The sequence below is a fragment of the Fundulus heteroclitus genome, chromosome 22 (assembly GCF_011125445.2).
Source record: "Fundulus heteroclitus isolate FHET01 chromosome 22, MU-UCD_Fhet_4.1, whole genome shotgun sequence".
Classification (NCBI taxonomy): Eukaryota; Metazoa; Chordata; class Actinopteri; order Cyprinodontiformes; family Fundulidae; genus Fundulus; species Fundulus heteroclitus.
In genome coordinates this window covers 34809741-34951658 of record NC_046382.1, presented here as the reverse complement: position 1 = coordinate 34951658, position 141918 = coordinate 34809741, and the positions used below count along the sequence as shown (strand labels likewise).

The 141918-nt window shown below is 41.6% G+C and overlaps 7 protein-coding genes across 24 annotated transcripts in view; 2 read left to right on the top strand and 5 right to left on the bottom strand.

The window, feature by feature from the left end:
* The window catches only part of LOC105920703 (probable ATP-dependent RNA helicase DDX43), a 17462-nt gene extending 4424 nt beyond the window's left edge, over positions 1-13038 (top strand). Inside the window, exons 4-17 of one of the 3 annotated variants that reach the window (XM_036126624.1) lie at positions 4260-4451; positions 4596-4677; positions 5440-5599; positions 7067-7185; positions 7275-7385; positions 7463-7604; positions 7755-7855; positions 8150-8237; positions 8365-8492; positions 8600-8709; positions 11659-11797; positions 11881-11968; positions 12260-12432; positions 12768-13038. In XM_036126624.1, the coding sequence (XP_035982517.1) occupies positions 4260-4451; positions 4596-4677; positions 5440-5599; positions 7067-7185; positions 7275-7385; positions 7463-7604; positions 7755-7855; positions 8150-8237; positions 8365-8492; positions 8600-8709; positions 11659-11797; positions 11881-11968; positions 12260-12421 (1622 nt within the window). In that variant the 3' untranslated portion in view covers positions 12422-12432; positions 12768-13038. Of the gene's footprint in view, positions 1-4259; positions 4452-4595; positions 4678-5439; positions 5600-7066; positions 7186-7274; positions 7386-7462; positions 7605-7754; positions 7856-8149; positions 8238-8364; positions 8493-8599; positions 8710-11658; positions 11798-11880; positions 11969-12259; positions 12433-12764 lie in introns of all 3 variants that reach the window. The other 2 variants (XM_036126623.1, XM_036126625.1) reach the window with 2 other exon arrangements.
* A 4260-nt stretch (positions 13039-17298) lies between these two features.
* On the bottom strand, positions 17299-22824 carry cgas (cyclic GMP-AMP synthase). Its single transcript, XM_012852506.3, has 5 exons — positions 21814-22824; positions 21490-21703; positions 21002-21265; positions 17985-18084; positions 17299-17812 (listed from the first exon to the last, which is right to left on the bottom strand). The coding sequence occupies exons 1-5, from the start codon at positions 22591-22593 to the stop codon at positions 17461-17463; spliced, it is 1710 nt and encodes a 569-aa protein (XP_012707960.2). The 5' UTR covers positions 22594-22824; the 3' UTR covers positions 17299-17460.
* A 90-nt stretch (positions 22825-22914) lies between these two features.
* Positions 22915-29049, bottom strand: LOC105917634 (elongation factor 1-alpha 1). Of its 3 annotated transcripts, none has more exons than XM_036126329.1 (8): positions 28695-29049; positions 26679-26884; positions 25524-25703; positions 25028-25324; positions 24757-24907; positions 24326-24582; positions 23818-24052; positions 22915-23729 (listed from the first exon to the last, which is right to left on the bottom strand). In XM_036126329.1, exons 2-8 carry the CDS (start codon positions 26820-26822, stop codon positions 23605-23607), a joined length of 1389 nt encoding a protein of 462 aa, XP_035982222.1. In that variant the 5' UTR covers positions 26823-26884; positions 28695-29049; the 3' UTR covers positions 22915-23604. The 3 variants fall into 3 exon arrangements, with proteins under 3 accessions (XP_035982222.1, XP_012707957.2, XP_035982221.1); XM_012852503.3 differs by having other exon boundaries at positions 26679-26861; positions 28695-29048; XM_036126328.1 differs by lacking the exon at positions 28695-29049 and having other exon boundaries at positions 26679-27549.
* Positions 29050-30978: 1929 nt separating this feature from the next.
* Positions 30979-44965, bottom strand: slc17a5 (solute carrier family 17 member 5). Its single transcript, XM_012852502.3, has 11 exons — positions 44778-44965; positions 43290-43486; positions 41349-41582; positions 38707-38794; positions 37826-37912; positions 37111-37229; positions 34812-34973; positions 34587-34719; positions 34357-34504; positions 33217-33307; positions 30979-32548 (listed from the first exon to the last, which is right to left on the bottom strand). Exons 1-11 carry the CDS (start codon positions 44854-44856, stop codon positions 32411-32413), a joined length of 1476 nt encoding a protein of 491 aa, XP_012707956.2. The 5' UTR covers positions 44857-44965; the 3' UTR covers positions 30979-32410.
* A 10255-nt stretch (positions 44966-55220) lies between these two features.
* arhgef33 (Rho guanine nucleotide exchange factor (GEF) 33) lies at positions 55221-73373 on the top strand. Of its 2 annotated transcripts, none has more exons than XM_012852501.3 (16): positions 55221-55295; positions 57989-58153; positions 59500-59624; positions 59755-59912; positions 61127-61237; positions 62582-62708; positions 63278-63410; positions 64130-64237; positions 64388-64480; positions 66516-66664; positions 67775-67864; positions 67954-68132; positions 70241-70695; positions 70783-70995; positions 72026-72165; positions 72366-73373. In XM_012852501.3, the coding sequence occupies exons 1-16, from the start codon at positions 55236-55238 to the stop codon at positions 72478-72480; spliced, it is 2421 nt and encodes an 806-aa protein (XP_012707955.2). In that variant the 5' UTR covers positions 55221-55235; the 3' UTR covers positions 72481-73373. The 2 variants fall into 2 exon arrangements, with proteins under 2 accessions (XP_012707955.2, XP_012707954.2); XM_012852500.3 differs by having other exon boundaries at positions 67772-67864.
* Positions 73374-74823: 1450 nt separating this feature from the next.
* LOC105917631 (mitogen-activated protein kinase kinase kinase kinase 3) lies at positions 74824-131692 on the bottom strand. 12 transcript variants are annotated; one of them, XM_021310601.2, is made up of 36 exons: positions 131444-131692; positions 114321-114378; positions 113974-114064; positions 113769-113833; positions 113618-113673; positions 111788-111835; positions 111373-111415; positions 111172-111244; positions 110677-110808; positions 109118-109180; positions 108894-108975; positions 108430-108546; positions 107889-107963; positions 104872-104950; positions 104706-104764; positions 101356-101418; positions 97803-97855; positions 97115-97153; positions 93419-93493; positions 88852-88903; positions 88378-88750; positions 85849-85955; positions 85651-85689; positions 84049-84133; positions 83846-83925; positions 83468-83528; positions 83244-83361; positions 82961-83019; positions 82735-82838; positions 81542-81713; positions 81372-81440; positions 81197-81289; positions 79950-80020; positions 79495-79550; positions 78684-78737; positions 74824-78257 (listed from the first exon to the last, which is right to left on the bottom strand). In XM_021310601.2, exons 1-36 carry the CDS (start codon positions 131537-131539, stop codon positions 78170-78172), a joined length of 3048 nt encoding a protein of 1015 aa, XP_021166276.2. In that variant the 5' UTR covers positions 131540-131692; the 3' UTR covers positions 74824-78169. The 12 variants fall into 12 exon arrangements, with proteins under 12 accessions (XP_021166276.2, XP_021166275.2, XP_021166281.2 ...); XM_021310600.2 differs by having other exon boundaries at positions 85651-85692; positions 131444-131691; XM_021310606.2 differs by having other exon boundaries at positions 85651-85692; positions 88552-88750; positions 131444-131688.
* A 1242-nt stretch (positions 131693-132934) lies between these two features.
* Positions 132935-141624, bottom strand: thumpd2 (THUMP domain containing 2). Of its 2 annotated transcripts, none has more exons than XM_036126697.1 (11): positions 141361-141624; positions 139843-139981; positions 139332-139769; positions 139150-139208; positions 138783-138860; positions 138594-138646; positions 138364-138451; positions 136994-137065; positions 135319-135433; positions 133518-133638; positions 132935-133328 (listed from the first exon to the last, which is right to left on the bottom strand). In XM_036126697.1, the coding sequence occupies exons 2-11, from the start codon at positions 139862-139864 to the stop codon at positions 133031-133033; spliced, it is 1344 nt and encodes a 447-aa protein (XP_035982590.1). In that variant the 5' UTR covers positions 139865-139981; positions 141361-141624; the 3' UTR covers positions 132935-133030. The 2 variants fall into 2 exon arrangements, with proteins under 2 accessions (XP_035982590.1, XP_012707944.3); XM_012852490.3 differs by having other exon boundaries at positions 141417-141624.
* Positions 141625-141918: the final 294 nt, after the last annotated feature.

Here is a 141918-nt window from a genome sequence, read left to right as displayed (position 1 = left end):
GTGTGCGTGTATCTGTGTCTGCGGGGGGTGCGTGTATATTTCAACCAACGTTTCAGCTGTTCTACGCTGAGTTTCTCAAGTGGAGCAGGTTAAAATGAAGCTCCTGGGGCGTCGTAATCTTCCAAAATGATTGGTATTGCAGTCGTTGCCATCCTAGTTTGGGCTCAGCCTGTCCGACCATCCGGAAAACCCAAGCTGTCTCCATCAAGTTTATCTATAAGCAACATCCCCACTCCGTGACCCCGTCATCTGCCATAGTCCCTTATCTGTCTGTAGTCATTTAACCTCATGGATGGTTTATTGGGGACCGGGGTGATGGGAGTGTTTTGAAGCAGGAGGGAACCTCCCACAGCTCCAGAGACTTTAAGATCTGAGTGAAGATTGGGGCTTGTTGGTCATGCAGGCTTCCACACAGAAGGGGGAAATGCCATCAGGCCTTACCAGTTCTTGCGGTTCTCCTATATAATTAAAGAGAAATGCCCGACATCCATGACCCCTAAAACAGGATTAAATGTTAATTGTTAAAAGGTTTTTGTAATTTCCAAAATGTAGTGTATTTTCTATAGACAAAATGCTCACTTGATGGCCTTAACAAATGTTCTGGTCATGTGATGGACTAGCAACCTGTCCGGGGTTTACCCTGCCTCTGGCTCAACGGCCGCTGGGGATGGGCACCAGCCTCCTGTGATCTGCACAGTTAAGCAGGCATAGACAATGGATGTATGGATGAGATGCTCTGGTCGTTCAGTATTTGTGACTCACTACAACAAAACTATGAACAAGGCGGCAGAGCACAAACTGAAAAAAAAAAAGTGAATAAGCTTCAATTTGGGAGATAAGAGTGATTTTCGTTTGTTTGTTAAATATGCTTGTTGAATTTATGAAATAACCCCTCAATACTTTTAATTATCGTTTAAAAATGGGATGTTTTCTGCTTAAAATTTGAGCTGGACATAGCTGAACAGATCTGTGAAGAGCTAAACTGCGGTTTGCTCAGGAATCCACTTGTGAACGAGACGCCGGTGCGGGACTCATTTCATATTCTGTATCAGGAGCGCTGAAACGGAACAAACTGACGAAACGACTACGTTAGCTTTGGCGAATGTTCGTAGTTTCCAGCTGCCGTTCACCAAAGACATTGAAGAAAGGGGGGGGGGGGGGCAGGCATTCTTAACATTGTTGAGCAAAATCTTCAAATTTGTTTTCTTTTTTTAATGGACACCTATTTTGACTAATTAATGGCCACTTTAGAAAGTGAATGGAGATATCTACAGAAAAAAGCTCTCCAAACCCACCAGTAACAGTCAGTTTTGTTGCTGTTTGTATCACATTTGAACCTGTAAAAGGTGTCTCATGCCTCATTTTACACCAGTCTGTATCTCTAGACCTCCATTTACAGTTAAATAAAAACAAACAATCCTGACAAGAGAAACATGACATTGCTGTGTAATTAATCTTCGTAACTGCTAAATAGTTACAGTAATAACAAGTTTGACTGATCAGGTTAAAAAAGTGTTATCTTTTCAAAAAGACTTTTTACATAGCATCCGTTTTTATGTGTTTTTGGAGGGTTGTTAAATAACTTATTAGACCTCAGACTTTAAAGGGCATAACTCAAGCTTCTTTGAAAAGAACAATTAATTAAACTCCCCCTGCTGGTAATATCCTGGTAATAGCTTAATATTTGATCTATATTATAATTTAACTAAGATGTGCCATCTTACTGTACAATTTTTAGAATCTTGTTTTCCGCTGAAGATTGTCTCCTCATCTTTTATGCTTTTTAAATCTACAAAATGTCAATCAGACAGCACCCAACTATTGTTTTGGTTTGAATCTGACGTGGCATGTGTTGTTGAAGCTTCTGATTTGTGAGGTTTCATAACAATGGTGAGGCTACGCGGAAAGTACCGATGCTGGAGGTGTGAGCGGGGCGGCGGACAATCTCTATCAGATTGTTGCTTCATTTAGAAACTGAAAGCCACATTTGACTTTATGCTCCACAACAGCAAGGAATCTATTTGTAAAATTTACTGCGCCTTAAAATAAAATAAAAAATGTATTTACACATAGTTCTATAAGCTTAATGTCAAAGGAAAATGAACAATTTATTACATTGAAGATTTTTGCTTCATATTATGTGTATAGCAATTTTTTATTAATTGTTTATAAACTAGAAAGGGTAGTCAGAATAGAAGGCACTTAATGTTTCAGATCATACAATTAGTTTTAATATCAGGCAGGATAACATGACTAAATACAACATTTAACAGTGATTTATTTTCATATATTAAGTGACCCCAACAAACTCAGGCCTTTTCAATTTGTCATGTTAAGCTTAAGCACAATGGGTTCTGCAGGATGCAGCCATTATGAGAAGCGCACAAGTCCGATCTCTGACTGATCTAAAAAAAAAAAAATAAAAGTTTTGGAGTGGCCTAGTCAAAGTCTGGACTTAAATGAAGTTGAAATACTTTAAAAGTGACATTCAAGTTCAAGAATCCTCCAGTGTGGCTGAATGAAAACCGTTCTGCCAAAATGCACACATGTCTATTTAATGGAGTTATCGCCAATCATCAAAAATTCTCGATGCCGGTTGTTTTTTCTTGCTGGTTAATTCACATGGGAACATGTATTGGATATTAACAAATACTGAGCAGTAACATTAATTACCTTCACTAATTTGCAATGCACATCCCCTGATGGGCCTTTAAAAGCAAACCGTTTTAAAGACAGTAAAACAGCATAGCAGGATAAAATACAATACATATCTTACATAACACTTTGCCCGTATTTTCTGCAGCTTACGTTTACAATAACTGGCGATAACTACTGAAAGTAGATCACACGGTGCAGATCACCAGCTCGAAAAAGGCAAAGACGTGTCTAGAAGGTGGAACTCTTCCACAGAGTTCACTGAGGGGAAACAAAAACGACTTTATGATGAGATGGCAGAAGACGAAGGGATCCCGGATCCCAAAACGCGTTTCAAAGTGGAATTTTTTTTGTACATCATAGACATTCTTCTGCAACAGTTCGATAAACGCTTTGCAGATTTTCACCAAATGGCAAAACCTTTCTCTGTGCTGAACCCCAAAAACCCCAACTTCTATGCGGGAGACGTCCACAGCTGGACGGGTATTGGCTGAATTTCTAGAAGAAATTCTAGAGGGAAGAACTAAAGCTCAACACCACAGAAGCTGATCTCCCACTCATAACCTCCAACGATGCGGAAAGGGCATGTCCTTACATCTGTATTTTGTATCATATTTACGATACAAAATAACACTTCCAGTCACCAGTGAAAATGCGGAACGCTGTTTCAACCACCTGAAATTAATTAAAAAACATCTCTGGGCGAGCGAGGCCTGACTCTCAACCCTCACTTTGCTATCCATAGACACATTGTCATTGACAAGAACCAGGTGGCTTGCGAAGATGGAGGAGAGGAAGATGGTGCTATAAGATATGAGGCCACAATACTGTCCTTTGTTTCCAACCCCGTTGGTTAAGTCTACTTTACATTTGAACCCTTATTTGACCTGGTTTTGAGGGCATTTTTGGCTAAATTTGTGACACTGACCATGGTGCTGAAATAGCCTATCAACAGTTGTGGCAGGCGCTAGGTTATCAGCGGTTGGTCTGTTTACTGATAAATATGTCAATTGCCATGGTGCTTAAATAGTGCAAATTGTGCTGCACAACTCATCGTAAACCACACTCTCCATTCTGCCCTTCTGTCTCCGTTTCCAGTTATTAATGCTAATAATTTATCAGCTGTCATATAGAGGCTGTCATTGCACAGGGTCGCATGTTGGATTTACTTTGTTTTACATAATAGTTGGCTGGACTAATGCTAATATATGGATCAGGGATGACCGAGTCATCAGCTAATGCAACAGGTCCTGGATTTAACCAAGCACCACCTGCCAGGAGTAAAAAAAAAAATCTATAGGCCAGCCGCCTTTGTGCTCTTTTTAGGGACGGTGTTGGTTACTTTATATTCCGTGGGAATTGGTGGGCCAGACGGTTTTCCTCTTTTTAATAAATGAAATCTTTCCTAAACTGCCTTTTTATTTATTCTAGTTGTCTGCAATACTAAAAATAATCAATCTAAAACATTTAAGCTCAACAAAACGGAAGAAATCTTTCAGTGGGCAACAGATTTTTTTTAATCCACCTCTGTTTGAACATTGAGTCTCTTTTTTCAACAGCTGTTTGTAAGTTTTCTTCAAGTTGTACCTGCATCTGTTTCTGAGGTCCAGGCAGGGGGCAGTGCAGTGACGGGGAAAGGTTCAGAGGAGGGGCGGATAAAGGAGCCATGAGCAGGAACGGCTCCGTGTGGGCAAAGGACGTGCCGCGGGCTCCAAGCGATGCTCCAGCCCCTCCATCCATCGACTGGAACGACATCCGACAAAACAGAAAGAAGTATGAGGAGCTGAAATGGAAAGGTGGGGGAGCTGAGTCACGCAAAGTTTCGACAGTATTGGGAGGTGTTGCTGAATTGCTACGCAATTATGCACCTGTTTGTTAAAAATTAAACAAAACATACTATTTTGAAATCTTTTTTTTAATCTTTTTAAAACGTTTGCCAGACCTCCCACCACTGAAGAAGAACTTTTACACTGAAGCAGCGAGCGTGTCCAGGCTCACACCCGAGGAAGTCGTTGAATGGAGGTAATTTTGTTTTAGCCTCTTTGTTTTTTACATCATACTTTATCTTTTTATGTGGGTAAATATCCCCTTTTATTCTTGGATACTGAAATAAAACAATTTTAACCTAGATTGTGTTTTCTTTTTTTACAGGCCTGAACTGTTTGTGTAAAAAAATTCCTTAAGTGATTAAAACTAATACTGTTGTGTTTAATGTGCTAAGATTTTAAGGAAAGTTAGTGGAAGTCTTAAAGATGATTGTTTTCCGCTGAAGTCTACAAAGACTGGCAACCACACGGGCCGTTTGATCATCTTTAACTGTTTACTTTCTGTGGCCTAAACCAGAGCCAGACCTCGTAAACGTATGACTGTAACAGAAACCGCCGGAGGGCTGGGTTCCTGCACATCTAGCAGCCCGGCTGTTCTGGGTTTTTTTTTTTTTTTTTTTTTTCCCAGCCAGCCACTAATGTCCGGTACTTTCATCGTAGCAAAACCTTCAACTCTATTAACCTTTATTTAATTAACATCTTTCACAACTCGTGTCATCTCCAGGCACTTTACAAAGTCACATGTTTGGCAATTTATATCTCCATAACGTACAGTAAGGGTGTGTAACCACAGGGCTTTATGTGATCAGAACACTGTTGGACATTCCTCTGATATGACCAAAGCTATTTGACTTTAGTCAGTGTTGTTTTCTGATATATAAAAACAAGCCCATTCTGGTTTACAATGTGCAATTTGAAATGATTTTTTTCTTCTTCTTCTTTTTTTTTTTTTTAACAGGAAGGAGAATAACAACATATTTGTAGATGACTTAAAGGAGGATGGAGAAAAGCGCTCCATACCTCGTCCCTGTCGTACATTTCTGGAGGCATTCAGCGCTTACCCAGAGATTATGGAAAATATTGAGCGTGTTGGTTTTGTCAAACCAACCCCCATACAGGTATTCTCCGAAGTTTGATGTAAAAATACCAGCACAGAGCTTTACTCTGACCACAAATCCTATTTTTTGCAACAACATGAAAGTAGGACTGGGCAATGTTATCTGAAAGTATTACGAAACATCAGCGATTTGTTGTAATGTGGTATTTATATATAGTGCAGTATTGAAATTGTACTCTTAGTCACTCCAGTCCTGTTGGACCCGTTCTTCCATCTGCAGGATAAGATGAGCGTCTCAGCTGTCCTCCCACACAATCCAGCCTGCTGATTTTATTTTTACACTCTGCAGTTCCAAAACCAAAGTTTAGCTGGCCCTTTTTTCTGTTTACAAAGGATAAATTAAACTGATGAGCATAATCGACTAAACCAGCAATAACTCCTGTTTACTCCAATTATCACACCGGCCCTGACCTCTCTGTAGCGGGTCATGCTGTTTCTGTGCTCCCCCTCCACCACGCTGGCTCTCACCAGGTAAACATTATGCAAATCATCTTTGAAGCAGCTTTAGGCTAGGCTCAGACGCAGCGTTGTGGCCACTCTGCTGTAGGTAAATCCCCTGAAGCGATTTGGGTATGGAAATACCCACAGGGCGAATCATTGATGGGAATCCTTATGTGTTTTGGCCCCGTTTGTAAAATCCAGATGTGCAGTCCCCCTCAGGAGAAGAAATGAAAGTATGTCGAGACCTGAGAGAACAAACTTTATTTTTAGTTCTTTATGTGGAAATGGTAACGGCCATCGTGAAACAGTGTAACCCCATTGTTGATTTTCAGCTTTTAAAGATTTAATTGGACTTTAGGAATCGCAGCAGAATCCGTTTCCTGTCAGTGAACCATTGCACATTTCCAGCTTCTAAACTTCCTTTATTCTGATGTGCTGAAGCTGCTCTTTTTAGGCGCTCTGCTTTTTTTTTTTTCTTTTTTTTTTTTCTGTTACCTCTTTGTTTTCATTGTTTGATGATCTCTGGGACTCTACGACAAGATCTGACGTGTTCACAGTAAAACCTGTAGGCTGCTGCCATTTACCTGTTCATTAAACCTTTGCTCAGTACGCAAATATCTTGGCAAGTATTCAAGCTAATATGCTGCAGAGGGAAATGAAACTGCATCATCAACACTCTTACTTTCATTTCGCAGTAAGAGGCTTGGTGAAATTTAGCGGGATATTAAAACATTGTTTAGCTGCGCAGCCACATATATCTTACAGTTTGAAGGTACCTCACTGGTTCACAGGGCGACGTCTCCTGCTCGTCTATTTATAGCTGTTTACTTCAAGCTGTTAAATGAAGAAGTAGTCTTAAGATATTAAGAATTAGAGTTCCTTTATTGGCCCGCAATGGGGAAATTCTGGATTTTATGGTGATGTTTTCACATGCTGCCATGATGATCAAACTCTGATCTTTTCATGAGCCCGACTCAAGCAGCCTGTACGAATGTCCTACTTAATGACTTCTTCATCTTTTCACCAGTCTCAGGCATGGCCAGTGTTAATGAGTGGAGACGACCTGATAGCGATTGCTCAGACAGGAACAGGGAAAACTCTGGCCTACCTGCTGCCAGGATTCATCCACATGGATGGGCAGCCTGTGTGAGTTCAGGACTTGGTTTTTTCTCCTTATTTTATTCTGGATTGTTCGTCTGCGCACCAAAACTCCTCTGTTTTCTTTTTAATATTAGATGCAGAGATGAGAGGGATGGTCCAGGCATGTTGGTGCTGACTCCTACCAGAGAACTAGCTCTGCAGATCGAAGCAGAGTGCAGCAAGTACAGTTATAAAGGATACAAAAGGTAATCAGCGAGAACGGGCGAGATCAGAGGCATTGACTTTGGATCTGAGGGAGCCGTAACTCTGTCCCGTCCTTTAGCATCTGCATCTATGGAGGGGGTGACAGGAGAGGCCAGATCAACCTGGTGAAGAGCGGCGTGGACATCGTGATCGCCACGCCAGGCCGACTCCACGATTTACAGATGAACGAGCTCATCAACCTTCGCTCCATCACCTACCTGGTTAGTATGAACGTTTAGATTTAATACTTTTTACGATGATTGTGCATTTTTAAAAAATCCTCTTACACTTAAAATTTTTATTAATTTTCTTTCACGTTTCGCCTGCTTGGAAAAGTTTTGATACTAAACTGGTCTGATTGTCGGGTAAAGGTGCTGGACGAGGCTGACCGCATGCTGGATATGGGCTTCGAACCCCAGATCCTGAAGATTCTGCTGGACATCCGTCCGGACCGGCAGACTGTCATGACCAGGTATAACCAGGGTTTATCACCACAGGGACATTAACCCCAGAAAGAAATATGCAAACACATCAGACATCGCTGAAGAAAGGAGACATTTTAAAATGTTTCTACCTTCAGGGCTTTTAATTTTTTACATTATTCAGTTTTAGCATTATTCAGAAATGAATTAAAAGAACTCCCCTGTTAATGTCGTAAGAAACGTTAGTTTGAAACTGTGGGGATCATTTCAAAGGTGACCAGCAGCAAACTGACTTCTATATAGTAGTCTACTAACCGGACATCTGTTATTGTCTCCTGTTTCAGTGCCACCTGGCCCACAGGTGTAAGGAGATTGTCCAAATCCTACCTAAAGAATCCTATAATGGTTTACGTGGGGACTCTGGACCTGGCTGTAAGAGGAAGTGAAAGCTTCCTGCTGTGTTTCACTTTTTTTTTTTTTTTCTTATCCTCATTTCATGCTAAATATAGCTTTTGTTCAGCCGTTATTCACGCTTTGTGTTTGTCCATCTGTGCATCAGGCAGTGAACACAGTGCAGCAGTCACTGCTGATTGTTCAGGAGGAGGAGAAAAAGATGTACGTTTACGACTTCATCAGGAACATGAAGCCTCAGGACAAAGTCTTGGTCTTTGTGGGCAAGAAGATTGTGTGAGTGAGGAGATGAGCACTGCTTTTAAAAATGGACCCGCAGCTGTTGTTGGAAACTTAGAGAAGCACCACTTGCACCAACTGGGTTTTTGTTTCTGCCAAATCAGCGCCGATGACCTGACGAGTGACCTCTGCCTGCAAGGAATCGCCGTGCAGTGCCTCCATGGAGACCGCGAGCAGAGCGTCCGTGAAGAGGCCCTCAGCGACTTCAAGGAGAGTACGTTACTCAGCAAATTCATTTCTGACTGGTTTTTAGACATCTGAATTGAAAGGACAGATGCAGCTTGTTGTTTGGGAAGTTCTTTAGTGGTATCCTTGCATGCTGTTCCATGCAAAAGTATTCACACGTCTTTAGGTTTCACAAACTTCAGTCTATTTTATTGGGGTTGTATGTGATGAAGAAGCACGGTCCTGTTAAAGAGGACCAGCCCTCAAATGATGCTTCTAAACTGGCTTTCTACAGTCTTAGGGTGTATTCACACCTGCCATGTTTGGTCCGATTTAAACCTTAATTTCCCCCTTGGACCTTTTCAGCAGGTGTGAAGACACACAAGTGAACCCTGGTCCTGACCAAACGGCCTCTGGTGCTATTCGCTTTTAGTATAAATACGAAATACTCATAATATATGTCTCTCTGGACTTAACAGGCCACCGTAGCAGCGAGCATAGTACCGGTTGCTTAGCAACACTGCTTCCAGCGTGTTGTGGGACTCGTCCAGCTTGCAAGATGCATTCTTCAACTCTTTAAATTTACAGCTAAAATGTCTGGAAACCTGCGTTGAACACGCTGCTTTTACCACTCCCAATGAATTAGCCGCTGTAATACGCTGCAAAAAGGGAACTAAAAGTAAGTATTTGTCCTTTATTTGAGGAAGTAAATAAGATTATTTGCCAATGGAATGAGTATTCTGACCCCTATATTAAGAGAATTAGCTATACTGCACATCAACTAAGCTGATGGAGATGGGTTGTTCCCATTTTAAGTGCAAAAATCTTATTCCTTTGGCAGATCAGATTATCTGATCAAATCAAATCACGGACAAATCGACTAATTTCAAGAAAGTTTCACTTACTTTTAGTTCCCTTTTGGCAGTGTAACAGCACAAAGATGCAAAAAAGAGGAGCAGCACTCAGGATTTCCATAATAATTTGCCTCCATTTGCGGGACTCTGCTACGCCTCACCCTGGTTGTTACTGTCCAATGGGAGCAATGATCGTCACATGTTATGGTTCACCTGCAAGAAGTGCAATGTGAATACGAACCTCGCTAAACAAACATATGACGTCTGCTTTGGTCAAGCGTACCAAAGATCCTTCTTGGTGTGAACACGCCCTGAAAGGCCTGCGTGTTGTGACTGCTTCTCAGCTCTAGATAAGTTTAGGAGGAGAAAAGAAAGCTTGCTATTAGGGATGTAACGATATCAAAATCTCACGGTACGATACAATTTCGATATTGACCTCACGGTACGATATTTATTGCGATATTGTGGAAAAGCTCACGGTACTGTTAAATAGCTCACGATAGTGTTTGTGATGATAATAGCAAAAAAATACAGACATTTTTTCTGCTTTTGCCAGTCAACAGGCAATTTATTGTTGTATTTATGGATCATGACAACATAAAACGCTGATCACATAATGCTTTTAAAGTGCAAGTTGTAGTCAGGAACATAAATATTCTGTTGATTCTTCTGTGCAATGTTCAAGTTAAGAAGAAACCAAACAATTGTAAACAATAGGGAATTCCCTTTAAGTGCAAACAAATATCAAGTTAAGTCAGGTTTAAATGTGCAAGGCAAGTAAAAGCAGCCTTTTAAAACTGGTATTTAGGAACATAACAAACTTAAATAAAATAGTCAGTCAAAAAGCCTTTTAAAAAAACACTGACCTATCCAAGCTTATGTTCAGCTTATGTTCACGTTTTTCATCAGAGAGATCAAAAGATCTACATTTCAAGAAAAAAAAATTCTGAAACAGTCTGGCAAAAAGCCTTCTGAAAAACACTGTCCTTTAGCTAATGTTCAAGTTTTTCTTTAGAAAGATCAAAAGATCTACATTGCACGGGAGAAGAAGAGACCTCTGGGCATTTACAATATCCCCTGCTGTTGAAAATACCCTTTCACTGGGCACCGAGGTAGCGGGCATAGCGGTGTTTCCCGTGTTGTATCGCAGTTTACTGTGGCAGTGCTTGCATATAGTCCATTGTCTGTCCACCACCACCTTCTCTCCTTTGGCGTTTTTTGAAACGCCGAAACCAAAATGTTTCCAGACATCCGACTTAAAAGCTGCAGGGGCTGGCACAATCTCAACTTCGGGGTTGTTGTTTTCTTCCTTACAAATATCGCTGTCGGTCATGCTGGCTGGCTGTGAGCTTGTGTGGACACAGCGTGCAATCCGCGTGCAATCCTATTGGCTTAAGAACGGTTGGTCGACGCAGCGCGACGCAGCGCAAAGTATCATGGTCTATGTAGTTAATGGTTTGTTCCGCGGGGCTGTGTTTATTCCTTTTGCTTTTTGACGGACACCCGTCCTTTTATTATTGTAACCCAACCACGACGATATCGAGACATGTGTACCACCGCGATAGCGCGATAATGTCAATATCGTTACATCCCTACTTGCTATGAGAGAAATCTTTGATTTTGAACGTTGTTTCACTCTTTCTATTGTTGGATGATAGATTGAATAGTGCTAGAAGCCAAGCTTTTAATATTTTATAACCAAACACTGCTTTAAACTTCTCCATCCTTGACCTGTCTGCTGCGGTCCTTCAGCATATTTGTAGTGTTGGGAAACTAAAACTGATCCTGAACACTTATTTATACACAAATGTAAAAACCTCACCGTTCTGACGACATTAAATGGAACCGATAACCTTTTATTCAGCAGACTCTGATTTACCCAGATGCACCTTGCAGCGCTCTCGCTCTCTGGCATTGACAGGGATATTTGCTGCAGCTCCTACCTTTGATCTCTCCTGTGGGACAGGGCTGGTTGGGGGCTCCTCTCCCCTCCTCCCTAACACCCCAGGTTCAATACATTAGAGAGCAAAAAGGGCTTTGGGGCTGGGGTGGAAGGCGCTCTGCTGTCGGCAAGCAGTGGGCCTTCCAACACCAGATGTAGACCAAAAGCACAGGCGTATCGGTGTTTGTGTTCGCCTCTGTAGGTCGAGTTCGCATCCTGGTCGCCACCGATCTGGCTTCCAGGGGCCTGGACGTCCATGACATAACGCATGTTTTTAACTACGACTTCCCACGAAACATAGAGGAGTACGTCCACCGAGTGGGCCGCACGGGCCGAGCTGGGTAGGAGCTCTGTGCTTTTCTCTCTTTGGTAACGTCTGACTCACCCCGGGTCAGTTTGTGACGCGGATGCATCTTTGTTCCAGACGATCGGGTGCTGCCATCACTCTATTAACAAGAGACAACTGGAGGATGGCACCGGAGCTGATCTCTATCCTGGAAAGAGCAGGACAAGTAAGCACATGCTTTTCACAGCAGCTTTAAAATATCCAAACCCATGGTGGAAATCGTTGCACGTTTGCAGTTGCGCAGAACATTGACCGATAAATTATTATAGCAAACAATGAAAGGTTATCCGAGGCCATGGCTACGCTTGCTTTGTAATAACCCTCTCCTTATGGTGTGACATCTTCAGTCATATTCGTAAGCTTGCATAAGGGGTAACATTAGCGATGACAATTGGTGTGGTATCTGCTGGTAGAAATGTTATGTAGCAGCTTACATCACACAGGATCGTTGTTTCAGGACGTCCCAGAAGAGTTGGTGCTGATGGCAGAGAGATACGAGAAGCACAAGAAGGAGAGAGAGATGTGTCCTCCTCGAGGACGCGGATGGGAGGGCGGAGGAGGAGGAGGCGGCGGTGGAGGGAGAGGCGGCAGAGACAGAGGGCAAAGCTGGCGATACTAATGTCTGTAGATGTAAGTATGAACTCACGTTTTATATGGAAATCATCTCCAGAAAGACTGCAGCTGCTCCAAAATGAAACTATTTCTGGGCAACGGTGTGACTTCAAAGCTAGCCCTCCCTCACACAGAGACCTGCGCAGGTAGCGCATCTCTTTTAGGGCTATTAGCAACGTTTAGTTTCTCCCTCCTGCTGTGGCACGTCGCAAACGATTTATCTGTTTATGCACATTATTTTACACAGTAAAAAAAAATCTGAGCTATTATGGTTTATTAACGGCAGTAAAAAAGCAAAACACACTGTTAAAACTGAAAATACTAAAAATGTAAAATGTTTTTTTTTTCAGCAGGCTGGGATCCCATCTAAAGTTGGCTGTAATTTCTTCAGCATGTAAAAGTTTCGTTTAGTGTTTAAGTGTGGTATTTTTTTCCTCTGCATGAATGACCATCGGGTGTTGCCGTTTGTTTTGCCAGGTACACACCGTTGCTTTTAAAGGCTAACAAATGCACTGTTTCAAGTCTGGTATTTGCTTTATACGTCCCGCATCAACTTTGTTTATATAGACTGATTGTTTTTGCAGTGTGTTTTTTCTTTTGTTTTGTTTTTGGGATAAAGTGTTCAATAAATTCTCTTTGTGAAGAGACATACTGTGCAGTGTGCGTCTTTAAGCGGCAGTGTTGGCTGGTTTAGCCAAAGTTAAGTCTTTCTTTACTGTAAGACAAAATTACAACTGCAACGTTTTTTTTTTTTGTTTTTTTACTTTTAAAGAAAACAAATCTAGGTTTTATCAAGTCTTAGCAGCTACTCACCACTTTATCCTTGATCCTATTTCTATATTTAAGAAGGCTGAAGAAAAAAAGCAAAGTTAAGTTTAATTAATAAGCATTATTTTGCTACCAACCCTGGAGGTGACCTTTTTCCGTTCTTAACCACAACAGGAATGCTGTCGTGCAATGGAAAAAAGAATGACTCACACAACTGTCTTTCAAGGCTGGGGGAAAAAAGGAAATTGGGTAACTTGGGGCGATAAGTGTCATGGTAGTCAAACAGTTGAACATCCTAGTACTGAAACAGTGCTAGGATAAAGGGGAAAAGACAGATATGGGGAAAAATATTTATTCTATAAATAAAGTCCTGAAAGCAACTTTTCACTTCATGTTAAGAATCAAATCAATGCTGTTTAAACACCACAGCTAACTGAAACATCTCTTTCAAGCTTGTAGTCCCTTCCTTTATCGTGCCACTGCAGGTTATTTTTCCTCTGTGTTTTTCTTTTCTTATACTCCATTCATGTGCAGAGTGTCTTGCCACTCTGAGCTGTGCAAATAAACTTGCCTCTTGTGTTTTGTGTAATCTTACAAAGGCTGGGCTGCTTATCTGAGTGCCTCTGATACTAAAGCCATAGGTTTCTGTTTTACTCATTATAAAAAAACCTGTTAGGCAAGTTAAATGTAATTTCAGTTGATGTTTGTTAAATGTCTGTCGGGCAGGGACGTGCAGAGACCGTTGGAGGGGCAGGTGCTCAAAGTTAAAAGAGGGCACATGGGGCACGGATTTAAAACACGATACAGAAACATACCTTGCTATACATCCGGCTCAAATGTACCAACCCATACTATAAAGAATGTAACATGGAATCAAGGGCGTAGGTTTGATTTGAACTTTGATTTGAACTTTAACCCTAGGGACACTTCATTGCTCTGACATCATTGGTCCTACGCAGTATGCATGCTCCTATTTCTTTATGCTTGATTTGAGCGTCCTGGCGCGTTTCTTCTGTCTAAAGAGAAAAGCAGTATTTCTTACTACATTTATACAAATTTTATAAGCACGACACACAGTAGATGCTTTTTGTTAATCTGGTGGCCTAGTGGTTAGAGCATTGATCTTGGGTCCCAGAGGTTCTGAGTTCAACTCCCACAGACTACCATTCTGGGTCCCTGAGCAAGACACTTAACCCCGATTGCTCCCCTGGCGCCGCACAGTGGCAGCCCACTGCTCCCCGAGGGGATGGGTAAAGATGCAGAAGTGAATTTCTCCATTGTGAGATCAATAAAGTTCTATTATTATTATAAATTATAAAGCAGCGCCCGATCTGATGAACGTTGAATTGAGACTTTTTTCCCCACTTTGAAAAAGTTTGCATTTGAACTTACCAGCAACAGAGACCTATCAATTTTTACCATCTGCAACATTCCAAACACATTTCTTACATCATATATCTGAAGAGTAGATAACAGCTTCTCCTTACCTACATCTTCTCAGACAATTAAATTATTTCCCTAACAATAGTGAGTTGTCGATGTTTAAATGTGCAGTAAATCTTAATACATAAGGAGCATGGAGGACCCAATACTGTACTTTGAGTAAGATTGGTGACACCAAAACTGAATTGTTTCATGAGTGGCTGTCCATTTCATCACTCAAATGAGAACCACATAATATTGGTATATACTAGTAAGACTAATAAAGAACAGCAGATAAAACTTTAAGATATGTTAAGGCCTATATTAAATTAATTTTACGACCATATCAACAGATTAAATACTTTTTACTTTTTTGGTGTACCAAATTACCCTCGTAATGAAGTAATATTTTATGGATTAAGTCCCTGATGATAAGAATGTCTAGCTCCGCCCCTGGTTTGCACTAATTTACTAATAGACAGTGTGGAAATCTTTGTACAATAAAAGCAATGTAAATAGTGTTCCTCGGTTGTATTTGTCGCAATTCTAATTCTAGAAGTAGAAATAGTGAAATAAATAGCACTATCATTTTGTGAAATCCTAATTACGCTATTATAAATAAGTAAAAGTCTAAACAAAATATAGCAGTTGTTTAGGCAGCATATAGTGTTGTTGTGTTGTATATCATATAAAAGAAATATCACCTGCTATTTATACCTGAACTGCATCAGAGGGTCAACAAAAAAATTAAACAATAATAGCAACGAAATATTGGTAAAAGGGAAACCCTCACCTTTTCTTTTTCAGGCAGCTGTGGCTAAGAATCAGAATTTTTAATAGTCTACAGTCTTTGCTTTTCCATCTTTCCAGCCGGCTTCAGAACTCCACCCTGGCACAAAATATTTAGTTTTATAAAACAGATTAGGTTTCTGTTGATAAATGCATTATACTTCAGAATTAGATGCTATTTTGAGATGCTAACGTTGGTTACTTACATTTCTCAAGTTCCATAAATCAAAACTCTCTCGCCTGCTTCTTTACAGAACTGCACTCAGCAGCTTTCACCTATTTTACTGCAGATAATTAGTTTCTTAACTGGGACTAGTTCCGTAGCCTAGTATTAATTGTGGTAACCACAGTATTCCTGTATGACTCAAAACTGAAATCTCCACTCCAAGCAAGCACGCACGCACACGGACAGACTAGAAAACAGCCAATCAGAAAGAGGGAAGGCGGGATTTAAAGCAGTATAACCAATGACAGTGGAGTTAAACAGCACAGAGCACAGTCAAGTGTGCTGCAGATTTAAAGGGGCAGGACCACTGAGCTGTATAATACACTGGAGTTCCGATTTTGCCGAAAAACTGAAGTGACTGGCCGCCATCTTGCTACTCCCTACTCTCACATAATCCCATAGGATTTGGTTGCAACAACAAGCAGTTTTCTGGCTGTGTGAAAACGTTTCACAGGTAATTCTACAGTCAGTGGATGTACTAACACTATTAACTACTAGGAAATTAGGTGCTGAAATATTTTACATGTTATTCATATTAAATATATATATATATGTATATATAAGTATGTGTATATGTATATATATGTATACACATATGTAATTATATGTTTTTGTACATTGTTTATATATTTATAAATGTTAAACATATTTAAATGAATAAAATGCAAAATATTTCAGCACATGACTTTCTCAGTACTTGATAGTTTTAGAACATAAAATAAAAGTATATGGCATTTGACATTTTAAAAGTCTTAAGCCCCCCCTGAACATGAGAAAATCCTCGTTATTCGATGCTGTAGCGCACATATTCCCTAGTTACTGGGGGGAAATAGGGAGTACCAATATGGCGGCTGGTGGCTTCAAAGCGACTCGTTCAAACAGACGGTGATTAGCACTCCAGTGTATTATATAGCTCAGTGGGCAGGACAGACTGGCCAGCGTGAGGCAGCGGAGCTGGGAGCTGCGAGAGGAAAAGTAGGGCAGAGTGAGGGTACGTTATGTGGATCATGTAACCAGCCACGGCATATCTAAATTATTATTCTTTTGGACATGCACCATGCACACACACACCAACAAACACGCACACATTAAAAAAAAAAAAAAAAAAAAAACTGACAAAAGGGCACCAAGGGACAAAGGGGCAGGTGCTCAAGCCCCCCCCCCCCCCCCCCCCCCCCCCCCTCTGCACGTCCCTGCTGTCGGGTGTGTAGTCCATGTTACTGTCGGAAAGGTTACCTGCCGCTTGTCTTCTGTCAGACGAATCAAAGGAAAATCTCTTACTAGTGGCTGTTATTTAGTCCTTTCCACCAGCAGGTTGGATTAAATATCTTAAGTCTTTAGTTGCATTACTAATAGGTTGTTAAAAAAAATAAAGATGACAAATGACTACTTGTCTGTAGGGAAAGATGTAAACCTATAATTTGTTGCCATGAAATAGTCAATTTCTCTGTCGCAAAACAGGCAAATGGAAGCATTAGAATTGTTGACTTCAGAAATGTTTATTTGGGTTCATTTGTTATGAACTACTCAAACCTTGCCCATTGCTGCTCGTGAAAAGGAAGACCCTTTTGAAATTTAGTTTTATTACCATAAAATGTAACCTTCAACATCAAACACATGTACAATGTGCATAAACAAGGTGTTTCATTTCAGAAAATAAAAACAGCAAAAATTAAATTACTAGTACTACTACAAACCCAACTTCAGCTGAAGTCTAAAGAAAAGCCTCTGAACATTCATAATTATAAATATAGATCTAATTGTGATCTTTAAAATTATTAAAACCTGCAGTGAACCTGAGTTGGGATAAATGTTAAACCCCTCAGCAGAACACTGAACACTTAATGTGGGTTATCAAGATATTTCACAAAGATGGGAAAACCATTTTCACGCTCCTTCCTGATGGAGTCGGCCAGATCGCTGCACACCTTCATCGGTGAAGCAGAGAGCAGGTTCTGGCCGGGGATGAAGAAGTTCTGGAGCTTGCGATGTCTCAGGTGACCTTCAAAGTCCTGCAGGAGCAGGTTGAAGCAGCGACCCAGAAGCGACGCCTCCCACTCCCCGTCTTTAGTTCTGGAGCAGCAGGCGTGTAGGAACGTAGTCTTAGCGTGGTAGGAGCAGAACTTGTCAAAGGAAGAGTTGCTCTCCTTCAGCAGATGCAGAAGATGCTTGAGAAGCTTCAGGCAGCCTTTTCTGGATGCAGAACATGTGATTGTAAATCCCATATGTGGATGTATTGGCAGACTTTCTGGGCTTTAATCAGAAAAATATGGTAATATGTCCTGCTAACTTTGTGTCTTTAAATCTAATTGTGTTCAGAGGAGCATTTAATATTTGATGTCAATTCATTAAAAAGATGTCGTACCTGCAGCAGCTTGCTCCCTTTTTTTCACAGCACGTCTTCTCCGATCCATGTTTCTTCATAATATCCTTCTCAACGTGGGAGAATGACACTCGCCAAGCATCTGTGATAAAACAGAACAGTCTATTAGCTGGGCTGTGCAAGCCTTGATTTGTCTGAACGAGAGCCAACCTGAGTCTGCAGACTCTAAAATATGTCATTTGCTGAAAGAACAACCCACTCAGAGCTGTAATTAAGGGTTTTATAATTTTGCACTTAAGATGAAAACTGTTCTTTGTCAGTAAATGTGCTCTATCCAGAACTCTTCTGTTTAGGCTTCACTGGGAGCAGGTTCTGTAAAGAAAAAGAACTTTGTTCTGCTGTTTGATTATTAATCTGTTAATTAAAAAATAGTACACAGATTAAACAATTAGCAAAATAATAGTTGCAGTCCTAGTTGTCTACACTTTGGCCAGGCAGAGGTATGTAGCTTAGACAGACTAGATAGATCGATTATAGACCTCAGCTATTAAAGACCATGTCAGCATTAGATTTTATTTTTATTTTTTTTTATTATTATATAGTTTCGACTATTTACTATGTATTTAAAATATAGGATAAACATTTGTTTTAGTGTGACATTAATTGAGGTGTGAAGAGTATTTCTCTTTAAGCGAAAAAAATAATTGATTACTTAAGTAACCGATAGCTGCAACCCTACTATTGTGTGATCAATCACCTTATCAAGGTGTTTAATGACATCCATATAAATACAGACTGTGGAAGAACCACCGTGTTGGTTCTATTGGACCTAAGTGCAGCATTTGATACTGTCGATCACTCCATTCTGTTACAACGCCTGGAGAACTGGGTCGGCCTCTCTGGTACAGCTCTCCACTGGTTTAAATCCTACTTAAAGGACAGGGACTTTTTTGTATCAGTAGGTAACTTTACATCAGAGATGACAAAAATCACATGTGGGGTTCCCCAAGGGTCCATCCTGGGTCCCCTCCTATTCAATATCTACATGCTCCCTCTAGCTCAGATCATAAAAAATAACATCAGCTACCATAACTATGCAGACGACACACAGCTCTACATCACCATGTCACCAGGTGACTATGAACCAATTCAGGCACTGAGTAAATGCCTGGAAGAAATCAATGCCTGGATGTGCCAAAATTTTCTTCAACTGAATAAAAACAAAACTGAAGTAATAATATTTGGACCAATAGAGGAAAGATCAAAAGTTAGCACACAGCTTCAGTCGCTTCAGCTAAAAACCACCAATCAGGCCCGAAATCTGGGAGTAGTGATGGACTCAGACCTGAACCTTCAAAAGCATCTAAAGACAATTACAAGGTCGGCTTTCTATCACCTGAGGAACATTTCCAGGATTAAAGGACTAATGTCTCAGCAGGATCTGGAAAAACTAATCCATGCGTTTATTTTTAGTCGAATTGATTACTGCAACGGTGTTTTCACAGGTCTGCCTAAAAAGTGGGTCAGACAGCTGCTGCTGATCCAGAACGCTGCTGCCCGCATCCTCACTAAGACTAAGAAAGTAGAGCACATAACCCCAGTTCTAAAGTCCTTACACTGGCTCCCTGTATCTCAGAGAATGGACTTTAAAATACTTCTGTTAGTCTATAAATCCCTGAATGGCTTAGCACCTAAATACATCACAGACTTGTTATCAGTGTATCAACCTTCCAGACCACTCAGGTCTTCTGGCTCCAGCCTACTCTGCATACCTAGAACCAGAACCAAACATGGAGAAGCAGCATTTAGTTCGTATGCTCCAATTATCTGGAACAAACTTCCAGAAAACTGTAAAGATGTGGAAAACCTTAGTTCCTTTAAATCAAGTGTAGCCGGGGCATTCTGTCCCAGAAGCATAGTGCTGCACACTCTCCCTCCTGCCATATATGGAGGACGCACGGATCGTGCACAGCTGGGGTTTAATCAGAGGCAATCAGCCTTTCCAGTTAAAAGGGGGCAAAAGGGGTAAGGAAAGCACATTCGAGGCAGAGGATTCCTGTAAGGTATGGCTATCATTGAGCATGAGATTGCTGCAGAATGATTTGGTTAATCCTTCCTTTTGATTATTTTAGGCAACCCTTTTTGTAGGCAAACACAAAGAACCGTGGACTGGTTTTTCCAGACTAGAGGTAAATTGACAGTTGCAGGCTATCTGGATGTTTAAAGTGCTGTTTTTAACATGACTTCTTTTGTGTGCAGGCTGACCTGTTACTGTTTCAGTTGGAATTTTAGTTCTGTTTTGCTGTTTCTTTGGTTGTTGTCCGGGTTCGACCCACCGGGGGCCCTATGCTGTCCCTGGATCCTGCGCTGGTTTTATTCAGATTGAGTTAAGGGGATTAGTGGGAGGAGAATTTGTTTTCTTTTTGTATTATATGCACTAAGGGTTTTGGGAGTGAGTGTGTTTTTGTTGGGGAACACTAAGGTGTATTCAGTTTGTGTTTTGTAGTCGTTCTCCCCCCCTCCCAAGGGATCTACTTAATTCAACTGGGTTTTTAACTTTTCTTTACAGTTAGCAGGATTCCAGACCAGCATAGGCGCTCACTTTTAAACTAGTTAGTTTTTTTGTGTACCATTAAAATACATTGATTTCTGTTTCTTGGTACCTGTATATTTAATAAATTATATATTTAATGGGAAACCGTGCCTCTGTTATTCCTTGCAACCTCCTTGACCTGGTACAAAGAGGGTCTAACGCATAGAAACGGTACCTGAGGTCACACAAGATTAAAAACACATTTGTTTAAAATTGCCTTCAACTGTCCTAGTTAACTGAATCACCACTTTTTTTGTTCTATTTTCTATCTATATTTTATTCCTACTTGCTTTTATTCTGTTTTATTTTGCTATGTTTTAATCATGTAAAGCACTTTGCATTGTCTTTGTACTGAATTGTGCTATATAAATAAATTTGCCTTGCCTTGAGTCTGTCTCAGGACGTTTCTAAACGCAACCTTTGTTCAGTCTGCTTTGGTTCGGCAGTTCAGCGAAACCGTCCTTACCTTTGGCCTGAACCCCGTTGCTTTCCACGTTGCCGCTGCCTTCGTATTTTGGCACAAGGTAGTAAGGTTCCCATTTGTACTCCTGTTTTACTTTAGTTCCAAGCCACGGCTCAATTTTGAAGCCGTCCTTGGTAAAAGACGGCCAACTGGATTTCACTTTGAGACAGAGAACCACGTCGAGGGAAATGGTGGCTGAGGCCACTTCTCTGGTCAGGGTCACTGCAGGGCAACCTCTCTTCTTTGGCTCCATCTTCCACTCTGGATCTAGGAGGAGAGGGTTCATTTCAATCTGACCAGCCAGGTCTGTCTTTCCCCACCAAAAATGCATGTAGTTGATGAACATGTAATATATTTAGGAACTGTTTGCACTCCTGTCAAAGCCCCTCTGCAGTATATTAGAAAACCTGCAGGAGGACTATAGTTTTATGTTCAATGAATTTGACAAGAAGTGCAAACTCACAGAACACAGGGCCAGGTTTGCCACTAACCTGGAAATTTTTTGGCAAATTTCTTCACTGCTTCTCTGAACTCTTTAAGCATTTCGCTTGCAGACAGAACCTCATTCTGCTGAAACTTCAGCAAAGGGCTCCCGCCACGCTTTAGTGCCACGGTATAGAAGGCGCCGTCCGTCCCAAAGGGCTTAATGTCAACTCGCTCCACCGGCATGGGAAGCATGATGTCAAACTCATCAGGATCTGAGATCTGTATAAACAGGAGGGTAGAAGTACATTAAGGTACCGGGTGGTGGAGTTTCTTTCACTTTATGGGCCGTGAGCCACATGCTGAAGAAAATGAGCAAAAAAAATACCGACCTTTAAGTTTTCATAATAGCTTCCTGTGCGCAGAGGCTCCTCCACTTCTTTAAAACACACGGTTTCTGCTTTTAAATACTTTCTTAAATTTTTGATGAAGTCATTCACAACTTTACTTGTTTCTGATTGGTCCTTTTTCTTAATCTTCAACTTGTCTAGAGTGTCCCGTAGGACAGAGTAGTCGGCTGAATCTGCTCTTGCCTTCGGCATCTTCTGAGCATCTTTGTCAGCACATTCTTCATTGTTGAACTTTTCAGCAGCTGCTTTGCTTTTCTTTGCTGATGCTCTTCGGGGCCCTGCCTTCTCCAATTGTTTCCCCCGCATTTTTGCTGCGACCTTCACTGAGTTTGTCTGGGATTCTGTCTGACTGCTCTCTTGAGGTTCAGGGGCTTCCAGAGACGCCTGTGAGAACTTCTTCGGTGTCTCTGGCAGCGTTATGGTTGTTTTTATCTCAAGCTGTGCATCCAGGTAATCCCCTGGAGGTTTTCTCACAGACTTAGACCCGTTGGAACAGGTTTTGGTTCCTTCTGTTGGCATCCGCCGCTCCTCGTTACTACCCCTCATCAAATGTTTGGCTCCCTTTCCTTCAGCGGTTTCCTCCACAGGTGGCTTCTCTTCAGCATGCTTTGACTTCTGGAGATCCTGGGTCTTTGTTGTCTTGGGTATTTTTTTCTGCTTCTCCTCCTTAAGCTCTGGACACTGCACTGGACATGCATGTTTCATCTCTTTAGTTCTCAAGTCAGGACTCTTTGCCATACGAGGTCTGCTTCGGCCGCTCATGATGAAGAAATGAAAGCAACGAGAGAGTGCTGCTGAAAATATACCCGAGCTTCATTTCCTGTTCCACGCCCCCGTCATATTTGGCGGGTTGCCCTTGGGCTCTCTTCCAGCTGCTATAGTAATGACACATTTATTTTCTCCCTGATAAAATACCCAACGTTATTTATGGAGTGGATTTATAGAGGGTTGGCACCATTACGATAAAAAGAAGTATAACAGGATGTCTTTATTCCTGTAACAACAGCTACATCTTGTGGGTGGAAGACATTTTCTGGCGTGCCACACACAAAAACAACATAACATCGGCAGACAACGAAATACTTTGGTTGAAAGATGTTTAATGTTGCAAAGAGGCTCGTGCCATCTCACAATAAGGTGCAGTCGTTTCTGCTAATTCAGTATTCCTCGGTGCAAGTGCAAAATTAGCAAAACGCCAATCAAAGTGCTTGATGAGTGAAGAGAAGTCGAGTCCTTTCACGAGAACACAAATTGAAACTTTCTACAAGTGGTATTTTAAAGCTTAAAAACAACACGTTCCACTGATTCACTAGTGAGAAGAACGGCTCTAACTACCATGATTCACTGTCGCCATTGGTTCAGACGGAGCTGCATGTAGGTGAGAACACTAAAAGCAGGACAGCAAACGAAGAGACCCAGGACCAGTACTCCAGATGGTCTGGAGTGACGGTAACATTTACAGCGCATGTCTATGTGTCCGGCGCCGCCACGAACCCGGTCGACAGCTCACATTTAATACCATTTTGGTTCATGTTTAACTTCTTGTTACCGCATATTACAGGATGGAAGTCTAACCGCTGAGATGGAGTCAGGAGTACGGCAGCGTGGATTAAAGAGCTAATGTTTTTTTTCTTTCCTCCGAATGCTTTTGCGATGCATCGCGATGATTAGCCAGTCTTTGATTGTTAGGTTGAAGTGGCCGATTGTTAGATGGAGTAGGATGAGGGATGTCCTGCCTTGGGAGACCTTGTGGTCGGCAGAGCAGCACAACATTCATTTGGTCCTCTGGGCCTTCTGGGCTGACTTGGTGATTTTGCCAGTGGTAGACAGTTTCTTCTCCACCCCCTTGATCACTCCCACGGCCACAGTCTGACGCATGTCTCGCACCGCAAAGCGACCTGTGAGGAGAAAGGACATGCAATACTGCTTAACCGTGAGCCAAATGAAATCTTGAAGTCAAACCAGGCCTTTCACAGCTGAACTTACCCAGTGGAGGATACTCAGAGAAGCTCTCAACGCACATCGGCTTGCCAGGAATCATGTCGACGATGGCTGCGTCTCCAGACTTGAGAAATTTAGGGTTGTCCTCCAGCTTCTTGCCAGAGCGGCGGTCAATTTTCTCCTTCAGCTCTGCAAACTTGCAGGCAATGTGAGCCGTGTGGCAGTCCAGCACAGGAGCGTAACCGGCACTGATCTGGCCCGGGTGGTTGAGGATGATCACCTGTAAAGTGGATGGATAGTAAACAGGAGAATTGCTTCTTTCTGCCTATTTAAAAGCATTTGCGATTTAGTTTGATCCTATTTCCTTTGGGGTTTATGGAAATATAAGAGAAAAGCACACTGCGTGTCATTGTGACTCAGTGGGATACAAATAGAAACATTTTCTTTGAGCATACTTAAAAAAAAAACATGCTACAAATACTTCTGAAAAGACATTTTTCAGTTTTTCTACACGAGTACTTCGATAAAAAGCTTGTTATTAATAGTGTCTTACCTGAGCGGTGAAGTTGGCAGCTTCCTGCGGAGGGTCGTTCTTGCTGTCCCCGGCCACGTTGCCGCGACGGATGTCCTTCACCGACACGTTCTTGACGTTGAAGCCTACGTTGTCGCCTGGCAGGGCCTCCGTCAGCGCCTCGTGGTGCATCTCCACGGACTTCACCTCGGTGGTGACGTTAACGGGGGCAAACGTCACAACCATGCCTGGCTTCAGTATACCCGTTTCCACTCGACCCACAGGCACGGTCCCAATTCCTGAGGAAAAGGGTGTCACACAAGATGAGCCAAAAAAAAACTAATCTAAATGGTTCAGTCTGGGACTTAAAAATATGCTGTTCTGCAAGGAAACTGTATGTAATATTAAACTATAAAGGCCACCTCATGTTCTGACCCAGATTTGATCAGTTAATTTAGGAGTGTACTACATGCCTCCGATTTTGTAGACGTCCTGCAAGGGAAGACGTAGAGGTTTGTCCGTTGGACGGGTCGGGGGCTGAATAGCGTCCAGAGCCTCCAGCAGAGTGGTCCCTGATGCACTGCCATCCTTCCTGGTGATCTTCCACCCCTTAAACCATGTCATCTAGAAGGAAACAAAACAGCACAAATCTGAACGTTTAACAAACATTAGAATCTTAGAAAGGCCATCGTTTATCCTTCCAAATGACTTCATACTTAAACTACAATTAAACCGCACGCTTACATTTGGGCTCGGCTCGAGCATGTTGTCCCCGTTCCAACCCGAGATGGGCACAAAGGCGACGGTGTCGGGGTTGTAGCCAATCTTCTTGATGTAGGTGCTCACTTCCTTCACAATCTCCTCGTAACGCTTCTGGCTGTAGTTCGGCTCGGTGGAGTCCATCTTGTTGATGCCCACAATCAGCTGCTTCACTCCGAGCGTGTACGCCAGGAGAGCGTGCTCCCGGGTTTGTCCATTCTTGGAAATGCCGGCCTCGAACTCTCCCACGCCGGCTGCTACGATCAGCACTGCGCAGTCGGCCTAAGGATGTCAGAAAGAGATGGACCTTACAAATTATTATAAAATTATCTTGAGCGTCAGCACTGAGATGTTTTTAGTTGCGCCTGCCGTTTGAGTTACAGAAAATCATTCTGCAGACTGTAAAGCGGAGGCAAAGCAGAGGTTTGGAAAGACGAAACGGATCTACTGACGAGTTGGTGTAACTCATCATCTTCCAGACCTGGGAGGTGCCGGTGATCATGTTCTTGATGAAATCCCTGTGGCCTGGAGCATCTATGATGGTAACGTAGTACTTGCTGGTCTCAAACTTCCACAGCGAGATGTCGATGGTAATTCCTCGCTCCCTCTCTGCCTTCAGCTTGTCAAGCACCCAGGCGTACTTGAATGAACCCTTTCCCATCTGGAAAAAAATTTATAAAAAATTAAATAACATACTTTATTACATTTGTATGTATTTCAGGCTGCACAGTGGCGCAGTGGGTAGCGCTGTTGCCTTGCAGCAAGAAGGTCCTGGGTTCGAGTACACCCCTGGGTCTTTGCATGTTCTCCCTGTGCATGCATGGGTTCTCTCTGGGTACTCCGGCTTCCTCCCACAGTCCAAAAACATGACTGTTAGGTTAACTGGCTTCTCCAAATTGTCCTTAGTTGTGAGTGTGTGTGAGAATGGTTGTTTGTCCTGTTTGTCTCTGTGTTGCCCTGCGACAGACTGGCTCTCGCCCAGTGAATGCTGGAAATAGGCACCAGCAACCCCCGTGACCCCATGAGGGAATAAGCGGTTTGGAAAATGGATGGATGGGTATTTCAAGCGGCTAAAATGAGAGTATTTATTCTTTAAAGACTAAATATTGGGGCACGGACTAATACAGGGCTTCTAAATGTGACAACAGCACCCCCTGCTGTTCGGTCTGTACACTGTGGTCAATTGTATGGTGAATACTATTAATAAACTCCTACAAAAAGTACAAAACTTAATGTAACTGAAGTTTATATTTAATATTAATGGTTTCATTTTATTTTGCCATATGAGGTTCATAGCTAGTTAAAAGTTGACTGCAGGTACGAGTTGGGCTAAAAGCCATTTATTTTGTAGTTAATATTATATAGTTAAAGTGTTATAAATGAACCCATATATTCGTTTTAAAAGGGATTCTGGGTAATCTTCATAACGACAACTTTAATGTATTAAAACAGAAAACAATAAGTTACATTTTTGACCCATTTTGTTGGAATGGGTGGCTGAAACTGTTTCCTTCTTCAAAAGGAGTGGCACAACAGAAAATATTTGAGAACCACTACCTCAAGATCAGACGATCTTGAAATCAAAGGCATCTACTACTTCAGAAGGAATGTGTCGTCTCTCCCCCGTCTCTTTTACCTCAGCAGCTTCCTTCTCAAACTTCTCAATGGTTCTCTTGTCAATGCCACCACACTTGTAGATAAGGTGTCCTGTGGTGGTGGACTTGCCAGAGTCCACATGGCCGATCACCACGATGTTGATGTGGAGCTTCTCCTTTCCCATGATGACCTCGGTTGGGCAGAAGTCACTAGTCTGCTAGAGCTGGAGTTAAGTGGGTCAGAACAGTAAAGCGATGAATCACACAAGAGGGAAATGAAGTATTTTGTACATATGATGCATACTCAAAATTTTGTATGAGCTGGTAAATATACGTGCAATTTGATAAAAGTGAATTTGCTCAGGTAGTTCAGTTCAAAAAGCGATTATATTTGTATTCAATTATGTATTCAAGCATTGATCGGCTAGCAGCTAATGACACAAGCCTAATAGAAGGATTTTTGATGCAGAAATGTCATGTTGTGGCCTACAGAGTTCTAGGGAAGACTGTTGTCCAGCTGACAGTCACAGGCTGGTTTTTCAGAGTAAATCCAAGCATATTAATGTAGAGGTTCCAAGCACAGTGATGATCTGAGGAGCCATGCCATCTGCTGGTGTTGGTTCACTGTGTTTAGGATCTTTTAGAGGACTCCATGTTTCCCTCTGCTGACAAGCTTTATGAAGAACCGGATATTTTGACTTGGCACCAGCCCAAAATGCCAGAAGTACCGGTACCTGCTTTAATGGCCGTGATTGAACAGAGAATCAACTTTCCTGACCTGAGCCTCACAGAGAATCTATGGAGGACAGTTGAAAGGAAGATGAAAGACACCCCAGACTAGTTGATAGTCGCCATTAAAACAAGCAGGACTTCCTTTAACACCTCAGTAGTGCCGCCATATGATCACCTCCATGCTATGTTGAAGCAGCAGATTATTCCATACTTCATTATTAAGAATCCTTGTTTATCAGTGTTGGGCAATATTCAGATTTTCTGAACGACTGAACTTTGGATTTTAATTAGTTTTGAATTTAATGAATGAATTATGGTAAGTATCTCAAGAGCTTTTGAGTCCTGAATCCTGAAGACAGAAATTAAGGGAAGATTACAGCTAAATGTGCTTTATCTTTCAAAACAAAACTAAATAAAAGATACTCATGGGGCATTTAATCGTATCGTTGGTTTAATGAGAGTTCCTCGGGCAAAATTAATAATATGCAGTTTCTAAGATGATCAGGGACCAGACCTCCGAACACCTGGGACCAAACACCCCCCGCTCTCTGACCCTACATCTATCCACACCCCTGCTCTCATCTGTTTACATCCAGCTTGCCTTCAACACGTCTGACTTTCTCAGCTGATGTTGCACAGATAGGGTACAGCTCCGGTCCAAGCCACAATCCACCATTTTGTCAGATCCAGCCCTCCCGTCGGTGTTAGCAGCCATTTCTCTGACACTGCGCCGCTCTGCAAGGTTAATGCAGACTTAAATAACAGCGGCGGCAGCAACGCTGATCAACGTACGGCAACATTAGAAGTCCGCCATGCACTGCAAACTTTGGCGCTTAATTATTCACGCAGCCTGCCAGAACGTGTCTGCGTCTAGACGCGCGGCTCCTCCGGTGCCGTGCATCCTCAAAGGGGTCCTGGCCGGACGGGCTGATGGTGTGGACTCGGTCCCGGGACACCTGCCGCTTTCTGGGTCTGACTGCTCCCTCACAAAACAGCGTCGCAGCGAGTGCCGCAGTGCGCACCGGCAAACAAGCGCTGCTCCGACTGCGGGAAATCCCTCAGAAAGAGCGACCGCAAAGCTGACGTCCGAGGGATCTCAGGGGAAGGTCGACCCTCCGCCATGTTCTGTCATCTGCCCGCTTACTGACGCCCGGATGCGCGGTAAATGCCATCAGCCAGATTTCTGCATCGCATCTCTACTAAAAAAGACGCGCCAGGACCATGATGCCCAAAAAAGCCTTACAGAGAGACGTCCATCCTCAACTAAAAACCAATCCTCTCTCCGTGCGTCTCATGTTTCCCCCCATGGATGTGGTGCGTCGTACCTGAGAGCTGGCCGGTGTCAGGTAGGCTGCAGGAGCGGAGGGGCTGCGGAGAGCCGCTGATCCGTTTATAGCTCTCAGGACAGGCGGGGCTGTTGCGTAACTGCGCACCACAGGCGCCGCTCAGCATCCCAACGAGCGAAACTGGCCCTAAACCACTTCATGGTGAAGCGCCGCTGCTTCCTCAAGCGAACACGCTCACTTTCATTTGCACCGGAACGTTATTTGGAACACAGTCTCCACCATTAAATGAAGTAAAAAAGAAAAAAAACAAAAAGATTTCGAAGATAGTTTGGATGATTTCTTGTCTGATAATGGAAATAGGACGTAGCTGCAGAGGGATGCATTCAGTGTAGATAGAGCTTGTCTGGACGGAGCAAAGTCGTCCAATAAGCTGCAACAACGTACAGGAGGTGTGCCTGTCCTTCTAAACGCTGTGTGGTTGGATTACCATTAACCCATTTAATCCTGCACTGCCTGTCTGCCAATTAACCAACATCCACTGAAAAAGTCTATTTATAGGTGTCATACATAAGAAATCTGCCATGATTACCAAGCTATACTTTACCACATTTATGTAACTCATGATGTTATGCATTCTTGTATTGCCAATGGTTCTCACTCACCTGCCTTGACTGGCATACACAGTGACGTCCCATTCTTAATCCGTGGGGTTCCTGACAGCTTCAGCTCCTCTGGGAAGTCTGTCCACAAGGTTCTGGAAGTTTATGGGAAATTCTGTCCACTCTTCTAGAAGCGCATTTCTGAGGTTGGGCACTGATGCTCTAATTCATCCCAAACGTGTTCTGTTGGGTTGAGGTCAGTCAAGGTCATTCACTCAAAACTCTCATCCATGACTTTATGGACCTTGCCTTGTGCTCGGGTGTACGGTCATGTTATCTTCAAACTGTTCCCCCAAAGTTGGGGGAATAGAGTTGTCCTAAATCTCTTGGTCTGCTGAAGCATTCAGAGTATTTTCTAATGATAATTCAATAACAATATAGATCGAACGATAGAAGTGTGGTACGATACAGAAAAGGTGTCAATAAAAAGTTAAACAGATTAACAGTGTTCCTTCCATCTGCAGACTAGCCTATCATGCATGTTAATACTACAGTCGTTACCTCCTCCCAACCAATCACAAACGCAGACCCAGGAACGTGCTCACCAAACACCGCCTCCTTCAAAGAGTTCAGAGAGCACACTTTTTTTTTTTTATTAGCAGTTTTGGTAAAAAAGTGGGTTGAATAAAGGATGAGTTTGAATTCAGTGTCTGTGTCTTTATCTCAAAATAGGTCAGTAAGCAACAGCATAAAATGGCCACAGCTGCACTTAAAATATGTTTTGAATTTTTTGATAATTATCGATCAGTCTGATTTCTATTTTATCTATATGCTTTTTTTTCCCCCAATCAGCCCTAATTCAGACTTCCTTTCACTGGAACTAGGGAGCCAAGCCCGGCTCCAGAAAAACCCACCCCCATCAAACTACAAGTACCGTTCTCCTGGCCACCTCTAAACCCAGACTCACCCATCAGATTGCCAAATAAAGCGAATGGAAACCAATTCCACAAAGCTCTCTACTCTCTGTTCTTGAGCTAATCTGAAGGCCACATGGAGTTTGGAGGTCTGTAGCGTTTGACTCTGCAGAAAGTTGCTGTCCTCTACGCACTATGAGCCTCAGCATCCACCGCCTCCCCTCTGTCAGTTTATGCTGCCAAGCTCTTCATGGCTGAGCTGCTGCTATTTACAATCACTTCCACTTTGTTATAAAACCACTGACAGCTGACTTGAATGTTTAGGCGCCAGGAAATCTCATGACTGGACATGTTGCACAGGAGGGATCCTGTCACAAAACTGCCTGCAGTCCACTGAGCTCCTGAGACCCGTGGAAGTGATTAGAACAGCAGTTTTCATTATCTGGATGGGTGGGTACTTTTAGGCAATATAATGCATCTATGCATCTGTATCTATATATAGATACAGATTGAAAACTAAAAAATAAATCTATGATCTTTGTGGTGATTATGTGGCAAAGGGAAAAGGTTCCAGGGGGATGAATTATTTTAAAGGCACTTCATAATAGGAACTTATAGGAGAAATTAAAGAAGAAAGTACTAATTAACTTTTTAATTTTTAAGAGAGGGAGCTACTGTTATACCGATTTTTCAACACTCAATGACCAACATCATTTCTGAGTTTTTGTTATTCAATCACTTTTACCCAGACTTCATGTGCTATCAAAGCGTTTTGTAATTTGAGGAGCTAGAAATAAAAACTCAGCAACGTCGAGGTTTGCCAATTGCTGTATTTTCAATTACATGACAGGGAATAAAGACATTTTTTTCTGGAATGTTTCCCTTATAATTATGTACTATCATATTTGTTACAGTACAATTTGTTTCACAAAGTCCCTTTGATTGCTTGTATATTGATAAAGAGACAAAGATTAAGAAACATAAGCAGAATATGTTTACAATGCTGGATTATAAATGTCTTAATTAAGGCACAAGTGCGTTACTTCAGCTCCCATGATGTTGCTACTTGTGGAAAACAATTTCAATGTATTAATAATACATTTTTGATGTTCAGTTTTTGTGTAAATCATCTAGACACATTAATTAAAAACTAAAAATACCATTTCATTTAAAAAACAGATCTGATTCAGTTGACACTGAAAGCATTTGACAAACAACCTCTTCAGCTCATATATGGCATAAAACACCTGAGAAAATGGGGCCCATCCTGGTCTAAAGTTTTGTCCCCCCGCAAACCTTTTACACCCACGTAATTCCCTTGTTGAAAAACCAAAAGCTTGTCGAGAGCAAATACTGTACCCGTTTTTCCTCATGTGCAGGAGCATCATCCATTACAAGGTAATTCCTGGCGAACCCTCGATTTAAAAAAGTAAACTTTAAGATTGACAGAAATCCCTTTAAAAAAGCTAAGATCACTAAAAAGCCTCCCAGCAAACAGAAATATCAAGTCATCTTAAGGTGACCTTGATATAAGGCTAGTTTTCCCTCTCTCTTTAGACGGGCTTTGTGGCCACCATGTCATACCAAAGCGATACCCTCCATTATGTAAAGCCAGGTTCTGGTATACCAAGATATATATTTTTTCTCTTTTTAAAGGAAACCCTGTAAAACGATCCTGTCTCGGCACTTTGGTCCAAGTCCTGAAACAAACAAATACGCACCTAGGATGGAGGCAGGTAAAATGGGAAAAATTCATTCTTTGTTTTACTCACCTGGGTTTTCGTAGCAAAGTAAACACTGTGTTTTACTAAACTTTACACAGAAGAGTGTAACATCCTTATTAGTGTAGACCGTCGGTGTGAAAATCCAACTGACTGACCGTAGGGCTATTGAGCAATTTAAGCATTGTTTTTGCTGTAGCTTCATTGTCTTGGTGTGCCCTGTGTAACAAAGCTTAGAGAACTGGCTACAAGGCTGATTTACAGGCCTTTTTGACTAAAACCTTTAGTCTGTAGTCTGGTAATCGAAACCAGACTGACTTTATAATGTCTATGTCTTCAGACTCTTCGTGGACCAAAGAAACGCTGTTTCTAATGCTTTGTTGTGTTCTCCAAAGCGAGAGATTGTAAAATGTTTAAATCATGTTTTAACTTCATCTATACTCCTGAAAGCATGAGCCCTGATGCTCAATCTCAGCACAGCTCTGGCATGCTTCTCAGTTTCCCCCCTCTGAACGGAGGAGTCAGTCTCCGTGAGAGTAAAACGCGGGGACAGCCCAGGGTTGCACCGCGCCTCGTCCAAACACCGTGTAGAAGAGGGCGCCGAACACGTTGATGGCAGCGGCGATGTAAAACACGGTCTGCCATTCCGCTATCGTGTTCTGTGATGATGAGGAGCACAGAACATGAATAAGACACAAAATGAAAAGGCCTCACACAAACACAGCTAAAACTGCTGGAATTAACTCATTTTCAGAAAATTAACCGATTTGTTTGAGGAGTGATTAATGTTAGTCCTCCAAATATTGTACTTTAATTGTCCTCAAGATGTACAGGTGTACAGAAACCAGGCTGCATTAGGTTTCCTCTAGTAAAACCAGTTTCTTGTAGTTAATTAAACATTAGCGACAACATTCTTTAAAGAAACTGCATTATGTTAGCTGGTAGTCATTTCCTTCATGAAGGGCTAAATTTATTTCAACTTTTAATGTCGTTTATGTGCAGGAGATCTAGTTTCGGGGCTCCACTCAGAAAACAAACAATTAAACAAACGCATAAAACATTAAGAAGTTGGTAAAGAATGTTTGTGTATTTCATGTAAATGGAAAAATTGCCCAGATGGAAACTGTTTGTCAGACATTGAGCGCCCCCGAGTGGTCAAACGTTGAAATGTAAATCTGTTAGAGTTCAACCTGTTCAGACTCACTGTTTACTGTTAGAGTGAAGTTACTCAGGTGAGCTTTACTTGTGTAATTACAAAACAAAACAACCATTAAGAGTCGACCTTAAAAGGAAAACAGTTGCTTTCAATAACCAAGTGCAGACTCACGTTTTGGGTAAGAGCTCTTGCTATGACCGGTCCCACCATGCCAGGAATGGTGGCGAAAGTGTTGGTGATTCCCAGCAGAATGCCAGCATACCTATAAATATACATGCACAAAAAACACAAGTGAGCAACATAATGCATTTAATAACGTCCTCTAAAGGAATGATTCCTTCACTGTTTAATAACCTTATAGGAGTTAAGGACAAATTGAATTGCTTTGGACGAGGAAAAATACATCCCATTCGTACCACCACCTCATTTACTCACTTTCTTTGAAAGATAAATTTAGTTTTCTTCAAGTAAACTCCAAAACTCACTGGCCACTTTATTGGTTACACCTGTTCAAACTCTTGTTAACACGAATAACGAATCAGCCAATCACATACAATTCAGAGCATGAAGACGTCTAGATGGTTGCTGCTGCTAGATGGGCTCTTCTGAGTAGCTCAGAACTTACTGATCGACTGGGATTTCCACTCAGAGCCATCTCTCAGAGGAGAGTGGGCAGACTGAGTCAAGTTGACCAACACGTATCCTAAATAAGCCCTCGTTACAACTCTGCATAACAACATATGTAGAAGCTTAATGCAGGTGGGCTGCAGCAGCAGCAGACCAGTCTGGGCGCCTCACCTTTCTGCTAAGAACAAGAAATTATAGCTGCAGTTCACACATGCCAGCCTAAATTGTCCAATAACAGACTGGACCAACGTTGCCTGTTCTAATGAGTCTAGATCTTCACTTCACATGTGGCATAAACGACCATTGAGGAGGGAGGAGGTGGTGAAATGGTGAGGAGCACATTTTCTTGGCCCCTGCGTAGCATCTGAGCTTCGTTTAAACACAGCAGCCTCCTGTTTGAGCCTCCATCTCTTTATGTGTTCCCAGCAGATTAATGCACCCCGTTACAAAGCCGGGATAACGGACGTATAGAAAACACATCCCCTGTGCCTCATGATGCCGTTATGGCAACAAGGACCTAAATCTCTCCGCTATGTTTCTGACACCTTGTTCTATCTACGCCACGAAGAATCTACGCCACTCTAAAGGCAAAAGAGGAACCAACCCGATGCTTTCGAGGTGTGCCTAACAAAGTATGTTATGTCCGTGTAGAACGCAGCGGTGACAGACAGGAATGACTCTTACGAAGGAGCGATGTCCAGGTGGTTGATGTTAAAGCCGGAAGCCGACACTCCACCCAGAGCAGAGGAGATGGTGAGGAAGGTCACGGCCAAGCTGTAGTTACAGCCCGTGTATCCTGCTGCCACCAAGAACACCGCTGGCCCAATCATGCCTACAGAAAGGATGCAACAAAATGTTGCTACTTCACATTGAAGGCGCTTTGAATCCCAAACCTTCTTAAACATTGTGGTTACCGATCAGAGAGAAGGACTTCCTGACCACGACGGTGCGGTAGAGGCACGTTTCTCGCAGGTAATCGGCGACCTGGCCGCTCAGCACGGCCATCAGAGCGCAGCCCACGTACGGCAGCGCCGAGAGGAATCCATTCTGTCGGGCAGAAAACAACACTTTCCTTCGTTTAACAGCGTTCAGCGGTCTCTGTTAGGGTTCAGTAGCGACACGCGGACAGCTTTTCTCACGTGCTGTATGCTGAAACCCAGAATGTCGTTCATATAGGTCGGCAGGAGAGTGAGGAGGGTGTAGAAGGACCAGTTGTAGGAGAAGTGAGCAACGACGATGGCCAGCAGCGGCGTGGACGTAACGATGGCCCGCCAGGGGATGTAGCCCGCAGAGGTGGACAGCTGACAGAAATGGAGAAATAGATGAAAGGGGAGGAGTTCATTAGGAAAGTCCTGTTTGTAGCTTCTCTTCGGTCTATGCTAGATGAGACAAGCTGCGGAGGGGCAGCTGTTGCGTTTTATCTCGGCTAAACGCAAAGTTTGAGACTTCCATCTCATCATTTCACTTCAGTTCAGTGATGCAAAGAGAAAAAAAAGAGGTTTTAAAGGGACAGCTAGTTTACCACTGTGGATGACTACAGTCTAGGTTGCAGTGTTGTAGTCAAGTCACTATGCCTCGAGTCCGAGTCCAGGTTCGAGTCTCCAGTGTTCAAGTCCGAGTCAAGTCCATGTAATTTAAAAAAAATCAGAGTCGAGTCCGAGTCAAGTCCACTACTCATCCGAGTCGAGTCACTATTGATCAAGTCGAGTCCAAGTTCCGCACTAAAGTAAGCATAGTCTACATGTTTTTAAACAAAAAAAATCCACACTCCACCACATTGCACTAATAATTTAGAAATTAAAATCATACACCAAATAATATTCTAATGACATATTAAAATTATAGTCTAATGATATATAAAAAAAGTTGAGTCTTTTTCTCAATTTCCGAGTCAGAATGATCTGAATGTAGGAGTCCGAGTCCAACTTCGAGTCATCAGTGCTCAAGTCCAAGTCAAGTCACGAGTCTCTAAATTTAGCTAATGACTCGGACTCGAGTTCGAGTCTCGGACTCGAGTACTACAACACTGCTAGGTTGTAAACTTTGACTCCCTCCGAGGCTGTGAAATGTCGGCTGAACGTTGTTTAGAGCGCTAGAAGTGCAACGATGCGGTGAAATTAAACTGAACGGGGAAACTTCTATATGTGATAATTAAAAATGTGTCTAAAATATATTTAAAAAAATATGAAGCCATTAAAGCCATTTGATGAATTGTGTTTTTTAATAAATTGTTCCTAGTAATAACTGATGACACATTGATGTAATGTGGTTTATCTTAACCAAATTAGGACACTTTTGGAGCTGCACAAGTAGTTGTTCTGGGCACGTTTACATTTTTAAATCATTTATCCCATCAAACTCTCTAACCTGCAGCGTACATTTCAACTATACTTGCTTATTCCTCAAGTTAGCATTTATACTGACTAACTAACCTAAGAACTACCTGCTGATGGCTGCAGGCGGTCTGTGACAGAGGAGGACAGACTGAAGCCACTCGGTTAATGTATAACTGGATGTCGAGGCTTGTCCGTTATGTTCTCCGTTTTATCAGGCGTCTGTGTGCATTGTTTAAACCCCACGGTCCACCCGGCTGAGCACTGCTGCTGATCGCGTCCACACATTTATGACCGGAATGTTCCCATCTTTTGATGACGACTCCAGGATAAAACAGTATTCTTTTTATTATTTAAATCCCTTAGGATAAAATGTGAAAAAAAAAAAAAACAGATTACCCATAAAAAACCATTAGATATAAACGATTATCAACTTTTGGGGACTTTCTGTACATAGGGCTGGATGATAATTCAATAACAATATATATTGATCAATATACGTATATCGCTGATAGAAAAAAAGGGTCAATAAAAGTTTGATAGAACAGTTTTCCATCCTTTTGCATTCTAACTATGCAGATTAATATTACAGTCATTACATCCTCCCAACCAATCACAAACGCAGACCCAGGAATGCTCCGCCCTCTTCAAAGAGTTCAGAGAGCACAGGTTCTTTTTTTTCCTTTACTAAAAAGTTGCAGTCTTGGTAAAAAGTTGGTTGAATAAAGGGTTGAGCTTGAATTCAATGTCTGTGTGTTCTGCATCTAAAAATAGGTCGCTAAGCAACAGCATAAAACGGCCAGGGCTGCACTTAAAATGTATGTTTTGAATTTGTTGATTATCGATATCGATCAACATGATTTCTATTTTATCGATATGCTTTTTTTTCTATATCGTCCAGCCCTAGGTGTACATAACACCTGACGAACAGGTCATTGAGATGCTGTGGCTGAATGTTTTTTTACAAGCTGAGTCTGTTGTAAACTGCAGACTCATTGCTGGTTTTATCACCAAGCTACTGAGCAAGACAGATAAGAAGAAAATGAACTTCTGTAATACTTTGCAACAAAGTCTGACCAGCAGACCAGAAATGTCTTCATGATACCTCATTTTTTAGAGAATTGGTGATGTAGAGTCTCTCCTGCTCGGATATGCGGGGATGGCTGCTTGGACTGTCGAAGGCGAAAAAAGCCCACAGGAAGAACCAGGCCAAGCCGATGGCACCTGGACACACAAGCAGAGACACCAGTTTCACCACAAACACAGACATGACTGCACCCGTGACTTTTACAGATCATAAGGTCCAGAAAGGACAGCGAAGCGATTTTAAAGCAGCCCTTCAGTCAGCAAGAAGTAAAGGCAGTGGAAGTTGTGAATGTTTTTTTATCTGCCGGCACCATTTCCTCTTCAGTCTGCTTAATCATCAAAACAGGAACCAATCAGTAGGCTCAGAACTGCTGAGCTGATACTGGCTTGACTCATCACCGATAGTCTTCATCCCTCAGACACTATTGACAAGACATCAGCTGTAATTTACCTTTTCAGTCCGCCGTGTTGTAATTTTACACATTTTCATCATTTATCCAGAACACATGACATTAGGAATTCATAAAAGACTAATCACAACTCCTCATATACAGCAACAGAGGAAAAAACAACACAAAAACGATATCGGCTTGGCTGAGATAGTGTCCATTGATGGCTGAAAGCCCATCTAGTGATCCCTGACGGACCACAAGCTCTTACAACACAGCGGCTCTGAGTAGCAGATTAGTAAAGGGATTTTTCTTTAACTGCTGACATTCCAGGTGACATGTTACCGAATACGTAGAAGACATAGGGCCAGCCCCAGTAGAAGCAGATTTCACCGGACAGAGGAAGAGCCACGACGGTACCCAGCTGGGCTCCTGGGATGGAGGAGAAAAGAAACATCAGTCATCCACAGCTGGGGCAACACTGCAGGGATATCAACACTCATTCAAAGACATTTAAAAGCTGCTCATGGTGTCGTTTTCACGCCGCAGTGACTGGATTTCAGAAAAAGGAATCAGTCTTTTTAGCCATTAGAGAATGTGGTAGAACAGGATTTTAGATAGGATTATGGATAATTGGGCTAACTGCGAGTGGTGTCTTTATAAAGTGGTGAATTAGCAGCAGAAGCCCTCAGAAACTGGAAGGTGGATCGACCTCGCTGCAGATGCCACTGCTTTCAGTGTGTGATGCAGTAAATGACCTAATCACATTATACTTTGCAATTGGATTTGGCACTAACGAAACTCTCGTGATTTCAGTTCAGAATCTCCATATTATCATAAACATCCAGACTCCGAGAAGACGCTGCAGTGAATCGGGCCAAACTGGAGGGAGAGAACAAGCAGATTTATTACGTGCCGATTACCCTTACTGTTCTGATGAGACCTAGATGGACCCGGGAAGTTGATTGCTGGATGTTAGGAATATTAATCCAACCTCTGTCAGCTGCTACACGGCTTTAAGTCGTAAACAGCAGAGGGAAACGTCCATCAGGGTTTTTAATGTGGTCTAACGTTCACAAACAAACAGCTCTTAAAGCCCAAAAGCTGCTGAGTGCACATATTTAGCACATTTCTTTTGGGCCAAAACTGGCTTCAATAAATCTTAGCTGAGAACGTTGACAACTGAAGCAACAAAGAGAAGCTATTTTCCCAGGATGTTCACTAACCAATGTATGAAATGGTGAGCAGTCTGCTTCTTTCCAGTGGGGGGGCCCAGGCTGCCCACATGGTGTACATCGCAGGGAACGTGACGCCCTGAGTACAAAGAAAAAGTCAAAAAAGAAACTGCTGCATTTTTAGGACAGATCACTTTTTTTTACATTTATAGTGTCAAGCTAAAGTATTCACCCCCCCTCCCTCCCCTCCTTCTGTGAAGCTTTTAACATATCTCTGCCAGCTGTGGACAACCTGCAGAGGATCTTAATACCACTCTGAACTTTGAGTGGGCCATTCTAACATAAATTAGGGTTGGGCGATATGGCTTGAAAATAAAATCGCTGATTTTATTATACCAAATCTGATTAACTGATTCCTCCCCCCTTTCATTTCATAGAAACAAATTAGAGAAATGATGTTTAAAAACGTGGTTTTATTTCAATCTTCTTGTCTGGGAGTTGACGTGAATTCAAAGAGCTATAAATAGAAGCTGTGAAACGTGCTTGTAAGACAAGATGGCGGCCCTGCCGTTGTAAACAATGAAAGCACAGAATGTGTGTTGCTAGCGGTATAACACAAAGAGCTCCACTTTATTAGGTACACCTTGCTAGTACCGGGTCGGACACCCTTTTGCCTTCAGAACGGCCTTAATCCTTCGTGGCATAGATTCAAGAAGGTACTGGAAACATTCCTGAGACAGTTTGGTCCATATTAACATGACAGCATCACGCAGACGCTGCAGATTTGTCGGCTGCACATCCATGATGTGAATCTCCCGTTCCACCACATCCCAAAGATGCTCCATTGGATTGAGATCTGGTGACTGTGGAGGCCATTTGAGTACAGCGAACTCATTGTCATGTTCAAGAAACCAGTCTGAGATGATTCATGCTTAATGACATGGTGCGTTATCCAGCTGGAAATAGCCACCAGAAGATCGGTACACTGTGGTCATAAAGGGAGGGGCATGGTCAGCAACAATACTCAGGTAGGCTGTGGTGTTGACACAATGATCAATTGGTACTAAGGGGCCAAAAGTGGGCCAAGAAAATATCCCCCACACCATGACACCACCACCACCAGCCTGAACCGTTGATACGAGGCAGAGTGGAGCCATGCTTTCATGTTGTTGACGCCGGATTCTGAACCTTCCATCTGAATGTCGCAGCAGAAATCGAGACTCATCAAACCAGGCAACGTTTTCCCAAGTCTGTGTGAATTGTAGCCTCAGTCTCCTGTTCTTAGCTGAAAGGAGTGGCACCAGATGTAGTCTTCTGCTGCTGTAGCCCATCTGCCTCAAAGTTCGACGTGTTGTGCGTTCAGAGATGCTCTTCTGCATACCTTGGTTGTAACGAGTGGTTATTTGAGTCACTGTTGCCCTTCTATCAGCTCAAACCAGTCTGGCCATTCTCCTCTCACTTCTGTTATCAACAAGGCATTTGCGCCCACAGAACTGACGCTCACTGGATATTCTCTCTTTTTCGGACCATTCTCTGTAAACCCTAAGTATAATTAAGTCTGAAAATCGCAGTAGATCAGAAGTTTCTGAAATACTCAGACCAGCCTGTCTGGCACTAACAATCATGCCACGTTCAGTCACTCAAATCACCTTTCTTTCCTATTCTGATGCTCGGTTTGAACTGCAGTAGATCGTCTTGACCATGTCTACGTGCCTGAATGCATTGAGTTGCTGCCATGTGATTGGCTGATTAGAAATTTGCGTTAAGGAGCAGTTGGACAGGTGTACCTGATAAAGTGGCTGGTGAGTGTAAATTTGAGTATATATATATGGCTCATCTTGTGGTAAGAAAAAAAGTTTCCTTTTATTATTACAGTATGTTTACAGTATAGTTTTAGTAAACATATGTTCAACCTATCATCAAAATAATTTCCCCTTTTTGGGGACATAGTGCAGAGTTTCTTGGAAGCCAAATAAAAGATCTTGATTTTCCAAAAATTAAACCTTCATAAATTGCAAATTCCAATTAATCAAAAAATTTGATTTTACGTCCAACTCTAGTGTAAATATGCTATGATTAAAACCATTTCATTGCTGTAAGGGCAGAACTGTCCTCCTGAATGATGAACCCCAGTCTCACATTTCCCATAGGTTCTCTGTTAGCATTATCCTGTTCTTATCTCCATCCCTCTCTGCAGATAAAGAGCTTGCCACAGGCTTTATGGTGAGGCATTTAGTTTCTGTCAAGCATGAGGTTTTGCATGTGGGATAAAAAGTTCTCCACAACTTTCTCCCTGACCTTTCTGCTGTGTTCCTTGGGGTTCATCATCCACAGCAGATAAGCCACGTGGTAGTGGAAACGCAGCAAACTGTAAAACGTCTCTTGCTCAGACTGATGTTTCAATAGAATTAAAAAATAAATAAAATCATAGAAAACTTGGCAGCAAACCTGCACTTGTGGCTAAATTTTAAATATTGTAAGCAGACTTTTCTCATAAAAGCCCTTTGAATGAAGTTTTACAAATGAATACTATGCCATAAATACTGTACTGATAGAGTTGGAGAGGCACCATTTTTCCTCTGATGAAAAGACATACTGATAGAAGAAAATGTAATTTATTTAGCTCGTTTAATTACGTGTACAATGCTAGAGAGACTGTGAGCCCATCAGAATGAAACTTCCTGTTCACATACCTCTCCGATCCCCTCCAGCACCCTCACAACGATCAGGTAACTCGCCCCCAGATCAGCGGCCACAGGCGTGAGCAGCGTGAAGAGGACGGTCCCCAGGATACCAAATCCCATCAGCCACTTGGCTCCACAGCGGCCGGCCAGGTAGCCGCCCGGGATCTGCGTCAGGATGTAGCCGTAGAAAAAGGAGCCCAGGATCCATCCCTGGGTCGCGGAGTCCCAGTTGTACACGTTGGCCTGAGAGAAGAGCTGTGCGTAAATAAAACGCTCACACTGAATTTGGAATGTTTTTCATACTCGATCTTTATTAATTCATTAAGTCCGCAGACAGGTAAGTGCAGAGCTCAATTTTACGAGCGAGTACGTGACGTCACTATAAACTGTTTAAAATGTCAGCGGAGTGTGCAGTACAACCAGGTGTGCAGCCGCCTTTAATGTTTCTCCTAAGCTGAGCTTTCGCTCCTTTACTTTCAGCTCAGTCACCTGGGTTCACAGACAGATAAACTCAAAATCCCTCCAGGAGAGAGAGCGCTCAGAGTCACGACATATTTTTACCTTCCTTGGTAAATATTTCGCATTTTGTAAATAAGAAAATTGAGTCCTTTTTCTGTTGTGTTACAACAGAAAAGAACACATTTGTTAATTTCACGCAGTGCCCTGATTACATACAAATATGAGGATGATCATGTCTGTTTGAACTGGATTATTAAAAGGATTAACGCTCAACACAACACAACACGTTCTCAACAAGTAAAGGGCTCTATAGTCATTTTGCTTTGATTGTCGCAAATCACAAATTCTGTCTGCTGGAAACAAAAATCCATCTTCCTGAGGACATCACTGAAAACAGGTGGCTGCTTTAGTCTTAGAAAAGACATTTTTGTTGCTAGATAGACCCCACGAATGGATAAGATACAGATCCCAAATATGAGAAAATTAAAATTGACTCTCCAAGATATTCAAAACTTTTAAAAAGATTTTCATTCAACCAAGAAGTAGGAAGTAAGAAAGGCAGGTAGCCTTCAGAATATAACCATATATAAATTTACACGATGGAGACAGAAACATAAAAAGAAAGACAGAAAGATGGATAAATAAGAGAAAGGTTAAGATGGCTGCTTGTATAGAGCTATATTCTTTGGTATTAATGGAAAGCTAAGTGGAAGAAAGACCACCCCAGACAAAATATCTAGGGCAAACCACATAGCATTGTGTATTGCTAACAAAAACAAGCCTGTCAAGTTAACAGTAGGGTTTTTCCACTTTGTTCTCGTGTCATCAGAAAGGCTTCAAAGAATCTTAACAATTAAGAGGGAGCTGCACAATGTTGCCTCCTTCTTTTCCTAAGCTTGCCCCGATGGCACTGCATTAAATAAACCTGCTACTCGGCTTTGACTGTTTAGTAATCCAAAGGCGGGAACGCACTTAAACAATCCTCAACTTGATCTGGAACACAGCTAAAAAAAGGACAAGAAGTGAGAAAGCGACCCAGTCCCCCCGTCAGGTGAGGTTGAAATTACAGATTGACTGATGCTTTTTAAGGCCGATACCGACACCGATTACTCTGACACCAGACTAACCGATATCCAATGTGTGCTGCCGATTTTTTTGGGGGGGCCGATTCTTGAGGCCGATATTGTGGTTTTCATTATCCATTTACTTGATAAAAATAACAAAATGATAGCAAATGTTACACTAGTTTTAAAACTTGCTTTTTAACCCAGCTAATATTAACAATCAGCTTCAGACCGCAGTTTGAAAGGTACACAGAAAAAACATGCGTCCCAACTCTTACCGCAGCGCTTTGCTCGCACTTAGCGAACGAGGGAGGGAGTGGCAAGGAATGCGCTTCGCGTGATCTCCAGGCATGGCTGCTGAATGGATCGGCCGATACAGGAAAAAAAAACCTGCCAATATCGGCCGGCCCCTAGTTGGAATACTCACCGAATGGTTGTGTTTGGGTCGCTGGTGGGTGTCGTGAGAGGGGCACACCGAGCCACTGTGGTTGCCGCTGGACTGCTGGGTGTTGTTGAGCATGTCCACCATCGCCACGCTGAGGTTCACCCGCAAAGAGTAGACAACGAAGAACCCATAGCAGGAGAGCAGCGCCAAGCCGTAGCGCGAAGAGCCGCACGCTGGCGCTGAAGGGAGGAGGAGAAAACAGCAGTGAAAGCCGGCTGGCAGACGCTCCCGGGTGTCTGCATTTACCCAGGAGTCACGAACTGATGGTGTCAGAGTTTACTGTATGTTGGACGATATGAGACAGAGCAATATGAGCAGGATGTGATGTCATGTAGTTAGGCAGGCATGAGCACAAGGGTAGTTTAAATGACCTGAGACACAGCCACCAAGTTATCGGCACTTTTATTTTAGATCAAATTTCAGTTTGATGAGAAATGTTTTACAAATGTGAGATTAAAAACTTTACGCTGAAAATACTGGTAACTGCTGGTCAAACAAATATATCTTCAGTCGGTCCTGTGTGGTTTCGACACGACAGGTGAGAAACTGCAACAAAACTCGGTCCATAGAGAGGATCCTCAGGGCCGACCTTCCCTCTATCCAGGCCACACCAATATATATATATATATATATATATATATATATATATATATATATATATATATATATATATATATATATATATATATATATATCCTAAAGTGTCTTTATTGAGTGCAAAGCAAAACCTGAGTCAAGTTTCTTGTGGCATGAAGTAGCGATTAAAGATGATCCTGACTTGAAATGCAGGTCATTTAGCTGCAATCTTTATTCATCTGACTAACATACAGGCAACAGAAAACTGCTCTAAATAATAATAATAATAAATCATTATACTGCCTAGACAGTTATTATACAGCAAGTTATCACCACCTTCTAATCCAAATGTAACCTTGACATGGACGCAGACTGGTCCGTTCCAGAGCTGTACTTTATTTGCCTGAAAGCTGTTCCTCACCAAAGTTACGTCTGAAGCTGTGACCCTCGCTTTCTACCTGCGGTGTTTTCCTGCAGGTATATGTAGAGAGTGACGTCACGGGCGCAGGTAAACCTGTTTTATGGTCGCGGACTGGCTCGTGACAGAGGCTGGCACAGCAAGTTCACCGCGAGGGAACAAAGCAGCAGAAATAATAGAAACAATATTCGGTCATTCGCTGGTTTTACGAAAAGCAGCTGAGCGTCGATACGTGAATTCAAAACAACTCTGCGACAAACTTGGTGCCGAGGAGGGAATTTATTTTATTTTTTTTACTTTTATCACAGTAATAACGCAGCTTGTTTACAGGAGCTCCTCGTCTCGTAGTGCACTTTAAGATAACTAGCAGACAAGCTGAAAGGTGCGCTTTTACTTCGCTGGAACCAGAAAAAAGGGGAGCAGGCATCTGTTAGAAGCCGACCGATTATTATTAGCCTTGTAGCTGCTGAGCTCACCTCTCGGCACTTCTTGTCTTCGGCGAAGGAGCGGCTTCTGCTGCTCGTCCGCCTCGGTGTCAGACGCACAGCGCTCCATGTTTTCAGCAGAGAGCGACCAGAAGACGGGAGACACGCAGGTAGCCGGGGACCATCACTGAGTCAGAGGAACCACAGCCTGCCGGGTAGTGACACTGCCTGCCGACACAAACTAGGTCACGTGACCTGTGTCAGCGGACAGGAAGTAGGTTTTCCGCTATGGCAAGTGCATGTGTCATATAATAGTTAGGCTCTGAGATTTCCATTTTTTTCCCCTGGCGTTAATTTTTTTCGATTATTATTTCAAATAATTTAGTTTACAAAGAGAAGAAAGCTATCCAGCCTGCCATAGAAATTATATAGCTATGGAAAATGAAATTATTGGAGGAAATTGTAACTATTTGACAACTTGTGACACCACACATTCTCTCTTATCAGAACCTGTATGACAACACAAAGTAGTCTAAAAGGCCCAAAAAGCTAATTCAATTCAAAAACCAGATTGGAAACAATAGCGTAATAAAATCTATCAGTCTAGAAAGGGTTTTAGCCTTCGTAGCCATTTTTCAGGCGTGGGGACTCTGGTAAATCATGACAAAGCCATTTTCAACTAACGGAGAATATATGGAACAGTGGTTATAGACCTAGTCAGGAATGTCCGGGATACAAGATAGCTCCAAGACTAATAACAACGCTGATAGTGTTTGCCTCAGTTGAGCTCCACCACGTATTATTCAACAATAAGAAAGAGACTGGGCAAAAATGGCTGGCAAAATCCAGTGCTAACCAAAAAGAATACATAGGTGTATCTCACATGTTCTAAACATCTTCATGATCCCCAGGACGTTTAGGAAGATTTAAATCATATAAAATACACAAATGTTGTCCCTCCAAAGGCCCTTTGTATCGCCCCACCTCAACAGCAAAAGGCAGCAAAGAATATAAAAGCCTTATTGCTAGTTATCGCAAAAACCTTTCCGGCAACTGTTGTCACCCAGTTCTAAGATTTTGGGAGCAATTTCTTCTTTTAAAAAAACAGGGTCAAATTGGTCCAAATAGCCTTTTTATGTCATGATATTATCATTTGGAAACAACCTTTTTATGTTAACTGAAGTCATTTTTGTCATCTCAGTCTGGTAGGGGTAAATTCATTTAAATGAAACCAAACTGTCTCAAAGGCAGTCCGATTACAGTACAGTATAAATGGACATACTGTCCAATTGCAGTTGAATTAAATATATACCTTATGCCAAAAAAAGAAAAAAAAAAGAAGAGAGTCATAGTATTTTGATCTTTGGCAGAATGCTGTGGGTGTGGCACATGGCCCGGCTGTTACATAAACATGTCATGTGAGTATTCCTGTTATTGTGGGATAACAGTTTACCACATTAAAATTTCCTCAACCACTATCATAAAGTTAGATGTAGCTTTAATACCAACACAGATTTTTTGCTACGACTCATGCAAGAGGTCAATTTTTTTCAAACTTGTCACATGTCCTCTGTTGAACAGGACATGTTGTGTGCCAGCATATTAGAAAGTGACTGCCGTTATGCTCCTTCTTTTCAGTCTGAATTTCAGACAAAAAATAATGAAAAACAAGTGGGTGAGGGCAGCCAGTTATGAACTCGGTCATCTTATTATAAAGTTTAGGTGACCCCAGAGATTGAGAGACAATCTCACTATGGTAAAGTGGTGGAAAGCTGATTCAAATTAATATGTAAAAAAAAAAAAAAAAAAAAATTGTTCACAACATGTGATGAAGCTTGTTCCAGTCAATCTTTATTATGAATAGAAAGTCTCCCATTTTAGCTGTGGTTTAGAAAGGTCAAATCAGAGACCTTAAGTTGAAACACTTAGTCCTTTCCTATGTCTGTAATGTTTTTCTGTTCACGTACAGCACTTTGAATCGTCTTGTTTGTGAAAAGTGCTGTATAAATAAACTTGCCTTGCCTAGTTGCCTTGCTTTGAAGCACCTTCTGATTAGCATTAGCATTAAGTCTTGCTTGGTAGGAGTCATTAAGCAGACCACTTCATAACTTGATAGCTTTGGCCTGGCCTTCATTGGAAACATTCTCACAATTTTACAGATTTGAAGGACTTTGGCAATGCAGGCTAGGGAAATATTACCAAATTGACTCTTGTCAGCCGCCCTCTTCAGGTGACTGAAGAGGGCGGCTGAGATACAGGGAGCCAGTCCTTACACTGCCTCCCTGTATCTTAGAGAAGAGACTTCTGTTAGTCTATAAATCCCTAAATGGCTTAGCACTTAAATACATCACAGACTTGTTATCAGTGAATCAACCCTCCAGACCACTAAGGTCATATGGCTCCATTCTACTCCGCAGAACCAGAACCAGAACTAAACACTAGAAGCAGCTTTTAGTTCCTATGCTCCACTTATCTGGAACAAACTTCCAGAAAACTGTAAAAGTGCAGAAAATCTGAGTTCCTTTAACACATTTGTTCAGGACTGCCTTCGACTGTTCTAGTTAAACTGTTTTACTGAAACATCATTAGTTCAACTTTGTAGTCCAATTGTTTTTAATATTTGCTTTTAATTTCTATTCACCCATGTTCTATTTTGTTTCTACATTTTATTCCAACTCACTTTTATGCTGTTATATTTTCCTATATTTTAATCATGTAAAGCACTTTGCATTGTCTTTGTATTGAAATGTACTATAGAAATAAATTTGCATTGCCTTGCCTTGCCTTGCCTTGTCTTGCCTTGCGCAGACTGCTAGATTTAGTTTTGAACCTGACTCTGCCATTCCAACAATTAGCATTTTCCTCTGGCGAAGTCATTCTTTAGTGACTTGAACTAAAGTCACTAAAGACTTTCAGCATCTCCGTGATGCTGAAAAAGGAAATCCCACTTCATGTATAGTTTTCTATCAGACCCAGCTTCATGTCAAGAAAAAGAGCCAAGCGCATGATGCTACTACCCTCGTGTTTCACTGTGGGTATGGTGATTTCTTCTGTTTCTGTTATTTTTGGAATTGTCACCAAAAATGTACATTTAGTTTCATCAGAAACTTTCATCAACCCCTCACTCTTACACAAGCTTTTAGAATATTTTAACCTAATCTGATGCTGTTTTCTGGAAGAAAAGGCATCCGTCTTCAAGGATTCTTCCCGGTCCTCACAAAAAAAAAACACAGGAAACTGTGGTTGCATGTGGAACATGACCAGTACTAAACAGAAATCCCCGCTAAGGTTTCTTTTGGGTTCATCAGATCCATAATAACAGATGTTAGGTGTATGAAAAGGACTGTATCAAAGGGTGCATAAAAAGTATTTGTATAGGTACATCCAACAACTTTATGGCAACTTATTTACTTATATTTACCGTTCCCCCTAAGAGATCTGTTTGTTATTCAGTATAGTTACAATGTATAAATGTTAAATTAACACCTGGAATAGCTGTTTTAAGTCTTGTATTTCCTGTTTAACATGAATGTTGCATTTTTATTTTAATATGTCAATCATTGTGCAATATTTACTTTTTTTATAATTTTTTTTGCCTGTCTGGTTGGTTTAGTCTCTGTTGGTCTAGAACTAACTTTAGATTAGCTTGTTTTTCATTACTGATTTAGTGTGTAACTATGTGTTTTTGCCACCGTCACGCCTGAATTTCCCCATTGTGGGACAATAAAGGGATTTCTTATCTTATCTTATTGTGCTGTTGTAATTTTGTTTTTACGTTGCAAAAACCTGCCATTTTCACACAGTTCTGAGAGCCACAGTATGAATTACATCCTGTTTATCCAAAGAAAAGGCTTAAGAGGATTAGTAAAAGTATTAAAACAGGAAACCTCCTGCAGATGAACTTTAAAATTCCCATTTGCTGAAAAGGAATCAATTTTTTTCTGCTCCACAGGCATGCAATCCAGATGGCCTTTTCTCTGAACTCAATTACTGGTAAAAAAAAAAAAGTAAAAAATAAAAAAAGACAAGTTTTGGTTTGTTTTTCCACAGAGATAAACGAAGGGCGCATTCTTCTTTTACAAACTCACATGTAACGACAGGATCAGCTGATGAGTGGGGATTATGTAACTTCAAAACACAGTTTTGTTGTTGAGGCGAGGAGCAGCTGAGCTGTCTCCGGGCTTTATTGTCTGGGCCGTAGAGAGAAGTGTGGAGGCATCAAAGAGATGCAGCCTGTAAATAAGACGAGTGACAGACAGACAGACGGTGAATACCAATGGATAGTTGGAGCGACGCCTTCTGTCAGCCATGTGCCGGAAGATTCTCACCAGGCCGACCACACACATGCTCATCTATACTCCAGAGTCAATCTTAAGTATTCAATTTTTTTTATCCAATCACTTGAATATTAGTTTGTTTTAATCACTACAGCTGATCTGCAGAGGGCTCTTAGGTTTTTCAGGACATTGGTGATGAACCAACAGCCTCCTGAAGACCAAGGAACACAGCTGATGTATCGTGTTTATCCTCTTTTTTTCTTTGGTTGTAGCAGACCCAAACCCAGGCAGGACGCAGGAAAGATGGCACCGGGGCGAGTTTCAGTGGGTAAACTCCAGAAACCCCATTAACAAAAATGCAGAGGAAACAAGCAGGTAGTAACTTGTGAGGCGTGATGTGAGTAACAGGAGAGTTTTATACTGAATCAAAGCAAAGCAGGAGATTAAACACAAATGGGAGGGGGATTAGAGCAGCAGAAACCAGGTGAGTTGTGTGTAGGAGGAACAGCGGTGGGGGAGCAAAGCAACAAAAGGAGATTAACTGAAAGGGAAAACAAAACCTATCACTAACATGGTCAATTAAGAACAACTACTAAAACACATAGTACTTAAAGGATGAACTGAAGTCTTATAAACTGTGACAGACTGATCAGGGTTATTTTATTAAAGCAGGGTGAGATCAGACGTTCAACGCTTATCCCAAGCTTTGTTCATCTGATGGAGCTCTGGAAGAGCTAAACAGGGAGGTTAACCTGAACAAATGACGAATCTGTGAAAAGAACGGGAAGTCACTGTTCACAGATGCTACGCTCACTCTTTGCAAAGAAGAGATGAAAAGGTCCAAAACAGGTGGAAACATACTGAACGAGACTTGCAGCTCTAACTGCAGCAAAATGTGGTTAAACAGAGCACTGAGTCAGTGAGGCTGAATGCAAATGGGTGCAACACTGATGTTTATTTGTTAAAATAAATAAATAAATGTTAAAACCATGCATCCATCTCATGAGTTTGATCATTCTTGTCAGTCTATCACATAAAACTTAATAAAATACATAAAAGCTTTATATGTTTAAATGTGAAAAGCTTAAGGGGTATAAATAGTTTTAAACGTCCAAGAAAAAAAATCCTCTCTTATTTGAAATGCATCAATTATTTACTCAGATTGTCGAAGTTGTACTCTGAGACGGGATATTCTGATGACTGAGCAGAGCAGCAGGCAAACAAAGAACCTAAATACATAACAAATCCCTATGTAACCCATTGCATACAACAAGACGAGACAGCTTTTGACTGGGATCTTCAACAGATCAGTGTTAATTATTAAACAGATAAAAATTCTATATTGACAAAAAAAAAAACCCTGCAGTAATACACAAGTGGTCAGCAGTTGAGCATTATTGTAGATGTGTAGCAATCGGCTAGTGATGCTCTAGTGACCTGTCCCCTCTCTATCCTCTGCAGGGCCCTGTTACCAAGGATCTTCATGCTGGGATGCAGAGGGTGGACATCTGTGCATTACAACCACATCCATCAACCCGTGCCTTGTGACGCTGCAGCTTCACACAGCCTTCAATTGACACTTTACGAGGCCGCTGCAATAACGGGCTTTTTTATATTTTCTGGTCCCACACAGCTGAGTAAATCATCCTCAATAACAACCAGTCACGCCTCTGTATATCTAATGACATAGCTACAGTATACGAGTGTGCGATGAAAAAAAAAACTCTCCCTCTCCACTTCTGATCTTTCATCCTCTATCCATTCAGCCAGCCGAAGACAAGGAGCTTTTTGTACAAGAGGGGAATCACAGGACTCACATGCTTCAGTAAGGAGAAACGGAGAGATTGCAGCAGATGATAGACTTCCTCAGAAGAGGAGATCACGGCCGAGGAGCAGCCTGGAGTCAGATCTGTGGCCGGACGAGGACTTCAGGAACCGTGTCCAGCAAGCTGGACTAGGCTGATAAGGACTACCTAAAGATGGAGAATGACAGAACACAGACTGAGAAGAAGGTTCACGACCTCCCAGAAGGTAAAAAACGCCTTTAAAAACGTCAGTGACAAATTTGTACCAACAAGGTTGCTTATGCTTAGAATTAAAACGTCATTACTCTTAGGCCGTGGAATTTAACACGCAGGAAAAGAAGACCCCAGCTTTTTAGTGCCAAGGGTTATTCAGTTATTTTGTTTGTCAAATTTGACAGTAGGAATAACATGTAACTTAAAAATGTCTTCTTTGGCAAAAGCAAAATAATAGAGCCAATTTCATTTAGAGGGACATTGCAAAAACAACCTGCGATGCTTAAGAGTTATAAATGTTGCAGATAACTGGAAGTTGTGAAATACAGTAACTCTATACAAGATAATACAGTTGTTAAGAATCTCTTGGCTCCTTCTTGGGATAAATTTGACGTGTCATTTTGTGATTACGATGTAAAGTTGTTGGCAGTTTTTGGTAAAATATCGCTCCCTTTAGTGGACAACAAGAACTCAGCAGGCTCCGTCTCAAAGTAATGTCAAAGAATACTGCTAAGAAAGTGATACATCTTTTTCCACGGTTGGGATTTTCAACCCAGTGCATGCTTTTTAAACACTTCCCATCAAAGGCAGATGTGAAACGTAAATAAATAAATTCTCATTTGTTGTTGCGGATAAGAGGATGTGAGACGATGTCCTCCTTTGTTCCTGAAACCGAAACATGACAATTTGCCATTTGTAGGAATAAGTCAATGCAGCAAAGCTGTGGGCTTATCTTCCCCACATGGTGGAGACTTTATGAAATCGTCGCAGCACAACTATAAAGCAGTAACAAACCTGGGTTCCGCCTTGTGTGAGGCTCTGACTCAATAAGAACGGAGCCAAGGCCCAAAGAAGCATGCAGAGACAACATGCATTGCCATTTCATCTTACACAGTTACATTTTATTTATCTAAAACTGACTTTACACACAGAGAAAACAAATCACGTGCTTTCAACTATAGCAGCTAAGTTAATTAACCTGTCATCAGTCGCCACCTTCAGGGGTCGCAGGTCCAGTGTCTTTTTCAACAATCATTTTGGGGATTTTTTTCTTTGTTATCACCACTGTTATAGAATAATTGCTGTGATTTATGGGCATGTATCCTCTCAAAGCCTTCGCCGTCATGCTTTGGGTGGTGGTTGCTGATGGATCAAAGTGCAGGCCAACATCCGGGAGCCGCATGTTTGAATGGCGGATGATTCATTGAAAATTAATAATAAGACTTAAAGACAGGTGGGTGACATGGGGAACAGGAGCACGACTGAAGAGAGACCAAAAACAGGGTTGGAGGACCTGACAACTGAGTGTGGCTAAGCTGAGAGAATATATATGGTAGTAGACCGAAGGGAAGATGGGTGGAGCAATTAAATGCAGGTGAAACGTGTAGAGGTAACTAAGCGGAGGGAGAGCGAGCAATGACACGGCAGAGGCAGAAGGAGAACAGAACCTATTAGGAATACATGGAGAAGGACCAAAATATAACCAAAATAAAAGGTCTAAGACAACTACTAAAATCATAATGAACAGAAACTGACTACGACGGGAAATGAAACTAACAGACCAATATAATAAATAAGGTGAGAACACATCCACAGAACTGCATGATCCCCAGGAGCCTAACACTAAATAATCATTCTGACATTCACACTCCGGATACTGTTTATTGTGACGAGTTGAAAAAACTATCACAGATTCTCGCGCCATTGTCTGCCGTAGGCTCGCGCTGGATGAGTTGACATGTGTACTAGCAGGGTAAGGCACTGGTATATCTGAATTTATCAGCCTATTTGGGGCCAGCGGCTATCATATCTTCAGACCTGCCTTCATCAGAAACAAAAAGCAGGTGATTACAGGCTTGCTGTCTGTACCAAACGTCTGTAGGCTATAGAGTTTGGAGAAAGGCATTAAAACTAACGGCATCCCCCCACTGCAATAGCACAGATATTGACATGAAAGACATGGCTTCTTGGCAGACTTTTAAAATACTTTTTTTATCATTTAAACAGGTGGAGAAATCTAATTAACTAATTATCTAATTAACTCGGCAAATCAAAATGCTGTTAAAGTGCATGCTACGGTTGTTGTAATCTCTCCTTTGTTAATCTGTCTGTCTTGTCCAGGACACTTAAGAAATTATTCTTAATCTAAATGACATAAAGACATATAGCTTCTACGAATTAAAATCACATTTTCCTGCTTACTGTATTACCATGAAAATGTTTTGGACATTTCATTTGACATCCTGGGTCATATCGGGACAGTAGCCTGATGAGACGGCTTGATGCCAATTTTCCGCCGTCGAAGCGAAGCACACAACCCTGAGTTGCCACAGGAAATCTGACGCGCCGCGTTCCCTCAGACAGAAAGACTCGATTGTTGAACACTTGTTACACTTTCTTCTGCTCACTCAGAGCCACACAGTACATTGCAGCAGGGCGATTATGGATGATAATATATGTGACATGCGTATTTGAGATGACCCTCTGCTCTGACCGTAGCCTGGAACTGTAGTTTGACATTTTCAGCAACAAACGGCAGCGCTGTGCGTGTGGACGACCAAAAATCCATCCTGAACGATTTGCATTTAAACACCAAAATCCAAAGCTACTCTGCGCGGATAAAAACGGTGTATCTTTTGATTTAGTCACAGGTCACAATCTCATTATAGATGATTACATCTCATGGAAGTAAGAAAAAGATTTTTGATCTTTATGAGTGACGTATTAAACAAACAAACAAAAAAAAACACTTGCACTCCTACTGACTTAGAAAACATTTCTCCTCTCAGTCAGGGATCTAAATCCCTTTCCCATGACTACTGAAGCCAACGATCTTAACATCTGTGGGATGAAATGTTTGTCATGGTCTCTTGTAAGGGATTTGATTCCATGCAGACCATTAAAATCCATAATGTGTTGGTCTGCTTTAATAACCAGTGTAGTTGCTGTGTTGTGGTTGATTTCTCTGTGGAAATGGCCAGCAACCAGTTACTTGAATGTCAAAAGACGTTGGTCTTTAAACTCAGAAGGTCAATCCATGGCTAACTGAGTTGCACTCTACTGACCTGATATCCAGACACTAACAGAATCAATACATTTACTTTAGGGAAACAGACAATTTTCTTTCATAAAGCCAGAAATGTGGATTTTACGGAAAAAAATGTGCTTCAGGGTTATTGTCATGCTGTCAAGTGTTTAAATTGAATCTTATATAATGCTATTTACTAATATTTATGCCACTATGAGCTTTACCTAAGCAATGAATCATTTCAAGTCTAAAGTTCAAGAAATTATGAGTCTGTTGTTTTCATTCGTTGTCTGATATTGGGGTGAATTTAGCCACCGAGATCAAACTGACTTTTGGGGAAAATGTTTAACTACTATTTATGTAACAAGTTGCTTCGATATTAAATCTAATAGAAGCCAAAGTTGTAATATGCGTCTTTTACTGTTAATGTTGTAGCTAGGGTTATGAGTAAGACACCAAACAAACAGTTTTCATGATAAATGCTGAGAACATGTTATTAGGCTGACTAGTTTTTTATTTATTTATATGGAAACGGCAACCTTAAAGCTTAATGGGAAGTATATCTTATGCCTGCTTAAAAGTTATTTTCAAAAGTCATCAATGCATTAGGGCATTAAATCCAGTATAACATTTATGCATGTGTCTGTATACAAACACAAAGACTCACAACACACATTAATATATTAATACATAAAAGTGAACCTTAAAAGTGACTTTAAAATAGGGGATAAGAAACTTGCTCTGATTTTTATGTAATATTAAACCGCTGACTATGGTTACAAGTGTAACTATGTGTGTGTGCAATGCATGGAAGTATTATTTTGCGTTTAATACTAACCAGTAGTGCTGCAACATTTTGACTAACAGAGGTTGTACAGTGCTTTGTGTATAATTAACGGTGTTGTTGATGCCGTCAGTGGTTTTATGCACCCATGCAGGAATTTGAGGCCCGAGCCGTTGAGAACAAGCAGCATTCAGATTTCAAGGGGGGCGTTACAGTTTTATATATTCTTCCCACTACAAACCTAGAAAATAAAAGCCTGAATTCATGTTAGGTGTGTTATAAATTCTGATCCAGGTGTGGTGGCTGTTGAAGGTATTGCATTTTATAATGTTTTATAATCTGGCTGTGTTGGCCTTTCATGCTACACCACCAATTCTTGGGATTTAGCTGCTGATTTTAAATATGCTTCCTCTTCCAGATACAACAGAGGGTGTGGACGCACCTCCCCAGGATATTTCTCAGGTAAATAAGTGTAAAAGAATATGTTTAACCATGAGTAAGAAGAAAAAGTGATGTATTCCTTACAAGTTTATCATTTTCTCTTATTAAAAGAACCAATGTATTTGATCTAATCACTAAGTCATATTTTGACGTGTCTTCAAGGAAACCTTTGTTAACTTTGTAATTTTGTCCACTGGTGACCTAACCTCTGTCAGTTACAAAACATTTGAGCAAATCAGAAGTGACCTTCTGTGCAACCAAAGCAAACATTTAGGTCACAAGTCTCAAAGAAAGTCAATTGGTGGCCATTCTTGCCCCGCAGCTCTGTTGTCAGAAACTGTACCGACATCATTGGGTAGATGAGCATTTTTTTTTCCTTTTCTTCACCAGGATGTTAAACCAAGTGCCAGGGACAGCTACACATGTCCTTTTCAGGAATCCACAACATTGAAAACCGAATCTACTGTCATGTTTCTTACCCTAAAAGAAAAAACAACCACATTTAGGAAATAATATATATATTTTTTCACATTTATGACTGAATCGCCATCTGCAAAGTAACTGCTACTCTGTAGTAGAAGGAAAAATAAAACATCCTGGCTTCCACTCCTTGAACATACTGGTGAGAGTTTATTGGCACTGTGCTTCTCTAAATAAAGGAACTAAACTTAACGTGAGTCAAAGACAGGAATACATTTAGAGAGTTTAGTAAAACTACTCAGATCTGCAGCCTCCAGGTATGCAGATGTGAAAGATCAGTGTTAGTTAGCCCTCAGAACGAAGAGAGATTTAAAGGCTAACGGGACAAACGCTCTATTGACTCCCCTGCCTGATGCCTTTCACATGACTGAGAGGAAGAACAATACAGAGAGATGGTAGGATAGGAGAAGGAAGGAAGGAGAGCTGGCTGGCCCACGTAATGTTCCCATGAGCTGATTCAGTTATCCCCACCAACTAAATTCAATCAGTGATACATGAGAAAACTAAGAATGGAACCACAGGAGAAGACCAAGTTGATGCAGAGTCCGGTAGAATTACTGTAGGAAACGCTGGCTTTAAACCAAGGAAGGCTGCTGGTACTTAAAGTCCATTGGTGGACTGGAAAGACTGAATGAAAATAGACAACAATCTCAATGACCCATGGAGACTATACGGAAACTCCCTAAAGCTGTCTCAAAAAACATGATTACAGTGGTTTTTAATTATGAAATTATAATAAAACATTGTGGAAGTACAGAAAAAATCCTAGAACTTGAGGGATAGTAGGGGGTGAGGGCATGACCAAAACTCTAACAAATCACTGCCGTTCGCACCGAATGGCAGGGATTGGTTAGAGTTTTTACAGGCTGCAGCTCTCAGGCTACGTTCACACTGCAGCCTGAAGTGACCCAATTCTGATTTTTTTGCCCATATGCGACCTGTATCTGATCTTTTTATGACAATCTGAACAACACAGATGGGATTTTTTTAAATGCGACCCAGGTTGCTTGGATATGTGGTCCTGAATCCGATACGCGTCTGATCTTTGCAAATGCGACCTGTGTCTGTACGGCCGTGTTGCATTTATCCGACCTGTACGTCACCGATACTCGACAAACGTCACTATTCTGCGTCCTGCTATGCAGAAGCTGGAAGAAAGACGACACCCATGGAGGACAACAATGAGAAGAGCAGTCAGTGGACGGAGAGCTCCGGTTAGAAAATAAATGAATGACCGCAAAATGCGCGCCAGCATTATAATCCATGTTTACTTCCGCAAACACTGAGGACACTTGCTACGTGTGACGTCATCGCGTCCTTGAGTGCGCATGCGGGACACTTAGGTTGAACGCATTAAGTTCACACAGGAGATCACATACAAGTCGCATATATTTGGAAATATGAACGACCCAACCAAAAAAATCAGATTTCACAAAAAAATCGGAATTGAGCATTAAGGCCTGCAGTGTGAACGTAGCCAGAGAGATCTAATTTTTTAAAACTCCTTTTTCTGAGTACATACTCCATTTACTACTTTCAGGATGTAAGGACGATTTTACCCAGTATAACAAGTGTTTCTGAACAGGATTACCAACTAGAGTTTGAATGCGGTTTAGACTCTTCACACAGAAACATCCCTCTGATTTAGCATTAAATGATATGCCTTAAATATAAATACCAACTTCCATAACACCAGTCCATGGTATGTATAGCACTGTGTCCTTGAAGTGGTTATACTTTCCAAACCACTAGGGAGTCCACTCATCATTGGGCATGCAGATAAGTGATAGAAAACCTGCGTGGGGTGTAACTGACAGAAAACCTTTAATATTTCTTGCCTCATGGCACTCCCCCCCCCCCGGCTGTGACGCTCTGGGCAGAAAGCCTTTCGCATTTACGCAAGTATTGTGCTGAATTCAAGAATTCCTTTGAAAACGGAAAGGGTTCATTGATTTCACAAAATATGAGTTAAGGATAAAAATACAATATAAGATGAATGCAAAGAAATCCATGTGAATGCACGACTAAAACATTTGCAAATTGAGATAACCAAAAAAATAATGCAGTATGTTTTTTTTTAAATAAATCCCTAAATAATTTAAGAACAGAAACTGACTGTAGAAATGAATTTCAGCAATATTATGTAATTTATAACCTACGTGTTCTTTATTTGTGGCGCTATCTCTGATCTGATCCATGAGAGACATCCTGTTAACCCACTACATGTGATCCAGGTGCAGGGCCTGCTGGCGGAGCTGCGCGAGGGGCTCCGTGCGGCTCTGGCCGAGCTGGACGAGCTGCGCCAGAGGGACCACGTTTTGGAGGAGAAGCTCCAAGCCCATCAGACCGAAGTGGATGATAAGATAATGGGCCTCAAGAACTCACTCAACACATTTAAGGTGCCGGAGCGAGAGAGTAAAAAAGAAACATGTGCAGAATCTATTTTTGGGAGAAGCAGACAGGATTCGGTAATGTGATTTAAAACATCTGAGAGGATCTCTGTAGAAACTGGAAATGACTTCAGTTTATCTGGGTGAAAGTAACCCTTGCCGCAGATTAAACAGGCAGGCGTGCGTGTCTGAAACTTCACTACTGCAATGTTTAATGTGGGAATTTACGCTGCTATAGGCCTCCTTTACATGTTAATGGAGCTTATTAGAATTTTATACTGTAGACCAATGGAAAACATGGTAAGAATTTTAAATAGATGTTTATTAGAGGTTTTTAATCAATAAAAAAAAACGGAACGATTTTCAGTAGATCCCAATTTACCAGATTATGCAAAGTCAACACTTTGTGCTGTCTTTTTGGGGGTATGTCTCCACCTGCTTTCCTCATATAAAATGTTTGATGTTTCTTTGCTCAAAAAGCTGCTGTCGGGTTGAATAGAAAGTGTCTGATGTCAATTTTAAAGTGTGGCAACACCGTCCTGATGTGATTTAGGTCTGGACCATTCTAACGTTTCAATGTGATGATTATTTAACATTACAGCTTTGGCTGGATGTTCAGGGTCCTTCTCCTGCTGGAAGGGGAACCTCTGCTTCACTCTCTTTGCAGACTCTAACATGTTTTTATCCAATACTGTCCTGTATTGACTTAAATCTCCATTAATTTTTCCATCAGCTCTTACTAGACATGCTTGCTGAAGAAAAGCATGCCCAAAGCATGCTGCCACCACCACATTTCTCCATGAGAGTGCTGTACTCAGTTTGCTGTATTCTGGTCCGATTACAACAGAGAACCCCCTTTGTCTACGCGTCTGCTGTGTTTACCACAAAGCTTGTGACGAAGTTGAAACAAAGTGCTGTTGGATTTCTTTCAACGATCACCTGCTTCCATGCAGAGAAATGCCAGATTCGTGGAGTGTTCTCGCCAACAGACTCTGCCACCTGAGCTATGGATCTCTGCAGTTCCTCCAGAGTTACCATGCCTTTTGGCTGCTTCTCTACTCGGTGTTCCTCAGTGTTCATAATGCTGTTTGTTCACCAGTATTCTCTAACAATCCTCTAAGACCTTCACAGAAAAGCTGGGTTTATACCTAATTTACTAATTAGGTGACTTCTGCAGGCTATTGGCTGAGCTGGATTTTATTGAGGGGCACCAGAAAAAAAGAGTCTGAGTAAAAATGCAATTTAAACACATTGCTCACAAACATTTTAATAACTTTTGCAATGCATTCTTAGTACAGTTGGATTCATCTACAGCAACTGGACCAATCAGGTTACCTGATCAAATCTCCTTGCAGGAGGAATTGAATGGGCCGCTGTTCCACATTAGAGACATGTCCAACAGACAAAGGGAGGCTCAGAGGAGGATGGAGCTGCTGCTGCAGATGGAAAGCAACAAGGATATAATCCCTCTTCCACACAGGTAGGGGTGCAGCAACCTCAATTATTCTCCAGATTCGCATGGAGATCGTTTTATTCTTTCATCTCGCTGCTACCTTAAGAAAAACCTTTCAGGATCTTCTGATCTATGTCTTCTACATCTATGCCGATAGGTCCAGCAGCAGGAAGGGCTCCGGGGCGGATATGCTTGCGCCATCTGAGGAGGAACACATCTGCACAGCTAGCCAATCAGAGCTCAGCATTTATCAAAACTTCTTCCCGACTCTGCCCCAGGGCGAGTCCCCACAGAGGAGCAACACATCTACACAAAGTAACTCTGTTTGGGCAAAAGTTTTAACCCGCCTCCAGTTTATTCATGTCCAGCTTCCAAAAGGTCCTCTGTTTTTGTAATGCTAAAGGTAGTCTTTGAGTTTTCTGAAGGACTTTCATACTTTTTGTTCAGATTTAGGCTGCTTTTATTTTTTCTTTGTCATTTTTGTTCCAGTCTTTGAACCTGATCATGACAGTATGTTGGTAGTAGGGCAAATGGAGGAAAAATGTGGAAGGGATATCCACTGTCTGAAGGTCAAGTCTTAACAATACTAAACAATAGGAAAACACCTGAGAGGTTTATCCTCCTTCCAGCAATAATTATCCAGCTACATGCCGAGCTTTTAACTAGTAGGGCGGTTCCAAGACTGGAAAAGTATTCACAATTATTTTATGCTTTTCCCGTACCGGATAAACAAAAATGTTTTAGTTTCCAGACTTTACTCTTTTAATCACAACATAAAACACAAATATCCTATATTCTGAAAAAAGAATGGCCTTTAAACATTGATTTACATTTAAAATGACAACTTTTATCTTACATTGGTCACATCAAATTTTAAGTTGCTGAGAGAGGAATAACAGCAAATGCATACTCTTCATAATTGTTAAAAAGGGCAAATTCATAGATTTGGTTTTGGCATCAAGACCCTTGTAGTTCAGAGATTTGAATTGGGTCAAACAAAATGTCAAAACATTGAAATAATTTTAATGTAATCATCTCCAGCGTTCACAGATTCACAGAAAGTGTTGCTGTGGGTTTCTTTTAAATCACTGATTTATGTTAATAAAAACAACATAAAAGTCGTGAAATTGTCGTTTACCACACTGCTCAGTGAGAAGCAAACAGAGTTGTGAGTTGGGAAATTTGAGATAAATGTTTTTTACTCAAATATCTCAAATGAAATATTGAAGACTATTGAAATCCTATTTTCTGTTTGTAAGATTTGGGAAAAATGTAATGTCGGTTAAGTTGCTTAAACAGTAAAAGTCTAACAGTCCAACACTGGTTCTAAAATGAATGGAAAAGCTGTCAAAAATAAATAAATAGATATACACCAGCAGTCTGAAAGACATACTGATTAAGAACACCTCAACAGGTTATTAAAAGTTCTGGTTAATTGGAGGAAAACCGTAAAGTCCTAAAGGATAACACAAGTCTTTTGTATAGCTCTGTATATGTTAATTTTCCTCCTGTTTCCTCACATGTCACAGCCTCCACCTCTGACCAGGAGGCTCAGCAGCAGCGGCAGAAATCTCCCACATGGGGAGAGAAGACCAACAGCAGGGAGCAGATGGAAATCTCAAACAACCAGACGGAAAACAGTAAGAAAACTAACAGTAATATTAAAACTTCCTTAAACCCTGGACTGGTATGATAAAACTGTCTCTAGAAATTCAAAAATACCAAATGAAACAAGTCATCCTCTCACAGTTAGTGGCACAGGTGACAATGTTCACATTCTGGAGCCAAAACTATTAAAAAGCTGGAGGTAAAACCACATGTTTGCATTTTAAGATCTGAAACAATCAAACTGCATCCACAGAGCACTTCCCATACTAATGAGTAAAACGTAAAGTACTATAAGCACAGGTTAAATTGAGATCAGCAAAAATAAAAAAAATAAGAAAACATGGTGAAAATAAAAACATTTTAAAACTATAAATTAGACTAAAGATAAATTATTTAAAAAAATCAAAGAATTGCTGTGAGGGAGAAACTAGAGAACTACAGACTGCATGTCGCAAGAAAATAGGAAGTAAGAAGAAATAAATGTTTAAAGACAACAATCCTGAAGTGTAACCAGTGGAGAGAAATAAAACTAATCATATGAGCTATTCGTCATAAAACCTCAAATAATAGCAGACAAGATAACACAAGAAAAAGTTGTTCAATAACATCAATAACATCAATAATAATAACCGACATGAATATATTTGCAATAAAATAAAAAAATACAAGTATAATACAATCCATAAATTTAGATTTAAAAATTTCTCAAAGTTGTCAAATTATGATAGATACTAATGAAACACATGATTAAATAAAATTAAAAAGAATTGATAAAATTAAACATATTAATGTTAAACTAAAGGCCATATGTTTTTTTCCCGTTTTAAATGATACAAAAAATACATGAATGTAAATAAATATTTATAATACAATCAACATAACTGCCAAGTAAAATAAATAACGAGTACAACTTATTAAAGGTGTAGCAGTATACATAATAATAATAATAATAATAATAATAATAATAATAATAATAATAATAAAAAGTTAACAGTTTAAACTAATAGTATATAACTGCAATGACATAATGAGCTGAAACCCAAAAATAATCAGCCAACAACCAAACTGAATAGACAGTTTTTATTATTGTGGGGTTTTTGTCTTTTTTTTGTCTGTTTTAAAAAATGTAACCAATATAATTGTAAAAGCAAATAAAACACCCTTATGATGAATTCTAAGCATTAAGATCATCTCAAAATTTTCAAAAAGACTCTTTCAAATTAGAAAGCTTTATTGTTTCAAATGAGTTGATCATATATTTTTTATTCTCAGACTTCTGTCTCTTTCAAAGTCTTGTTGTGAAACTGAATAGATCCCAGAGGTTACAGATTAAATATAACCGTAGTCTATTATCTGTTGTGTTTTTCTGTGTGCAGATAAGCGACAAAGAGCCGCCCTGGAGCTGCTGGAGTCAGAGAGAGTCTACGTGTCGCATCTGTCTCTGTTACTGAAGGCCAACATCTCCTTCAACGGATCCGAAGCTCTAACTGCCAAGGACAAACGGTAGCGCATTTCTCTGAATAATCATTTAACATTAATTAAAGGATCTGGCTGAATCTTTTCATCAGACATTTAGCAAAATGAACCCCTCATCATGTCAGGAGAAAGACTGACAGCTCCAGGTCCTCAGGGATTCACTCAGCAGCATTTCAAACATCACATTCCCAAAGGCCCCTCTGGGCTAATTTGAAGGCTTACGGCGAGGGAACAACAGGAAATAGATAAATCGAATAAAAGAAGGTCATAAACACTACCAAGACAGAGCTGCTTAATGCAATCACGGCTTGGCTGCAGCGCACGTGTTCCCAATGAGGAGACGCTCCAGTGAGACGCAGCCGCAGCCGGACTTGGGTTTAACCTGCTTAACCTGCTGCCATTTGTCGCTCCAGCTCCTGAAAAAGGCAGCTTGTGTTTATGAGGAGCTTCTGGAAGTTGATGAAGACTAATGTCTCAGTTATACCAGATTCTCTAAATGACTTTATCCTCACTTAGCCGTAAACGATCCAATCAAAACCAATCCGGTATTATTAGAAATGTTCTGCATGTTTTCCTTCTGCTTTTTCTGTTCGCAGTCCTTTCCCCAGCTCTTTAAGGTTTTTGATCCAGCAGCACCTGGAGCTCCTTCACACCCTGCAGGAGCGCGTGCTCAGGTGCCAGTGGCAAGGCATCATGGGAGACGTATTCATGAGGCTCACCAGCAAAGAAGTAAGCACAGAATTAGGGCCAGCCAGAGTAACAGGTGAAAACGTTTTCATTTAACTTCCTCTGCTCTCCATTCAGCATGAGCTGACTTGTGTTGATAGATACGGTACTTCCTCTTCCAGTACAATGCAAAAGTGTGTGAGAGTTTCCACATTTTGTCACGTTGCAACAAATAAATGTCACTGTATCTTGTTCGGATATCATGTGATAGCCCAACACAAGCCAGCCTATACTGTAATTGAGAAGTAGCAAAAAAAATCATTCACAGTTTTCAAATGTTTAGGAGATGAAACGTGTGTTTGTGTTCAGCCGAGCAAATCTGGAGACAAAAAGGTGTTCAGTCTTCTTTTGCAAAGCAGCTCAGGCTGAGTGAGATTGGTCGGTCAGCATCTGTGAACGTACATGCTCATGTCTCACTTCTCTGATGCTCATTTGAGTCTTTTTCACAACTTTGATTAGGCCATTGGTACACATGATTATGCTAAGTGGAGCTGTGCATCTCAGCAGCTCCTCCAGTGTTACCATGACTTGACTGCTTCTCTGATTAATGCCCGTGCTATTACAAAACATGCTTTTGCAAAATAAGTAAAGATCCCAGATGTGAAAGAAAAGCAGCATTTTTAGCCGTTTGAACATTAGAGGAAACAAAGATAGAAGGTGTGTATGAAGGGAAAAAGCACATGATGATTTAATGAAGATATCGTCTCCCCGTCTCCCTTCAGAGTGATTTTCTGGACTTCTATGTGTCCTACCTGAAGGAGCTTCCAGACTGTCTGTCAGTCGTCGCCATGCTGGCCTCCAGCTCCATGAAGTCTTCTGCTTTTGTGGAGGTAAGAGTGAGAAAAATATCTTGATTACTTTAAAAAAAATGAGGCGATATAAAAAAGAATTCAGAATATAATTCAACGTTCAAGTCAAACATATTTACAAACCCCTTTTCTTTGTCGCTTCCTGATTGGCTGGTTCCATGCCACCATCAGTGTGACATTCAGGGCGATGAATCCAGACCTTCACTTTACACCCTGCTCCTTCAGCCCGTCCAGAGGATCCCAGAATACCTGCTGCTGTTACAGGTGGGACCTATTTATCCAATACGTCAACTTTTTTAATAAATGCCAACTTTACCAACTTTAAGTTAAGCAAATTCATTGGGTGGGAACTAAATCCTACATTAGAGAAAAAAGTGTTTGTTTTTTGTCATAAGAATTTTAACAATTTAACTGCAATTTCTAAAAAAATAAAAATAATTTTGTTTGTTCATACTTTACGCATTTAGGTTGATCGGCGAGCCCGTTTCTTTAGTCACTCTTCAGAATGGGTATGACAAGAGAGCATGCCACTATAATAACGCGGATATATGTTGGTCTACATGAGCCTGACAAGAATTCAAGAAAAAAAGTGACTCCATCAAACTCGCTTTTTGGCGATAGTTAAAAAGAACTATGACTAACAAGGCAGGATGAGGATCCATATACACCGTGCTACTGGTCACAGTAAGAAAGGAAGCAAAACACATTCCCAAATGTAATTAGTCTCTATTACAGCTATCAGATGCTGTAATGTTACGCCATCAAATGGCACTCCGTTGTTTGGGAGTGATGTCCTACTGACACAAACACAAACATGATGGATTGCTCCGGTCAGACTAATAGACAGCATTTCTGCGCTGCACACAAAAGGCAAGTCTGGTGTGAAGCTAGGAGTGAATATCTGTGGAAGGACGTCATGCCCGCTGTTTGGTATGCTGGGTGATCTTCCATGCTGGGAGACGTTTTTCTTCCTGAGGTCCTGGGACCTTGCTATGGAGCATGATCATAAATAATTGATAAAAAATAAGAGATTTTATTTTAAATGTTTGGTTGCCGCCATCAGGGAAGTCAAAATGTGCCCTTGTTCGATCAGGATGTCATAATAATGTGAGCGCAGAGTTTGGTAGGGGCAAAAAATAATGTAAATAAATAACAGAAAACATACAAAATGTCTTGGTTCATGAGCTGGAATGGGCATGGACAAATTGCTAAACAAAAAGACGACAGATCTGGCAGAAAAAGGAGGCCGAGGGAAATGCGGCAGAGGAACAGGGAGCATGAAATCAGCAAAAGAACTCAGCGAGGAACAGAGAGAGTGGAGGGTAAGCGAGGCAGAAATGGGTGACGGCAATCAGGAGGAGATGAGGAGCAGCAAAACCGGGCCAAGCTCGTGAGCTGATAGGGAGGAGTGCAATGAATAGAAACTGAAGGGAAACAGGTGGGACGAGTCTAACAGGAAATAGCTCAATATGTGGACAATTGAGCTATTGAGAACAATATCCACTAACTAATTCAGTTATGTATGTATGAACTACATGGGAACAACTAAAATGGGAACAACTAGAAAATATAAACGGGTAAAAACAGAAACATAAAGAAACCCAAAAACTCAAACACCTAAGAATAATAAGCATAAAGGGATAACCAAAGAAATCACAAAATCCAAATTCTCTCTCTTTCTGGAACAAACTTCCAGAAAACTGTAAAAGTGTGGAAAGCCTGAGTTCTTTTAAATCAAGATTAAAAACACATCTGTTTAAAATTGCCTTTGACTGTTCTAGTTAAACAGTTTTACTGTTTTTAATGTTCTTTTTTGTTACTACATTCTATCCCTACTTGCTTTTATTCTATTTTCTATCTACATTTTATTTTTTGGTATATCTTAATCATGTAAAGCACTTTGTATTGTCTTGTACTGAATTGTGCTATATAAATAAATTTGCCTTGCCTTGCCTTGCCTTCTCTCTCTTGTTTCAAGCTAAAGAAGCCTGTGCTCTGGTATTGGGTAAGGGGTAATAATGAAAGGATTGAAAAAAAATAATTTAAGGGGTTACGCAGGTACACCCCTGTATGTAAAATCTAGTGCTTTCCACCGCCAGTGTTTGTTATAAACTCTTAGAATTAGGAGATTTTATTTCAAAGGGTAGCTCCGATAAGCTTGGCCTGCGTTTAAACACACAGTGTGTGTTTAGGTCAAAGCTAATAAACCCCACCTGTTATTCTGCAACCAGATTTGCAAATCTGAATTTTTCCTTGCATGCATGAATGATTTCCCCCCCTTTATTTTGTATATTTATAGGGACTGCTTAGGCAGACAGATGCAGATCACCCAGATTACTACCTGCTGCTGGTGTGCGTCCAACAGTTCAGGTCCTTCACGGCGCAGTACCACCACCTCCTTCAGCACAACCAGGAGCTTCTGCTGCTCAACCGCAAGGAGGTGCAGAGGTCAGCAGAAACATCAAGCATAAAACAGCAGTGGGAGATTCGCTTCACCGCCCCGGCCTGTGGATACAGGCAGCTGTGGGGGGTGGGAGTGTCTGTCAGTTGCACTCTAGACAAGATTTCATACAGCCCATAATTGTACACCCTGGCTGAAATATTAAAGAGGGCATATCATGCTTTTAAATGTCTTCCTTTTGATATTTAAATCCTTCAGTTGTGGTCGATATAAAGTGGAGTTGCAACGCTTTGGTCTGAATTCCTTGTTATTATTGCCCACAGCGCATCTTATGCCCTAGTTCCAAGTTGATTTTGAGAGCACCTTGTTTTGGTGCTGTCTCTTTAAATCCAAATGAGGCCCGCCCCCCCCTCCTTCAGGTGGCAGAGCATTCCACCAAGTTCGGCCATTTTTGTAGTATGCTGGGGGGGCGGGGGGTAGGGTAATGAATTGTGTGGGTTAATAATACACCCAACAACAGAACATTTTCACTTGTCCCACTTGTGGCTTTGGCATTACTAGTGCAGGTACAAGCATTTCTTGGACTACAAAATAATAGTGAATTATAAGATAAAAATGGCAGATTTGTGATATTCTTCAATTTTCTGCACTCCTAACAGACTCCAGGTACACAACAAAATGTATTAATGGGGAAAAAAGTGGACTTCTCATGATATCTTTACTTTAAATTGATGTGATATCTGATTTATGGTGCAAAATCATCTCCAACATCATTATCATTAATATTTATAAATAGGATTGCATTTGATCTGGTTTGAAATCTAAAACATGCTGTTCAAACCTGAAATAGATTTTCCACATAATGTAGTCTGTAAAATTCAGGTTGAGATTTATTAAACTTTTATTCTATTTGTGAAAACACACACAAAACAGCATTTTCCAGACTTCCTATTTTTAGAAACTGAGTGCAAAAATCTCAATATAGACCCCTGTCGGCTCCCTTCATCCATCCATCTATGGGGGGTGGAGTGAGTGCAGAAGGGGTGCCGCACCCAGGGCACAATTTCTGAAAGAACAGCCAAATGGATAAATTATCTATATTTTTCAAAGGCAAAGGGTTGAAGCTGCTTGTCCAATGTGTTCTGCTCCACCAGCAGGTCTAACATGAAGCAGCTGTTAAAGACAGTGGAGGGCGGGATTCAAACCAGCAACATTGGTTCACCTTACCCTGGCAGTAACGCCATGTTGTGAGTGTTTCATTGTTGGTTAACGTTGGCCCTCCAGATCTTCTGGCCGATGCTTTGAACAAGTGTTAATCGCCTTTTCTCCTCAACAGGGAACATGCCAACATGGTGAAGCGCCGGAAGCAGTGTCTCTTGGAGCAGATCCAGTCCCACCGTTTCCAGGACTGGGATCACAGTCCAGAGCCCCAGAGTCATTGCTACAATGCAGACTGGCCATCCCAGATGCCGTTTTTCAGCCACAATCTGGACTCGAGGAATCCAAAACAAACAGGTAGGCGGCTGCAAAAGCTGCTGGTTATTGTGTCAGGTCAACTTTGGGTTCCTTTAATCGTTTTCCATCAGTCAGGTCATTTCACTTTGCCTGTATCCTGTTAAGCAAAAAGAAAATAAATGGAAAGAAGCTCATGTCCAATCAGATTCCTCACCGTGCCTTACATAGCGTCTCCCACTCCGTTAATGTTTAGGGCATATGGCAGCAGGTGGTAGTTTGTTTCTACCTCTGTGGAAAGAAGGTATGTTACATATATATGTAAGACCAGATTCATTTTGTGAGATTCTTTCACGCCATCCTCCTGAGGAGTGGAAGGGCAGCTTACGAAGGTCTTGCGTATGTGCAGTTATTAAAACAGTCACTTGAGTGTTTCTTATCTATTGTCTGGACAATCGATTGGTGATTTCATTAATTAAAAGGAAAAAGCCATTCAAACCTGTAAGTGATTAGATAAAATTTAATTAAAGCGAAATCATGAGCTAACTCCTGGAAAGTTCAGCCAAATCCACGCCTAAATACTGCCAGCCGTTTAGAATTACAAAAAAATCATTTAACCCAGAATGACGACATAAAATAAACTGAAGATCTCAAAAACCATCATATTACGCCCAAAAAAATTCAAGAATACAGGAAATACAAATCCTTTCCCCTGGGGCTTCAAAACCATTTCTAAGGCTTTGGGACTCCACTACCCACACACTGAGGGGACATAGAACAGTGGTGAACCTTCAGCCTAGCAAAGGTACTCCATGACGTCATCAACAACTCATCCAGGAGGGAAAAGACTAAAAACATCTAAAGCTCCGACTCTTTTAAAGTCGGACCTAAAACATTCCTGTTTAAAAAAGCTTCTAATTGCTAATTAGATTGAAACCCGAGAATAAAACAACACAGGAGTAACTTATTATATTCTTGTGTTTCAATCGTAACACTCTGAGATTCCTCGGAATGAAAAGCGCGTTATAAAGAAGTTGTCAGTGTCGCCGCCGGGGCTGTTGTCGACTCGTCGTCATTGTTGTTTCACATTTGCTAGAATGTGAGATGATCCAAAACGTCTGAAATAATATTCTATGAACAGATGGAACACAGGATCTTTATGTGCATCCCATTACATCTAGCGTAAAGCTAATACGGCATTTAGGTGGTGGTGGTGTGGTGGTCTGGGGCCTCTCGGCTGCTGCAGGATCCGGAATACTAGCTGTAATAGATGGGGGCCTTGGTTTCTGGTCTCTACTGGAAGATTCTGAAGAAAACACCTGGCCTTTAGTTTGTGAGCTTATGGTCGAGTAAACTTGGAATCATGAAGTATGACGACGATCCAAAGAACACCAGCATTTCCTCCTCTGACCTCCTCATAAGAAAAAGTCCTAAATGCAGGTTTTGAAGCAGCTTAGTCAAAGTCCAGACTCACATGTGATTGAAATGTAACAACTGGTTCATACTCAAAAACTCTCCAATATGGCTAAATTTGGCCAGAATCGTTCCACAGCAACGGAGAACACTAATTGCCTGTTATTAGATTAGTAGATAGGAGTTTGGAATAGGATTTTAGGTTTAGCTGTTAATTATAATCTCACAATAAATGAATCATCATTCAAGGAATATATTTTGTATTTAGTCATGATATCTTTGTCTGATACCAAAGTTAGTTTGAGGATCTGAAACAAAGGTATGACGAGAAAAGATTAAGCAGGGAAAAAAATCAGTAATACTTTTTCACTGCACTGGTGGTGTGAATGTGTTGACTGACTGACTGAAGAGAGGCTTGTTGCTCTGCTCAAACCCTGGGACCCCTGGATAGTCCACTTTATGAACAACTAGGATTGGACCTTTATTTAGTTCCACTTGGCCTCCAGGTAATTTTAAAAGATTGACGTCTTTTGTTTAAGGCTAAGGTCAGCTGACAAACAGATCAGTTTAAGATTACAAGTAGCAATAGCTGGGATTAAAATGGGGGGACTACAGATACTGGTATTTAACCCTTGCTGCATCTTTCAGGGTTACAGCCCCATTTATTTGTTTTGGTCTTTTCATTTCTGCTTCGAAAGAAAAACCTCAGTATGCCTTTGCCAGTCTTCTCAGCTGTTTAACCAACATGTGGCCTCTAGGTCTTGGCAGTATCCCAGAGAGTGAGATGCCAGAGAGGTCATGTCAGCACAATCCGCCCAGCAGACCCGCTGAATTTCGTCACGTCCAGCCAGGCTCGGCTCTGGCTGACGCCCTGGGCGAGTTCCTCCTTCCTCCGGACCCTCCGGGGATGGAGAGCCTCTACGACGAGGACGGGGTCTCGCTTCAAGACACGTCTCTGTTCGACCGCTGCTCGTCCGCCTCCTCCGACTCCTCCATCGACATTGCCTTTGTGAAGTGCCCCAAAGTGCCCCAAGGGTCACAGCAGGCGGTGGCAACGAACGTGCCGACAAGCCGAGACGTGTTTGGCAACGGAGGAAGCCAAGGTAATGGTTACAGCAAACTGCCCAGCCGGGGCTGCGTGTCTCCAGATGAAGCCGTGATGACTCGCCGCAACCTCCACCGTCCTCTTCAGGCCAGCCAGCGCAAGAGTAAGGTGAGTGCATCCAGGTAGATTCATGTTCAGACCAACAACCAGATGCCTCCAAATGAACTCAGCGTTGGCTTCTTCTCTGCTGCGAAGTCGCTGAACGGTCTGCAGATGGAGAACACGGTGAGCGGTCTCGATGCGGGACCGCTGTCGGACCATCTCAAGAGAGTGGGACTGAGCAGCCACGCCAAGCTGGAGCGTCAGGGCAGCAAGGGCAGTAAATGTTCCACCCCGTCGCACAAAGTCCACAGTCCCCTGGGGAACACGGACAAACAGAGTTCAGATCTTCACGGACTGCTCAACATTGTGGGTATCACAAAGAGTATTAGTGAACAATTCAAATGTCTGTCTTTGAAACAAGGGATCTGGCTTTCAATCCGGGGCGGCATGGCCTCAGGTCGCCCCTTTAGCTACACTGTACCGCCAGAAGTATTCGCTCACCCCTCCAAATCATTAGCCGTGTTTCCATCCACGTTATGTGCGTGTTTTGGAGTATCGCATTAGAAAAGGTTGATGGAAATGGCAAAATTCAAAATAACTTCTTCAGTTTTGCAAAAACGTTGCTTGAAATTGAATCTACCCGTTGCCAGCACCCTGAATGAGTCTTCTATAGCTAGTTTGAATCTTCAGTCATTAGGAAGCGCCTCTACCTGGTGCTGAGCTCACTCTGGATTGTTTTTTGTCTTCTCTAATTTAAAAAGCCTGCAGATTTTGACTGGTTAGTCAACATTTCTACACTGATCACATATTCTATCATATATTGCAGGACAAGAAAGGGTAAATTTTATTGAATTTCTTAGTAGTGAGAGCACCTTAAATTAAGACAAGCATGAAAGACCAAATATCTCAACTATTCAAACCTGGATGGAAGCATTCAATCAGTTATTTACACATCACTGTGGTTTAGCCCTTGATGTTTCTGATAAACCGGGTGATAAAACAACTATTTTAGGCTTCATCAGGAGGGGGCAAGTGATTGGTTGTGTATGGGGCAAAAGGCGGCCCTCGACGCCGTCACCTACTATGCAGAAGATTTAAACCATCCCTAATTTTTTTAGTTTAGCTTTAAATGAACCAGGCTTTTCCACTTTTCTAATGGATCTCCTGACTCTCTGATGCTGATTAACATTTTTGGAGTAATTGTTTCGGTCCTTCTCTGGACGTTTAGTTGCAGTAAATAAAGAAGTCAATGGTGGTTTATTACTTCTACTAATACAAATACATTTAATTTATAATGCACTTTACATCAGTTTAACAATCTCAAAGTGCTACAATTAAGAGTGATTGAAAGACACCCAATACTCTAAGTTAATGAAGCTTGTTTTCAACGGTGCAGGACTCGGGGATCCAGTCATGGGGTGACGAGTCCAAGTGGAGGAGCGGGACGGAGGAGAATAATCACACCCCCTTCAGCGAGAGGAGTCGCAAGGACAAGGGAGGCTTTAGGAGCTCGTTCAAGAAGCTCTTCAAGAAGAAGTAGGCATGGTTATTTACCACAGACACGCTCTGTACTCTGTGAGCTTTGAAAGGGCAGGACAAGTAAAAAAAAGAGGTCAAGACAGGAAGGAAAATGGTTGTGAAATGTCCATGAATAAATGCGCCATCATAAGCGCCTGATAGAACGTCTGGGCTTTGGCGTTTAGGGAGCAACTGATCGTTTTCTGTCTTCCAAACAGGACCGCCGAGGAGAAGAAGGAGAAGGGAGAAAACCCAAACAACGTTGAACAAGAAACGGCGATGAAAACCCCCAAACTGGTTCACCTGGAGATAAGCCGTGGTACAGCTGTATAGTTTGGTTGGAATTAAATTAACGGCTTTGTATAAATGTTGGATGAGCGCCACAGCAGCTTTCCACAAGCTGAAATGTGCTTTCTGTTTTAAAGACAGAGTCCTACCCCCGGCCTTCAGGCTGAAGGAAAGCACTTGTTGATGTTTATATTTATTTAGACCAGAACCGCGTGTTGAATTCAGTAGCGTTAAATTCTTTATTACAATGACGTTTGGGTTCAGGACACAGACCGTAATTCTGTTTTCGGTCATGGTGTCAATTTGTGTTTTCATTATCGCCATTATTAGAAATGATTTAGATTTTTTTTTGTTGTTGCTTTATTGCCCCCCCTCCCCTCATACTTTTCAGCCAACTAAACCTTTCCTGCTCATTTTAGCCTTTTAATCACAAGGTGCTTAAAACCAAACTATAAAAGCCTGACATCAAGCCGCTGTTTATTTGATTCAGCTATACCCAGAATTATTGCACATACTCAGGAAATATTAAATAGACACATTTGCATGGGGTAACAATGCTTATTTAAATATACTAAATGTCAATGGTTTGTGTTTTGTGCACCAGATTTAGCCTAAGAGAAAAATAAGCTCAATAAAAGTTCACATTGGCCATTTCTCTGGCGATCAGCTGGTTATTTATTATTGCAACGCTAAAGGACCCAAACGTCTTTGAACACTTTCATGCCTGAAACTCTTCAGACTTACCGTACACTTGCAAAAGTTTTCATGATCCTTGAACTTTTGCATACTTTGTCATTAGAAAAATCCTAAACGTCAACATGTTTTATCAGGACTTTATGTGATGGACTAACACAAACTAATGCATATGAAGTAGGAGGAAGAAGATCTGTGCTTTACATTTATTTTTTTTGCTGTAATAAATTGAAAAGTGTAGCACGCATTTGTTTTTAGCCACACTCAGTCAAAACTAGTGTCTTTTCTTCAAAAGGCTTCCAAAAAAGAGCAACACATCATTTAGAGAAAGCAGGACGTAAGGATCACTAAAACTCTCTGTGCTTAAAGCCAAGACAGATGGAAGTGTGTGATCTGGTGTACTCTGATATCATACAATTCACAAAATAACGCATGTAGCTCGAAGTAACATTTTTCCTTTTTTGTGATGAGGGGGCAAAACAGCCTAAAGGACATAAGGGAGTGTGAAATGGGCCTCTATTGGACTTTGTGTTTCTGGGGTCAAACTGATAAATGGTTTAACTGTGAACCTAAAAGGCACGTCCAAGAATCAGCAGGAACCAAATAACAGCAGGGGATTGTGTAATTTTTTTTTTTTTTTTTTTAAATACGGGTTATTTTATGCAAACAGTGACAGTAGGTAGCTTGAGATGAGACAGAGCGGGATAATAAGAGGATGCTTCTTGCCACTCCTTTTCAAATATGTAAAATAATCAAATAAATCAGTCTCAACCTTGTTTTAAGCCTGATTTTGCTTCTAAATTTATCTTTGAATAAACATTAACTAAAAGTCTCGCTGCAGTTCCAGCTGTAAGTCTTTTAGGGGATGTCTGATAGTTTTTTTTTTTTTTTTTTACATCTAAAGACCAATATTTGAGCCCATTCTTTACTAAATTGCTGGAGCTCTGTCAGATGGGATGGAGAGTCTAAGAACCCGTTAGGGTACAGATGGTCAGTTCATTATAAGGGTGGACTTGATCTGGATCACCCCAACACAAACACGCTTTGATCTAATCCATCCCACTGTAGTTTAGTGATGATGTTCTGCTGGGATAACGCACAACAGGACTCCATTAGGTTATTTCCTGAAGGGAACTGACTGAACTGGGTATAATTTAGGAACATCAAAGCAAAGGCTACTAAACATAAACAGGCCACACTATCTACATTCTTGTGTTTAGTTCCCTTTTTTTTAACTAATTAAAGTTTTCTTCAAATGAGCGAATTTGTCCTTGATCTGAGCAGGCATGTTTAAATAATCTGCCAATGGAATAAGTTTTTTGCACTTAAAATAGGAACTCATCTCCATCTTATTTCAAGTGCAGTCTATCTTATTTTAGGGGTCAAATACTCACTTCCATTGGCTGGTGCTCTTATTTACCTGCTCAAATCAAGGACAAATACACTAATTTCAAGAAAGTTTTTACTTTTTTATTTATAAGAAATAAAATAAAAATATGAAAATAGTTTAAAAAAAGGAAAGTTTTTACTTTTAGGCCCCTTTTTGTTGCAGTGTCTTATTCTTTCACACCGATTAAATAAAAAAATCCCAATAAAATAGGCTTAAATTTGTGGTTGTGCAGGTAACTGTTACTTTAAGGGCGACCTTAAAGTGACCCCACAGCACAAATGAACAAACCACAAGACCTCCAAAGCTTCAGTTCCTTCGTTTTAATGTGTTAACCTGTCATCTCATAAATCTGTTACACTTCTGAACCAAAATATAGGCAATTATACAGTATGTAAAACAAACCCATTTTTATTTTACATTATTTACACTTTATAACGTTTGCATTGCATCATGAAAACAAAACCAAAGTGATGCGACAGAGGAGGCGGCGGTCACCTGCTGCGTTTTGGCTCCACGTCGGGAAGGTGGGGCGTGGGGGGGGAGCGGGGCTTAACTCTGAATGACTTAACACTGATGAGCCGCAGACAGGTGACGCTTCCAAACATGAAATCCCAAGGCTATGATATTTATGCTCCTCTTTCGTCCAGAAAATTCACACGTCTGGTACCAGAAACATCTTAAAGAGACTAATTCTACATGATTCTCGTCATTAGACACGGGGCTTTCCCCGCTTTCAGCATTCCTGGGGTTGTGTGGATGAGGGCGGGCGTTCGCAGACAGCATGATGGAATCCAACATGAACCCATGAAAGATGTTTTCTCCCCATTATTAGGCTTGAAGTCGTGAAAAGCAGAAAGGGAGAACAAGCTAAAGCAACCGAAACACATTGGCCACAAAGAGATAAAAAAACAACAACAAAAAAAAAAAACCATCAGATGTGCGATAATAACTTCAGATCATCAGAAGTATTTACGGGTGCATTATTCGAGAAAGCGCTGTTCAAAAACACAACAGCTTGGTAAGATGGAGAGATTCAAAGGAGTTTTAGACACGAAACCAGAAACCTGCAGAAATCTGTCTTGAGAAGCGGATTTTTGTATTTTGTTTTTTTTTAAATCTAGGATAAATCACGAGGTAGACTATCTAAATATGGCCACGAGGTTTAAGAATATGTTTAAGCAGTGTATTAAAAAATATATATATACATATATTGTTCGACATAAAATAAGGACCTAGATAATTTTTATTATATTTAATTGCTTTTATTGTTCTTTATTTAGAGAAAGTGTAAAAATCAAACTGAAGTGTAAAATTATATCAAACGTAAGGTCAATAAATTTGGCATCTACCCTTTTCAGCGAGAGTCTCCAGTTTGTGGATTTTAAGACAGTAAAAAAACAAAACAAAAAAAAAAACATTTATTTTGAATACAAGCCATAAAAATAAGAAGCTTTCTAACCAGCGTGTTCAACCTGAACCCGATGGCGGGTTCCTTTGAGCAACACACAGATCCTTAGAAAAATACACGTTTTAAATGAAGCGGAGTTGTTCCCGTCAGCCCCGGACAGCGTGTAGCCATGCCGGGACGGGAAGATTCGTTTGTCTTGTTTGGACCCAGGAGCTTTTATACTCATCTACGGGCATTAACCTCGAAGCCCAAGAACCTTCAAAATAAATGTTCCTGCTCCTGTTGTGCTAGTAGGGATTCCTTTTATCATCTGCATAACAAAAAATGGCAGCAGCAGCTGAATTTCTAGCAGGTGCTGCCAGATTCTATTTTAATTTTAGAAGTCACTGTAAAGATACCCAAACTGTCCCTCTGTGGCTGGACTGCTCATGTGTGCCCACGTCAGTATTTAGTGTTTCTGGGTCTTCTGCCTGGACCGTCTGTAGCACCGCCAGACGACGCGGCGTCTGCTCCGGATTCCTCGACCCAAGAGCTGCTGCAGGGAGGAGCCGCTGGGATTTAAACAGAGGGCCTCAGAAACACGCCAGCAGGTGGCAGCAGAGCTCTGATGTTTACTGACTACGGCTGCTTTGAGCAGACACACTTCCACATTTGTGATACGTTCAGTTACCAATCTATTTCTAGGAAAGCTTCTGGGAGGGAAAAAACAAAAGTTACATGGACGTCAAACAAACATTTTTTTTGTGGTTCTGAAGCCATGGCACACGCCAATACGGGTCACTGGCCCCTGCCTAAAGGGGACGTCAGGTCAGTAGCGCCGCGGTACGTCTGGTCGAGTTACACATTTTAATCGGTGGCTTTAAAACACGGCGGGAAAGCCCAGGTAAGTGAACACAAAGCTCTTGGAGTGTTGGACGGTGTGAGAAGGAGTCTGGCATCCCGGCTAAAGGTTTGATTCTGCGTATTCCTGCGTCCCGTCCAACGTTAGCTCAGCCAGGTGAAGGAAGACAGCAGATGCACGTGTACGGGCGCACTCTGCATCCACCTGCCCACTAACACGCAGTCAACGTACTGTTATGACATCACACTTGTTTGTGAAGTTTTTGTTTTGTTTCCTCGTGCAAATTTTTAAAACACCAGTGGGTCGATAAAAAACAAACATAAAAAGGGACAAATGTTTCTGATTAAAAGAGCGTTAAAAAATAAAGCGAAAGGGGCGACGCCGGAAACATCCGAAATGAGGACTGCGACGCGTGCAGCTAGCATGAAAACGAGCAGAAACGTCGGCATCTTAGAGTTTGAACCTTTCGAGGGAAATGTTTGATCGCTAAAGCCGTCCACCTGAGGAGAACCGAACCCCGCGCCTCGTTACAGGAGCGAGAGACGCGGTCCTCCGTGGATCCTCCGCGCCTCCTGCCGTCTCCGCAGTTCGACAGAGCAGCTATTCACACATCTATATACACAACCAGACCTTTTCGTTATTTTTAGTGTTCGTCTTTGCCAATAATAATAAAAAACAAAAACAAAATTTGTATTTACAAACATTAAATAAAGGTTTCATAAGCACTTGTGTGGTGTAGTGACGGGTACTGAGATTTAATGTTAGCGAAAGTGGCAAATGTTCTCGTCTGTTTTTTTTTGTTTGTTTTTTTTTTAGTCTGGTTTCCTTTTTTTGTCTCCAAAAAGAACATTTTACGACAAATTAAGAAAGCCATCCTCGTTAATAGAGTTACGTCATGCCACAATAAATAAAGGGACAGTTCAAAACAAAATGTGGGAGGAAAGAAAAAGAGATCAGAGGGGCACAGAGGAAGGGCGGGCTTCTGGGGGCTTCTACGAAGCTTCAGCACAAACAGCAGTAGTATTACAGGAAGGACTAGTAGAGCGTTGAAGTGTTTTTCTGGATGTTTCTATACTCCATGTGCAGTCTGCAGGGAAAAGGGTTGAGGAGGGACGCGGTGTCTCAGAGAGGACGACTCACGCTGCCTTCAGGCCAAGTGTTTAGACTCTTTGTTTTCACGTAAACTAGTCCAACATCCCCCTTCCCCCCCCCAACAGACACCTTTCACATATAACACACTGACGCTGCTTAAATAAGCCGGACCTCCGTTCACAAGCTCCTAATCTCGGGGGTTAAGCTGCGGCGCTGGGATGGATGCGACTACCGGCTCGTTTGGTTGCTCCCTCGTCTGCGTTGGTGGGCGACGCGGGGGGCGGGGGTCTCAGGGGTGCGAGGGTGGGACTCAGTAGCTGTTCTCGTGGCCCGCCAGGATGTAGAGGTTGCTGTGGGCCGTGGGGTTGTCCGTCGGCCGGCTTTCCAACACCACCACCCTGAAACGTGCGCACACAGACTCAGAATTAAAGGAACTTCCATAACAAAAGCAAAACTAGAGCAAAACAAAGAATAAAGGAATGATGAAGACCCAGGATTGAACGTGTGGTCAATCAGCAACCCACGGAGCAGTTGGTTCAAGGGTGTTATTAGAAAAAAATACATTAAAAAAGATGGCATAGAGAGAGAGAGAGAGAGAGAGAGAGAGAGAGAGAGAGAGACGACGGCAAATAATCCTGTTCACCCCGAGGAAACCTTGGACAGACCGAAAGACTCGTAACCTTCACACCTCATCCCTAGTTGGACTCGGGAGGATAGGTGAGGAGGTAACGGACACCAGAATCGTCCAGCACGATCAGAAGAATTTTTTTTAGGAATTCCCAGAAGAAGGCAAAGGTAAGAGCACCAAGCTGCGGCGTGTGTACCTGGGCAGAGAGCGGCCTCTGTCCTCTGAGTCTGGGTCTCTACAATCAGTGCGTCTTCGCCGACAGGACATCAGAGAGGAGTTAACAGTGTGTTTGAGTGTGTGCACGGAAAGTCACTGGCTGTCTTCACACTTTAACAAAAACTGCTTAAAAAAGGTGCAACAGAAATTTCTACATTTTGTGCCAAACTTAAAAAACAAAAAAACAAAAAACAATTAGCACAGGAGGCACAGCATAAACTTCTGGGTCGGTGAAAGTTGTCTCTCTGCCACCGTGTTGAGGATCAGGCCATCGTCTGGTGCATCAAGATACAAGAACCTGCTTACAGTGCCATGCAGAAGTAATCAAACCCCTGAGCTTTTTAGTCCTGTTACAACTTCATTGTATTTTACTGAGATTTTAGGTAATACACCAACAGCGTGGTACATTTCAAGGTCCAACCAAGCTGCTCCTCTGATTGGTGCTCTCCAAGCCAGGCCAGGCAGGATGTACAGACGTACATCTTCATATATTTGCAGATGCTCCAAACCTTTTCCAAATTTAGACGATGGATTGAACAGATGGGCTGTTCAAAGATTGTTAGATTGTTTTATAGCCTAATTCTGCTTTAAACTGTTGACTACTGCTCTCTAACAAACCTCATTCATAGCTTCCTCGTCACCTTCAATCGACTGAACTGGATTTTATTTATTTAGGACGAGGACGTTTTGCAGGGAACAGAAAACACATGTCCTGCCTAGCATCTCTCCACATACGAGCACGCACATCGCTCAGAAAACCTACAAGACCAGAAACAAGATGCGTCTCTCACCTGTCGGATCCCAGTAGTCTGAAGATGCGCGTGTTGTCGCAGATCTCTTGCGTGATCTAGAGATTCAAACCAGACCAAAAAAAAGCTTTTTTACTGCTCTGATGTATTTTCTTTTCATGTGCTTACACCAACTTCATGACGGGATGTTGATCACATGGAGAGAAACGGAAATGTGGCTGGTGAAAAACTGCAGATGTCACCTTCCCACTGAGGTTTATTTGGTGTTTAGCTTCAAACGCGTGACTGATCTGAACAGATGAGGCTGACAGCCACTCATCTCCTCAGCAAAATAGCCTCAACTAAAACAAAAACCTCCCATCAATAGCATGTAGATAAAGATGCATTACTACCAGAAGGGTGGGGAAAAAAAGCTTACAGCCTTGTTATCTAGTGGTTAACCCTCTGCCACAGTCTGAGGACCAGCTATACAGTCAAGCTGCAGGGATGAGACTAACCTCGCTGGTCTTGAAGCTCCGACCCTGCATGCCATGTCTCCAGAAGGCCAGGACGCTGTCCTGAAGACAAACTGAGAAAGAGCGGACCTTCATCATGCTGCTTTCCCCAAACATGATGCTACTAGCATGAACATTTAAAGTGAACTTTCTATAAGCAAAAGTAATACTTTCCACCTTTCTGACAGTCATGTGAAACAATTAGGACACCCTACAACGACCTGTGTATTTTTTTTTTAAATCACACCTGATATCAAAATTAACGATAATGTGCAATTTAAGTAATAAAATAAAAACTGAAGGCCTCTAAAACTTTCCTGGTTAAGAACAAATTAGGACACCCCTTAATTATTCCATCTTAAAAATACTAAACTCCCACACAGGCGTGTCAAACCAGATGCACATGATGAGAACATCATGACTCAGCGTTTTCAATAAGGCTGTTTAACCCTCAGAGACTTTGGTCTTGGTGGCTGCTGAAGGGACTGAATGCCATGGTAAGATCCAAGAGCTGCCTGAGGCCCCCCAGAAAGCCTGGTGGTGTGTGTGTGTGTGTGTGTGGGGGGGGGGGGGGGGGGGGGGGGGGTGATTAAACATGTCTCCAGAAACCTTGAGAAGCCGATATGGGACCTACAGCATGAGAGTGGATGCACAAGTTGGACCTTTTTGGTAGGGGCACATAGAGGAAACATTTGCTCTCTACCAGAGTGACGTTTGCCAAGGAGAATTTTCTCAAAGACCAGGAGCTCTGGGACAAAGTTGCTTGGACCTATGGAGTCTAATCCTGAAATGTCTGGACACCAAACCGGGGTCGGGTTTGGCATAAACCAACTACGGCATTCCAGCAAAAGCTCCTCATATCAACTGTGCAGCATGGAGGTGGACGTGTCATGGACTCGCCTTCCAGCAGCAGCACCTGGAATCCACCCTGGATCCTTGAGGAAACCGTGAGAGCAGCAGTGACTAAAGCAAAGCTGCCCCAGAACTGGACCCTTCACCATGAAAATGGGCCAAAACAACCCCGGGGCGGTAAGACCAGACTCTTAAGGGCAGGGTGTCCTAACCTATTCCTCACCATGTCTTTTGTCGATATCGCTTCTGTTTATGTGTAATAAAATAAACGGCTACTCCAGAAGAAATCAGTACGTGAAGATTTTGTTAAAGCATCTGAATATTAAATGTTTTTTTGTGTCACATCATTTCTTAGTCAAACATGGTCCCCAGATTCCTCTGGTTAGTCCTTTCTTTACCTATAGCTTCGATCTGGAAGTTGAAGGTGAGTTCGGCCGATAGCTTCCGGCTGGATTTTAGCCGACCCTGGAGGTTCACTATCTTTATACATCCTGAGCCACACAGAAACAACAAGAAGTGGTTAGGGTGGGGTAGAAATGCATTGTAGACACTAGAGTGAACTGTATTCCTCACTGTCTAGGCAGACTAGAATAGTGTCTCGCTCCAGCTGCGTGACGTGGATCACGCACGTCTGCGGCATGTCTGTGAAGAGGAGCGTCAGCAGTTTTAGTTTTATCTCTCTACGCAGGTTTGCTTAAAGAATAAACAAATAAAAGCAGCGGAATGAGCCACGCTGCTCTAACCTGCTTCTGTGAACCAGGAGGAGGTAGCGTTGGGGTTGACGGTGTCGAATCGAACCACCTGGTTGAGCTCGGTTCCTTTGCTGACCGCCACGCAGATTAGAGGGTAGGTGTGCTCTGGGACCACCAACATCTCAAAGACTTCCAACGGACATGGCAACGGGAAGTCGATGTTCTGCGGAGGAAGAGGAATTGACGCAGTGAGAACGGGTCGGCCCAGCGATGCATAATCTGAACGACTTTAAGTTGGCTTGGTTTCTTGTTTTTTTGATCAGGACGACACGTCCAGCTCAGCAGCAAACGGCACCAACGAAAGGAAATGTCTCACTTCTGCCACACGTCTCAACTTCACACAGGCTTAAATTTCTAGATTCTGGGCCTTTGATAATAACCTATTAACCTTAAAAGTACTTGACTTGTAGTCAGGCTTCATAATCTGCAGGTTCCACAAACCAGAAAACACCCCAGTGCTTAAACTGGGTTCATATTTTCAGAGTTTGGTGAAGGGTTGGTTTCCAGTTCTTGTGGTTTCTGGACTAAGGCCAGTTCAGTCTCAAAATCTAAAACTGTCGAACTCGTCAAATAGCAATTCTAGCGATTTTTAAGGCAATTAGTAAAACAGTTCAACCTGGAATTATAAATCGGGGACCTGAAAAAAAAACAAAATTGTTTTTCTAAAATAAAATTGTAAGTGAGCGAGCATTCAGAGTTCAATCAGTAAGTCTAAAACTATTTTACTCATCAGTAAAATACTGGAACAAAACTGTTACACTTATCAGCCTGTATTGGGTTTGTGGGGACAGGGGACTTTATCCAGACCTGGAAAATGCTAAAAACAATAAACCTTTCCAGGAGCCACATTAAAAGTCGTTTTAGGCGGCTCTGCGTTGGGTGGGCTGGAGTTTTGGGTTTAGGCGTTTCTGCTCTCACAACAAGAAAAGCTCAGCTAACCTGCTTACACTAGTTTATTTTGAGCAAAAGAAGTCGGTAAGAAAAGACCTAGAGTTGGTCGTTCACCGTCGGTCGTTCAGCAGCAACAGCGTGTACCGAGACTGGAGAAGGTAAAGCTCTTAATCCAGATTACATGTTTTTATCACTTTATTCAAATTAAACAAAAAACACAACAAGAGGAGTATTTACATCAATCGGGTAAATTAATTTCTTGGCTTTTAACCGCGGAGGAGGGGAGGACTGACCTTAATGAGCATGAACTTCTGCATGGACTCCACCCACTCCAGCAGCATGACGCTGGACTGGAAGGCCCCACACAGGTATTTATGGCCCGTGTACGGGTTACGCACTGCCAGGAAAACAACACGCAACACAAATGTTAGCTGTTTATAAGCTCACAAAACCTTAAAGCTGCTCACAGCAGAGCTATAAAATGAACATAAAACAGCATAAAATCATGCAGATACTGACCTACGCAGCACTTCTGGCACCCTTTAGTGTCTGGAATCTTATTGGAAACAGCAAACTTCCTATAACCAAAGAAAAACAGGCTTAGTTAATAGTTAACAGGTTAATAACCAACACCTTCATTCTGAGTCAGCTGCTTTCCTTTGCTGTAAACTTATTGAACACAAGTGGGAGAATAAAAGTGTATTATTATTATTTATAAAAGAAAATGAGGTGATCAAACGGCTTAAAAGGAAACAAAGACTGTAAATAATGGAGAGCTTGGAGCTGCGGACTGTCGGGTTACCTTGGGATGATCTTATCGGGCAGTCGGTGTGTGGGAATGGCCACGGGTAACTTCTGTAGCTGTCTGGCCTGTTCAAAGAGCCCGGACAGACTGTGGGAGTACAGCTGGGAGGCTTTTCCTGCAGCGGGACATCATTCATCACAGAAATTAGGTCATTAACAGAGGAAAAATAATAAGAACAATGATTCACCTGTTAAGGAAGTGAAACCAGTTTCTTGACTCACCAGATATGGAAAGAAGACAGCTGTTCATGACGTACAACCACGTACACCTTCGAGGAAACAGCTACAAATCAAACATAAAAAAACAATTCATTCATATGCAGTAAATACAGAATAATAACCGTTAATATGCTCCAGTTTGAAGAGTTTTCCACTCAGTTATCCTCTCCTCCTCGACAAGAATACTACAAATAATTTAATTTTATTTATAAAGAGTAACAGAATTTTCTATCACATTACATCCCAATTAAATACAAAGACGTTTGTGGTTTTAGCATTAATAGTTAAAAGGGGGATGAATACTTTACCCCCATGTCAAAAGCATAAATAAAAAATTCACAAGCCATAAGAGGTTTTTGTGTTCATCCTCTTGGGTCTGACCTGCTCCATCGTCGTCTCATGAAGCTCGTTAAGGTTTAACGTGTAGATTCCCTCCTCAGCTCCGAATATCAAATACTGATCTAAAACACGGAAACAAATAAAAAAAAAAAAACGTTTAAATTTAACAAACAAAGGTAAAAAGACAGAGAGATTCCAGATGGAAATTTATTGATCTGAAGGCCATCAGCTTCTCCACTGCTTACCTCTGGTGTCGGGGTTGATCCATGACGTGGCACAGTGGATCTTCAGCGGACAGCCGTTAAACACTTTGGAGAAACAGGCGCCCATCTGCAAACGGTAGAGAAGACCCACGTCTTTATTGTCTATGAGAAATCTCGACTTATCCAGAATTTCTGACTTCTTAGTCAACCTGAGCCGTGTTTTACACTACAAATATAAGAATTAACTTGGGAGTTTACTACAGATGTTCCTACAGAGGGACTACAAGGACAAATGTGGACATATGGAAGGGCGACAGGCGGCTGGAACGATGGATAGACGTTGAAAAAAATGACATGGATACAACATTTAGACAATGGCGGAAGGAGCAATATTGTCCACAATCCATTTTCTGTCACATATCCAGACGTGGGAAACATCAAACTCAAAAAGTCCGGACTAGGGATGGGAATCGAAAACCGGTTCTTGTTCAGAACCGGTTCCGTGTTTTCCAATTCCATGGAACCGTTTGGCAGCGAGCTTAACGATTCTCTTTTCGATTCCGTGTGCTCCGGCTCTGAGCAGCACGACAGCAGCAAGTTCCTCAAGTTACGTCACGTTTTTTACGCAGGTTACGCACACGGCATTTAGTAAGCAAATACGGCGTGGTCAGGCTTAAAGCAAAAAAAAACGGCGCGGTTGAAAGTTTGGCTTCATTTTAAGGAAGAGAAAGATGGCAACGAGGCGCTTTGCAATCATTGCAAAGTGGCATTTACATCCGCCGGAGGAAATAGATCCAACAGGCAGAAACACCTGCGCACACAACATGGCATACAATTTAATGAATGCCATGTTTTTGATTCTTACCAGACAGAAGCTAAAGTTACGACCAGCATGGATGGCAACTCTGGTGGTAAGTAGCTAGTTTTACATCACTGGCTGGTGCCTAGAAAATCATATGCCATTTCTGGAAATAAACCAATTTCCTACCTCTCTTTGGGGTTATTAAGGGAGTGTGCCTTTCTCGTTAATCCAGCCCTTCATTGGTAGCATGTTTAGTTAGAACTACTGGTAGCTGGAATTATTACATGATTCTAGGCATTGCAATGGATGTACCGAAACATGCTACGAAGTTGCTCCGCAGTTCAGGGAGCGAGAGAAAGGTGACGCTTGTTTATTTAAATCAGGGGGAGACGAGTTTATTTCCCAAAATTGTACAGTAATGCTTTTTCATTAAACGGATGGCTTCTCCATTAGATTTAGATGACTGAGGTTATCTAAAGATAGATTAATAAGCAACTGTCACAACAAACTTACATTTTATTGTATTCTAAACAACTCATCTACTGTATTTAAGTTTGTTCTTATATTCTTTTTTTAATTTAAACAAATATAAATGTTACTCCAGTTGCACATTTGCTGTGGACATCTTGACCTTGTTAGTTTGTAAGGTCGTGTGATAGTTAAGTTAAAGTTGATGCTCATCATCAAACTGTTCTCCTTTTTCCACCAAATTGGAACCGAAAAGAGAATCGATAAGGAATCGAATCGTTTCACAGAATCGATAAGGGAATCGGAATCGTGAAAATCTTTTAAATTCCCAACCCTAGTCCTGACTGGTGGGACAAAAAGACGCGGATACTCACATGGACTTTAGGTGTTGGAGGAAGACCGTTACTGATGGGCTTCTGGGGCACAGACAGAAGCCACATATTACAATTCAGACAGAACAAACAGCTAGGTGCGTGTTTGTTTCGAGAAACCGTTGAATAAAATAATATTTGGCGTAAACAACAAATCCAGAACCAAGAAGTTCAGAGCGGCTCAGTCTCCGGCCCACTCACCGGTACGTCCTTCTTGTCTTTCCGTACGGGGACACTAGGGGGCATGGTGGACTGCCTCTCGTCTACCACTGCCCTCTCACCGTTGTGGGGGGAGTTCAGCCCGTTGCCTAAAAGAGCAGCAGCAGCACAGAGACTGGGGGGGTGAGTGGACGCAGCCGTTTCAGACACTACTGGTTATGGTGCAAGCAGGTTAACGTCACGTACTGAAGACAGTGAGGAAACAAAAACCAGAAAACAAAATCTGGGGAGCAGAGAGGGAGAGAGGGAGGAGGAGGAGGGTGGGAGCCGGCTAGCAGGAAGAACACAGAGGATCAAACATGTGCATGAGCGATGGAGGGCGTAAGCGCACCGACTGGCAAAGCCACCTCTGCACAGACAGGACGACGCGCTACAGGCTGCAGCTGCAGCGGCAAGAAGAGACAAAAAGACCTCTGGTCTCCTGGGGGGCTGCGGCTCACGTGTCGTCAGCGGCGTGTGGATGGGCGGCAGTAAGGCGGCGAGGGCAAGTGGGCGACTGGGGCTACGTCAAGATGCAGAAATCTGCCCGCAGCCCGTGTTTATGCAGCTATTCTCGTAGCAACAAAGTGCTGCTCAGACACGGGAAAACAGCGATGATTCCCTCTGCTGATGTTGCGCAAAGTCTTTTTTTATTTTTATTTTTTTTTTGGAACGTCTGGAAGCCTGTTTGTCTAAAATGAATCCAGTCAGAGACGACGGTGAGAAAGAATCCAGCAGGCGGGAGCAAACCCGTGCTTCTAAGCGGACCGAGTTAGCCCTAACGTCCACGGCACGCTTGTACCGAAGCGAGTCTGTCCCTGTGGGGGAAGACAACACAAAGCACGCAGGACCGGTCAGAGGAAGGTACAGCGCGCCGCAAAAGTATTCACACCCCCTGGACCTTTTCCCATTCTGCCACATTACAGCTGCACGCTTTACTGTCTTTCTTTGGGATTTTATGTGAAAGAGCAACACAAAAGAATGAAGGGACGCTATACATTGTCCTCATTTCTTTATTTTTATACAAATAAAATCTAAAAAGGTGTGACTTTTGATTTAACTTTCTCCCAGTCAAAGCGCTGAAGAACAATGTTTAGCTGCAATTCAAGCTCCAAGTCGTTGGTGGTCTGTCTCTGCCAGCTATTACCCATCTACAGGCCTCATTTTTTTAATCAGTTCTTTACAAAACAGCTCATGCTCAGTCCAACTGGACGGAGAGAGTCTGTCAACATCGATTATGAAGTCGTACCACGGATTCCTAACCGTGTTAAGATTCGGACTTTAAAAAGGACAGTTGAAGAAAAGCAATCCCACGGCATGATGCTGCCACCTGGCCCGGCCAGCCAGAATGACTTACTCCATGTGTGTTGATCACGGAGCTATCACAGCGCGGGAGGCGGGGGTTTACGATGAGTCACTCTTTACCCATAATGCACCGGAGCTTTTCTGTAAATGTAACAGTCAAGAAGGCGGCCGCAGCGGAGCGATGTTTTAACGATGCCCTTCATCATGAGCTGCATATACCTGAGATTCTTCCATCTCAGGTGTGGATCTCTGCAGCTCCTCCAGAGTTACCAAGGCCTTCTTGGATGCTTCTCTAATTATTGTCAACCGTGACCTGACTGATGCGTTTTCAGGTCACGTTTTCTTCACTAGAGCTTTCCAAGAAGCCTCTGAGGTCTTTAGAGAGTACCGTGGTTGGATTTATGCTGAGATTATGTCACAATTAGGTACTATTCTATGCCGTTCTATCACATAAAATCCATATAAAACCCATGACGTTTGAGGTTGTAATGCGACAAAATGTGAAAAAGTTAAAAAGGTCATGAACACAAAGTGGGTTGGAAGGCACAGGAAACCAAAACGGACCAGCCACCAAAGTGTTGATGAAAACCGTCGCGATCAAACATCTAAGACGTCACTTTGCTGAATACTTCGCACAACGCTAATCTATGAGAATAAAAATATTTTTTTGGCTCAGAAGAGAGATTAAGACCTTCTGGTAGACGGACAGAGCCTAAAATAATCCACATCCTAGCAGCAGGAGACACGTCTCAGACACACAACACAACAAGCGTTGCTGTTTGAGCTACAACTTCAGATGCTGGACTTTTCTCCTCAAAGCATTTTTTCTCTGCTTTTCTAAAGTTCTGCAGGAGATTAATGGGCCTGCATTTTAGGTGCCATCCTACTGCTAAACGTTTTTCTGAATGCTGACAGGACAATATTTCCTCATCCTGGGAAGAAAAGGGGGAGCGATAGCAGCTTTTGACTGATCGGATTAAAAAAAAAATAAAAAAGGAAAATAATTAGACTGCAGAAAAGACAAACAGTAATACTGAGCAGGAGCTGATGAAGAGAAGGAACTTTTAACAAAAAAATAAAAAATAAAAAGCATAGTTGTTAATGGGCTCATGGAACAAATAAATCAGTTAGTCTACAAGAAAAAGGACCGGCTAATAGGAGACCACAAAACTGATGGGGACAACGGGGTCTGCGGACGCTACCCGGCTACCAATCAGCTGCTCTTACTCTCTTCCTTTTCCTGCTCCTCTTTCACCTCCTTCAGCACCTCCCAAGCCTCCTCCAGCTCCTCCTCTGTGTGAGGCGTGTGGAGCCATTCCCAGAAATGCCTAAAGCTCCCATCATCATCATCATCCTCTGGGGCAGAGTTTCCCGCCTCTTTTCGCTTCGGGCTGTCGTTACCTAAGCTGCTGCGGCGGTGGGGCGGCAGCTTCGGGGGCGGAGGCCGAGGGGGGACGCTGGAGGACGGCTTGGCGGGGCTCGCCGCCTCCGTGGTCGGGCAGCGCTTGATGGTTCCTCCTCCTCCGGCGTCGTCGTCGTGTTGGTGTGACTGGCTATCGTCGTTTTTCTGGTGCTGCTGGGAGGAGCTGAGAGACTTGGGCTGCGAGAAAATAAAGAGCAGGGTTGTTGTTGTTGTTTTTTTTCCCCCGGTGGGAGAAAATATTACGGTTGAAAGTGACTGGAAAAGACCAGCGTTCCTACCTTTGGAGGGAGTGGAGGGGGCTCCTTCGGCCTCTTGATGGTACTTGATTTGCTGAAGGGTGAAAAGATGCAGTTTTAGTACAAGCAACACGGACAGGAAAGGGTAGCCAGAGTTTTAAGGGTTAGCAGTGAGAGGCTTTGGTTTTACGTCCATGGAGTACAAGTTGGATAAAATCTTACATTTTTGTCATAATTTGTCATGTAAGGTTTATTTGATCAAACTGTCCTGTATTATTATTATTATTATTATTATTACTACTATTATTAGAATTGTGAATTCTCAATTTAAGAAGGTGTCCGATTTGTTGAGATGAGGCTGGTTACCAGTATGAAGATATACCAAAGTTGTTTTTACATGGGCAGACGGACAGATGGATGGATGGGGTAGGGTGGGTGGGTAGAAGAAAAAGAAAGAAAAGGAGAGAAAGAAATATGGGCACAAGGAGGAAAGAAAGAGAAGAAAAAGAATACAAGGAAGGACTCAAGGAATGAGAAGAGCACGAAGTAAGCAAACAATAGAAGGACAAGGAACAAAAAGGAAGGACACGATAAACAAAAGGTTGGAAGGACACCACTTTTAGACAATGGGAAAGGAAATATAGCCTGGAAATGGGATACAAGTTTGTTCTGTACACCTATTTTCTGTTTCCATACTTATCCAGACTTGGAAAACACTAAAATCAGATAAAAAACTAAGACTTTTGACTGTATAGAATTATGTATTATGGCTCAAATTACTTTTGACAAGCTGCTCAGGAAAGAGGCCAAGTGACCAGAGCTTTAACAAGCAGTGAACAGCGTCCTTCCCTGCTGCTGCTATGCAGTAATAACTTTCAGCAGGTAACACATTTTCATTAGTACCACATTACTGTATTAGAAAACTTTTTGACTGCTCTGATGCAATATTCAGATCTTAGAAAGTGGAAAACCATCCTAATGAACAGAAATAGAGGCATTTAAAAAACAGTGTAATTAAACCTTGTGTTTTCACTTAGTAAATTAGAAGATTACTGAATATTCTTTCACTGAGTGTCACATTATATATTTGTATAGGTCATGGTCAAAATATATACATTTGAAATATTTTTTGAAAGATATATCTTAGCATTAGTTTGAATAATAGTTGCATTTCTGTTTCAAATTAAATCAATTATTTCATGTTCAACATTTTCATTTTAAATAGTAGGGTAAATATGGTTATAGATGACAACTTTACTTTTTCCCATGAGACTCATGCCAGCCCATTCGTAACAGAGATGAACTGTAATGAATAATGAGTGACACAACAGGCCAAAATCATCTTAAAGTGTCCGTCAATGAAAACACAACAAACATAGAACAGACAAGTAGGAAACAAACACCCTTTTTTGCACAAAAACCAAATAGATGTTCACACTTATGAGCAGCCAATTTTGTCCTTGATCTTTCGGGGACGGCAGCTTCTGGACAAACTGAACTGTGTCCAGAACACAAAACCAAGGAGGCGGCTCCAGGAAGCTGCCAGAGGTGCTTCTGACTCCTCCGCTGCACATGTGCTGAAACAGCGTCAGTGAGTCTGACGCAGCTGGATGGCAGGTGACAGCTGCACGGCTTTAGCACTTAGCAAAACATCATCAGCATAAAACACTATACCTGACGCCAACATTGTTAGAGTGGGTAAGACTTTGATCAGGGATTCAAAGTATGATCTGCTTAAAAATCTTTCAAAGTGTTGAAACTGAACGTGAGGCTGCAGTCGACCCATGCCAGCATCAGTAAACTCTGATGCAGGCGATACGTTGACAATGGTGCGCTTCAACGTTTGTATTTCAAAACACTGAAAACATCTGGATGCATTCTGCGAACACGAGGATCACAGCCAGCCCACATTTCATGCGTGTGCTCGTATCCAGGAGAGGGACATCAGCAGAGGCCTTCCTGCCAGCAGCTTCATGTCTTAACCCCACACATGACCCAGTCTTTTTATTGTTGAACCCTTAGTAAGCTAACTGTTTGCTGAGCTAACTTGCACACGCCGTTAGCTACTTCGGGATGCTGCTGCACCAAGATGCACATTGCATATCGTGCATAAGGCTGGAGCATTTTTCCCTGTTCATTTTATTTTTTCCACTGTGCCATATTTATTTACTCTGGTGTTTACTTTATCTTCCACTCTTTTTTACTGTGGAGCTAATTTTAGATTAGATTAGTTTGTTCTTTTTTCTTTGCTAATAATTGTAACTGTGTGTCTGCCAGTGTCACGCCCGAATTTCCCCGATGTGGGACAATAAAGGAAGTCTTGTCTTATCTAGTAACAGATGGCGCTCCTGCTGCCACTATATGTGCTCAGTTTTTCATCTCAGTAACGGCTCAGAGCTTTTCTGTTTAGCCCTCTCCCTGAAGTGAAGCCCCCAAAGCACCTACTGCTTCCATTCACTCTTACCAAATTCTGTAACATAGAAAGGACTCCTGGATCAGTGCCTCTAAACCTTTTGTCTCACTCAGTTGTGGCAGAAGGTCACTCCCACTGAGCCGGGTTCTGCTGGAGGTTCCTTCCCACATTCACCACATGCATGGTCAGTATCTGGGATCGATGCAAAGTCAGTGACTTTATGCAAGCGACTGGATCTCCTTTTGACCAAATGGAATAATAAACTTAAGCTTGAGCACAGCGGTTTATAACTGGGGTTAAACTGCAATGTCTTAATTGAATCTCAATCTGTCCATTCAGCTGATCTGACCAGGTATTCCTGTTCATTTTGTGATGCATCTGATGTGAATCAAACTGGAGGTCAGGCCGAGTTACATCCCACTGACTCCAGCGTCATATTCTTCACGCCTCCAGTCATTTTGAGCACGCTGTCTACAACAACTTAAAGTCCAGCAATGCACAAAGGGCAAAGTATCCCTTTCTAAATGTGGTGGGAAATATTGTTGACAAGGAACACTTTGGTCTACCACAGTGATTTGGTTCCTACACAAAAATAGAAGCTCCACAGTTATTCGCTGTAGAAGTAGAAGACAGACATTAGCTGGAGGGCACAAAGACACACAGAGACACACGGAGCGAGGAGGCACACAGATGGTAATGCAAGCAGAGACCAGAACAATAGCCGGAAGAAAACGTCATGAGGATGAATGAAATGAAACTGAGCTAAGATCTTGTGTTGTTTTGAGTGAAACTTTAATGCTACTATAGGAATTACAGTAACTTTGTAATCTGGCAGAATGAAATTGTTTAAAAGAATGTCATTTTTTTGCAACCACAAACTTCAGTGAATTTTATTTGGATTTTATTTGAGAATATAAAGAAAAGAAAAAAAAAGAGACATTTGCAAAGTAGAAGAAAGGGGATACATGGTTTGCAACATTTTGTTTTGCAGGTAAACGTCTGATTGTGCATTTGTATTCAGCTCATCCGACTCAATCCTTTGCTCAACCATTTTTCAGCACAATTACACTCGTACATCTTCTGGGGGTCTGTCTGAAAAAGGACTTGGCTTTTTCTTATCAGAAAGGGCTTATTTTTTTCTCTCCTTACACAAACACGTCACTTTTTAGTGTCAAAAGATTCTCCCACCTGAGTTATGATCTCTGCAGCTCCTCCAGGGTTACAATATACAATACACATCTCGGCTGCTCCTCACCAGTTGCCCGGCCTTTTCTTTTCAGGTGGACGGCCATGTCTTGGCAGGCTTGCACTTGTGCTGTTCTCTTTACATTTTCAGATGATGGACTGATCAGAACTTGGGCATGTTGTTGTAAATCTCTCCAGGACGTAGTCCTCGACCTGTTTGCTGTGTTCCTCTGTCTTCATGATGCCGTTTGATCAGCAGCGTTCTCAAAGAAACCGCTGAGCCTCTCAAAGAACAGCTGTTTATGCTGACAATGAAATACACACAGATGGACTCTCTTTCCTACTTCGGTGACAGACGGAAACTTGATGCTGGATTTTTTTTTCCCTTCGGTGAAGTAAAATGGGCTGAATACAAACACAATCCGCTTTTTTTTTTTTTTTTTTTTGGACATTTTTTTCCGAAAGCCAAGGATAATTTACCTCCCATTTCACAATTATCCACTATGGCGACTGTCTATCACAAAAAGTCAGACTAAAAATCCACTGAGGTTTGTGGTTGCCATGACGAAATGTGGAAAATGCAGTGGGTATGATTACTTTTGCAAAGCCCTGGACACTGCAGCCTTCGTGTTTTTGTAAAACTTACTCCTGAAGCAGTGATCAGAGGCCTGTATCAAATCTCCAGTTCTTAAAATCTCTTTTTAAGTGCTTTATGAACGCAAACTGCCAACTGTGTCATCGGTCCCTCTAAGTCTGTTAGTAGCTTTAAAACTTCACATCAGACAGCAGATGCAGCATGAAAAACACACACACAAGGACTGGCGGCATGATGGTGGCTCGTGCTGCATTGATACACGTGGATGAAACTGCTGAAAAGACAAGAAGCCCTCCTCCTTGTTTTGCTCTCGTACTCATCTTTTCACCTTTGTCTAATGAGAGGGCTGCGTGAGGAGAAGATGTGGAGACAAGGAGAGAAAGGCTTCCAATCTCCGAAACTGAGAGGGAACTTACTGAGAGTGAGTTTCATCATCATCATCTGCACCATCATCATCATCCTCATCATCCCCTAAGTGTGCAACATGGCCCCTGGGAGAAGAGGGGAAGACAGGGGGAGGGAACGATCGGAGCGGGGTAAAAAGAAGAAGGGGGGAGATTTTGTAGCAGCGGGAAAAGAGTAACGGGGGCGAGATCAAGCAAATAGGGATGGGAGATGACAACAGGAGGAGGAGGAGGAAATGGGATCAAGGTAGAGGGAAGAGGGGGGAGGGAGAGCTGAGTAAAGATCTAAACTCAGGGCAGATCTGAGCGGACTGAAGCATTCCAGCCCAGCAAAAAACACACAAATCCCTCAGGTTTAATTACAGCCGGACACTTTCTCACAAACGACAAAGTACGCGTTGTGGCCACGTCCATTCTTAGCAGAACTGCAAAGAGAATCAGCTTTAATTTATCTTGATTTATTTCATACAAACTTGTTGGCACACCAGGTAAAGATGTAGAAAAAAAAAATCAACAAAGAGAAAAATCAAACTTCTACAGCGTATTGCAGAATTTCACACTGAATTACTTCTTTGTTGAATGGGAAATATGTTTTGGATCATTATCTAGTGCAATCGCTAATAATGAGATTTTTTGTTCAACAGCAGGTCTTTATTCCAAATGTTCTGGGATTTCATATTTTTTCCTGATGCCATGACCTCCAACAAGGCTCCTTTGCGAAAGAAGCAGGCCCACAGCATCACAGATCCTCTACCATACTCAACAATGGCTGCATTCAACAAGGAACATCTCCACATATCCGTTCTTTGTTCCGTGCCACTCTCACCTGGAGCGTTTGCTGCACAAAGGCTCAAGCTCAGTCCCATCTGACCAAATGCAACGTGTTCCCATAAAATCTTAGAAGAGTTTACCCAGTTTCTTATTGACGTTTCTGTTGGTAGGGCAGAAAATGCTTTAATTGCCCCTGCAATCCACCCCAAGTAACCGGTTGGCACAGCGTTAGCGTTGTTATCGAGACTCGCTGACCCTGAGATGCAACTCTTTGCTGCGTATCTCCAACAGTGACCAATGGAGGTTTATTGACCTCACCGTGCAGGGTGAGGTCAATAAAATTTTGTTTTGAGGTCAAAACAAAAAAATTTTTTTTTTTTTTTTAATGTGTTTGCGGCTCTAGTGGCACGCGTTTTATTGACAGTGAGCTGACAGGAAGAGGGGGGAAGACAGGACTGAATTGTTACCAAGTTCACTTATTTTTTCTTCTAAAGTCACTTGTAAATTCCATGCGGTGCGTTATTTTGGCTCCTTTCTCAACGTGCAGTCACTTATTTTAGCTCTAAAAAAGCCACTTTAAACACGAGTAAAGAGACTCGGTCTGGCTGCTGCACTACAGACAGTGAACAGCTGATATCCTTCCGCCTATCCCCGTTCCCTCATCAATTATCTCCACCTGGTAATAATAGCTGCGACAATATACTCTCGTTTTCTCCCGTTATTACTTTTTATTTTCTCGGTTACTTTCTCTTCCCTCTCATTGGACAAAGAATGGATGGTCCTCCATTTCAACAGAAAACGGCAAATAGAATGATCTACGGTCATCTTTACTTGTTTTATGCTCCACCTCCATGACAGCACGTCTTCATATAAGAGACAGATATGAAAACGTGTATGTCTGACAAGTTTGGCCCATTCTGGCTTCTGAAATCAAGATACTGTCGCAACAAGGTGCCTCCCAGTGGGTGCACAGACACCAATGTATTTGTCAGAGTTTTATTCCTGCTCGTGCCCATAAACATTATATACTCACCCCCCGGGAGTATCACCTTATCTATTGATTGCCCCGCATGCCAATCATTCTGACGCGCTCAGGTAACGGCAGTGTCCGTGCTCGTTCCTTGTTACAGTAGTTTCTGCTTCCCGGCTACGCACGCGCACTTGTAGTGTTTATATATCCGATTAGCATCGATTGCTTCCGTGTTAGCCGTTCATTGTAGCTCCACTGCTTTCATCGTAGACTTTGAAAATGGCTTAGAGTCACATGAATGAACCACTTTCAAGCTTATGAGAAGAAGAGGAAGGCATCAGTAGAAAGAAATAAGACCACAGTGAATTTGGGAAATTTTTAAGACGCAATCTCCCTGAACAGCAAAAGAGCAGGTGAGACGGTCTTGCGCATGCGCAGTTATTCAAAAGGGGACTTGGGGAAACTTCCAGAAAAAAATAAAAATAAAAAAAATAAATAAAAAAAAATTGGTGACCCTAGCCTAGCTTTACGTTAGATTTCTTCTAAAGGGATTTCAATTGTGCCAACAGCAACTTCATTAAAAAAAATACAATTTTACTCTTCTGTGAAAATATGCTACGCCAATAAAAGCAGATATGCGTTCAAACTTTTCAACCCATCTTTTACCAGGGGTGCCAACAACTTTGTCCACAACAGGAAGTGCGGACAGTCCTTTCAAACACAAACAGTTTTTGTTACTTGACCAGATGGATCTGTCACAACTTCTTTTTACCAAATCATTTACTGTTGATGATCAGAAAACTCTCCAACACACCTGTGTGACTTGTAACTGCACTGAACTGTGATCTGGCCCTGAGCTACACTGTAAATAAATCTGGAATCAATAATAGTAGGCAAGCCTAATTTTAACCACCAACATTTTAAAAAAGTGGTTCAGCTTTAAGGAAAATCATTAAAGCCTCAGTTTAATATTTTTGGCTTGTTTTGGGGTCAAAACTGTAATAACTATCAATATGTAGATGTTCTAATTATAATGTCTGCATGAAGGATTTCTGTTGAATGGACTCTATAAAGATGCGTAAAAATAGGGGAGAATATTTTTAGAACACCTTTTTTTCTCTGTTGTTACTATTTCCTACTACTTCAAATGGGAAAATGTTTTTTTTTCTTCAACATGTAATTTCTAACAAGAAACCAGCACTACGGACTTTGCAATGCAAACCAAGACTAGGCCCTCGCTCAGCTAAAAACTAAGTAATACACGCCATACAAGCTTCAATATTGCTATACAGTAAGGTTTAACTTAAGCGAGTCTACATAATACAGCAGTGAGATAAGTAATTCACATATCTAACTCCATTTTGTGTTTTTAAAGACATATTAAACAATTTCTAATTTCAAGGACTTGTAGAGGCACCGTTTTCTCCTGCAGCTCCCAAAAGAAAATAAAACTGACAAAACCAAACAAACAAAGCGAAGACTGGACCTTAAAATCTTAGAGATGATACACGTTTGTTATGTGGGACTACCTCTCAGGAGCCCATTACAACGGTAATCATCATTTAAGCAAATTAGAGTTTCTCCTATGACATGTCAGCGTAGTTTGCTAGAATTAAACCCGCTCCATCTTTCAATTTGTAATACATCTAAATGCATAGGGTGTGTGTGTGTGTGTGTCTGTGTGTGTGTGTTTGTTTGAGAGCCATGCTTTCTGCAAGAAGCTCAAAAGAAGCCTAGCATTTTCCAGTTGAAGCGTAAAGCAAGCCGCAGAAGAAAAACACAGAAAAGCAGAACCTAGAGCAGGAGAGCTGTGACGGCCTGAAGTCATTATTACAACAGCATTAGTGGCATGTGGTAGGCACAGTTAGTTCCTGCCGTTAAATGATTGGTTGATGAGGGAATGCGGTAAAAACACATTGTCGGTTCGGTAAAACTGGATAAGGGTGGAAAAAAAAGGGTCGACTCACCTCTGCTGAAGCTCTTCCTCGACGGATTTGAGAAGGCTCCTGTTTAACACGCACATAGAAATACGTATGAGTTGTAGAATGGGATGAATATGTCGGTGTGTGCCGGACCTGTCCTGTTTGCCGCCTTCAGCTAGTCCAAAACACGGCAGCCCAACTTTTAGGCAACACATTCAGTCCAAATCTCCTGAGTGCTATTGGAACAGCAAAGTGGCTTAAATCGGGGGAAACCGGACTTTCGATCAGAATGCGCCTAAGGAGGACGGGCCTCCATGTCCTTAAATACAGCAGTGCACCAACTGCAGGTTGCTCAAGTGCGAGCGACCAGAATTGACAAAGACCCCTGGATAGGTGTCGAAACGCTTTCAGAAAGAACTGAACAAAAGTCCAGTTGCCTCTGATTTAAGCCTTTTTGCTGTTGTTATGACCTGAATAACTAAGAACTTGCAAAACACTTATAAAACAGCTTTTTATCTCTTAAAAGGTCTACGAAAACATGGGAAGGGGACGAGGTCTTCAGCTCCAGTACCGAGGCCAAGGCACAAAGAGTGGGGTGGTCAGCCTTTACTTTTGCTTCTCCCAGGAGGTGGAATCAGATAAAGCACCGACTTCTTAATCCTAATTGATAAGAGGCTAACTACGTATAACTGGGGGATGCAGGAACAAAGCCCGAAAACAACGGTTTACTTACTTGTTCCCTCCCAGCAGACTCGGAGAATCGTGACCATACTCCAACTGCAAGTCCTAAAAGACAAAGTAATGACATAGTATATTATATGTTGCTCATTTCTTAAGAAGAACTACAGAAAACTAAAAACACTAACTGGGCTGTCCCCGCTATGACAGCCAGCTGAGAGGTCCAACAGAGACACACTAAACACCACTTTGGAACTGGAAGCTGTCATTTCTGTCGCTTCAGAGCTTTTGACACACTGAGCCTAAAGTTTTAGGTATTCCATGTATTTTTTTAAGCTTTCAAAATAACAAAACCCAATTATCCTCTAAACATGCCATACATTTTGAAAAAAAATAATAGTTTTTTAAGTTGCCAAGATTATTTTTTTTTAAATTGCCGACCATAGAAGTTTATAGGAAAGTGGAATGAATGCCTTCAATTACCTAACGTCCATTACTTACAAAATGCCTAGATTTAGTTTCACCATAGTGGTTTGGTTTTAATTAATTTTATTTTTTTACTGACAGAAAAGACCTCGACCTAAATGTGCTGAGAACTTGAAGATTTAGTTTGGGTCATTTTGGTATTTTTCAGTCAATTATTAAAAAAAATATTTAACTTATTGTTATTCATAACTAAAGCAAAAAACAACAACAACCTCTTAACTAAATTTAGGTCAATAAACACTATTTAAATAATCTAAAAACCCTAGATACATCACGATACTGTGCATGCTAACAGCCAATTACAGACAAACCCAAACTTGTATTTTACATTTAAAGTTGTGACTCTCCAAAATTAAATGCTTCTGGAACCATTGGGTTTCTAAATACAATTTCAAAAAGATAATTTCCACAAAAAACAAAATTTTGCGTGATTTTCTATTTTAGAAATCATAAAAATTAGATTTTTTTATTCATTTATTTTCAAGGTGACAAAACTGAGATGGTGTAAAGTTGATTTTCCGTGTATATTCTGGCCTATTTGGTGACATCAAAAAGAAAGCAAAAGTTTAAATTGTTTCATTACAAGTAAAAAAATAATAATTTCTGTAGCAGGGCTGATAGCTGAAAGAGCTATATTCCAAGTTTAGGAGTATTTTAGGAGTACTACTTAAGTACTGTAGTTATGATTAGGCTTTTTGGGCTTTGTTTGTACCAGAGAGTGAGAATCCTTCCTGGCTGCGAGGATCAGAGAGCCGGTACCAATCAACATTTAGCAGATTTACGCTTAAATTCTGCTTTAAATCACCCGGATCAGCTGCTGTACATATAGGCTAACATAAATCATAAGCTAGGCTTAAAATCTATTATGTAAGGCCACCGGCAGAGCATTATTGTGTTGCATGAACACTTGACAAGACAAAGACAGAGAAATAAACAAGCATGCAGCAGGAAAGACCATACTGGAAAATAAAAGCAAAGAATGAAAAAGGTTTGGTGGCTGTAGTAAACTACAGCAGGTGAGAGGTTAGAAAATAAAATTCAGGTTACAACAGAGGGAGAGAGAGTCTGTAAAGAAGATCAGCTATGAAGAAAGAAAGAGAAAAACATCAGTACAACACAACGAACACTCAGAGTTCCAGCGCAGACATGGAATGAGGCTGCTGCCCGTTTCTTTTCACAGTTCCAGCTCAGTGTTTCAATCCGACCTCTAACCCTCTGTACAGTTGTGTGCTTGTTCATTAAAAATGTGCATTTCACTCACAGAATAACAAGAGAACAACAACAATGGTAACGATTTGACAGTAAGACCTAAAGCACCAGTTAGTGAAGCAAGTCGGAAAAGAGGTGAAACACGGACGGACCACAGGTGATGGACCAACGTCGTGAGAGCGAACTTACAGAGCCTTGCAGAAAATAATAAAAAAAATCTTTATACTTTTTGAACATTTACACATTAAAACCAAAAAAGCTTCAAAAAGGGTTCTACATTTTTTATTGGGATTTTGTGCGACAGACCAACGTAAAGAAGAAAAATGTAACAGGATTTTCCTATGAAAATACTAAAAATGCCTTCACTGTGTTTAGCCCCGTTTTACTCTGATGCTCCTAAATAAAATCCAGTACAACTATCCTTTCAGACGTCGGCTGATTAGTCCCTCTGTGAGGATTTAAATCTCTATGAATTCAGCCGTTCTGTGAAGGCCTCAAAGGTTTGTTTGAGAGTATTAGTGAACAAATGGAGCAATGAAGACCAAGGGTCACAGCAAAGAAGTCAGAAAGGTTGTGGAGAAGTCTAAAGCAGGGTTAGGCTACATCTCACAGACCTTTATTATGGACACCTATCAAGATAGGCAGCCATTGTTCAAAGACGGCCAAAGAAGCTTGTTTAGTTTACAACTTATTTAGATCGGATAACTTCAAAATGTTACTTTTTGTATGTAAAAATACTAAAATTGGACGAAAACCAAACTTGCTCATTCCCCTGAACAGATCGTCCCTGTCTTGGATATGGCTGGAGGATAATTCAATAGAAAAACGGGTCAATAAAAAGTTCAATAAAAAGTTCAATAGAAGAACAGTTTTCCTTCCTTCTGCATTCTAGCTTATCATGGAGGTTAACACTACTGTCATTACAACCAACCAACCAATCACAAACCCAGGAATGCTTCTTCACCAAGGTTTAAAGAGTTCATGGAGCACCTGTTCTTTTTTCTTTTTTTTTTTTTACTTAAGGTTTTGGTAAAAAGTTGGTTAAATAAAGGGTTGAGTTTGAATTCAGTGGTTTTTACATAAAAATAGGTCATCAAGCAACAATATAAAATGGCCAGGGCTGCACTTACAGTATTTGTTTACAATGTTTTGATAATTATCGATATAATGTGATTTCTATTTTACCAATATGCTTTTCTCGTCGTCCAGCACTAATCTTGAAACATTATGGTTGTAGCGCAGGGCTGGGAATGCCCAGACAAAATCGAATTGCTAATCTGTTAAAACTGCTCTTCGCTGATGATCTCAGTTGGACTTGATGACAAGCAACTCCTTTGCAGACAAAAAAAACGAGGCAAAAAATTAAAAGAAAAAAAAAAAAGAAATCTGTCTCTAGATGCACAAAGCTGCTGGAGACATACCTGAAAAAAAACTAAGTATTTATTTAGAGCGGCTAAATACACCTGCGCATCACGAACATTTTAACATCCTGCATATGTGTTTCTTCTGGTACATAGTTTTGTGCAACTTTGTGTTTGCCACATAAAATCCCAATAAATTAACTTGAAGTTTTCGATTGCAACGTGCAAAAATATCTGAAAAAGGTTTAAGCTATGGTATGGTGAGTTTTGCAAGGCACTGCAACTATATTTTAAATATTGTGCAGCTAGAAGTGATTTCTGACTGAACAAAAAATAAATAAAATTGAGAGACAACAGTTCAGAGAGCAAAAAAATTAAAAATAAGAGGAACAAGGACTTGTCCTTTGATAACAGATCATGAAGAACAACAGGGAACGTATGAAAGAGGTGGAAACGCAGGTAAGAGATATAAACTATGAGGAGAAAAAGAAAAGCCAGCTAATATATAGATAGACGGATGACGAATAATGGGAGAGACAGAGGGAGTACTACCAGATTAGATCTCGCGGTATAGTAGAGCTCCTCAACACAGTCCAGATAGGGCTCAGAATCACACTGGTCAGCAAGACAGAGCGAGAGAGACCTCAGTTAATACATTAACCTGGACTTTTATAGATAACAGCGAAGATGAGAGGCATGAGGGTGAGGAAGAGGATGAATGAGTGGAAAACGAAGTCTAAAAACCAGAGCTACAAAGGCAGAGGAGGAACACGTGGGATAATTAAAGTCAATACAGGAGAGGAAAGAGTAAAGCAATATGTGAGGATGAAATTTAATAACCGAAAAACCCAAAAAAGGGGAAGAATCAATAACATTCAGTTAAGTAACAAAAGATTGTGTGTATAAAATCCAAAATCAATGTAAATGCATCCCTTAAAAAAACAATAAGATAGATAATTAGCAATCGTATTACATCAGCTACAATCCTAAGCTGAACAAAAAAAACAAAAACAAAGCAGCTATGGGTCATGATTTTGTCTGATGCAACACAAGGTCCATTCTGACCCTCTGCTTGATGGTATTGTGTTATAATTAGGACCAAATTGGACTGCAGTTAATGGATCTTAATCTGACCGTATAACTGGGTTGTATTGGAGTGAACCGACTTCTATATAGTTGGAAATGAACGGACCCGGTTTGTCTTACAGAGAGAGAACCTTAAAATAATATTTATTGTGACCTGGTGCTATACAAATAAACTGTGAGTGTTTCATTGTGCTGTCGATCATTTTGTTTATATAGAAAAGGTTATCACTTGATAAAATATGTGGTAATGGTTCACTTGACTTTGAAATTGTATAGACAAGTCTGCTGAATGGAATTTCAGAAAGAAAAAAAGTAGGTGGTGAGGTAGAAAAACAACTGAAAGCAGGGTACGGCATAACTTATTAATAGATGGGAAACTGAGGAGGAAGCTAAAATTCTAATGAATGTTGCTTTAGGGACAATGTGCTATAATTTCAATACAACGAGCTCCCATTTTAATACAATGTTTGGGTGAAATCGCAGAGAGGACGGAGAAATGTAAGGGTTTGATTTCATTGTAGTTAGAGTTTCTTTTTTTGCCAAAAAGAATAATGAGGGTATTGGAAAAGGTACATATGAAAGGTGAAAATATGGAAGGTGTGGCAGAGCGTAGGGTTGGCATGTTTTGTTGTATTTGAAATCTGCCCAATCCTGTTTGTTCAATCCCAGGGAGAGGTTTCTTCAGCTCCAAAAGCAATATTTAAAAGTACCAACTACTTCAGTTAGTCTAAAAAAACACTAGATAGATGAAGGAAATCCTGATGACTTGGAAATCTAGAGTAGTGGAAGGCTAATGAGGACATCGATACTGATGGTTTTTTTTTTTTTTTTTTTTTTTTTTTTTTTTTTATTAATCATGTAATAACTTGTGCATAATGAAGAATATGGGCACAAACGTAACATTTTCAAGTTTGATCTCCAACCCTCAAATCCAGATTTGCTGTTTCATGCAGGTATGTGAATTAGCGCGTCGTTTAGTTTTACTACAGGAAGATATAGCTGCAATGTTGAAATGCAGTAGTTACAGTACTAGTTAGTCAGGTTGGAGACTAACTACTAGCTAGCAATGTCCCAGATTTCATCAGGTTGTCTTTTAAATGAAACACTCCAAAATTAGGTGTGATGTTAAATCTAAACCTGAATTGGGGATACCAAAGTAAATAGGACAAAGCAATAAACCCATATTAGCTGTGGTTCTCTACTTCCCCTGAAAGCCTCTGAGTAAACTTTAAATGGTTAAATCTCTCCAATTGAACTCCATTTAGCCCTGTTTACACAGCTTTCTTTTCTGGTGAAAATGGAAAAGTTTTGTTGCATTTCTACTGTTCGTCTAAACCACAACGGCACACGTCTTCTCTGAAAACGGTACATTTTTAAAATGGGGTCTACGGTGTAGTGTTTTGAAAACAATACAGTCTCTGTTGTGTAGACAAAAAAAACCCTGGTATGAGCGAGTGTGGGAACGCCGTGGCACCATTTGCGCGCATGTTACGATTCAAAGAACATACCGCCTACTAGTGGCGTGGCAGAGAAATTACGTTTTAATCTTTCTACCAGTGTTGTGTTCGTGGGGATCGTAATTAAAACGTTGTCATGTAGATGTGTTAACAGGAGGGGGAGAGGCCCAGCGGTTTGTTTTATTGCTTCACTATTTAGCAGCTGACTGAGCCGTCAGATGATTAACCCTTTCCTGCGCTGATTAGTACCGTACCAGAACGGAGCGTTGCGTTTTACTACGCGCATGGGAAGTGCATCTCTACAGGGTAGCTCAGACCGACAGGGTTCGTCATTGGGCTGTCCAGGAAGTTAAAATTTCAAACGATATTGCTAGTTTATGTCATCTGGGAGGTTTACTTCACTGTTGCAGATACAGGAGCTTTTACTGACCTTTTAAAGTTGCTTTTAAAACATCCGTGTTGTAGCGTTAGATTATTGCATTACTGCAGCTAGCATGGGGCACCTTTTGACATTTAGTTTTTTGCTTGTCCCGTCTGCCTTTGAAAAACACTATAGTTTGCCTAAAGATGTTCTCGTGTATTTTTTCCCTGAACGTACTCCCAGTGCTAGCAGAGGTTATTGTTCTGGTCAGGCAAGTGGCTGCAGGGGGTGGGGGGATATAGCAGTGCTAATGTCAGGAGAAGTGGGACAATTTGGGTAAATGTAAATGGATTAGTTTATATCCAGGTTGACACAAACGATGAGTTAAAATACTAATTTTTTTCTCAATGTTGATTAGATCAAAATATTGATAATTTTGACAACCCTGGCACACCTTCACCGTAATTGCTTACTCACCTCACCAGCTACCCATACTTTCAAACGTACCTAATAACCTTCCTACTGACATTACTTACCAACTTTACATACATTCCCGTCTTACTAACTGGCCTTGCTTAATCTACTGACATTTGCTCACTTAGCAACCATTATTATTTACCCACTTTCTATTTAACTAACCTGCTTGCGAACTAACCTTATTATTTTACAAACCTAACTAATTAACCTCACTTACTTTAATTAATAATCAACTTTACACTAAACCAAATAAATAGAATTTCGATCAGAAAAAAAGAAGACATTTTTGACAGTAACAGATCTTACATAAACTCTAAATGATCCAAAGTCTGTTTAAATTCAATCATTTCATGAACCAAACTAAACATGTGGAGGGCCATCATACTTGGTTCACCACAGAGTGACTTTGCCAAGTGCGTCACGTTACCAGGTTAGAAAGGACAAAGCTGGTGGTGGTGAAATTCAAGCCACACAGTCTCGTTCACATGTGTATAAATACAATGCCACACCTCATTACTCACCGGCTCGTGATGAGGCTCTGTCTCCTTTCTCAAAAGAGGATCAAACTTCACTTGTCCAACTGTGAAGAGACAACAGGATGGAGAAGAATATGAGTTTAAGAGATGAACGTGAAATGCGATTTCTTCCCACCTCCCAAAAAAAGGAAGGCAATGTTAACAGACTTACAGTTGATCTCAGACAGGGTCTTTCCTTCCCTGGTGCTCCTGCTGGTGGAGCGGATTCGATAAGGAACAGAGACTGGAGACTAGAAGTAAAGAGAGGGAGGTAAACAGAAAGTCAAGCGGTTGTTTAAATATTAGATACAACACTGGAGTTTACGATGCACATAAGACTACAGCTGATTTTAAAGAAAACACACAATCCTTCTGGCATTTCCTGTGGAGCAGGATTTGATGACACAGCAAAACAACCAGCCACACGCTTCAATGAGACCAAAAACATGACAACTGGGTCACTGAAAAACAATCTGTGGTGGCAGCATCAATGTTTAAACCTTTTGTAGAGACTTAGACATCTGGTAGATTGAAATAGCTTTTTTTTTTTTTACACTTCCACAGATAAGTAGATCAACAATTCTTTTTTTTTTTTATACAAATTTTGCATAACATTTTATTTGACATCTTAAATGTATAATCTAAGGATCTAAAAAATTTTTTTGTTCACAGAAAAGCTAAAACCACAGCAAACTCACACCATGCCTGTGAAGCACTGGAGATGACAAACCAAGTCTGAAAATGATTTTACGAATTATCGCTTTTCATCGAGTAGAACAGGAGGTCCAATCTCATAACATTCCCATAAAAGTGAGTAGAAACTTTAGGAGTAAATGGGAGATGAAGATGGCTTCCCAAACAAATATATTGTTTTTACATGGGTTAGGGTCTCCAAATGGAGATCCATAAACTCTCTCACAAAAAACAAAAGGACTTATGGTGCCTTCTAAAAGTATTGACACTCCTTTCAGTTTTGCACATTTTGTCACATTACAAACCCGGTTTTCCATGTTTTTATTGGTATTTTATAATAGAGCAACATAAAAAAAAGAGCATAATTGTGAAGTGGGGTAAAAGAATAAATCCTTTTTCTATTTTTTTCCTCTAAAGATAAACAAGGAGAGCATTTGTATTAAGTCCCCTTTACACCAGGGCAACTAACTGTATTCAAAGGTCACCCATTTAATAAAAAAAAAAAAAATACAGCTCTGTGTTATAATTATTAAGAGATGTTCTCTGAAGAATGAAAGGAGAGGCCCACAATAACTGAAGGAGCTGCAAAGCCACACCGAAGGGGGTGCAACCTGTTGAAAGCATCCTAGTCGCTGTCAATATGAAGTCACAGTTGTGATTTCAACAAGCCATGCAGGTGACACTGCAAGCATATGGAAGACGTTGGGGTGGGTTGGTCAAATGAGAAAGTCTTTAATTTAGGCTGTTTCATGCAAAACAATATGTGCAGCAAAAGGCTAACGCTACACATCACCCTGAACACACCACTGTCACAGAGGACTACGGTGGTGGCAGCATCATGCTCTGGGAATGCTTGTTCCCCCAGCAGGGACAGAGAAACGGGTCGCTGTTGTTGGAAAGATGGAGATAAATAAATGACAATCCTGAAGAAAACCTGCTGGGGGCTGTAGATTGGGGTTCACACTCCAGAAGGACAAGAACACGATACATAAAGCCAAAGCTACAGATGAATGGTTTATTCATGTGTTGGACATGACTGACCATGACTAGACCTAAATCCAAAAGAGAAACACTGACAATAATTGAAAATTGATGTTCACACACCCAATCTTGTGTGTCTAATTCAGTGGTGTGCAAACTTTTCGGTACATGGGCCAAAATTGTCAAGTTAAAAAAAAACTTGAGGGCCAGAAAATTAACAAAACATTTAAACCCAAACAAGAAAAAAAATTTCAATTTGTACCGGCTCTACAAAATGTGATTATTTTAAATAAATTAGTTCATCACTGTAAATCCAAAATTGAAAAAAAGGTTTTGCTCATTTGTTGTATTAAAAGATGGTCTTCCAGGTTGCAAATTATTTTTGAATAATTTGATTTGACTCTTTAATAATAATAATAATAATAATAAACTTGACTCTTTGTGGTCTAGCAATATAAGAACAATATTTGGGTCAGTTGTTCTTTGAACATTTGGGGGGGGGGGGGCACTTTGGACACACCTGGTCTAATCTAACGGATCATGAGAAATTTTAAATGAAAAGTGGTCAAATATGATAAGCTGATAGATAGAAACCTACATACCTGCAGCTCTAATTGGACCATAAAGTATTTCTACACATCGACAGTGGGGAATGAATACAAAGGCATGGCTGAATTTTCTGATTTTCATGTTCACAAATAATTTTTCAATCCACTTTACAATTATGCTCTACGTTTAGTATATGACCTAAAGAATCCCAATGAAATACAGTGAGGTTAGGGATTGTCTTATAACAAAATGACAAAACGTTTAAAGGCACAGTACTTTGTGAATGATTTTTTTTTTCAACGCTTAATTTAAAAAGTTGGAGCTGCACAATCAAAGAAAATGTAAACCTTGTTTGCTTATACATTTTAAATGTGCCTATGACAGTGGAAAGCGTAATGCTTCGGAAGCCCTCTTCATCGACCAAACTCTCTTCTTCATCACAGCTGCTGCTCTCACAGAACTGGGACGGAGGAAGACGTGTCCTTAGTGACGTTGCACGTATATTATCGCTAACACAGCTGTCACCGACGTGGCCATGGTATGCGGCTAATCACTAAAGAAATACGCCAAGATTTTACAGTCGCCCCACAAACACCAACGGCCTCAAGCGGACCTCAGCTTATCCGTTTCTCTGTGTTCCTATGATGTTTTCAGCACTCAAGGAGCAGAAGAAAACAAATTTATTCAATGACTTCACACTTTAAAAAGGGCGAGCTAATCAGACGTCAGGAGGAACAAACAAAATGACCACAAAGGGACTTGAAACTCAGTCTTCGCTTGAACGTTTAAACTAATTATGCAGCTGCAAGAGTTATCCATCAGTACATCACATGCCAGAGCCTCCGTGACAACACCAGGAGCCAGAGAGAAGAACGGACATTCAGTTTTATAGCTCCAATCAAAACACGTTTTCAAAAGAACAGACAGACTGTGTTAGAGGGACATCACTGCAGCCGACACAAGTACCTTCCTACGAGCCGCAAAGCGGGGTGCGCGTCGAGCCCCTGGGCTTATGGGGAGGAAATGACCTCTGTATTTAAACTAAGAGGGGAGGGGTGGGGGGGGGGGGTGGAGATGAGAAAACAAGAGGAAAACAGGGGAGGGAGGAAGAGTGAGGTAAAAGATAGAGGGAAGAAAGGAGTGCTGATAGAGAGGAGGAAAAGATGAGCAAAGCCACATCAGAGAGGAAGGGAAGCAAGAAAAGAGGCAAAAGGAGAAACGGAGGAGGAAACAGGGGAGGGGGGATAAAAAATACTGAAAATGAGTCTCATGAAGAAGGGAAAGGCGTGTGAGGAGAGAGGATAAGACTGCTGAGCAATGGCAGAGGAGTTCAATGAAAAAAAAAAAAAAAACAGTTGAGGAGACATGAGGACATATTTTAAGAAAGGGAGGAAAGAGGCAAAAAAAATCCAGCAAATCACAATCTGTTCTCTGGCTGAGCTGCTCTGATATTCCTGCTAAGGCTTCAGTTTTCCAGCAGCAGGGACCCGAGAAGGGCAAATGTTACCTCTGGTTCGGGCTCGTCGTCGTCGAAGTCGTTGTACGTGCTGTGGTCGGGGTTGCTGGCTTTGTCCAGCAGCTCGATCGCCAGCGTCCTGCTGAGAGGCTGGGAGACGAACGGGTGCTGGGAGAGCGGTGGGAGAGGGAGTTAAACTAACGCCCAACGCGTTTCACACATTCAAGCACTTTCAAGATGACTTTCTACGACTTTAAAGGGAGTAAAATAAAACAACAACTGGGCTTGTACCATTTAATAGTGATTTAATAAGCTCACAAAGCAACCAGGAAAAGCAGTTGCCTTGTTTCTGAGTTATTGTGATAACTCAGAAATTAAATTAAAACTAAATATTATACAGGGCTTTCAGACCTAAGATGTGTTCTTCTAGAAGTATAACGGATACAAGTCTTTACAAACAGCATTTGAGGTCATTTTCTTTGAAGAAGGCAGAATTAGCTAGTATAATTTCTCACCTGCAGCAGTTTCTCTGCCGTTGGCCTCTTCTTTGGGTTCTTGGTAAGAGCTAGCTTCACAAAATGGTGAAAGTTGTTTGTCCTGTCGGTCGAGGCCAGAGAACAAAAGAGTTAATGCTCGGACCCTCAACCTGCCACAGCTCTGATGACAACGACACAGGCCAGCAGCTCCCTTCACCGACATGAAGGTGATCAAAGAAGCTGCGGGTTAGTTGGTGTCTCACCACTTCAGTTTATCTTTCAACTTCGGAGGCTGGAAGTTACTCTTGGTCATCAAGAAGAGAGCCCTGAGCGGGAGAGAGAGCAAAGCAAACCATGAAGACTCTGGATCTGTGGCCAGAAGATTCCCGTTTGTGTTACGACAACGATTAAAGATCGGCAGAAATTATGGTTACGTTGCTGCCCATCGATTTCTGTCGGGGTTTGAGGTCATTCATTTCTAGCAGTTTAAATAACATCAGTGAAGAGCACGAAGGATGAGCGACTATGAGAGAACACCGACAGCCCTCCTAGGACTTGTTCAGTGGAGCTTCCAAGAGAAAACCTTATCTCTCTAAAAACAATACGACCACGTGAATTAACTTTGCAATTTTGTATTTAAAAAATAAAAAAAAAAATAAAAAAAAAAGATCACAAATTGAAAACAATCTCCTTAGCGGCATCAAGGTGAACACCGCTATTAACCAGCTACGGCTGTAAAGCCACTGCACCAGCTTTCTCATTTCTTTCTTATTTTTCCAACTAGGGCAGGGCGATATAGACTGTAAATTTTATCATGATATACTGTTGTACTATTGTGATACCGATAAAAAGTGATGATAAAAGACTATTACCAGCTTCATTTAGTCTCTGTAGGTATCTGTGGTTTTGGCCTAATAGCCCCACAAGCACAAATACTGTCCTTAAAAAACACATTTAATCATGTAGCATGTATTAAGACCAAATTCAACGTTTTATCCGGACACCTGTTAAAAGAAGAAATGTGATTTTTATCACTAAACTCCCCACAGTAACTGCCTTATATTTTTGACTTTATTGACATTTATTTTGCTGTTTCTTGATGCTCTCAAGAAACAGGAGAGAAAATAGCAAAAATAACAATCACTGACATTATCTGCGTTTTGGGGGGGGGGGGGGGACAGAAATTGCTAATAGGAATTTATCATTGTAAAGATTAACCCAAATTCTTATAATGAGAAGAAAAAACAATACGGTGGAGGCCCAGCTCTATTGCTGAAAAGACAACACAGAGTAGCTGCTAATTAGAAAGTCACAAGAAGGAGAATATCAGAATTCCTTAAAATCGCTCTGCAATGGGGAAACTCGGGTGTGAATATAAAAAAAGTAAAATATAAAATCCATAAATCATTGCAAAATGTTTTTCCAGGAACAGTTTTTTTGTGTTAAATTCATTGTGTTCCGTTATCGTTTCACAGCGACGACAGGAACACACACTGCAAAAAGAGAACTAAAAATAAGTAAAATTTTCTTGAAATTAATGTATTTGTCCTTGATTTGAGCAGGTAAATAAGATTATTTGCCAATGGAATTAGTATTTTTACCCCTAAAATAAGATAATTAGATATACTTCACTTGAAATAGGATGATAGAGATGAATTGTGCCTATTTTAAGTGCAAAAATCTTATTCCATTGGCAAATAATCTTATTTACCTGCACAAATCAGGGAAAAATTATATAATTTCAAGAAATAATTTCTTATTTTGAGTTCTATTTTTGCAGTGCAGTTCTGGTGACCAGAAACACCCAAAGCTACAGCTTTACCTCATGGGGTGCAGGTCAAACATGGGCGGCTGCAGCTCTGCCAGCTCTATGGCAGTGATGCCCACTGCCCAGATATCACACAGCTGATTGTAGCCCCCCTTCCTCTCCACCGCTGCCACCTCTGGAGCCATCCTAGATCGTGGGAGAAGCACATTAGTAAAGATGGAAGGACACACAGAAGGCATGTAAAACAAAACACTGCGTGCTTTAAAACAGCTAGACATGGAACCAGAATTCCCTTTTTCCTTATGATCAAATTTTCCTTATGATCAAAACTGGAGCTTATTTGCTCTGATTAGACAGAGCCAGAAATTCAATATCTCCGCTGTTTAACCCCCCATTAAAATTGCAGCAAAATTATGACAAAAAAGCCGCTCAAATTCCAGCACGTTCACCTGAAAGTTCAGGTTTCGCGCATAAAAGGCTGTTTGACGTTACAAATTCACTGGACCTGCACAGACGCCCCTATGGGCTACGAAACGCCATGACACTCACCAGTAAGGCGTTCCGATGAACGACTTTCTCTTGGCAAGTGTCGCTGTGATCTGGGCCGACACGCCAAAGTCAGCTAAGGAGAGAAAAGGGTGAGCATCAGCAGAAACGAGCCGAAGGAAGACCCCCCCCCCCCCCCCCGGAGGCAGACTGAGAACAATCTTCCTGGATCTACACAGACAGAAGATAAAAGGCGACTCTCACCGAGTTTAATGTAGCCGTTGTCTGTCAGGAGGATGTTGGCTCCCTGTAAGAGCCCAGAGATGACACTCAGTACGCAACATGAAAAAAACACAACACTACACACTTTCATGAGAGGTTTACTCAGACCAGCCTTTCCCTCATCGCCACAGAAATTATTCATTTTCACACTAATAAACATGTAGCCAGGAATTTCCTCACTAAATATGTTGCTTTATATCCATTGTGCAAAAACATAAGAGCAATATGACCATAAATTTAGCTTTAGGTGGGCCATGAAACAAAGGTCTGACTGGTTTGTTGACGTCCATGAACAGAAAATAATGCAAACAACATTTACAACAGCACTACAAGTAACGTGAAACAGGATATCTATTAAGAGACGGCCTAAAAAGAGCATAGTTTATTTTAGACTCACCTTAATGTCTCTGTGCATTTTGCCTTTACTGTGCAGGTAGTATAAACCCTGTGAAAACAAGGCAGCTGGTGTCAGTGACTTTTATTGTTGTATATTATATGGCAAAAAATAACATAAAAATATCACAACAGAAGTAAAGCAACCAACTTATTTCAGTTTGAGAATAAGATTCTCCATATGAAAGGCTGATGTTCTGCTATTTTCTTTAGATCAACATTTTACACTTCTTATTTTAGTCCATCTTTAAAGCCCGCCTGTGTTTATTCATGTCACAAAAGGAAAGATTAAAATAAAGTTTAAACATCCTAAAGCCCTAGCCCAGTGCTGTCCCCTGCCAGTACGGTCTGTGCACCATTTGTGGCTCTTGGACTGATTATGAGCGACGCTGCAGTTCAGGAATGGAGCAAACAGATGGTTGATGCAGACGGTCAAGGTTCTTCTTTTTAATAGAGGAAAGATTTCACTGCCCAGAGAAAATCTAAAGAGGGAAAATGTTAGGTAAAAAACACAAAGCACTCCTCTTTCATCATTTTAGTTGCTTTTATTTTCATAGTAAATAGGACCGCAAACACCTGCCGAATTTACTCAAAAGCAGGAACCTGTTAAGTTTGGCCAAAGAAAAAGCATCAATCCAAAAAAATAATAATAATAATTGATATTTGAAGAGTTTCTTATTTCTTAGAGCTTTTTATTAATGTCTTGGATGGACAATGATTTAGAGTTACATTTTCTACTAAAATTAGACAACTTTGACCATTTTATTACAACACTGTATGTTTAGTTTGCCCTTGCGCAGAAAAAGAAAAGCATTTCATAATTAGTGTTGTGCCGATGCCATATTTTGGCCCTGATACCTGGCTGGCTGTGCAGTATTGGTTGATACCGATACCCTCTGTTTGAAATTGATGTGTGTGTGATTATATGAAGAACTGCATACTATTTAGGGTAGTAGAACTTTTTATTGCCTACCTAGAATGGGTGACAATAGTTGAATAAACTTTTGGCTCTCAAAGGCCAAAATAGTGCAACATTCGTGAAATTATAACATAATTGTAGTGCAACAGTAAAACAGTAAAATTACATTAATAATTGAATAATATCTTTTAAACCCTGAGTTTTGGCTCTCAAATGCCAAAATAGTGCAACTTTCATGAACTTATGTAACACGTATAATACTAGTCGGGAGAGAGAAGGCTGCGTTCAAGTGACATACAAACATCAAAATGGTATCAGTGCCCTATTTGTTGGTACTCGCCGATACGATACCACTATGTTAGTGCTGGATGGGGGCCCCGTCCCATACTGGTATCGGTACAACACTTCATAATCAAATCATTTTTGCGAATGAAATAAATAAATGTATATACAATAAAAAACAATTTTGGCCCACGTGGCAAAAGGTTTACACGGTACTAAAGACTAGCTGTGGCCATCGATGCTTCTGGTGAGTAAGCCTCAGTCCCAGCATCGACGCCGCTGGACCACATGACCACATCTGGCACACGAAGCAGAGGCCGCCGCTGGCGAGCGGTACATAGCTTCTACTAGAACATCAAAGCATGAAGGAGAACAATCACCAGCCTCCTCAGTTTTATGCATAACGTTTGTTGTGTTTGGAAGCAGTTTGCGTAAAATCTTAAACGTTGTTTTTTGATGCATCGCTTTTCTATGCAAAGGGACTTTTTGGGAGATTTGGCGGTTCAAAGTATCGCATTGACGTTGTGAAAATGATGCCATTGTGTTATAGTCTCGACAGAGGCAAAAGGAAATGAACGCAGAGCCCTAACCCTAACCCAGCTACGTCTAGAGTGTGTAAAATGTAAACATTACCTGCAGGGTCTCCCGTGACATGTACGCTATCTGTGACTCTGACAGAGGCCCAGTTACTGAGGGAAAGAGAAGAAAAAGCAGTTAGAGAGGAAAAAAAAAAACTGCAAACACACAGAAATGTGTGAAATAAACGAGTTTGTTGTTCTCCTACCGTGATAGATGTCCTGCAGAGAGCCGCCGCCACAGTACTCCATGCTGATCCATAATTTATCCCTCCTGATCAAACGAAGGAACAAAACGGTTAAATCTGGGAGCCCCCCTCCACGCGTCTAAAAAAAATCCCATTATCCCATCCTGGTTCAGCCATACCCACAACGTGCATTATCACTAACATTCACACGCGTTCACACTCTTACCGGAGATAGCTCCCAAAATAGGCAACAATGTTAGAGTGTTTACAGTCCTTCATCATTAAGATCTCCTGCTGGACGACAGCAAAGTCCTCACCTACAGTCAACACATGTGCACACGAGCATTATTACGGTATAATAGCTGGCCGCCAGAGGAACGCCGTCGCTGCCGTTTGATGACGGAGGAGACGGATGCAATTCAAACAGAGAGGGGGCAAGTGAATGGCAGGTGGAGAAAATGACACACACGGAAACGTAGGACAACTCAGGATAAGGGAGTTGGATAAAGAACCAGAGCATCCAACATGGGGACAAAAAAGGAGATAAACGGAGACAAACATGAGGTAACTCACCCGGTTCCAGTTTGATGACTTTGATAGCGGCCAGCTCCCCTGTGTTTACATTGCGAGCCTAAAAGAATGAAAGGAGGGGGGGACTTGATTAGTGGTTTAAAACGTTTTTACAGCACCGACTGTGGAACGTCAAGCAGAAACGTGGCTAGGGCTGGGCGATAGGACGATACATATCGTACGGACGATAGAAAAGTGTCTACAGTGCTAATTCTATTCTATCGTTTCTATCGTTTCTACCACCATTTTATCTCGTATTCAAGAAAATATTCCCCAATGTAGACTACGACAAACTTATTAGTGTAGTCACGTAGCCTACACACAGTTTATAAGTGATAAACAAGATTTATTTATTTTTAATTCACAAAGAAGCGCCGTCTTGTGGTTTTGCAACATGACGCTGCTTTACGGCTTTTGACTCACACGCGGGTTTGCGACATGCTTTACGTTACTTAACTCATGAGAGCTGAGAGATGGAGACGCAGGAGGCTGAAGTCTTAAACCCGTGCTTGCAACAAACAGACAGCTACGCCGGCAACCCAAGATGAAGCACTTTTACCAAAAAAGTTTCGATAATCTATATTGGCGTTATGGTATGCAAACTTTGCACTACAAGGTTAAATATTTCAGAAACTTGTAACTAACGTTTGTTCAAAAATGTGTGCTTTTCTACTCCGAAACTTAAACTAAACATTAGTGCACTTTTATTTATTTATTTTGGTAATTTAATTTAAAAACCTGTAGGATTTTGAAAAAAAATGTGAAGGGTACTGCAGCGCTACCTCTGCCTCATTTTATGTATTTATGTTACTGCACTACAATTTATTTTTGTAATTTGTGACAGTACTATAAATGTCACTTCAAAATAAAGTTGGAAAAAAGTAAACAATTATGTTTTGTCATATTTTTCAGAGATTTGCTGAAAACTTACTTAATTGGGGCATATTGCAATATATATCGTTATTGTGATATAAAATAGTCCATATCATGATATATGATTTTTTCCATATCGCCCAGCTCTAAACGTGGCTGTTCCTTAGTAGCAAAGGACTAAACGGTAGACGTCTTCAGGTCTAATCGGGGACGCGTTCCTCCACAGGGGAATCAGTTTGAAATGCACAGATGAAAATAAATGAGAGGAAGAGCCTTTGTTTTTAAATCGGAGTTTAATATGTCAAGTCAGCTCAACTTGTGGGTTATTGATCAGGTCAGGTCAGTAGTAGAAAGGGTTGTTAATCAGCGTCGCTAGTTTGGTGTTAAGGAAATTAACAACAGGGGCGCTAAAGGGGAAACGACCCCAAAAACAAGAATGATCATCCAGGTGGAGGCCACAGACATTTTTCCTCATTTTTTAACCAGTTTTTAGTAGTTTAGCATCTGACCCGGGTCAGAGTCTCTACTGGTAGCATGAGAGGATGCCTGGACCCTCCAGAGGTAGTTTAACTCTACGGGCCACTGGCAGAAGGTTTGCTGCGTCTCCCAGCGAGATGAAGTCTGTTTCTATTGGTTTGGTCTGGGACATTCAAGCTGGTGAGCCACTGGAGGTCAGTTTGTAGGACTCTTGTGCAAGAAGGAAGAGAATGGGTTCTGCCAAAGACCCGCATCTACGCTCCCCTGACCTAAATCCAGCACATCTCTGGGACATCATGTTTAGGTCCACCTGACGCCACCAGGCTGCAGCTCGCTGATGCCCCGGTCAGGATCAGGGAGGAGACCCCCCCCCCCCCCCCCCCCAGGAGACCATCCGTCATCTCCTAAGGAGCATACCCTGACATCAGGCATGCACGCAGGCACGCGGGGGCCAGACAAGCTAATGAGAACCATTTTTTTTGTTGCTGCGAAAACATTTGAGCAAATTGGACCAGCCTAAAGTATCAGCTTTTTACCATTTCACTTTCTCCGTGACTTCAGATGAAGCCCTCTGTGGATTGATCATTATGATAAAATGATGTGACAGCCTTCTGCTCCTAACACTATACCCATTCTGTATCGGTATGGATGTATTTGATCTGTTTCCGAGGAGTTATTTTATTTAGTTTGTGTGGTGCTTATTGTCAATGAACATTGGCTAGTGCCCAGAATTGGGCGATTTCAATCCTGCTTGGCCCCGACGATGACAAACAGGAAAAAAAAGCTTAAAAAAAATAAGAAAATCTGATTTAAAAATCTAAAAATCAATATTGCCGTTCAATATGATGAAAGACGCAGTTTTTGAACTGAGTAACGTTCTTTAATAATGTATCTCAGACTCCGACCCTTCCTCCAACAGCAGGACAAAAGCAACATTTGCAGCTATTTTTCCACATAAAAACAGCCGATCCAACCTTTAACCGGTTCAGTTTCAAGACAAAGCTGCTGGCTGGCAGCGCGTTTAGGGGACAGAGGTAGATTAGACTGACTTACATATCTGCACGATCGTGAAGAAATTAATAAACAAATCAGACCGCACAGATGCTAAAGGTGACCCAACAACTGAGAACAGGTGACAGCATGATGGCACACATATGAGCAAAACACCAGAACCAAACACCAATGTTCAGATTCAGATTTACAATATAAATTATAATTAACTAGGCAAAAACAAAAAAAAAAAAAAGGGGTAAAAAATATTTTAAATGCCATTATTATAGCTTCCTATAATACAGTTCCTAAGCAGAAATCAAAAAGCTCTGATGATGAGGTTGGCAACAAAATCCTGATTGGTGCATCTGCTGGTTTTGTTGAAGAAAAGCTAAATTTACACAAAACATGAAAACTAAATTTGAAAGCAAAAAAAAAAAAATGTTAGGCAGACCCAGGGTTGTGGGGAAGCCATGAACCAGAGAAAGTACTCACAACTCACATGGAAAGGACTAGAACACCTATTTACTCTTTGTTTCTATTTACAGTATTTCATCACAGGATTTCTTATTTTCCAGTTATTCATGGTGGCGATCCTCCTCCTGTGGTGTAAGGATGTTCATGGGGAAATAAAATTCCCACGTAAGTCACTCATCGTGTTTTAATAGGATGTGAATCACATCCTAAAACACCTTCAGGTGGTTTGTGGGAGAGAAGGTGGAAACCTTTTTAAAAATCGCCTTTCCTGAAAAGTGGGAATCAGTCAGGGAAGAGAGGACAACAGAATACGGAAAGGGACTTTTCTATAAATAGTGAATGACGTTTATATTTAGCAGCAGTGCTAGCGGGGCAGGACAGGAACTGTGGATAAAGCGCATAAATAAAAGATGGGCTCTCAGAAGAGACCTGAGCAGCCTGCTTCTTAGCGGGGGGAGAGCGTGAGACACGGCGGGAAGACGTGAGCTGGAGGAGTCGACACCTGGAACGGCCTCAGCAGCCTGAGAGAAACGTCACGTATCAACAGCTTTGTTGCATCTCTGTTCCAGAGGAGGAGCCGCCCTGTTTCTGGCTCCATCCTTTGACACATATTTACCCAACAGAGACGCTCAAATACATCGACTAGGTTCAGAAGATCACAGAGGAACCCGTTTGTGTCAGATAACCTCTGAACACCATTTAAATTTGACTTATTGTTGCCGGTTTCTGTAAGTAAAGACTCTCTGAACATTGCAGAACCCTTGATTTAAATTGAATGCAAACATAATCTAGGATTAATTATCTTCTGAACTTACTTAATGCCTTCGGCTGATTGTAACGGTCATCTGTGGCACCTGGCTGAAGAGGTCTTTGTACACCTGGGTCACCCACACTACATTTACATTTTATTACAGTATTAGAAAACTAAGAAAATCCCTGTTCTCATAAACCTTAAAATGTAAGGTTTATGTCTAAGTAGCAGAAATCTTTTTCAGGTTTCAGGTAGAGCTGGGCAATATGTCCAGATTTTAAAAATATAGCGATTTTTTTAAAGAGAGATTTAAGATGAAACTATATGGTTTATACCGCGATGGTCTGCGTGGCGTTATAATTATACTTTCATGTAGTCCAGTGGATTACTTTTTCAGATGTGTCTCATATGTATCTACATGCATTTGTAAAAATGGGCCTGAGAGACATTTGGGATGAAGCTTTGATTCAGAGATGCCTTTTTATGACTTTATGAAAAGAAAAGAAAAAAAACAGCGAGATAAATGCCGTATATTGAATTAAAGCGCACATCTTGAACCTCTAGCTTCTTGTTGCAGGTCACAACTGTACATCAAGCCCGTGCTGTCGGCTGAGTAGATTTTATACCAGAAATGCTAAGCATCCTCAAGTCTGATGCTTTTATTGACCTTTTATTCTGATTTTTCAGCATCTTACCTGCCGACCACCAAGTTACCAGTTCTGAGCCTTTGCCAACAGGGTGAAAAATTAAATCGCAGGGCTAGCGGGGCCCGACCATTTACAGGACGTGGTGTGGAGAACGTAAACCAAATGACGTACCTAAACAGGAAAAACTAAACTGGTAGAGTTTATGAATCTGAGTTTCCCCCAAACAGCCTAAACGGTTTCCCTCCTTAACATTCAGGGTGCCGATCTTGGCTGCGGACAGACTTCCCTGTGTGACTTTGAGGAGAGCCACTCGTCTCTGACTCAGACCGACAGCAGTGTGGGAGAAATCTGAGTTGTTCTTAATAGTGAAAAAAACAATATTCTGAAGCAGGGGAACAACTGCTTGCTTTTTTTTTTTTTTTTTTTTTTTAAACAAGCCTAAAAACTGAGTCATATCTATGCAAAGATCATCAGTAGAGACAAGTTGCACCATTTACTCAACACTTTAGCTCCGTCAGGGCCAAGTCAGGCATTCCTTTAGATTATGATAATACCTGCATGACAAAACCACAAGTGATTAGGTGAAGTGTTGCTTCATCATCTCAGGGCAGCTCTCCAACACCCAGTTTACCCCGTATGGGCGGTTCTCTGGCAGAAGTCCAAAATATTATTAAAGGAGCAACGAGAGCGGTATCTGAACACCATTATTCATCAGTTCAGTGGGAAACAATTACATTACTGCTGAAAAAAACAGTTTTAATACTGATAAAGTCTTAATAAGTCTTAATCTTAATTATACAGACATTTACATTGACATTTGGAAAGAATTAAACTGGTATACAGTCGATTTTTCTTAACTCCAAGTCAAATGGTGAGATCTAAAAATCAGAGATTTCCAAACATTTGATTAAAATTGATTCTCTAAATACGTCCCCGTTTTGTTTTACTTCCATCTTTCCGGCCCTTTATTCCACTCATGAAGAAACTATTTTCACCTGGCAGACTAAAAACAATGAATAAAGCATTCTGTCTGTTGTCGTCCACTGAGCAGGTGAGTCATTAGTCCAGACTGTCAAATGCTTTGTGGCGTCTGGAATATAACATAAAGCCTCATCCTGGACCTGTCTGGCTTTCTTGGACTCTTTAGTCTTGCCATCACTTTTAATAATAGTTATTAACAACTGTATACATGAAACGATATAAATAGCACCTTGAGTGAAACTGTTACCTTGTTTAACTTGTTTATATAATATATGAGACGCATTACTCGGAAACATAAAACAGTTAATTAATGGTACGCTGAATTTTTATGTGTGTGAGTTATTTCCTAATAATACCGCACCTTTAAAAAGAAAAAAGAAAAAAAAGAAAAAGCACAGAGCTTTGTTTAGAATCAGCACAGAAGAGATCAACGAGAAGGAGGAGGCTGACTTTTGCCTTTAACGGCCACCACTAGATGCCCTTTATTTTGTTTTTTTACTGAGCAACACTTTTTATGTCTACAAGTGAAAATTGGCTGGCAGCATCAATCAATGCGGTGTGGGGATCTGAAGGACCTTTAATTGTGTTTACATACTTTAGGATTAAATGCTTTTTGTTTTGACCGACAGGTCCGTCTAAACAGCCATTCTCTGTGTCAATTATAATCTCCTCGTCTTCCTTTTCTTGTGACTCATCATCAGGTTAGGTTGAGCTGGCCGTCATTGTATGGAATCCAACTGATCTCCAGGTTCTCCTAAACACGCCCTTTGGTGAGATTCGCCGCTATTCAGAAAACATCTGTAAGAATGCGCCTGGTGCCACACCAGTCCCCTGAAACACTGATAGAAGCAGCAACGAAGGCATAAGTTAAAGTATTTTAAGACTATTTTAGGACTGGGGGCATATTGAAGACTTTTTCAAGCCCGACATCCGAGATTCGTAAATTAAAATCATGCAGTGTCACTGTAGGAACCCTGCGGTACGTGTTGTGCAGACGAAGCCGTTAATGTTGACCACCGTCAATGTTTTAAGGAAAACTGGAACAAACAAAACCTAAAACGTCACAAGTAGCACCCCAGTGTGGCCAACAGAATACTGAAGCTAGCTAGCAATAAAAAGAAAAGAGGAAAACATCAAACATTAATCTGTGATGGTAAGCAACAAAGGCACGGTTTTTAAATAAAGTTAAAAGAGCAAGCAAAGGCAGAGGGGCGACGGCAAAGACAGACGCACACAAAAACAATGTGATGGGTGGGGGGGGGGGGGGGGAGACACAAAGGGGTGCAAAGAGAAAAGATAGAGGAGATGGAAGAAGCAGGGAGAGCAGAGCCAGCGTGTTTTCAGTCAGCAGACGGAGCAGAGATGACTCATATGGGTCTGCGTCTCTGTTTGTGGCACCAGTACGCATATTTTTTCTTCCTTTTCCCAGTAGCGGAAAGATAATAACAAAAAAAGCTATAAGACAACAGAGGGTGCTTGGAAACGGGCAAAAAAGATAGAGCAGTTTTTATAATTCAACTGAAATTTACAACAAAAAACACCCAGTTGAAATCAATTAGTATTCTTGTGTATTGAATTAAATGTAATAAACACTTTTACCCAGAGTTCTGTCCTGTAACTCATCCCTAATACGCAGCTTTTCATGAGATGTCGGGAGAACACGCTCAGCGTTTGATTAAGTAATTTAAAACCTTGACAGAAAAAAAACAAGGCACTTTTGTTTATAAGACATATTTAGAGAGTGGAGAGTAATTCTGACACCAAGGCAGTCACTTGTGATTCCTGGGTACGGTTGGCAGCATAAATGCACTGTAAATAAATTGCCTGAGTGCCCAACCAACATGCTGAGCAACAGCTGATTGGGTGCTTGGCGACGCCGACACTGGAGAGCCTCAACGCTGTGGTGTTCTCGGCCCTTTAGCATACGACTCTAATTAGAGAAACTGGTATGAAAAAACCTGCTAACTCATGAAAAAATAAAAGGTGTATAAACATCTTTCACCAGCTTCTTGTTCTAAACAGTATTTAGAGCCGACACAAGCTCAAAGCATTCCCGGCACCAGCACCAATACGCTTTAAGCATTTCTCATATGACGTAAATCAAAATGACACAGTTCCTTCCTTACTTTAGAAGCTGTTTTAAAAAATTACTTCTTCCTCACCAAAACCCACATCTGAATGTGTAAGGGAGGTACCACCACAGCAGAAAATATTAGCCGCAGGGTCCTCACCAGCACATTTCAGCGTAGCGCCCCGTTAAGCAGAAAGTTGTCCGAAATACGGCGGAACGTTGCGGTGCTACATGCTAAGCTAACAGTACGACGCAGATGTTTGAGAGCAACATAAAAAAGGTCATTAAATGCTTTTTAAATGTGCATTGGCGCAGCTATAAACCACCAGGACAACATAAGCTAACGCTAACCCCTGTTAGCTTGATGAACAGCCCAATGATGGGGTTCTGTCGGCGCGCCCCCTTCCAGCTGCACTATGCAGCGCTGAGATGTTTAAATGCAAAACACCACAGCAGGTCTGATTGGACTAAAATAACTTTTTCAAATTTGAATTATCTCTTTATATTCAATTAAATAAGAAAACCAGTCTGTAAAAAAAAAGTAAAAGTTCTTGTCCTGGAAAATAGTGAAATGTAATTCCAGCCATTTCACGACTGTATAGGAACCCCGTGGTTTACTGACATAACGTTGAAATAATAATCTAAGTTTCTGTTACAACCTGCTATACATGGTGGCTAATGCTTCTAAATGATCTGTGTATGAAATCTATTTCCCCCTAAAACACACCAACAATATTACTTCAAACCAACTGTGTAAGCAGTCAGTAGGTCCAACTTACTTTGGGCTAAAAACATCAAACCGAGCCACTCGTAGCTCTGCTCACTGTCGTTAGTCACTTCAGTAACTTCAGTAAAAGAAAAAGCACAGTAGCACTGAAATTTTCCAGACATTATTCAGAGAAGCTTTATTTAGGAATGTGAAGCGTTGGGTTACATCTGAGGAGAGCAATGTTTGAGAAAGCAAATGAATGTTTGGGTTAAGCTCTGGTGAGGTTAACTTTTACCCTTTATTTGTTTGCCTGAACAGCTCTTGTCTATCTTGATGACATTGAGGATAAATGATAATATGCATGGGCCACTTTCTTCCGCATAATTAGTCATCCTGCGGAAGAAAGGAGGCTGTTTGTCTTTCTTAAAACGCAAACTTTCTTCATAGCCCCGGCACAACTCCTCTGTGACATGCACCCCCCCAAAAAAGGTGATTTCAACATCACTGGCTGTACAAGAAGCGGTGCCAACAGACATGATAAGCCACATTAGTGGAGAACACTGATTTGAAATCAAATGGCTAGCGAAATTAACTAATAGCAAACTTGATGTTTGTATTACCACCAGTCAATGTTTTTCACACTCGAATCCTAGCATCAATACAGCTTATCTGCATTGTAGAAGAGATGGCAAGCACGGGGAAGAAGGCGGCCTGATCAGATGAGACCATAACGGATTTTGCAACAGGCTATGCATTGTGGAAAAAAAATAAAACTTTACATCAACAGCAACCAGACTTTTGTTCAGTTCTTTCTGAAAACATGTCGGCACCTATCCAGGAGTCTCTGTCAATTCTGGTGGCTCGCACTTCAGCAACCTGCTGTTGGTGCGCTGCTGTTTTTAAGGACATGGAGGCCCGTCCTCCTAGTCGCATTATAAGCCAGATGCAAATCAATGATCCACCAGTCACTGTCCTGGGTCATTAGAAGCTATTGCTTGGTGTGAGGGGAGGACCTGGTCACCTGAATGATGACTAGACTGCTGATGTAATCTCACTGGAATGTGTTGGAGGACCGAGCTGTAAACACTGGTGAGTTGGTAGTGCAATCCTCCCCCTCTGCTTTGTGATGGCTTTTCTCTTCTGACCAAGATTGCTTCTATCACCCCACATAAGCACGTCATCCCCACGGCCAAAACTGGTAACGGCAGCATGATGCTATGGGGAAGATTGTTGACTTCAAAGACATGGAGGCTGGTCAGAGTTGATGGGAGAATGCGTGGAACCTCACAGGTTTGGGAAGATTACGCACTGGGGAAAGTTTAGCTACCAGCAGGACAAACATAACCACAGGCTGAGATAAAAAGAATCTGTGGAAAGACCATAAATGCGATCTGCACAGCTCAGTCTGATTGGATGTTCATAGACGCTCCCCATTCAAAGAAGGGGCAAAAATTACAGTCTCTGAATTTGCTAAGCTGACAAATACCACAAAAGACTGCAGCAGTGCTGGTAAATACTGACATGACAGTAGCAGTTGTGATATATGCCCTTTTCTTTTTCCTCTTCTTCCCATCTGTGCTTCCATCACTAAGTATCTGCTGCAGTCAGACTCCAAATATTACACGTGAAAAGCACATGCAAGTTCAAAACAGGTGGAATAAAGCAGCCAACAATTACTACGCCCTAACAGTCCTTTGTGATATGAATATCGCTCGCACTGATATTACGATACTTTTGCAATATATTGAGCAGCTTTTAGCTGAAAACAAACGTACTCCACACTTATCCTGATTGTATTTGTTAAACCAAACAACAGTGCTTGAAACCCACTCAATATTTTTCTTTTCACTTCACGCAGATACTGGGTGACAAAGTAAAAAAAAAAAAGTTCAAGGGGTATAAAGGCGACGTATGTAGGGCACAAGCATCAGGAATCAGGAGTTACTAATACACTCAGTTCAGAGGAATCTAACACGCATGATGATTAAGAAGAGAAGTGCTTTTTGATGACCAGTAGTCAAAAGAAAAATGACTTTGAACAATTGTTATAGTGGAAAACAAAATGTTCCACAGAAAGAATGATGGAGATCTGGTACTGAGGGTGAATCTAAACATTACAATGCTTATTTAAACGTGAAAATCCACACATTCCAACAAGCTCGTCTTTAGTTTCTTGCTCTCCTACCATCTCAGAATCCATTTGCCGGACATTACTGAGACCTGGTTTGACCACAGAAGCAGCTCTGTTTGCTTTAAAGTCAACCCCCTTGGTCTGCAGCTGTAAACTGCTTTAATCCTCTGGGCTCCTGCTGCTTCTGTTCCAGCTCCTCGGTGGGGCAGTGAAGGTCCGGCCTGAGGCGATGCTGAAACCCTCCTAAAATATTTACAGTCCCCTGTCTGAGACTTAAGGGGTCTGGGCAACCCTCGGCTTTCTCACCTGTAAGATCAGTCGAATAAGTCGTGTCAAGTTTCTCATTGTAGCAACCCCCTCAATTATTTCAGGGAATTTAAACTAGATATAAGAATAGAATTTCAAAAACTATTATGTTTCAAAGGTGCAGCTCTGCCCGTCCCTGATCTAATCTCCGTTGCCCCCCCGGGGGGAGGAACAGGTGAGGCGAGGGCTGGATCCAGTCGAGTGTGTTGAATCGGCAGCACCTGTCTTTCAACAACACACCCGCCCACTCAAGCAGAAAAAAAATAATTAATGTGGAAACATGCAACCAAACGATCCAAAAGCTCTTGGGCCAGATTTAAAACAACCCCCCCCCCCCCCACAATCACCTAAAGACATTGATACGCTGCCGGCTCATTGCTGTGGAGGGGGATTTGCTTTTCATGCAACGCCTCAGGGAAGCCAGTTCTGTACTCGCCCAATAGCAATAAAACGCCACTAGATTTCAAGAAAATTTAACCTGTTTAAGAGATGACAGTAAGAAATAGTATATTATTATTATTGTTAGCATTTCCTAACCACTTTCAGTAAAACTATGCCTCCTTTTCCTTCCAGTGTCCCATCATGCACTGCTTTGTGTTGGTCTACGACATTAGGTCCCGTTAACATACACTGACGTATGTGGTAGAAACACAAAGGGCGACAGCTCACTAGGTACTGACCAGCTCACCCTACCACACAATGCGTCGTCTACTGCCACTTTTACATGATTCAGTTCACTCAAACCTTTGTCCTGTCAACTGTGTAAGGAAGCAGTTTTGTAAGGCACTGAAGAAGCGACAACGAGACGACCCCAAAAACAAGAATGCTTTAGCAGGTGGAGGCCACAGACATTTTTCCTGCTTGTCAGGAGTTTAGCATCAGACCAGGGTCAGAGTCTCTACTGGTAGCATGAGGCGATATCTGGACCCTACAGAGGCTGCAGAGGCAGTCTAACTCCACCAGGAAGGCTCACCGATACGTGCCGCTGGCAGAAGGTTTGCCGAGTCTCCCAGCACGGTTTCTAGAGCGTGGAGGAGATTCTCGGGGGATAAGCAGCCAGTCTAGGAGAGCTGGACGGGGCTGTCAGAGGTCCTTAACCTGTCAGCGGGACCGGTAGCTGCTCCTTTGTGCAAGAAGGATCAGGAGAAGTTCTGGCTGAGCCCTACGGGGTGACCTCCAGCAGGCCGCTGGCCTGAATACCTCTGACCCAACCATTAGAAACACACTTCAGGAGGGCCCACCGTCCTCTAGCGGCCCTGTGCTTCCTGCCCGGCACCGTGCGGCTAGACTGCCATTCGCCAGAGAACACCAAGGTGGCAGGTTCAGCACCGGCGTCCTGTTCCGTTCACAGATGAGAGCAGGGTTCCTCTGAGCTCCAGCGACAGACGTGAAACATCATGAAACATCATGCTGCCTGCAGCATCTTTCAGCAGGAATAGTGTTGGTCTGGGGAGACTTGTCCATGGAGGGACACACAGACCTGTACAGGATAAACCATGGCACCCTGACTGCCACTAGGTACCAGGAAGAAACCCTGTTGGTAGAGCCTGTGCTGGTGCAGCTGGTCCTGGGTTCCTCATCGCCAGAGAACACAGGCAGTTCGTGGAGGATGAAGGAATCGATACTATCGACTATTCTCCACGCTCCTCTGGACCAAACCCAACAGAACATCTCTGGCCGTTTAGGTTTAGGTCCATCCGACGGCACCAGTCTGTCCAGGAGCTCGGTGGGGCCCTGGTCAGGATCAGGGAGGAGACCCTCAGGACATCGTCAGACGTGACGGCATCCTGTCGTTTCCAGCACGTGACCCAGTCCATATCAGAATAAACATCCGCCATGATTGTTTTTCCCGTTTACAACTGACGTTATTTTTATAAATCCTAAAAAGATGCGTGGTGGGGGGAACCACACCGGCTGCTAACTTGTGTACGCGTTTTCATGTACAAACTACAGATAAAGTTTATTATTTTATGTGATGCCAGAGGTCTGAAGGCGGCCACAGACAGCCCATCCAATTAAAAAAATAAATAAATAAAAATAATAATAAAAAGTCAACTTCCTAGGCAGAGGGCTGCAGTCCGGACGCATCAACACGGCGCTGTAAATAACACACTCAGGTGCTGGCGGAGGTCCACTGGTAGTTTTCACCGGGCCGTAACGAGTCGTCTGAATATCAGAATATCGTGAAAAAGTTCTGTTTTTTTTTCAGTAATTCCGCTCAAAATGAGAAACTTGTATATTATATTCACTCGTTACACAGAATGATAGATGTCAAGTGTTTGTTTCTTTTATATGTGATTATTATAACTGACGAGTAATGAAAACCCAACAAGGATAGTAAAGCCAGCCATGCTTATAATACAGTGTTGGGTGGATGGGGGGGGGGGGGGGGGGGGGGGGGGGACCAGCTTGTGTCACAGGTAGGCACATGCTCAAAGTTAACATGAGAGTCTGATGAGGCAGAGCCAGAGAAACGCTGGTTTAAAAAGAAATTAAACCGGTGTCAAAGCCAAACAGGAGCGCTGCAGGGTGGCAGTATTTTGGATTTAAACCAAATGACGCCACCCACTCCATTTGTCTGAGCCGTCATGTTGAGACGATATACTGCCGTTATTATTTACGCCGTTATCATATTAGCTGGAAAAAGGTCTCCAACTGACAGTAATAGGATTTATCGCAATAAGTTTAAGAAAAATTTATCGTCCAGTAAAATTTGTAATTGTGACAGGCCTAACACTGTTGCTCGTGCACTTTTTTTCTACCACCTCCCCTTCACCTCTATATTAATGTGCTTGGACATAACCACTTGAAATTTTTCAGTTTGTGTGTAATGAATTCATATAATATACAAGTTTCACTTTTTGAATGGAATCACAAAAAATGTAAAATAAATAAATAAATAAAATCACCTTTTGATAATATTCTAATTATATGACCGGCACCTGTAGTTTGAAATTGACAAAGTTTTAATAAGATCTGAGGACTGATGTTGCAAGCCAGACAGGTCTCTGCACGCCACCGCTGATCTGCAGACCTGACCAGATTTATGAGGGGCTGGCAATAAGGCTAACGTGACTCAGCGGGGATTAAAAGGAGTCGCACCAGTATTCAGCATCTGAAAATATATACATATAAGATAGCTGACATGCTCCTTGCACACACATCACTACCAAAACCGACTCAATGATTGATCACCACCGCTTCCCAGTGCTGAATGATTTTGGAAAATAATCTATTATCTTAATATTGCGATTTAATGTGATCATTTTTTATTTTTATTTTAATTCATCATGTCTTTTTAAACATACTAGGGCTGTACGATTTTGCCAAAAATCTAAATTGCGATGTACTTCAACCATAATTGCGATTTAATTTTGACTTTTCTCTGCATCAGACAACAAAAATGGCCTGTAGACAAAGATTTGTGTTTGTAAACAAGGACTATTTAAAACAAGAAGTTTTTATTTAATCTGAATATTATTATTCAAGAGAATAGCTTGTTGAGTTGGACATCGATCCTTGTGCAGCCAACAAACAAGTCTATGTATTAATCAGTTTGATCGCACTTAATGCTGTGGTGAGATTCCTGAAAGTTTCTAGTAAAAACAGTGTGATTATATAAACTCTAAAACAAGTAATAAAATAATATTATCTCATTGCTGCAACTCTCTTCCCTTCCATGTGGAGGCAAACCCACTTATATAAACATATTACCAGGACCTAAAGGACACGTCTGATCCATTAATTATTACATAGCCAAAAATTGCAGACCTCTGCTATTTGGAAATTGCATTTATTAAAATTGCGATAATATTGCAAATGCGATTAATTGTTCAGCCCTAGTCGTCCCGCGAGGACACGGAGTCCCACCTCGGCGTGGAGGTACACATGTGTCTCAAGTCTTTTGCAGCACGACAAGTAAAGGCAGATATAAAAGCAATTGTGCTGCAGCACGTTATCATGACTTCACAGCAACACGTCATGCTGGTACTTGTCTTTGTTCGGGCCGTTTCTCAGACGCCGAGCGACGACGTGGGAATGTGAAGACGAGCACTTTCTCCACTGCAGCCAAATAAAGCGGCGAATCAGTACGTAGGGCAGCTTTTGGCGGCGGCGACTGGACGCCAGGCTCATCACAGCCGGGCGTTAGCTCTACGTCACTGACTGTAAAGAAACCGAACCCTGAGAGCGCTAAAAGGGTGCAGGACTGCAGAGAGACAGGAGCTCACAATTATGTCGTGTCAGATATTCGCTGAGGCCTGCTGGGTTCCTGCCTGGGAAAAAGAAATTAAATAAAATAGCTATATTAGTCAAGAATTAAAAAAAAGAAATAAATGCTGCACCGTCCGGAATGTCGTTGGCAAGCGAGTTCAACTCTGATCAGAATTGTGGATTGGGGGATAAAAAAAAAAAAAAAAGTGATAGCAGTGTTAGAAGTAAAAGTAAACAACATTACTGTTTAAGGAAAGAGGGGGGAAAAAAAACAGAAGAATTGGGCAGAACCGGCTCCCTAAAGGCAAATTCTTCAGAGGATCAAAGACGTGATACGCCGGTCAAAGGGCCCGTCCCCTCCATCAGTCAATCCCCCTCCTTTGGCGGCGAGCGGAGAGAGAGAGCCCGGGCCCACAAACGCAGGAGAAAACAAGCCGGCGGAGCTCACGCTTTGTTTCCTGCTCAGGCATTCCTGTCCGAGCCTCACTTTTTCACGCAGTGGCAGAACCAAATATAGGCATGCGTGGGGGCCTACCGAACGGCCCCGTGCTCAAAGCACATCCGTTAATCCGGCAGCGTCGGGTCCATCCGCAGAAAAGCCCCGGTTATTAACATGAAACCAAAAACGCACGCCCTGCACAACGTCATTACAGGTCCACCAACGTCTCAGTGGCCCACATGATGAGAGCAACGAACGTCAGCGCCGGTTACCCTGCGGCGCGCTGGCCGTCGCGGCTTTGGACGGGCGTCTCGGCTCCCAGATGCCGTCCAGCTGCAGGCGCTCGGGGCCAGACTTATCAGTTGCAGGCCGGGCAAAAAAGATACTGAACTTTAAATTAGAAGCACACAAGATTAGCTGGAGTGCAGCAGCCCACAGCCGCGCAGAACAAACCCCTTGAATACGACACGCTGACCTTACGTTGGAGGTCAAGCATCTGAAACCGACAGCGGCTCTGTGCTCGACCGGCCTGAAACGTTTCCAGGACTTTCGGTCGATAATGCTCAAGAGCCGGGAGCACAACTCGATATCTTGTTATTTTTAAGATGTTTACTGAATATATAGTCTGCCAAATGCCTCTCCGTGCCCTGGCTGACTGAGTAAACGCCACAAGGGGAGAGAGAATCCAACAAACAAACAAAAATGTCCAATCTGCGCTAATCAGCCAATTGGAAAGGCCGACCATGGTCTCTGAAAGACTTTCAGGTTAGAAACGGTGGAGATCAGGCTTTAGTGGACCAGCGATGATTTCCGGTTCTGTCTGCCAGCTGTAAGGAGGTCAGATTCAGGGCTGCCTTTAGCTTTGGTGCATGCACTTGACAGGAGGAGGTAAAAACAGCTGATTTTCTGTGTATCCCAGCTGCCAATCCCCGACCAGAGCTGAGAAAACTGCCCCAAATGAGGCTCCTCTCCCTTTTAATGGGCTTTTTGTTTTGTTTTAATCTGTGAAACATTTCCTTGAGATCAGGCAACCACAATGGTTACGAGGTGTACCAACTTTATTCTGCCTCATTGCATTTATTAGCCATTTCCGGCAGCCTTTCTCCGTGTTTTATGTGAGATCGTGTCTGTTTGGGACGGACCCTTCTTCCATGCCTTGCACCGTGTGTCTGCTAGAAACAACCTGTAGAACCTGGGACGGGTTGATGGAAATGTCACGTCCCAAACTGAACACCCCTTAGCCCTACGGAGCAGATTATAGCCCAGCCAGAAAGCTGCAGCCAGGCGACCAGCAAAAGATCTCGCGAGTAAACACAAGCCAAGTGCAGCCTGGTCGGCCCAGACTTCGGCGTCGGTGCTGCTGGAGGCGGGGAGCTGTCAGTCCCCGCTGGGGGTTTGAGCCAGGCGACGTTCGTGCCGTGTCACGTTTAAACAAACAAACAAACAAAAAAATAAATAAAATAAAATAAAACAGACGGGTCGTTACTGAAAAGGCAGGAAAAAGGAGAAACGTCAAAGGCCATTTGAACATAACGTTAGCACGAAGCAGCCCAGCTCCTGGCTAGCTTCGTCGATGCGTGCGCCCGTTGTCGGACAGCTAGCTTAAAAAAAAAAACGTCCCACCAAGAAGTAAACATCCGCCGCTGCAGCTAGCTCCACCGATTGTTTTTTCTTCTTCTTCTTCTTCTTCCAGAGCCCGTGGAGGTTTTACTCCTCAAGCAAAACGGCATAATCCCGACCTCAAATACCGCACTGTAGGAAAATAACTGAATAAAAAGAACGACAATAACCGAGCGCACGCATCCACTAAACGCTGTCTGACGTCCGACAATGGAATCCGGGAGACGACTAGCTGGACAACAACACAGCACTCGCAGCAGTTTGAAGAACAACAGGCTCTTAACGACCACCGGAAACAAAGAGAGAACCACCACAGGGCTCGTTTGCTCCCGCATAAAGTTAGCCAACGGGCCGAAGAAAAGTGTACACAACGTCTGACGGCTCTGTCCGATAATGGAACTCGGTTCGAGCCTCCCTGCAGTTTTTTTTTTTTTTTTTTTACCTTGTATACATCTCCGTATGTGCCGCTTCCTATCCGCTGGATCAGCTCGAAATCCTCCTGCGGATTCCGCCGGGACAGGTCGACGCTGGAATTCATCGTTTACAATCAAGCGCGGCCGAAGAGCCCCGACAAAAGGACGAAAACTGGGGTTCTTTTAAGAAAAACATACGGCGTCAAAAAATCCCAGCCCGAATCCAATGGAGCTCCAACATGGCTTCCACTGCGCTTCGAGCATGCGCAGTGGACAGGCCTGGCGTACCCTTTCCATGGCGTTTGTGTCGAAGGAGACGAGGGGTGGTGAACTTAAAGAGGCAAACTGACCCTGGATCGCTGACAAAATTTGCGAATTAAGCTTTTAAGATTTTACAAATAATGAAAATAAAAATCTAAAAAAAATTGCAGCGATTTATACCATGTCAGAGGAGAAAAGGTGAACCCAGTTGCGTTTACCTCTGTTATTGATTTTGCTAATACAATCACAGTGGGAGAGCTGTTCGGTAATCGAGAGCGCAGGCAGCAGCACTTGACCGTCTGAAACTCTGGGGAAAGAATGAAATCACTACGCCGTGGCGTAAAACTGGGCTAAGCAGGGCTTCACAGTGGCAGATGGCAGAAATCTGCTCCAGCTCAGTCACTTACACCACCAAAGACGTCCCAGTTGTTGTTCAAAGTGAAAAAAAAAAAAAAACGAAACAAAAAAAGTTGTTTTTCAACACTAATGTTAGCCCAAGTCCTTTGACATTGAAAATGCACATACGTTTAATATTTAACAGTAAATAAATGAATAGTTTAAAGAAGACTATTTTTCATGAATGTAAAACTCGGTCTTTTGCCATTTGGGATACTGGCAAAAACGTGCAAACACTAATATATATATATATATATATATATATATATATATATATATATATATATATATATATATATATATATATATATATATATATATATATATACATACACACAGCGCTTTCAATGAAAGAGAAAGAATCAGATCTTTGTATCATCTACTTGTATCACTATTGATGCAGAATGCTGTAAGATACCCCGACCACATTCAAGCAAGTCAGCGAGCCAAAGTCCAGGTGAAAGCAAAGTGGCACTTTCACACACTTCTACTCATTAAATATCATATTTTTCTATTGTTTTTGATTATTTTTGTGTGTTTTTTCTAAAACGTGTTTTCAAAGTAGATTGACTATTTCTTTCTCGGTGCTGTGTAAAATAATCTAAAATGCGCAAGAAAAGTTATCCTTTGCCAAAATTAACTTCTGTTCTCTACAACCCACAACAGAATTTTTCTAAGCACAAATGTTTTTATCTTTTAAAATAAAACATTTTTATGAAATGCTTTAAAAAGTACACCACTCATTTTCCAGTTCTTTACAAAGGTGAACATTTCCATAGGCACTATATGATAAAAATGGGAGTATTCTGAAAGATAGAGTCAAACTTTTAAAGTTAAAACATTTACAAAATTCACAACTGCTGTTATATGTAGAAATATTTATTTATACTTTAATACTTTATACATTTTCCCTGAAATGACAGACAATTCTAATATTAGAAATGCTATTCCCGTCATCGCTAATCAAGTATTTTAACATATCTATGAATAAGTCCATCTATTGCCCCTAAGCTGACCCTGAGGGTGGTTTGGTGTGCCAGAGATGAAACGGTCACGGTTTCCTGTGAAGACGAGGACTGCATTTGGGTAATCTGCTGCTCTGGCGATGAAACGAGGCCGCTTTCTATCCCGGTTTGTGACTCCGCCGCCGCCTCGTTGCGCTTTGGTCCAGCGTGTGTTTGTGGTAGATGTTTTTTCAGGAGACAAGACAACTGAGGACTCAGGAGCACCACCAGGGTGCCACCGACACGGAGGACTCTAGAACGACAAACGTCTGCAATCAATCCCAGCTTAAACCCTTCCTTCCATGCTTGCTGAAATCTGTCAAAAACATTCAAGATGTTCTTAAAAAGCTTTACAGGACTCACAGCCGAGGAATTCTGTGAAGTACGCAACAAAATTTTCAAAAAAAGCCACCTAATTTTTCTTTTCGCAAAGAAAACCAACCTCTCCATCTCACTGAGGATGACTGGAAGGCTCTCGGCCATATTTTCTCTGGTGCTGAACTTCCTGCCAAACGGCAAGTCACAGACGACGGCGTCAACGCTGGCGCTGGGCAGAGGCAACACTGTGGACAAAAAGAAGAGGAACACTGGGCAACGGAGTAATTTTATACACGACACTTCTAAACAATGATTCCCACACAGGAGACAACTGTGGCGACACGGTGACTGGTACTATTTCAGATTCTCAAAGATGCTCCGTGGAGCATGAAACGCTGTTTACCTCAACGCATTACCAGCCATTACTTGACCGGAATGAAGTTAGGTCTATTATTTCTATTGATCGTCTTTGCAGTAATATATATTTAACCAAGGAGGATTCAAGTTAAAGTCAATTATGTTCCTATAAACAAAAGAAGCCAAGAACAAATAGAATTGTATTTTTAATAGAAACTATTTGGCAATGGAACCGCTTTCAAACTCAATCGGACGAATTGGAAGATTTTGTTAGATTTCTAAACCCTCGTGCTGTAGAAGAATCACAGATTATCAGCATTTTAAAATAATGTTTTTATATGTATTTTTATTTTTGCTCATATTTACCTACATAGCCAGATATTCATTACCAAAAAGGATGCCCCTGTTGACCTCTAGACTGTTCTAGAGGCAAATGTGCCTAAACATGAACAAGTGAAGGATATAGTTGTTTGTGTTGCTTTTAATGTGTTTCCATGTATTATAATGCATGTAGACTAAGCTCAAAGAAGGGATTTTATAGTGTCCTGCTGCATCCTAACAGGGTTTGTTACTTTTCCATGACATTCTCGTCTCCTTTCCACAATAAAGGATTAACTGACCATTTGAAAACCAAGATAATTATCAGCCAAAAATCTGAAAGTAGGTCAGGTGTCTAGACATCAAGAATCCGCCATGCCGAGACGGGTAAAGCTTTCCCGGTGCCTCAAATCATTTCTGTTGCGCCCCCTTTGGAGAAGGAAAACTTTTCAGCCCCCCCAACCCAACAAAATGGGTCAAAAATGTAACTTATTGTTTTGTTTTAATGCATTAAAGCTGTCGTTCTGAAGATTACCCAGAATCCCTTTTAAAATGTATGTCATATTTTGGTTAATTTCTAACATAATAGTTTCTAACAACTAGAATGTTTCAACATTGACACACCTTTTAACTATATAATATTAACAATATAAATGGCTTTTAGCCTGACTCGTACCTGCAGTCAACTTTTAACTGACTATGAGCCTCATATGGCAACAAAAAATATCAAGCCATTAATATTAAAGACAAACTTCAGTTACATTAAGTTTGGTACTTTTTTAGGATTTTATTAATAGTATTTATCATATTAATGCCCAAACAGCAGCGATGCTGTTGTTGTATTTAGATGGCCTGTATTTTCTGGTCAAAAAACAGCAAGTCTTCACTTATGCCCTCTTTCACTATTTGAGGAGCAACTGCCTTAGATGAACTGATATTAATTTTAGCTGCTGTAATATCCGAGTCTCACTCACTCAGCAATTCTGTTGCACAGCAGTGTGTGTTTGGGTTACATGGTGTGTGAGGGGTGTGGCGTTCATGCTTTGGTTTTTTTTTTTTTTATAACCTCCAAAATAATCTGCGTTAGCCTGACTTAGCCGTAGATCGGTTTACACTACGGGTTTAAACGCGTGAGGAGGTCATATGGGAGCATTATTTTCCTGATACACAATCGTATGATGGGGTAATGGGTTTCAAGGCTTTTCTTGAAAACATGTCAAACACTTAGGATACTCTGGTGGTTTTCCTACCCATAGACGATGCTTTCAGAAGGTGTACTCTGCTTTGAAGCTTTGCGAACGCGATATTCTCATCAGCATTCTGTAGCTGTCCATCATCAATGTCCACACCCAGGAAACAGGCGGCCTAAGGAAACAAGTGGCAGACAGGCGTCAATCGCACTTCAACGGCTTTTACAAAAGCTAAAATGTCCGCATGAAGCACAGACCCCACTGCATTTTTCAAACAACTGTTCTGGGGCCTCATGTACGAAAGCGTGCGCAGCTCTCATACTAGACGTTGGTCGTGGAGAAAAACTGAAACTTGTAGTGCAGCAAAAAAATGCAGATGTATGACAGGGTGGTGAGACGGGTCCCCGCTGCGTGGCCGTTATAATCCTAACTTACCTGGAGTCGTACACACCTGTACGTGTTCCTAAGGCTGCCCTGTCCTTGGCCCTAATTACATCTGCAGACCAGTGAAAACACCCAGAAATCCTCCGCCTGGTGTCAGGCGAGCAGCCAGCCAGCCTCAGAGACACTTTGAGGGACGTTTTTAGTGAATTACAGCAAACCAACAGCTTCTAGAGGGACATCAGCGACTGGTTAAAGAAACTGGATGGAAATAATAATAATAATAACATGTTCTGCTTGTTCCTGTTTTGTTCTACAATGTTTATCAGATTCAAATGTCTGCTTCCTGAGCTTGATTAGAGCTTAATGCTGATAATCGACGTGAATATGCCTCCAATACTTCGATGATGACCTCTGACCCCACACACACTGTGTGGAGTCCTTGGAATGGTTAAGAAGTCTGAATGTTATATAGAAATACCAGTCGGCCATCGCGCTGCTCTTATTTGGTTCCCAGCTCTGTTCTAATGAGAAAAATTGTAATTATTATGATATTACAGTGTTATTCTGAGCTGAGCAGGACGCCCAACTTTATGCAGCCATTTCTGGACATGTGGTTGTCTCCTCCTCAGGAATCCTCACTTCTGACTCGTTAGGAGTTAATCTGCTGATCGACCCCGTTTCATTTATCAGTCAGAATGAAAAAGCTGGTTAGACCGAAGTGGATTTACATCTACATGTGACAAAAACAGCAATAATCACAGTTTACTTCTGACTGAGGTTGTGTTGAGGCGTTGCTTTATTTTACCAGGCTACATGGGATTCTATTTCTTTACTCGCATTTATACCACAAAAGCTCAAACTTGTGTAAAAACAACAGGATCCATTATCTGTGGATTAAATAAAAATTATGTTATATTTCTTATTATATTTATATTTGGGTAAATTTTAGCCAATAGTGTTTTTTTATTGACAAGAAGTTCGGGTTGCTGCTGCACATTTTCATGGCAGGTCAAATGTTTACATGGATTGCTGCACACTTTCACACATCGCTGATTTTTATACGTGCCAAATCAAATCGGCCGTTATAATATCATGGCACACATTTTTTGTGCGTACCCACGCTTCGTACGCAAGGACCCTGGTCTTTATCGCCCCCAGATTAAACAAATAAAACTCCAATGTAATTCAACAAATTTTAAAGAAAAGTTTAAAATTAACAATTAATGGCTCATGAAAAAGATGTATTTTCATCAATACAAAGCCAACCCCAGTAGTAACAGAGAAACAAACCTATCAGATCAATTGTTAATAATTCAAACCTCACAGACAACACACCGACTTGCGCTCTCACCTGCTGTTCTTTTGCAGCTTCTATTAAGATGGTTCCCACGCCGCACATTGGATCGACTACACAAAAACCTGGCTGAGAGAGACACACAACGCTATTAATGTTTACAACAGTATTACATCCTCCTGCTTTTCAAAACACGTAAAGCCATTAAAACTGTATTATGCATTTTGAAAACCATGAAAATTAGTTGCCTCTTACAGACTTTTGCTCAACTAAATCTTTCTGATCATGAGCCAGAATTAATATCAAACTCAGATCATTTGTGAAAAACAACTTCAAATGACCATTTTCTAACTATGAACAAGAAGCTATTCAAACCAATCAGGACCTGTGAGAATGAGACATAACCCTCTTATTAATTCATTAATTACGTGTGATTGACCATGTTTTGGTTTAGTTTCACCAGCCAAACCAAGACCTGATTACTACCAGTCTCTTAGAATCAATAAATCCCTCAAACAGGACCTGCCTGACAACACGAAGTAGGCTAAAAGAGCTCATAAAGCATCACGCCCAGATCTGAAGAAATTCAAGAACAGATGAAAAACAAAGTATTTGACATTATCTGTCTGGAAAGGATAATGCCGTTTCTTGTCTGAGCTCCAGTGAACCTCAGTTAAAACCATTAACCCCAGGTGGAGAAAACATGGAAGCGTGGTGAAGTCACTAGGAAGCCAGACGTCTACACTTCACTGAGACACCGTCCAACTGAGGTTGTAAAGTGAAAACCACTAATGAGGAGAAAACCCACATAGGTCTGCCTCACACTGGGCAGAAAACATCACGACTATCCTTGAGACTTTCTGGGAAAATAGCTCATGAGACAAAAGTAGAATTTTTTTGGAGGGTGCACACAGTTACACATATTAATATGAAACAAGCAACATATCAGACATCAGACTAACAGTCAGAGAGGGTGGCGGTAGTTTGTTAGTCTGGGGCTGCGTTGCGGCATCAGGACTAGACAACTTTCTGTAACAGAACCATGAATGCTGTCCTTTACCAGAGACAATCCTGAGGGTGAATGTCTGATTTGTAGTTCATGCCCTTTAGCTCAAATGTGCTGGGCTTATACAGCAGCACAATGAACCACAGGAAACTAGGAAGCTCATTTCTTATTACCCCTAAGAAATTAAATGATTTGAAAATTTCCTCGTGTATTTACTCAGGTCATCTTTTGCTTATATTAAAACTTAGTTGATGATATGAACCATTAAGGTGTGACAAAGAAAACAAAAACAGAAGAACTCTGTATGTGGAACGCAGCGCTTCACGGTGCTGCGTGGGCCAGATGTTGGGACTCCCTTATTGTTCAAAGAAACTTTAAAGACTCCAGGAGGGTGGAACCTTGCAGTTGAGCGTCTTCGCACCTGTATCTGAGCCAGCGAAGCCATGGCCCAGGCTATGGTAGACCTCAGCCCTGTGGTCTTAATATAACTGCGATTAGCCAGAGGCAACCTGAAAAAAAGTCAAAGAAATGGCCGTTTTTTTCAAAACAGTAAGAAGCTGTTCCAAATTAATCTATTGTATCTCACCGAGACATCACTGGGCTTTCATTTAAATCAGATTGCACATCCACAAAAAATCTTTTGGCAGTTACCTGGTCAGTGGTATTCCCAGCAGGCAGTAGTCATCACTCAGATAGACGTTTATCTGCAGAAAGAAGCCAGCAGCTAAAGACTTGCATTTACTTTGAATAAAGGGGAAACACAGTTTCTAAGTGCTTAAAATCATCTTAGTTAAACAGCCAAATATGAGCAGCAAAAAAGAATCCAAGAAGAAGGTTTACCTCCAGGTTAGGGTTCCTCACGTCAGCCTTCCAGCCAAGCAGTCGGCTCAGACCCACTCCCATCACTTTGCTCACCTCCTACAGACATACAGTCATAACATGGAAGCATCAGCACTCAACACAGAGGCCTCTGGGCAGCGTTTGGGCCCCATAAAAAGTTCACGTTCATTTGAGAGATAGCTGCACATATTTTCTAACACAACCAAACTGATTAATGTCGAGTTAATCTGTAACGTCAGCACATTTTTACGTCTGCGACCCACCCCCACAAAAAAAAAAGAAAAAAAAAGATTTGTGTTGTTGTTTTAACTCTTGAATAAGATGCATGAAAATAGTAAGTCTCAGAGTCTGAAGGATCTTTCCATACCTGTGTGCTGACGCATCTGGACAGCGATCCGCTGCATTTACAGCTGATCCTGAAAGAGACTAAGGAAAAAAAGGCAGACGCTGTTTGATCCTATAGGTGCCGTTTCATCCATCCATTTCAGCCATCACTTTGTGGCTGCGTTTAAACAAGACGTCGACTCACAAAACCATCCTCCTACGTACCATTTCCCACGCTTTCCCAACCAGCATCTTTTCCCAAGCCATCCGCGCTCTTGCCACAGCTTTCCACATTTTGCTCCACTTCTTCTCCGGAACCGGCACCACACACCGCCTCCGGCTCCCTGACACCATCCTCTGCTTGCAGTCCCTCCGCACGTCTTCCACTCTGTTCTCCTCCTCTCGGTCTCTTATCAACGCTCTCCTCCGCCGCCGTAAACTCCTGTGCGCGTTTCCTGGACTCCTGGCGACCCTCTTCCCCCTCATCGCTTTGCTTTCCACTCCCTCTCCCGTTCTCTCCAACCCTCTGCGTGGCGCTCGCTCTGACGGCGTTTCTGCTTGAGGCCAGCTCCCCCTGCAGGCGACTCCACGTCACTGCAGCGCTGATCCACCGACCCCTGCTGTCACCCAGCAGTCTGGACTGCAGCAGCGATGCCGCCTTTGCTAGGAATGAGCAACACAGCATTATGGAAAACCTAACACATGCACAGGCATCCCTTTGGTGTCTGGCTAGTACCTGGGCTGGTGTGGGTGGGCATCCGAACAGGAGAGTCTTGCTTCAATAGAAGGAAAAGTCTCTCTGCAGCTTTTAGGTCGCAAACTCTATGGATCGCAGCGGAGGAGCTGAACAACACCTTTCCAGGAATTTGATGAATCTGGAATTGAAAAAAATAATTGGGAGCAATTTTAATCATATTATTTCTTACCTAGCCATTTTTTAAAAAAAAGAATTGGAGAAGACTTTGATAAATATCTGAAACTTGCAATGAGGATCAAGCTGCATTACATTTCAAATGGGCTACATAATGTGTACAGTGCCGGACACTCCGTGACCTTTATCACATTTTAACACATTTTAACCCACGAACATCTGTGTATTTCATTCAGATGTTACGTGACAAAATAGAGCACGATAATGAACTATTTCATGCTTTAGATATGGTTTTAAAAGAAAAAAGAAACAGACAAAAATCTGAAAAATATGGATAGAAATATAAATCTGAAAAAAACAGCCGCTCGTTTTTTCAGAAGTGACCTGATAAAATAAAGGTGATAATCCACCTGTACTCTGGAGGAGCCGCATAGATCCAGAGTATCAGTCTCGTGTGGTCACGCGAGGCCAAAAGAAAAAAGAAACGCATGCCACCCGTGAAACACAGTGGCAGCTAGATCAGACTGCTGGAACGTTTTTCTTAGGCCGGGACCAGCAAACAGGTCAGATGATGGGAAGATGGCTGGAGCTAAATGGATGGATGGCCAAGTCATAGTCCAGGTCAAAATCTAAATGAGAAGACTGGCAAGACTGGAAAAGTGACAGCGCTCGAGCTATTTTGCAGGGAAGAACAGGTAAAACCTTTCAGTCTCCAGATGTTCAGAGCTAATAGAGATCTACCCTAAAGGGCTCTCGGTTCCAACAGCAGCAATAGCTGGCTGTGGAAAATAAGGACTCTGTGTCTAAATGCAAATGCACACTTTTGTGATAACTTGACAGTTATATACCAATTTTTGTTGGCCAATAACATAAACTCTCAGTAAAATACAATGAGGTTTGGGGGTTGAATCGTAACAAAGTGTGGAAAAGTGCCCTCGAGCAATAGATATATACAATTATCACAAATTAGTTTGCAAGACGTCTAAACTGAGAATTTACTGCCTGTATTTGTTTTCTTGAGTTTAATTTATTGAAATGATGATAATAATAAAAATAATAATAATAATATATTATTATTAAATAATTTAATAATAATAATAAAAACATATTCTAAAAGGTTCCATTGTGTTGCGGGTTTTTCTATAAATTAACCTATCGAGAACAGTCCAATTAATTACTGTATAACGAACTAAAATATAAGAGGGTTACAGCAAATACAAACATCTGAATAACAACGAAGCAGCCCTTCTTGTTGGGGTTCTGAGTGACTCACCTTAAAGTCACACTAAATAAAAAAATTAAAAACGTAATTAAGTGAAACACACCCCTTTCTAATAAAGCCCATAACTCGTAGGTAAGTCAACAAATAAGGATTAGCTCAACCTGTTAGCCCAGTCGTGTCTGGGGCTAGCCTGGTTAGCCATGATGCTAACACTCACGTCCTCGGCAGCCAGCTTTCTCTTCACCTCCTCGACCAGGAAGCGCTCCATGCCGTTCCCAGCAGTGCAGTAGTAGCGAACCCCGCTATCTGCCTCTTTCATTTCTGTTTCTGGAGCTGAAGACATTTGAACTGATAAGAAATGACCACCAGTGCTACCAAAGTTTTTGATTTCTCTGTTAAACCCGCTTGTTTACACCGGAAACGGAAATACGTCTTGTTCGTTTACCTGCTCTCGGCCAGCAGGGGTCTCCCTTTTGCAGATGAATCTAAAAAAAAAAAGTAACAATATCATTTTTCGATTTATAGCCATTTACTTGGCATATGTTAATACCTCCTCTTCATAAATCATGGCTTTGTTCCAGAATGCAGAATGCAAAGCAGACAGCAGGAATTTACACCAATCAAACATTTATTAACACCAGGATTCAGTTCAACTCAGTGATTTTTACAATAATTCTGGAGAATTACCATTCCTGGACACTTTCTTGAATTGTCTTAAA

Excerpts from the sequence above, each read along its gene's own strand:
- LOC105917634 (XM_036126329.1), bottom strand. The coding sequence starts at position 26,822 with ATGGGAAAGGAGAAGCTCCACATCAACATCGTGGTGATCGGCCATGTG. Across the intron at positions 25,325-25,523 it reads TGATCACCGGCACCTCCCAG|GCCGACTGCGCAGTGCTGAT; the intron begins GTCTGGAAGATG and ends TGACATCCTTAG. Across the intron at positions 24,908-25,027 it reads TGCTCGAGCCGAGCCCAAAT|ATGACATGGTTTAAGGGGTG; the intron begins GTAAGCGTGCGG and ends GTTTCCTTCTAG.
- arhgef33 (XM_012852500.3), top strand. The coding sequence starts at position 55,236 with ATGCTTCCTCTTCCAGATACAACAGAGGGTGTGGACGCACCTCCCCAG. Across the intron at positions 58,154-59,499 it reads ACTCACTCAACACATTTAAG|GAGGAATTGAATGGGCCGCT; the intron begins GTGCCGGAGCGA and ends ATCTCCTTGCAG. Across the intron at positions 68,133-70,240 it reads GAGGAATCCAAAACAAACAG|GTCTTGGCAGTATCCCAGAG; the intron begins GTAGGCGGCTGC and ends TGTGGCCTCTAG.
- cgas (XM_012852506.3), bottom strand. The coding sequence starts at position 22,593 with ATGAGCGGCCGAAGCAGACCTCGTATGGCAAAGAGTCCTGACTTGAGA. Across the intron at positions 18,085-21,001 it reads CAACGGGGTTCAGGCCAAAG|ATGCTTGGCGAGTGTCATTC; the intron begins GTAAGGACGGTT and ends GTTTTATCACAG. Across the intron at positions 17,813-17,984 it reads AAGGGAGCAAGCTGCTGCAG|AAAAGGCTGCCTGAAGCTTC; the intron begins GTACGACATCTT and ends TTCTGCATCCAG.
- thumpd2 (XM_012852490.3), bottom strand. The coding sequence starts at position 141,542 with ATGTCTTCAGCTCCAGAAACAGAAATGAAAGAGGCAGATAGCGGGGTT. Across the intron at positions 138,861-139,149 it reads CCAGATGCGTCAGCACACAG|GAGGTGAGCAAAGTGATGGG; the intron begins GTATGGAAAGAT and ends GTATGTCTGTAG. Across the intron at positions 133,639-135,318 it reads TCTGAAAGCATCGTCTATGG|TGTTGCCTCTGCCCAGCGCC; the intron begins GTAGGAAAACCA and ends TTTTGTCCACAG.
- slc17a5 (XM_012852502.3), bottom strand. The coding sequence starts at position 44,856 with ATGGAGCGCTGTGCGTCTGACACCGAGGCGGACGAGCAGCAGAAGCCG. Across the intron at positions 33,308-34,356 it reads CACCTGGACATCGCTCCTTC|GTATGCTGGCATTCTGCTGG; the intron begins GTAAGAGTCATT and ends GTATATTTATAG. Across the intron at positions 32,549-33,216 it reads CAAGAGCTCTTACCCAAAAC|AACACGATAGCGGAATGGCA; the intron begins GTGAGTCTGCAC and ends TCATCATCACAG.
- LOC105917631 (XM_021310600.2), bottom strand. The coding sequence starts at position 131,539 with ATGAATTCCAGCGTCGACCTGTCCCGGCGGAATCCGCAGGAGGATTTC. Across the intron at positions 83,529-83,845 it reads ATGAGACGACGATGGAGCAG|CTGTTTCCTCGAAGGTGTAC; the intron begins GTCAGACCCAAG and ends TTTGATTTGTAG. Across the intron at positions 80,021-81,196 it reads CTTCCAGATCGAAGCTATAG|TTTGTCTTCAGGACAGCGTC; the intron begins GTAAAGAAAGGA and ends GCTCTTTCTCAG.